The sequence below is a fragment of the Salmo salar genome, chromosome 23 (genome assembly GCF_965601325.2).
Source record: "Salmo salar chromosome 23, fSalSal1, whole genome shotgun sequence".
Classification (NCBI taxonomy): Eukaryota; Metazoa; Chordata; class Actinopteri; order Salmoniformes; family Salmonidae; genus Salmo; species Salmo salar.
In genome coordinates this window covers 29675422-29791608 of record NC_138313.1, presented here as the reverse complement: position 1 = coordinate 29791608, position 116187 = coordinate 29675422, and the positions used below count along the sequence as shown (strand labels likewise).

Here is a 116187-nt window from a genome sequence, read left to right as displayed (position 1 = left end):
CATTTGGAGGGAGCACCAAGGTGAGCCTGGGAGGTCTGGGTATTGTGGCGCTGGCACTGTCACTGCTCTTTGAGGTCTTGACTCACCAGATCCATGAGCAAAGGTCATACATGGACCCCATAAGGAGGATCTTTGGAGCGGATTACTCTTCAGAAATCGGCCCTATAGTCAGTGAGTACCTAAAGCAAGTTCCTGGTATAGCCAATGATAAGAAGAGGATGGCAGAGCTCCTCGAACATTATGACCAGAAGCTTAAACAGGAACTGGATAACTTCTATTCGAAGTTGATCATAGAGAGTAGAATGAGCTCCGCTGGCGTGAAACAGTGGCTGAACGGGGCAGCATTCCACATGCACATGCGGATCCATAGGTTCCGTCTAACTTCCTTACCAGAAGGCCCTGTAGATGTGCTGAGCCAGTACTATCAACTCAGTATCCCTGGCTTGATAAAGACTTATACAGAGTTCCTACAGAGAAATATTCAGGAGACCCCCTCGTTGACAAAATCCAACGGCATGTCTGGGCTCCTGGTCATTGAACCCTACAGGAACGTCACACACAGAGTTCAACACAGGCCCTGTGAATCCAAGGTCATTGAAGACCTCCTGCTGGCCCGGATCATTGCTGCTCAGGACATTGAGCAGAGTAAATACTTCTTTCTGCATACTGAAAGTGACTTTGATGATCTGATCAAACAACGGGGAGATTTTGAGCTGAAGAAATGAATGAAATCATATTTATCTGCATAATGCACAGTGGTAGAAATAACGATTTTTACTCTTATAGTTGGCTTATTACCTGTAATTAATGTCTACTCATGTTACAAACACAAAAAATATTTGATTACCACATAATAAAGTAACAAAAATTGAGATAAACCAGCATTCATAATGTTCTGTAGTGTGGGACTTCGGCACACATTCCTATTTACAGGGGGTCCTGTGTAAAAAGGGGGTGTTGTGTGAGGAGATTGTGGTGATTGGATGTTGGAGGGTTCTGAAGAGGAACGGTATTAGGAGAGGACCTCTGACAGGTTCATTGATAATGTTGTAGAGTTGTATAACTGTGGTATAGTATTAATGCGCTGACCAATCTCATGCATCTGTTTCATACATGGCTTCTGTTCCTGTGCCTTCCGTATCACTGGTTAGCTACCTTGAGCTGATAGCTATATCAATTGTGTGTGTGTGTGTGTGTGTGTGTGTGTGTGTGTGTGTGTGTGTGTGTGTGTGTGTGTGTGTGTGTGTGTGTGTGTGTCTGTCTGTCTGTCTGTCTGTCTGTCTGTCTGTCTGTCTGTCTGTCTGTCTGTCTGTCTGTCTGTCTGTCTGTCTGTCTGTCTGTCTGTCTGTCTGTCTGTCTGTCTGTCTGTCTGTCTGTCTGTGTGCGTGCGTGCGCAGGGTTGCAGTACGTGCATGTGCGTGTGTCTGTGTAGGGGGTGCATCACTGTGTGTTTATGTGCAGCTGTGTGTAGGATTGGGCGCAGAAATGTTTTTCAACACTATCTGGTTGCTGCCATCTTAAGGTCAGCCAGCTCCACAGAGTCGGCACAGGGCTGTAATTGAAAGTAGAGCATGTGAGCGGAGCTGCTGTATTGATAAGAGAGCATCAGGCTCCGTCAGCAGGCCCTGTGTACGTCAGTGTCCCTGGGGAGGGGAGGAGGTGCTGGGAGTATGCCATTTGTTGGAGCAGGCCTCTCGTAATGGGGAGGCAGGGTGTAGGGGAGGAGGCAGGGAGGGGAGTCAGGCTGGGGGAGGAAATAGGCATGGGGGTGGGTTGGTGTGGGCAGCCAGCAAATATATAAATATATGTGTAATAGCCGCAGATCTGCCAATTAAGGGAGATGTAATGGGAGCATGTGTGAGGTGTGCTAATGAAGACAAGTGGGTGAACTAATGTAACAGCACACACTAAATGTGTGTGTGTGTGTGTGTGTGTGGTGTGTGTGTGTGTGTGTGTGTGTGTGTGTGTGTGTGTGTGTGTGTGTGTGTGTGTGTGTGTGTGTGTGTGTGTGTGTGTGTGTGTGTGTGTGTGTGTGTGTGTGTGTATGGGAGTGTGGGAGAGTTTTGCTACCTTGTGCCTGTAGAACAGCTCTTCAGTGCCACAGAGTTGAGTGTGAGGGGGCAGAGCACAGTGGGGTGTGAGGGGGCAGAGCACAGTGAGGTGTGAGGGGGCAGAGCACAGCGGGGTGTGAGGGGGCAGAGCACAGTGAGGTGTGAGGGGGCAGAGCACAGCGGGGTGTGAGGGGGCAGAGCACAGTGAGGTGTGAGGGGGCAGAGCACAGTGGGGTGTGAGGGGGCAGAGCACAGTGAGGTGTGAGGGGGCAGAGCACAGCGGGGTGTGAGAGGGCAGAGCACAGTGGAGTGTGAGGAGGCAAAGCACAGTGGGGTGTGAGGGGGAAGAGCACCGTGGGGTGTGAGGGGGAAGAGCACAGTGGGGTGTGAGGGGGCAGAGCACAGTGGAGTGTTATGGGGCAGAGCACAGTGGGGTGTGAGGGGGCAGAGCACCGTGGGGTGTGAGGGGGAAGAGCACAGTGGGGTGTGAGGGGGAAGAGCACAGTGGGGTGTGAGGGGGCAGAGCACAGTGGAGTGTGAGGTGGCAGAGCACAGTGGGGTGTGAGGGGGAAGAGCACAGTGGGGTGTGAGGGGGCAGAGCACAGTGGAGTGTGAGGGGGCAGAGCACAGTGGGGTGTGAGGGGGAAGAGCACCGTGGGGTGTGAGGGGGAAGAGCACCGTGGGGTGTGAGGGGGAAGAGCACCGTGGGGTGTGAGGGGGAAGAGCACAGTGGGGTGTGAGGGGGAAGAGCACAGTGGGGTGTGAGGGGGAAGAGCACAGTGGGGTGTGAGGGGGCAGAGCACAGTGGGGTGTGAGGGGGAAGAGCACTGGCTGGTGACACACCCTGCCTACATTATTGTGTGGTCTGTCTAGGTTGCTGAGTCACAGGCTCTTGCCTTTTCCACTGTCATTTAGGCAGACAGTAGTATTAGTGTTTCATTTGTGAGGGCAGCAAGTAATTGTATATTCCATGCAATGAGCAAAAGCATTTAACGTACCTTCCCTGTGGCGCAGTTGGTAGAGCATGGTGTGTGCAATGCCAAAGCTTTGGGTTCGATTCCCACAGGGGGCCAGTACAAAGAAAAAAAATGTATGAAATGTATGCATTCACTACTGTAAGTCGCTCTGGATAAGAGCATCTGCTAAATGACTAAAATGTAAAAAAATATAACATGGGATATAAATGTATACATAAATGCAACACTCTATGCATTTAGACACTATTTATTCTTATTACTCAAATTACTATTACAACGTGAAATGTTCTACATTATTCAAAATACTTATCATATTAATTCAATTTGATTCTAGAAAATAGCAGCAAGTACATTGAAGTGGCACACAATTAATATTCATGCTGGCAACCCACTTTCAAGGTGTTTGTATAGGGAAAGGGAAAGGTATAGAGGACATCAGTGGCAGAAAATAATGATTTGTACTCTTATAGTTGGCTTATGGCCTGTAATTATGGAATACTCATGTTACAAACACAAATGATAATTCAATTACCAAGAAGAAAGTAAAAAACATTCAAATTAACCAGCATTCTTAATGTTCTGTAGTGTGTGACTTATGCACATGCACACACACGCACACACACGCACATACACGCACACAAACATTATTCTCTTCCTCAGGTGAAGAAGGCTAAACGTGATTGATTGGCTGGCGAAGTGGTCTTTTCCCTGTGATCCAACCGCAGGGTCATAAGATCTCATATTATAACTACTTCACTACTACACACATAAATCCAAACCATTTCATGGGCTAACAGTTTTTCGCTTCAATGCAACCCGTTCAAAATTCATATGCAAAGCCATGATGACACAGTAATGGACACAGTTGTTGGAAAAGACTCTTAAATCCGCCATAGTCTCTTGTAGAACATAAACCATTCATAAATCTATGAGCCTACTTAATCAACGAGTTGGTCTATCGTAAAGGAAGGCAGATATACATTGATTTGGTCGCTGTCCTGCATGTGATGGGTTTTATTCTCATCAAATAGAGATATTACAGGTGACAATTCAGTATATCACGATGGGCTGTGGAAATAACTCTCATGACTATGCATAGCCATAAAACATCATGGACTGCTTAGATTTATGGAATTGGGTGAGAAATAAAGGGTAAATGCAAATCACATTATCTACATAGACCATTTATCACTGACCTTAATCTGATTAAAAACACCTATCAGGTGAAACTGTGCATGCAGTACTTTCTCTGGACCACTAGTCGTTGCTCTTTCCCTGCAGTATGAGCGCACAGGGGGCTTTTCAGTAGTTTGAAAATGTTAGTAGGACTCTGAGCGGGTCCTCTGCTGGGATTGGTTTGAGATCCACTATCTTCTTTCCGTGATTGGCCAAGAGGTGTTCAAGGGGTGTGAGAAGTGGTGTGGAGGGGAGGGGGCCCAAGGTCTTTCTCGCATCCGGCTTCACCTATTCCCTTCGTGCCACAAGCCTCCAAGTATTAGGTTTTCATACACTGCGTACAGTACGGTTTGAAATGTGACTCAAAATAAGCACTGGTGGAATACTATTCTGTGGCAGCTGAAGGACTTGTGTTTACACTTTTTGAAAGGGAGAGGAAAGGCAGACCACCTTTGCCATGCCAGTGGATTTGTTTGCGATTTTATGCGTGATTGCTACGGTTTACGCAGTGGAAGGTAAATTATAGGAGTTTCTCTTTTTTAGTTATGATATTGTATTGCTATGTGTGAGCGCGTTTGAACGCAATGTGTTACAAAAACATGGTTATTGTAAGCACGTGGATGTATTATTTTCTAAAGGTATGGAAAGCTATTAGGATCTTAGATGGGATAACTTTGGAGCTGGTTCCGTGGCGCCTCTGATGGATGCAGGGCAGACAGAGGTACCCAGGTTCGAGGGTGGGTTTAACCTACCACTGCCACCAGACGATGGTGGACTTTCACTTTTGGGTCACACGTTCCCTTCAATCATACGACTACGAGATGAACATTGAATCCATTTATTGTTGATATATATTTTATGCGGGGCGGCAGGGTAGTCTAGTGGTTAGAGCGTTGGACTAGTAACCGAACGGTTGCAAGTTCGAATCCCCGAGCTGGCAAGGTACAAATCTGTCTTTCTGCCCCTGAACAGGCACTTAACTCACTCTTCCTAGGCCGTCATTGAAAATAAGAATTTGTTCTTAACTGACTTGCCTAGTTAAAAAAAATGTATCATCTTTAATTGTGTTCAATTAATGACCTGTCATTAAATGCCGCGGGGCAATTAAATGTTAACGCAACTACCAGTAGGCCTAGTACATCAATTATTTACACCAATATTATTTGATATGACATTACCTCCCCGAAATATAGTGGAGATGAGGGACGCGTGCGACAGCCAGTCCCCGGCACCCTGGTGAAGGATATGCAGTCAGTCAGTGCGCCATGGAATATTTCATTCGGGTCATGTTTTAGATTGGTGACAGGCATATAATGATTTATTTATTTGACAATATCCCCAATATCCCCTTTATTTGACAATATCCCCTAAACCTCCATAAATTATGACTTCACTGAATCACATTCTGATGTGGAGCTGTGCCTGTCAAGAAGTTAGCTGTAGAGAAGGTCGTCCCCTAAATGCATACTGTATTATGAGATACGTTTTCTTCAGGTTTGCGGGGCTTGTTCCTCTCATGTTAACGATTGTCTGGTCTTCAAAAAAAATAAAAAACTTTAATGTGGATTTTGTCTATATGGATGTTTTTGAGTAGGCTACTCGGGAAGAATCCACAGGTCGGGCTGGTCTCACCAGGTTTATTGATATACCTAGACGCTCTCAGTGAAGCATCGTCAGCTGTGGATGTGGTAAATAGCATAGCAAACGCCAACCTGGACTCAGGGGTAGATATAACATAGTAAACTAAATATGGGACACTCCAATTAGTACGATATGTTATTTTTCAGTATAGTATGTATAATTTGTGATGTCCATCATCCGTTTTTTTCTATATGTTAGGAATTACAATTCGTATGATATGTTGCTAATTGCAATTTGAACAATATGTTACGAATTGCAATTTGTACGATATGTTCAGAATTTCCTAAATGTGTACGTTCGGTATTGCAATTTATTGTGGCTAATGTTAGTTAGGTGACTAACGCTAGCTTTAGCTAGGAGGCTAATGTTAGCTGGGCTCGGGTTAGGGCAGGGGTGGGCAATTCCAGTCCTCAAGGGCCTGATTGGTGTCACAGTTTTGCCCCAGCCCCAGCTAACACACCTGACTCCAATAATCACCTAATCATGATATTCAGTTTAGAATGCAATTTGATAAAATCAGCTGTGTTTGCTAGAGATGGAGTTCCCTGGGTTAGGGTTAGGAATTAGGTTAAAGGGTTAAGGTTAGGGTTAGGGGAAGGGTTAGCTAACATGCTAAGTAGTTTCAAAGTAGCTAGAAAGTAGTAAGAAGTTGCGAAGTGGCTAATGAGCTAATATGCTAAAGTTGTCCGTCATGAGATACAAACACATTCGCGTTATACGCTTACCCATCCCCGTGTTATGCGCCTTGACCAACTCAGTGGCCTTATGTTTAGAGTATCCACCCTGAGATTGGAAGGTTGGGAGTTCAATCCCTGGCTGAATTGCACCAAAGTCTGTAAAAATTGGACCCAATGCGTCTCAGCTTGGCACTCCGCATTAATGAGTTTGATTGGTGGTAAGGCCCTGCGATAGACTGGCGTCCTGTTCAGGAGGGTGTACTTGTATATTAAGCTGCCTCACGCTACAGAAACAGGAGATAGGCTCCTGCTCCTATGAGCCATTCTGGCTCGTGCAAGGCTACTTACTTACTTACATCCACCCTAACCAACCACCCTACTTTTGTTTTTGCCTTAAGTAACCTTCTGTCTTATGTAACCATACCAAATGCAACGTATCATACTAGTATGATTTGACCAAGATTACATTTTCTATGTTACGCCTAGACTATGAGACCGGGCTGCCAACATGCATCAGTGGTGCACCCAATGACAGTCCATTGGGCACAAATCGAATGCCCTTGTCTCGGGTTTTCTAAGGTTTCTTATAGATCAATGCACTGATATACACCATGGTTAGAAAAAAACCCTGTTTCAAATATTTCATCTTTGATTTGATACAATATTTCACTGCAGGTTTTTGGAAAGGCTAAAAGAGTGAACTATCTAACCTGTACTCAGTATGTGGACTAGGGTTGACTGGTCATATAGTGAGGCCCCTTACCATTTGCCTGGCCATGACAATAACCTGACTAATCCTTGGGCCGGACCCAATAGAGGACTGCTTAGTTCACCTATTAGTGGCCAGGCCCCATGAATGAGTTGACCAATGTTTAGGCAGTCATTGTCATTAAATATCCACAGCTTGCTTTGACAATCTATCCATAAACAATGCCTATCAGTGAATCAGTGAATTGCCCTGGCATTGTAAATGAGCTGGCCCAAGCTTTATTTGGCCTTGTCGAGCATTGGGTATGGTGTGGCCAATCAGGCCAATCCTTCAGAAGGACTTCCTCTAACCCATCCTCTCTGTGTCCTAATTAAAACTGGTGCCTGTTGCAGGCAAATTGCTGCCTAATGAACTGGTTGATTAAGTAATTAAACAAGCCTCTGTTTATGGGAAACAACTTTATAGTGATGATTGGTCCAGAGCATAACTCTCACAACCTTACAACAGTGACGGTCTCACAGGCAGTCGGTGTGCTGCTCTCTGCTTCACTTCATTCTCTCCCTACCATACCATTGGATCTTCAATTCTCTTCTCCCTCTCTTCGTCTGTCCTTTTATTCTCCACAGTTAATTGTGTGAATATTTCAACATGTCTTCTGAATTCAGATGACACCAAAAACCCAAACAATCAAGTGCTCTGATCTAATCCGCAATGTGTTTTAATGAGTCTTTTCCTTGTCGTCTTTCTTCATTCCTCTTTTCATCTTTTGCTCTCCTCATCCTCCCTCCTTTTCCCTTTCACTGCATCTGCATATTTCTCTCACTAACTGTCCGTTTGTATTCTATTCATTTCCCCCTTTTCTCTCATATTCCCGCTATCACCCTGTGTTTTAATGAGCTTGCATGTAAGACATTAATTATTACCTAGCCTTCAATAAATTGACAATATCCCCTAGCTTGTTAATTCTGCCTCTACTTAAAACCATAACTTCCAGGCCTAGCCTTATCTTGACTCCCTCTGAAAAACTCTAACCCTGGCCCCAATCCTGTTGGAAAAGGGACAGAGAGGAGAGAATGAAAGAGGGAGAGAGATGGTGAGTTAGTGAGGGATGTGGATTGTGTAAGTTACTGAGTGAGTGTCATTGGCTGTGGTGGCGGTGCTGGGGTGGCATTGGGGGCCCCTCCCTTCCTCCCTGACACAGGCTAATGAGAGAGGCCCCTGAGCCTGGTTGGCTTTGGAAAGGGGGGCTTAGCATAAGGGTAATAAGGGTACAGGGGCCTTATGTCCGTACAAAGAATCATTGTTATGTCTGCGTGGACCTGCTCCAGGGCCTGTTTCCTCTCTCTCTCTCTCTCTCTCTCTCTCTCTCTCTCTCTCTCTCTCTCTCTCTCTCTCTCTCTCTCTCTCTCTCTCTCTCTCTCTCTCTCTCTCTCTCTCTCTCTGTGTGTGTCATTCATTCATCCATTCTCCTGGTAATTAAAGTCTTCAGTAGCGGCAGCAGCAGCTCCCGGTGAAGGCGAACAGAGCTCTCTGTGTGCCTCACAGCCCCCCGGCTAAAAGACTAATTGGTTTTTGTTTTGATATTGTGTTTGAAGTTTGAATGTCTGTGATTACGGACTTTGCTTTGTGTTTTTTAAACATTCTATTATTACATTGAATAGTAGTCAATATACATGTTTACAAAGGGACAACAGAGGAGAGTGTTAGACCAAGGGAGGAGGAAGAAGAGGCAGGAGCGAATTAGGTAGGTAGGGTAGGTAAGCGTTGTAGGGCTTAAGTCTCTCTCTCTCTCTCTCTCCCCTCTTAGTGTAGGAATGTGGAAGGTGATAGAGTGAGGAAGTTGTTAATGACCTTGCCACCCTCCTCCCTCTCTCCCCTCTTAGTCGCTGCAGTTGATGCTGACGTAAACTGAAAAAAAGCATTTTCAGGTAATTAAGTATTGATTTTTAAGAAGCAGGAGTACTGAAAAAAGAATGCAACAGCCTTCTTCTTCTCTGCCCTCCTTTCCTCCTCGATACTGGAGTGAGCAGCAGAGTTAGACTGGCTGTCAATCTTGGCTGCAGGGCCAGCCTAGTGGGGAAGAGAAAGGGTTCAGCAACTAGTGATGCAAAGTCTGGTGTAGACCAAGGACCCCCACCCCCAAACATCTTCCCGTGGCTATGTATGGAATCACTCAATATTTTTTTTTTAAAGTGTTCCCATCTGGGTGAGAGTCTATCCAGTTGCTAGTGCAGTGGAGGGCCAATCTGTACTTCTGTCTTTCCTATTTGTATTCAGATGTCTAGTAATGTAGATGAACATGAATTAAATTATGTGTCATTACTGTTTTAGTGGACAATGCTGATCATGTGATTTTCAGCCTGCTTGTCTTGTAAGGATAGAGACGGACTCCCTGTGGGTGTGAACATGGACTCACTTTGCCACCCAGTTCTTTCCCTCATGATTCACAGCCTCGTTATTTTAATATGTGCATCAAAATTGCAGCCCTTATTTCCTTTTTAAACCCAGGAAACAATGCCATAAAGCTGTTACGTACCTCGTGAATCTTCCTGAGTGGCCATTTTATATCCCTATTAGAGCCTTAAATGCTTTGTTTTGGGTTTATGACCTCAGGAGTGTACTTATTTTGACTTCAGAGAGAGTGAGAGATAGAGGGAGAAGAAGAAGGAGAGAGAGGAATTATAGCTGTCATAATTCTGGCACTATTGTTTTTGTCTCTTATTAGTCTGTGTATGGGACAACACAGGAGAAGAAAGACATCTGAACATTACAAATTTGAATTAACAGCCCAATCTTTGATGTATTTCTTATCCTATTGCAAATCTACAGGGCAATAGGGTGATTTGACTGTTTTGGGTACATGGTGATCAATAAGCTATAGAGGAGATATTGGGGTGCCAATTACCTTGTTGTTAGGGTTGATTTAACAACATCAGGATAACATTAAATTCCCTCAAGGATAGATATCACATCCACGTTTAAAATGGATTGATGTGCAGACACCCTTTTTATTTTTTTATTTCACCTTTATTCCACCAGGTAGGCCAGTTGAGAACAAGTTCTCATTTACAACTGCAATCTGGCCAAGATAAAGCAAAGCAGTGCGACAAAAACAACACAGAGTTACACATAAACAAACGTACAGTCAATAACACAATATAAAAATCTATGTACAGTGTGTGCAAATGTAGAAGAGTAGGGAGGTAAGGCAATAAATAGGCCACAGAGGAAAATAATTACAATATAGCATTAAGACTGGAGTGATAGATGTGTAGATGATGATGTGCAAGTAGAGATACTGGGGTGCAAAAGAGCAAGAGGATAAATAACAATATGGGGATGAGGTAGTTGGCTGTGCTATTTAGAGATTGGCTGTGTACAGGTACAGTGATCGGTAAGTTGCTCTGACAGCTGATGCTTAAAGTTAGAGAGGGAGATATAAGACTCCAGCTTCAGTGATTTTTGCAATTCGTTCCAGTCATTGGCAGCAGAGAACTGGAAGGAAAGGTGGCCAAAGGAAGTGTTGGCTTTGGGGATGACCAGTGAAATATACCTGCTGGAGCGTGCGGTACGGGTGGGTGTTGCTATGGTGACCAGTGAGCTGAGATAAGGCAGGGCTTTACCTAGCAAAGACTTATAGATGACCTGGAGGCAGTGGGTTTGGCGACGAATATGTAGTGAGGACCAGCCAACGAGAGCATACAGGTCGCAGTGGTGGATATTATATGGGGCAGAAATCGGTTGAAGAGCATGCATTTAGTTTTACTAGCATTTAAAAGCAGTTGGAGGCCACGGGAGGGGTGTTGTATGGCAGTGAAACTCGTTTGGAGGTTTATTAACATAGTGTCCAAAGAAGGGCCAGATGTATACAGAATGGTGTCGTCTGCGTAGAGGTGGATCAGATAATCACCAGCAGCAAGAGTGACATCATTGATATATACAGAGAAAAGAGTCGGCCCGAGAATTGAACCCAAAAGCAACCCCATAGAGACTGCCAGAGGTCCGGACAACAGGCCCTCCGATTTGACACACTGAACTCTATCTGAGAAGTAGTTGGTGAACCAGGCGAGGCAGTCATTTGAGAAGCCAAGGCTATTGAGTCTGCCGATAAGAATGCAGTGATTGACAGAGTCGAAAGCCTTGGCTGGGCCGATGAAGACGGCTGCACAGTACTGTCTTTTATCGATGGCGGTTATGATATTGTTTAGGATCTTGAGCGTGGCTGAGGTGCACCCATGACCAGCTCGGAAACCAGATTGCATAGTGGAGAAGGTACGGTGGGATTTGAAATGGTCGGTGATCTGTTTGTTAACAAAGATTTTTAGAAATGCAGGGCAGGATGGATATAGGTATATAACAGTTTGGGTCTAGAGTGTCTCCCCCTTTGAAGAGGGGGATGACTGCAGCAACTTTCCAATCTTTGGGGATCTCAGGCGATACGAAAGAGAGGTTGAACAGGCTAGTAATAGGGTTGCAACAATTTTGGCTGATCATTTTACAGAGGGCCCAGATTGTCTAGCCCAGCTGATTTGTAGGGTCCAGATTTTGCAGCTCTTTCAGAACATCAGCTGTCGGGGGGGGGGGGGGGGGGGGGGGGGAGTAGCGTTCCTAACCTGAGTATATTGGGTTCTGACTTCCCTGAAAAGTTGCATATCGCGGGGGATATTCAATGCTAATGCAGAACGCCACAGGATGTTTTTGTGCTTGTCAAGGGCAGTCAGGTCTGGGGTGAACCAAGGGCTATATCTGTTATTAGTTCTACATTTTTTTTGAATGTGGCATGCTTATTTAAGATGGTGAGGAAAGCACTTTTTAAAGAGCAACCAGGCATCCTCTACTGATGGGATGAGGTCAATATCCTTCCAGGATACCCGGGCCAGGTCGATTAGAAAGGCCTGCTCGCTGAAGTGTTTTAGGGAGCGTTTGACAGTGATGAGGGGTGGTCGTTTGACCACAGACCCATTAAGCATGCAGGCAATGAGGCAGTGATCGCTGAGATCCTGGTTGAAGACAGCAGAGGTGTATTTAGAGGGCAAGTTGGTCAGGATGATATCTATGAGGGTGCCCATGGTGACGGATTTAGTGTTGTACCTGGTAGGTTCCTTGATAATTTGTGTGAGATTGTGGGTATCTAGTTTAGATTGTAGGACGGCTAGGGTGTTAAGCATGTCCCAGTTTAGGTCACCTAACAGTACGAACTCTGAAGATAGATGGGGGGGGCAATCAATTCACATATGGTGTCCAGGGCACAACTGGGGGCTGAAGGGGGTCTGTAACAAGCAGCAACGGTGAGAGATTTGTTTCTGGAAAGGTGGATTTTTAAAAGTAGAAGCTTGAATTGTTTGGGCACAGACCTGGATAGTATGACAGAACTCTGCAGGTTATCTCTGTAGTAGATTGCAACTCCACCCCCTTTGGCAGTTCTATCTTGTCAGAAAATGTTATAGTTAGGGATGGAAATTTCAGATTTTTTGGTGGCATTCCTAAGCCAGGATTCAGACACGGCTAGGACATCAGGGTTGGCGGAGTGTGCTAAAGCAGTGAATAAAACAAACTTAGGGAGGAGTCTTCTAATGTTAACATTAGAGGTCGACCGATTATGATTTTTCGATACCGATACCGATTATTGGAGGAACAAAAAATGCCGATACCGATTAATCGGCCGGTTTTTATTTATTTGTAATAATGACAGTTACAACAATACTGAATGAACACTTATTTGAACTTAATATAATACATAAATAAAATCAATTTAGCCTCAAATAAGTAATGAAACATGTTCAATTTGGTTTAAATAATGCAAAAACAAAGTGTTGGAGAAGAAAGTAAAAGTGCAATATGTGCCATGTAAGAAAGCTAACGTTTAAGTGCCTTGCTCAGAACATGAGAACATATGAAAGCTGGTGGTTCCTTTTAACATGAGTCTTCAATATTCCCAGGTAAGAAGTTTTAGGTTGTAGTTATTATAGGAATTATAGGACTATTTCTCTCTATACGATTTGTATTTCATATATCTTTGACTATTGGATGTACTTATAGGCACTTTAGTATTGCCAATGTAACAGTATAGCTTCTGTCCCTCTCCTCGCTCCTGCTCGAACCAGGAACACATCGACAACAGCCACCCTCGAAGCAGCGTTACCCATGCAGAGCAAGGGGAACAACTATTCCAAGTCTCAGAGCGAATGACGTTTAAACGCTATTAGCGCGCACCCCGCTAACTAGCTAGCCATTTCACATCGGTTACACTAGCCTAATCTTGGGAGTTGATAGGCTTGAAGTCATAAACAGCGCAATGCTTGAAGCATTGCGAAGAGCTGCTGACAAAACACAGGAAAGTGCTGTTTGAATGAATGCTTACGAGCCTGCTGGTGCCTACCATCGCTCAGTCAGACTGCTCTATCAAATCATAGACTTAATTATAATATAATAAACACACAGAAATATGAGCCTTAGGTCATTAATATGGTCGAATCTGGAAACTATCATCTCGAAAACAAAAGTTTTTTCTTTCAGTGAAATACGGAACCGTTCCGTATTTTATCTAACGGGTGGCATCCCTAAGTCTAAATATTCCTGTAACATTGCACAACCTTCAATGTTATGTCATAATTCCGTAAAATTCTGGCAAATTAGTTCGCAACAAGCCAGGTGGCCCAAACTGTTGCATATAGCCTGACTCTGCGTGCAATGAACGCAAGAGAAGTGAAACAATTTCACCTGGTTAATATTGCCTGCTAACCTGGATTTCTTTTAGCAAAATATGCAGGTTTAAAAATATATACTTGTATATTGATTTTAAGAAAGACATTGATGTTTATGGTTAGGTACACGTTGGAGCAATGACAGTCCTTTTTTGCGAATGCGCACCGCATCGATTATATGCAACGCAGGACAGGCTAGATAAACTAGTAATATCATCAACCATGTGTAGTTAACTAGGGATTGTGATTGATTGATTGTTTTTTATAAGATAAGTTTAATGCTAGCTAGCAACTTACCTTGGCTTCTTACTGCATTCGCATAACAGGCAGGCTCCTCGTGGAGTGCAATGTAAAGCAGGTAGTTAGAGCGTTGGACTAGTTAACCGTAAGGTTGCAAGATTGAATCCCCGAGCTGACAAGGTAAAAATCTGTTGTTCTGCCCCTGAACAAGGCAGTTAATCCACCGTTCCTAGGCCGTCATTGAAAATAAGAATGTGTTCTTAACCTCTCTAGGGTCGGCGGGACGAAATCGTCCCACCTACTCAACAGCCAGTTGAATCCCGTGGCGTGTTATTCAAATACCTTAGAAATGCTATTACTTCAATTTCTCAAACATGACTATTTTACACCATTTTAAAGACAAGACTCTCGTTAATCTAACCACACTGTCCGATTTCAAAAAGGCTTTACAACGAAAGCAAAACATTAGATTATGTCAACAGAGTACTCAGCCAGAAATAATCAGACACCCATTTTTCAAGCTAGCATATAATGTCACATAAACCCAAACCACAGCTAAATGCAGCACTAACCTTTGATGATCTTCATCAGATGACAACCCTAGGACATTATGTTATACAATACTTGCATGTTTTGTTCAATCAAGTTCATATTTATATCAAAAACCAGCTTTTTACATTAGCATGTGACGTTCAGAACTAGCATACCCCCCGCAAACTTCCGGTGAATTTACTAAATTACTCACGATAAACGTTCACAAAAAACATAACAATTATTTTAAGAATTATAGATACAGAACTCCTCTATGCACTCGATATGTCCGATTTTAAAATAGCTTTTCGGTGAAAGCACATTTTGCAATATTCTCAGTAGATAGCCCGGCATCACAGGGCTAGCTATTTAGACACCCACCAAGTTTAGCACTCACCAAAATCAGATTTACTATAAGAAAAATGTTATTACCTTTGCTGTCTTCGTCAGAATGCACTCCCAGGACTTCTACTTCAATAACAAATGTTGGTTTGGTTCAAAATAATCCATAGTTATGTTCAAATATCCTCTGTTTTGTTCGTGCGTTCAAGACACTATCCGAATGGTAAAGAAGGGTGACGCGCACGACGCATTTCGTGACAAAAAAATTCGAAATATTCCATTACCGTACTTCGAAGCAAGTCAACCGCTGTTTAAAATCAATTTTTATGCCATTTTTCTCGTAAAAAAGCGATAATATTCCGACCGGGAATCTGTGTTTAGGTTCAAAGACGAAAGAAAATAAAAACATGGGGTCGACTCGTGCACGCGCCTCAGCCCATTGTCCTCTGAACGAGCACTTGCCAAAAGCGCTAATGTGTTTCAGCCTGGGGCTGGAATTACATCATTCAGCTTTTTCCCGCCTTCTGAGAGCCTATGGGAGCCGTAGGAAGTGTCACGTTACAGCAAAGATCCTCAGTCTTCAATAAACAGAGTCAAGAAGCTCAAGGAATGGTCAGAGAGGACCCTTCCTGTACAGAATCTTCTCAGGTTTTTGCCTGCCATATGAGTTCTGTTATACTCACAGACACCATTCAAACAGTTTTAGAAACGTTAGGGTGTTTTCTATCCAAATCAAACAATTATATGCATATTCTAGTTACTGGGCAGGAGTAGTAACCAGATTAAATTGGGTACGTTTTTTATCCGGCCGTGCAAATACTGCCCCCTATCCCCAACAGGTTAACTGACTTGCCTAGTTAAATAAAGGTGTAAAAAAAAAGAATTAAAAAAAATGGCAAATCGGTGTCCAAAAATACGATTACCGATTGTTATGAAAACGTGAAATCGGCCCTAATTAATCGGCCATTCCGATTAATCGGTCGACCTCTAGTTAACATGCATGAAACCAAGGCTTTTACGGTTACAGAAGTCAACAACTGAGAGCTCCTGGGGAGTAGGAGTGGTGCTGGGGGCTGCAGCGCCTGGGTTAGCCTCTACATCACCAGAGGATCAGAGGAGGAGTACGATAAGGGTATGGCTAAAGGCTGTAAGAACTGGTCTTCTAGTGTCATTCGGAACAGAGAGTAAAAGGAGCAGATTTCTGGGCGCGGAAGAATAGATTCAAGGCATAATGTACAGAAAAGGGTATGGTACGATGTGAGTACAGTGGAACAGTAAATAGTAAACCTAGGTATTGAGTGACGATGAGAGAGGTTTTGTCTCTAGAGGCACCAGTTAAACCAGGTGAGATCACCGCATGTATGGGGGATGGAACAAAATAGCTATCTAAGGCATATTGGGCAGGGCTAGGGGCTCTACAGTGAAATAAGACAACCACTAACCAAAACAGCAATAAACAAGGCATATTGACATTAGGGAGAGGCATGTGTAGCCGAGTGATCATATGGTCCACAGAGTAACAATAGATGAGTCAGGGAGCCAATTCAGTAGTCGCTACTACGCTAGGCTAGCTGTAGACACGGAGATTCAGACAGCTAGCGGACCAGGGATAGCAGATGGGCCTCCGGTGACGTAGCTAGTTAGCTGGCTAGCTTCTGATGGGGGTTCCGGTTCTAAAGTATAAAGATAGCAGATCCGAACCACATTGGGTGAGGCGGGTTGCAGGAGAGTATTTTTAGTCCGTAGATGGAAAGTGAGATTAAAATATATATACAAAATATATACGAAGAAAACAATAAATACACGGGACAGGACGGGACAAGACAAAAAAACACGTCCGACTGCTACGCCATCTTGGATCCCTGCCTCTCAACATGCAACATTACTCGTGTTTAATACATGTTTGTTATAGTCCTATCATTCCTCATTTAACTGACAGCTGACCTCACCAAGGGCACTGCTTCCTGCTTATAATTATGTGTGACATTAGTTCTTATTCATGACGAGAGTTCATCACTCATTTACTCTATCTCTTCAACATCCACATCATGATGTGGTTGAAAAACATGGTTAGAAGAATTGAGCTGTCTTGATTTCACACCTAGGGCTGTGACGGTCATGGAATTTTGGATGACGGTTATTTGTTAGTCAAATGACCACGGTTACCATAATATTGTTGAAATAGCAACAACAACAAAAAATTGATATAAAATTAATGTGCACATTTTCTCCTCTCCTCCGCTCCTAACTGTCACAGATTGTGTCCTGTTTTTGGTAGGCCATTGCAGTAGGTGCATGTACAGTATTTCATGATACTGGAACAAGGAGCAACAAAGTTTCATCACGTTGTAAAAGTCCATGTTACCACAGAAACGGACTCAACCACGTCAGCTGCAGCCATCTTCAGTCAGCTGTTTGTTCCACAACACAAAATTCGAATACTGGCTAGTTTTGCCTCATCTCGTCTCTCCTTATATCGGCTGTTAGATGTGAATCAGTCTTACTTTTACTTGACTGCTTTTGGGTAAGGTTTGCCGACTCATAAAAAACATTTTAAAAAAACTGTTATGACTGTATTTTATTTTCATGATGGTCTTCATCCCTATTGGTCGGTTACGCGATTATACAATTACCGTGCCAGCCCAATATCACACCCAATATCACACACCAGTTAGTGTGTGGAGTTATAGACTGAAGCCTACTTTCTTTCGATGACTTATTTTTGTCAGTGTACTCATTGCTCTGTTGCAGTTGACTGCAATACAAAAATAAAGACCATCCAGAAGATGATGAAGTCCCTTTGCTGATGTTTTTCTGCACCGAAAAATAGAAAACACCAGTAGAGACAAAAGCGATCTGAAGAGCTGAACCACCCAACCTCCCTCTGCAATTTGCATAGCGAACATGATTTGATGGCTTTGATTTCAAAATAGATGATTGCGTTTGAAGAACAAAAGGCAAATGGGCATTTTAAAGAAAGGGTTCTTTGTTTCTAGCATAAGGCAACTTCAGTACTCTTTTTCTTTTTGGTCTTTTAATAGACTTATTAATGTGCTGGGTAAGCAGTGCTAGCCAACTGTCACCAGCATGCTACACAGAAAGCATGATGTGGGCTCCTTTAGAACATTTTAAACGTGGCATTTATGACAGAATACTAATGTATTACATTTTATGAAAAAGTTGATTTATGCTTCATTTCACACCGTATTTTGAAACATAATAGCTCTCCCACAGAGTCAGAGACAAAGACAAACGTTGATTTTTATGAATGTCAAATGCACCATCAGAACTCAACGGCCTTTTCACAAGCACTGTGTGAGTTGGTTGAGAAAATGGGCCTCAGATTTGCCCATGTACTTTGAGGTCTGTATAAGGTCTGGGCCCTCTCCCTTGCAGCAGGGAGGGACATCACTCCTCCTAGGTTCCTGCCTCATCTGTTCCTTGTCCACTGATACAAGAGCATTAGTTGACATAATGGGGAATTATTATTGGAAGAGCAGATACACTATTTAAGAGCAGGCAGTGTGCCAGCCACCTAAGGAGTCTCTCTCTGGGCATATGGCTCCATAAGCAGACATGATGGATGTTTCAGGAGGATTATCCCACCAGGGAAGACAGATAGTGAAAGGCAACTAAAGAGAGAGGGAGGACTGTGAAAAGCGTGAAAGCATGGAAAATGACATACTCAAGAGTGTACGCCCATCTGAGGTAATGGAGGTTTTTAGAATAGCAAAGTTGCACTGGCTGTGAGTGTGTGTGTCAGAAAGTGTTGGCTGATCCAATTAATGATAATGACCTTTCCATATCTGTTTATGCAGGGGCATGACAGTATGATGGATGGATGGATGGATAGATGGATGAATTAATACAAATGAGTGCTAAAATAGCTTCCTCCTTAAGGAGAAAAATAAAGCCCTCTTTAGCCCACCAATCTAAACATGTCATACATTCTTAGAAATAAGGGTTCCAAAAGGGTTCCTTGGCTGTCCCCATAGGATATATCTTTTTGGTTCCAGGTAGAATCCTTTTTGGTTCCAGGTAGAACCATTTTGAGTTCCTTGTAGAACCCTCTGTGGGAAGGGTTCTACATGGAACCCAAAATGGTTCTACTTGGAAGCAAAAGGGTTCAACCTGAAACCAAAAATGGTTCTCATATGGGGACAGACAAAGTGTGTCACATGACCATGTGATTTTAGTCACTGCTAGAGGTGGTTGAGCGGTTGGACCACAGTCTGTAACTATGTTTATGTGTGGTAGTGGTGGTGAATGTTACAGTGCTTAGACTGTACAATCATACTTAGAGGGGATCAGTCACTTTTAAGTGGGATATGATATGGACTGGACATGTGTTTTTGAAATTAAGCATATGGTCCTGACAGGTAGATTTATTGATATGGACGGGGGCACATTGTTCAGGAGAGTAGCCTAAGCCTACTGGTAATTGAAACCATGTGTAGCCCTACACTCTAACCCAGCATTAACAACCATACAGCTACCCTAATCCAACCCAGGGCTATAACGTTACAGGAACACTACTAACACCAACTCTGGTGAATAACCTTTCTTAGAACGCAGGCGGAGGAAAGTCAAGTAAAAGAGAACAGGAAGGAGAGAGAGCTTGATTAAAAGAGGATGAGGTGCTAAGAGGGTGCAGTCTCACTCTTTTTTGCAACACCTGTCTCTGTGGCAAGAATTGGTATTTTAGAAATGGCTATTACATTGCTCATTAGCTGTGGTGGATTTGTTGCTTATTCTGACATGCAGCCACTTTTCAGCCCCTAAGTTTGTTATCTTGCTTATTATAAAATGTTCCACAGTGCGTCCATGGATATGGACGAGGGTGAAAAGCATTGACTCTGGAACTTTACTTTCTTGTGAGGCTGTGATCAGGGATGACAATCATACATCATTCTCTGCTCTTCTTATACTCTGAGTCAGAGAGAGTGAGTTCTCTGTGACAGGACACATCACCTGACAACTGACGGACACAACTCAACTTTAGAAGCGTTCACACTGAACCTTAGCCCAGGGGTAAGAGCCTCGTTAGCGCTGGGCTAAGGGAGATTTTAGGCCAGGGTGTCACGTCCTGACCAGTGAAAAGGGTCATTTGCCATAGTAGAATGGTCAGGGCGTGGCAGGGGGGTTGTTTTGTGTATTTTGGGGGTTTTTGGTTCAAGGAGAATTTGTTCTAGTTTTCATTTTCTATGCTTCGTTTTCCAGGTTTGGCCGAGTATGGTTTCCAATCGGAGGCAGGTGTCTTTCGTTGTCTCTGACTGGAAGTCATACTTAGGCAGCCTGTTTTCCTTTGGGTTTTGTGGGTGGTTGTTTTCCGTATAGTCTGGGTATCTTACGGAACTGTTGGTCGTTATTATTTTGCTGTTTAAGTGTTCTCATAAAATAAATTAAGTATGAGCACTCTACACGCTACGCCTTGGTCTGTTCACTACGACGCTTGTGACACAGGGCTAAGCGAGTGTTCACACTTGCACATTCTAAAGTGGGCTAGCACCAACCTTATCCCAGGGCTAACTGGCCCTCCTCCAGAGCATGGTTATCACTGACTTTTCGAGGCTAGCCCCAGAAACATAGTGCCAAAATAACCCGTGTGAAATGGGGTCAAGAACAACGCATCAAATTTTCACTGTCCATTCACAAAAGCTGCACTTTCACCTAATTTGCATTTGCTTGTGATGTGTCTGTGATGCATTCTGCACACTATATTATTAAGTACATTCATACAATTTCATTCTCCCAACTGAGGACAAAAACTTGACAAAAAAACATTGGTTGCTATGGCTAACAAAAACAGTTGCTATGCAGGCTATCTAGTGTCTTCTCACTTAGTTAACCAACTGAAGCCAAATCCTCTACAGCTGGAAGGGCAGCAAACGCTCCATTTTCATCAGTTTTCATAGCTTTTCTATAGAAATTGATTTGGATATAGCTATCCATGATAATAATATTGTTGCATATTTTGCCTGGATCAGAAATGTTTTGCTGTACAGGGCCGATATCGCATGTCAAAGTGAAACATTGTTTCCGAGGTCAGACAGGCAGACAGCAAAGTTTATACAAACCATCACTGTTGGAAATCAAATGCTAGGCTAGAAGCAAGAGGAAATCAAATGCTAGGCTAGAAGCAAGAGGAAATCAAATGCTAGGCTAGAAGCAGGAGGATATCAAATGCTAGGCTAGAAGCAAGAGGAAATCAAATGCTAAGCTAGAAGCAAGAGGAAATCAAATGCTAGGCTAGAAGCAAGAGGAAATCAAATGCTAGGCTAGAAGCAAGAGGAAATCAAATGCTAGGCTAGAAGCAGGAGGAAATCAAATGCTAGGCTAGAAGCAAGAGGAAATCAAATGCTAGGCTAGAAGCAAGAGGAAATCAAATGCTAGGCTAGGAGCAGGAGGAAATCAAATGCTAGGCTAGAAGCAAGAGGAAATCAAATGCTAGGCTAGAAGCAAGAGGAAATCAAATGCTAGGCTAGAAGCAAGAGGAAATCAAATGCTAGGCTAGAAGCAGGAGGAAATCAAATGCTAGGCTAGAAGCAGGAGGAAATCAAATGCTAGGCTAGAAGCAGGAGGAAATCAAATGCTAGGCTAGAAGCAAGAGGAAATCAAATGCTAGGCTAGAAGCAAGAGGAAATCAAATGCTAGGCTAGAAGCAGGAGGAAATCAAATGCTAGGCTAGAAGCAAGAAGAAATCAAATGCTAGGCTAGAAGCAGGAGGAAATCAAATGCTAGGCTAGAAGCAGGAGGAAATCAAATGCTAGGCTAGAAGCAGGAGGAAATCAAATGCTAGGCTAGAAGCAGATGGAAATAATGGGTTAATAAATGCCTTATTGCTTATTACATTGGTCACGTGGCAGAGATAGAATTTTGGTCGCATGTGTGTTTGCCCATTAGCCCAGAGTTTTGAAATACAACTTTGAAGCCTTAGCCCAGGTCTAAAGCTTATCCCAGGGTCAACAAATTCTTGTGTGAACACATGATAAGCTAGCCCAGGGCTAGGAATAAGACACATTTGACCTCAAACGAGGACCAGGTTTCTTCTCCCCTACCAGGATGTGATTGACAGACAAATGTAACTGTCTTTAAAGTCTTTAACAAGCACGTAAAACCAATGGTGACTTTGTATAAAACCTTTTCCATGACTACTGTTGAGCAAATGTTTTGACTGTCTTCAACCTCATTGTCAAAAGTCTATTAATTAATCCTTCTTATCTCGTTTTACACGTTTTCAACATTTATTGAGTGATAAATAATCAGTTTATTAAGAAAAACTAAAAAGTTATAAAAATATCCATCAATATGTTGTAAACAACAACGAAAGAAGCAAGAAGTGAGCTGCTATAATTTTTACTAGAATAGCCTGTAGCAGAAGACGAGCAAAATAACTTGTTTACACAGGACCCAAAAATCTATCACATTTTCTGCTGGCAGACCAGAGACAAGAGCAGTAGGAAACCCAACACGGATTTCATCTCACCACAGCAACATCTCTTCAATCTTGTTAAAAAAAACAATTAACCCCCCCCCCTCCCCCCCAAACACACACACATGTGTTGGTTTGTGTATGAGATACAGTATAAATGTGTTTGCATTTGCAATTGTGATTGCAGTTTGTTTGGGGTATGTATATAATATGTTTGTACTTTTGGGCAATCTGTTTGTGTGCTTTTTCTGTAGGGATGTATGTATCTGTAAATCTATGACTATGTTGTGGAGCTCAGTCAGTGACAGTGGCTCTGTTGTCTCTGGGAAGAGCTCATTCAGGTTTAAATCACTGGACAGGCGCGTCTTTGGCACAATGCCGAACCTTTCTGATTTACACAGATGTGAGGGGATAGGCCCTACAATCAGAAAGCCATTCACAAAATCTATGGCAACAAGAGTCTTGCTTTCAGTCACCAGCGACAAACATTTTTACCCACTGTCATTTTTCCCCCTAACTCAGACAGCACACACACACCGATACACACACACACACACCGATACACACACACACACACACACACACACACACACACACACACACACACACACACACACACACACACACACACACACACACACACACACACACACACACACACACACACACACACACACACACACACACACACCTTCCCTTAGCCCACTGTCTGCCAAGAGGAAGATATAACAGTCAATAAAACATAGCTCCTTGGCCATGGTCCCAGCCTGCTGAACTGCCAGCGTGGTCCTGCACTTGCGGTCATAGAGCTCAATGGTGTCTGATAGCGGAGCGACCTGAAGCTAAGAGGGGAGATGACTCCATTCAGCCCACTGCTAAGGGAGGCTGTGTTTATAAATCTACATATTCTACAAGTCTCAGGCCCAGTGGCTTCATGGAAGGACATAGACTGACTATTGCCATTTTCTTACTACTGTACAGTCGTGGCCAAAAGTTTTGAGAATGACACAAATATTAATTTCTACAAAGTTTGCTGCTTCAGTGTCTTTAGATATTTTTGTCAGATGTTACTATGGAATACTGAAGTATAATTGCAAGCATTTCATAAGTGTTAAAGGCTTTTATTGACAATTACATGAAGTTGACCCTTCTTTTTCAAGACCTCTGCAATCCGCCCTGGCATGCTGTCAATTAACTTCTGGGCCACATCCTGACTGATGGCAGCCCATTTTTGCATAATCAATGCTTGGAGTTTGTCAGAATTTGTGGGTTTTTGTTTGTCCTTCCGCCTCTTGAGGATTGACCACAAGTTCTCAATGGGATTAAGGTCTGGGGAGTTTCCTGGCCATGGACTCTAAATATCGATGTTTTGTTCCCCGAGCCACTTAGTTATCACTTTTGCCTTATGGCAAGGTGCTCCATCATGCTGGAAAAGGCATTGTTCGTGACTAAACTGTTCCTGGATAGTTGGGAGAAGTTGCTCTCGGAGGATGTGTTGGTACCATTCTTTATTCATGGCTGTGTTCTTAGGCAAAATTGTGAGTGAGCCCACTCCCTTGGCTGAGAAGCAACCCCACACATGAATGGTCTCAGGATGCTTTACTGTTAGCATGACACAGGACTGATGGTAGCGCTCACCTTGTCTTCCCCGGACAAGCTTTTTTCCGGATGCCCCAAACAATCGGAAAGGGGATTCATCAGAGAAAATGACTTTACCCCAGTCCTCAGCAGTCCAATCCCTGTACCTTTTGCAGAATATCAGTCTTTCCCTGATGTTTTTCCTAGAGAGAAGTGGCTTCTTTTCTGCCCTTCTTGACACCAGGCCATCCTCCAAAAGTCTTCGCCTCACTGTGCATGCAGATGCACTCACACCTGCCTGCTACTATTCCTGAGCAAGCTCTGTACTGGTGGTGCCCCGATCCCGCAGCTGAATCAACTTTAGGAGACGGTCCTGGCGCTTGCTGGACTTTCTTGGGCGCCCTGAAGCCTTCTTCACAACAATTGAACCGCTCTCCTTGAAGTTCTTGATGATCCGATAAATGGTTGATTTAGGTGCAATCTTACTGGCAGCAATATCCTTGCCTGCGAAGCCCTTTTTGTGCCAAGCAATGATGACGGCACCATATTTGATGGAGGAAGAACAATGATTCCAAGCACCACCCTCCTTTTGAAGCTTCCAGTCTGTTATTCGAACTCAATCAGCATGACAGAGTGATCTCCAGCTTTGTCCTCGTCAACACTCACACCTGTGTTAACGAGAGTCACTGACATGATGTCAGCTGGTCCTTTTGTGGCAGCGCTGAAATTCCGTGGAAATGTTTTTGGGGGATTCAGTTCATTTGCATGGCAAAGAGGGACTTTGCAATTAATTGCAATTCATCTGATCACTCTTCATAACATTCTAGAGTATATGCAAATTGCCATCATACAAACTGAGGCAGCAGACTTTGTGAAAATGTATATTTGTGTCATTCTCAAAGCTTTTGGCCACGACTGTAAAATGACAGTTGCGTTGTGCCCTCACCGATATGTTGTTCTCTGATAGTTTGAGCCTGCTCTCAGCTAATTACTTGTGGGTACATACACTACACAGTCATTTCCTTTAACCCTTTTTCCCTTCCTCTCATTTTTTATCTGTCTTTTATTTCAAATGTTCATTTCCAAGACACACACATACATATAAAAGGATTCTTTCCCCTTTTCACTGCACTCCCAGGACGATTACTTGAGATCAGGGCAATTACCTGGGAAAACGGAAAGCAATTTGCTTCGCTTGGCAAAAACTCATCACAGATTGCTTCTGTACCTGGTTCCCTTCGACATTCATTAAGATGCTGCTGAACTTTGGGGAGCCCCTGGTAACTGAAAGCAATTCCAGCCATCTCAGCAAGCTGTTGAATGAAATGGAGGGCATGGTTTTTGGGAGAGGAGGGGAAAATGGACAGAGATGGATTATTTTTTTAAAGCTATTAAAACGAGCTTGCTTTTAGCACTGGCCAATTGTGACTTTAAAACAAGACTCACAGCTGTAATCATTGCCAAATGTGATTCTAACATGTATTGACTCAGGGGGTTGAATACTTATCTAATCAAGATATTAGTGTTTTATTTTTCATATATATACATATTTGTATTACAAATGTTAGAATTTTTCTTCAACTTTGACATTAGAGTATTTTGTGTAAATCTTTGACCAAAAAATGACAATTATATCCGTTTGAATCCCACTTTGTAACACAACACAATGTGGAAAAAGACAAGGGGTGTGAATACTTTCTGAATGCACTGTAGCTTGTCCCAAAAAAGTGGTCTCTTGGCACAATTTACCCCATGTATGGGGTACTTTGAGCCACGGGACAGGGTAAGTTAAGCCGCCTATACAGTACATTTCTGTACTAAATGAAATATTACTACTACCTTTTTCAAACCATGTCTAACTTTATTTCCCAAACACAGTTCAACACAACCACAATCACTTTTTGTCTTTTAATAACTTCAAGCATCTTTTAACACAGGCTTAACACCTAACGAACACTTTGTACTTTTTTAAACACTTTTAACCTAGGCCAGGCCATGTTGTTACCTCATATCCCAGCGATGCCTTGCATTACACCTAGGAAGAGAACACTTCAATTTGCTTAACTTGCCATTTGCTCAACCATTGGCTCAACCATTGGCTCCACTTACCACATGGCAAACATTTTGACTATATTAGCCCACACAGTTACAAGGATGCACATTCATGCTAGGTTAAGTACAGTTGAAGTCGGAAGTTTACATACACTTAGGTTGAAGTCATTAAAACTCATTTTTCAACCACTCCACAAATTTCAAGTCGGTTAGGACATCTACTATGTGCATGACAGAAGTAATTTTTCCAACAATTGTTTACAGACAGATTATTTCACTTATAATTCACTGTATCACAATTCCAGTGGGTCAGAAGTTTACATAGTTGACTGTGCCTTTAAACAGCTTGGAAAATTCCAGAAAATGATGTCATGGCTTTAGAAGCTTCTGTTTGGCTAATTGACATCATTTGAGTCAATTGGAGGTGTACCTGTGGATGTATTTCAAGGCCTACCTTCAAACTCAGTGCCTCTTTGCTTGACATCATGGGAAAATCAAAATAAATCAGTCAAGACCTCAGAACGCCTGAAGGTACCACGTTCATCTGTACAAACAATAGTTCGCAAGTATAAACACCATGGGACCTCGCAGCCGTCATACCGCTCAGGAAGGAGACGCGTTCTGTCTCCTTCCTGAGATGAAGGTACTTTGGTGTGAAAAGTGCAAATCAATCCCAGAACAACAGCAAAGGACTTTGAGAAGATGCTGGAAGAAACCGGTACAAAAGTATCTATATCCACAGTAAAACGAGTCCTATATCGACATAACCTGAAAGATCGCTCAGCAAGGAAGAAGCCACTGCTCCAAAACCGCCATAAAAAAAGCCAGACTATGGTTTGCAACTGCACATGGGGACAAAGATCTGACTTTTTGGAGAAATGTCCTCTGGTCTGATGAAACAAAGATAGAACTGTTTGGCTATAATGACCATCGTTCTGTTTGGAGGAAAAAGGGGGAAGCTTGCAAGCCGAAGAACACCATCCCAACAGTGAAGCACGGGGGTGGCAGCATCATGTTGTGGGGGTGCTTTGCTGCAGGAGGGACTGGTGCACTTCACAAAATAGTTGGGATCATGAGGATGGAAAATTATGTGGATATATTGAAGCAACATCTCAAGACATCAGTCAGGAAGTTAAAGCTTGGTCGCAAATGGGTCTTCCAAATGGACAATGACACCAAGTATACTTCCAAATTTGTGGCAAAATGGCTTAAGGACAACAAAGTCAAGGTATTGGAGTGGCCATCACAAAGCCCTGACCTCAATCCTATAGAACATTTGTGACAGAACGATAAAGCGTATGCGATCAAGGAGGCCTACAAACCTGACTCAGTTACACCAGCTTTGCCAGGAGGAATGGGCCAGAATTCACCCAACTTATTGTGGGAAGCTTGTGGAAGGCTTTCACAAAACGTTTGACCCAAGTTAAACAATTTAAAGGCAATGCTACCAAATACTAAATGAGTGTATGTAAACTTCTGACGCTTTCTTTGTTTTAGATACAATCATCATGAATCCTCTAACAATTAATTCATTTATCTTAGTGAAAATCTGTTCTTTGGACCTTACTTATCATTTTTTCCATGTGGTTTCTTCCATTACAGACTCCATGAAATGGGGACCTCTTCCTAAATATTTGGTCAAAAAAGAAACAAAAAAGAAACAAGGGTGCTCAAATTACCCCTTTTGCTCAACTTCCCCCACCTTCCCCTACTATTGGACTACTGTGACATTAGTGTATCAGATGCTGCAGAGTGTTTTGTTGTGGAGGCCCTGAGCTGATGCTGCTGCCACAAGGACACTATGGCTGTGTCTACGCTGTTTGTGTCTCTGCTGCTGAGGTTGCTGCTGCATTGCAATCCTCCTTCTCTAAGCTGGGGCCTAAACCTTAGGAGAGGGGAACTGTTCTGAAAGGAAGTCAAGTGTGGTCGTTGGAGCGAGCAGACACAGACTCCTAAAATCTCGCTTGACTTGCTCGCCCTCAGAGGTAGGTGTCCTCCTTTCCCCCCCCCCCCCCCCCTCCCGTTCAATCATGTTAGATTTCTGTTTCCAGCTAAAGTCCCCCTCCCTCCATCACACTACCCACGCCCTCAGTCTGGGTTTGAATGAGTACCGAAGAAGACATGTGACGAGCTCAAAGTGACACTTTCTGTGGCACAAAGATAGTGTGCCCTTACCCAAACTCCAATTCCTGGTACAACAATCTAGAATGCGTCACATTGCACGATGCATCAGTTCCCCCATGTAGGCTATAATCAAAAATATACAGGTTAAGACAACGTAGTAATTCCATATAGAGTGTTAAAAAATAAACAAATTATTTGGACCAGCATAGTTGCTGATATTACAGGATTAGCATTCAAAATGTGACCAAAGGTTGGGAAATCAAGTAAAGTGGCTGTAGATCATTTGAAAAACATTTTAATGAATAGAATGACAGCAAAACAGTTATGGTATGTGTTTGCTGAGTAGTTAGCTGAAATTCATGACGATTGTGTTAATTTTGAACTTTCTGTACTGCTAACATTCATTTCCAGTCAATTTCGCTCGCTATCAACGACGCTGGTCCAATGAATTTGTTTATTTTCTAACACTTCTGCATGGAAATATTACATTGTCCTAGCCTTTGTTATCTTCAACCTAGCATGTAAGCATGAATATGATGAGATTAATCCAGAATAGTTATAGGCAAATTTGATGGCCCCCCTCTTGACAAAATAAGTTTTAGAGTTAATTTCATGCAATTATACAAATTTTACCATGGGTTGTAGAGAAAATGTAGCAATTTTATAACTAATTTCATGTAATTTTGCCATGGGGCGGAGAGGAAAATTTACTGTTTTACTGCAGAAATCTTTGCAATTGTTAATATGATATCTGAGTGAGACTGACTAACAAAATCAATGGGGGCCCCCGAGACGGTAATTCGACCAGTTTAGATAGCTGCCCGCTAAACTACTATAACTTAGCAATCACATTTTTTGTTGTTGCTATAGGCTAATTGACTGACTATCAGTGACTGATATAAAAAGAGAAAAACTACTGATGCACAACCAAATTTCAAAATTCCACCTTGTGTGTTCTACTATTCTACCTTGCAACAATAAGTTGAGACTCAGTTTCCCATCCCTGATCCAGAGGATGGACCAAGAAAGCAGAAAACGGTAAACGGCAAATGCATTCGAGCATCATCTGTACCATTCAGAGAGAATATGGATTTGTACGGATGAACCTCTTCTCAAATGACATAGCGTGTATGTTTGCCAGGATATGAAACGACATTAAAAGAATACCATGTATTCATTATTCATTAAACCTAGTAGAGCAAATGAATGTATCCTGCGGAACAATGAGAAAATATATGCATTATTAGACAGGCAGAAAAGACATGAACGAAATCATCCTATTTTAGATTTGCTGCACAAAGCACTAAATTGTGTATTTTACTGATGTGGCATGATCATCTTTGGAGTACCTGGCTGGAATTATATTTTCAGACAGGTCACCAGTGATACAAGTCAGTATTCAACGTCCATCCATGTCTGAGGACGTCGGGAGATGACGTGGAAACGGACCATTAGGGGCACCACTAGGTGCTGGTTTAGATTTACCATGCATTCGGAAAGTGTTCAGACCCCTTGACATTTTCCACAGCCTTATTCTAAAATTGATTAAATCGTTTTTTCCCCTCATCAATCTACACACAATACCCCATAATGACAAAGAAATACATTTTTTACATAAGTATTCAGACCCTTTGCTATGAGACTCGAAATTGAGCTCAAGTTAAACAGTTGACAGTGCTTGTCAGAGCCAAAACCAAGCCATGAGGTTGAAGGAATTGTCTGTAGAGCTCTGAGACAGGATTGCGTCAAAGTACAGATCTAGATAAGGGTACCAAAATAAGTGTGGAACCACCAAGAACCCGATGATCACTCTGACAGAGCTCCAGAGTTACTCCTTGGAGATGGGAGAACCTTCCAGAAGGACAACCATCTCTGCAGCACTCCACCAATCAGGCCTTTATGGTAGAGTGGCCAGATGGATGCCACTCTTCAGTAAAAGGCACATGACAGAGTTGACCTAAAGGACTCTCCGACCATAAAATACTGTAAGATTCTCAGACCTCCCGGGTGGCCAGCGGTCTAAGGCACTGCATGGCAGTGCTAGAGGCGTTACTCCAGAGTCCCATAGGATGGTGCACAATTGGCCCAGCGTTGTCCGGGTAAGGGAAGGGTTTGGCTGCATGCTTCCCAGCCGAAACTGTTCAGAACAGTTTGCATATATTATGTCAACATTTTGTGACGTTTTTGTTCCTTTTGGACTTCGGCATGTTTTTTTTTTCGCCTGTTGGGCACACAACATTTCTTGAGGCAAGCCGAAGTTGGTAGCTGAAGTCTACGCCCCATCGTTGGTGATTGGTTAACAGTTGGGATTCTTCAATGAAGTGCCTGTTGTTATTCAACGAGAGACGACTCGTCCTCATGCACATTTTCTTCACTGCACCAAACACCATAGTAAGATGCAAAATTGCACAAAAACGTCACAATTAATGATTTCTTGAGTTATCTTAGATCCAGCCCAGTCCGGGCTCAGTCTTCAGCAAGCAGTGGAAGAGTGAGGAGCTCTCTCATAAACCACTGACCTGCACACAAACAGCTGGGCTAACACCCATGGACCATTCCTCCTGCAGTCCTGGACTCTCCCAACAAATGCTTGTGGGAGTGCGTCACTGACCTATAATCCAGTTCTATTAGTCTTCTCTTCCTGTTTGTTATATGTTTTTGTCTGTTTGGGCTGCGGCAATAACGGTGTGAATTGTATCCCTGTCTCTTACTGGTCAGTTCCGTTCTCTAACCAGAACGCCGGGACAGTTGGACCTACAATGCTTTCGGAAAGTATTCAGACCCTTTTTCCACATTTTGTTACGTTACAGCCTTATTCTAAAATTGATTAAATAGTTACTTTCTCCACACAATAACCCATACTGCTAAAGCGAAATCAGGTTTTTAGAAATGTTTGCCAATGTAAAAAAATATATATAAAAAATATTCAGACCCTTTCCTCGGTACTTTGTTGATGAACCTTTGTCAGCGATTACAGCCTCAAGTTTTCGTGGGTAAGATGCTACATGCTTGGCACACCTGTATTTGGGGTGTTTCTCACATTCTTCTCTGCAGAACTTCTCAAGCTCTGTCAGGTTGGATGGGAAGCGTCGCTGCACAGCTTTTTTCAGGTTTTTTATTTTATTTGTATTTTTTATTTCACCTTTATTTAACCTGGTAGGCTAGTTCTCTTTTGCAACTGCGACCTGGCCAAGATAAAGCAAAGCAGTTCAACACATACAACAACACAGAGTTACACATGGAATAAACAAACATACAATCAATAATACAGTAGAAAACCTATATACAGCATGTGCAGATGAGGTAGGATAAGAGAGGTAAGGCAATAAATAGGCTGTGGTGGTGAAGGAATTACAATAGAGCAATTAAACACTGGAATGGTAGGATGTGCAGAAGATGAATGTGCAAGTAGAGATACTGGGGTGCGAAGGAGCAAGATAAATAAATAAATACAGTATGGGGATGAGGTAGATTGGATGGGCTATTTACAGATGAGCTATGTACAGGTGCAGTGATCTGTGAGCTGCTCTGACAGCTGGTGCTTAAAGTTAGTGAGGGAGGTAAGAGTCTCCAGCTTCAGAGATTTTTGCAGTTCGTTCCGGTCATTGGCAGCAGAGAACTGGAAGGAGATACGTCCAAAGGAAGAATTGGCTTTGGGGGTGACCAGTGAGATATACCTGCTGGAGCGCATGCTACGGGTGGGTGCTGCTATGGTGACCAGTGAGCTGAGATAAGGCGGGGATTTACCTAGCAGAGACTTGTAGATGACCTGGAGCCAGTGGGTTTGGGGACGAGTATGAAGCGAGTGCCAGCCAACGAGAGCATATAGGTCGCAGTGGTGGGTAGTATATGGGGCTTTGGTGACAAAACGTATGGCACTGTGAAAGACTGCATCCAATTTGCTGTGTAGGGTGTTGGAGGCTATTTTGTAAATGACATCACCGAAGTCGAGGATCGGTAGGATGGTCAGTTTTACGAGGGTATGTTTGGCAGCATGAGTGAAGGATGCTTTGTTGCGAAATAGGAAGCCAATTCTAGATTTAACTTTGGATTGGAGATGTTTGATGTGAGTCTGGAAGGAGAGTTTACAGTCTAACCAGACACCTAGGTATTTGTAGTTGTCCACATATTCTAAGTCAGAACTGTCCAGAGTAGTGATGCTGGACAGGCGGGCAGGTGCGGGCAGCGATTGGTTGAAGAGCATGCATTTAGTTTTACTTGCATTTAAGAGCAGTTGGAGGCCACGGAAGGAGAGTTGTATGGCATTGAAGCTCAGCTGCAGGTTGTTAACACAGTGTCCAAAGAAGGGCCAGAGGTATACAGAATGGTGTCGTCTACGTAGAGGTGGATCAAAGAATCACCAGCAGCGAGAGCGACATCATTGATCTATACAGAGAAGAGAGTCGGCCTGAGAATTGAACCCTGTGGCACACCCATAGAGACTGCCAGAGGTCCGGACAACAGGCCCTCCGATTTGACATACTGAACTCTATTGGAGAAGTAGTTGGTGAACCAGGCGAGGCAATCATTTGAGAAACCAAGGCTGTTGAGTCTGCCAATAAGAATGTTGTGATTGACAGAGTCGAAAGCCTTAGCCAGGTCGATGAAGACGGCTGCAGAGTAATGTCTCTTATCGATGGTGGTTATGATATCATTTAGGACCTTGAGCGTGGCTGAGGTGCACCCATGACCAGCTCTGAAACCAGATTGCATAGCGGAGAAGGTACAGTGAGATTCGAAATGGTTGGTAACCTGTTTGTTAACTTGGCTTTCAAAGACCTTAGAAAGGCAGGGTAGAATAGATATAGGTCTGTAGCAGTTTGGGCCTAGAGTGTCTCCCCCTTTGAAGAAGGGGATGACTTCGGCAGCTTTCCAATCTATGGGAATCTCAGATGATACGAAAGAGAAGTTGAACAGGCTAGTAATAGGGGTTGCAACAATTTCGGCAGATCATTTTAGAAAGAAATGGTCCAGATTGTCTAGCCCGGCTGATTTGTAGGGGTCCAGATTTGCAGCTCTTTCAGAACATCAGCTATCTGGATTTGGGTGAAGGAGAAATGGGGGAGTTTTGGGCGAGTTGCTGTGGGGAGCGCAGGGCTATTGACCGGGGTAGGGGTAGCCAGGTGGAAAGCATGGCCAGCCGTAGAAAAATGCATATTGAAATTCTCAATTATTGTGGATTTATCAGTGGTATCAGTGTTTCCTAGCCTTAGTGCAGTGGGCAGTTGGGAGGAGGTGCTCTTATTCTCCATGGACTTTACAGTGTCCCAGAACTGTTTGGAGTTTGTGCTACAGGATGCAAATTTCTGTTTGAAAAAGCTAGCCTTAGCTTTCCTAACTGCCTGTGTATATTTGTTCCTCACTTCCCTGAAAAGTTGCATATCACGGGGACAGTTCGATGCTAATGCAGAACTGTCAAAGGAATTTTATATCCTAATGATAATAATGAACAATCCATAAGCCTTGACTAATTCCCAAGGTTTGTAAGACAATGGGTTAATAATTAGGCAAGAACTCAGCTTTCTGCAAAAGGTCTTGTACAGTTTATTCAGAGAACGTTCTGCCCAACATGCACAAAGATGTTCATTTTATACTCTCTCTCCGCACACACCTCCATACCAACAGTAGATTACCTACGCACACACATACACACAAACAGTAGGTGAACAGTATCTCTCCCTTGACCTCAATCACTATTCAGCACTGCCTGTTCCTTTCCCCAGAGATTAGGAGAACCTTGAAGGCTACTCCCGGTATCTCACACACACATGTCTACGGCTCCCTTGGGCCCACTAAATACACACATTTCTCTCCCTCTCCAGCCTCTACTGGACTTTATGGGACTAACGTTCAGTACATTGATTATTCATTATCCATGCTACATAACTACCAATTCATAATGGGTTATTGATTAATTTACCTTTATTAGATAATTCTCTTATCAAGAACGCCACAGGATGTTTTTGTGCTGGTCAAGGGCAGTTAGGTCTGGAGAGAACCAAGGACTATATCTGTTCCTGGTTCTACATTTTTTGAATGGGGCTTGCTTATTTAAGATGGAGAGGAAAGCACTTTTTAAAGAGCAACCAGGCATCCTCTACTGATGGGAGGAGGTCAATATCCTTCCAGAATACCTGGGCCAGGTCGATTAGAAAGGCCTGCTCGCTGAAGTGTTTTAGGGAGCATTTGACAGTAATGAGGGGTGGTCGTTTGAACGCAGACCCATTACGGATGCAGGCAATGAGGCAGTGATCCTCTGAGATCTTGGTTGAAAACAGCAGAGGTGTATTTGGAGGGCAGGTTGGTTAGGATGATATCTATGAGGGTGCCCGTGTTTACAGAATTGGGGTTGTACCTGGTGAGTTCATTGATAATTTGTGTGAGATTGAGGGCATCGAGCTTAGATTATAGGATGGCCGGGGTGTTAAACATGTCACAGTTTAGGTCACCTTGCAGCACGAGCTCTGAAGATAGATGGGGGGCAATCAATTCACATATGATGTCCAGGGCACAGCTGGGGGGAAAGGGTGGTCTATAGTAAGCAGCAACAGTGAGAGACTTGTTTCTGGAAAGATAGATTTTTAAAAGTAGAAGTTTGAATTGTTTGGGTACAGACCTGGATAGTATAACATAACTCTGTAGGCTATCTCTGCAGTAGATTGCAACACCGCCCCCTTTGGCAGTTCTATCTTGTCGGAAAATGTTATAGTTAGGGATGGAAATTTCAGGGTTTTTGGTGGACTTCCTAAGCCAGGATTCAGACACGGCTAGGTTGGCAGAGTGTGCTAAAGCAGTGAATAAAACAAACTTAGGGAGGAGGCTTCTAATGTTAACATGCATGAAACCAAGACTTTTACGGTTACAGAAGTCAGCAAATGAGAGCACCTGGGGAGTAGGAGTGGAGCTAGGCACTGCAGGGCCTGGATTAACCTCTACATCACCAGAGGAACAGAGGAGGAGTAGGATGAGGGTACGGCTAAAGGCTAACAGGACTGGTCGTTTAGTGTGTTCAAAGCAGAGAGTTAAAGGAGCAGGTTTCTGGGCATGAGAGAATAGATTCAAGGCATAATGTACAGACAGAGGTATGGTAGGATGTGAGTACATTGGAGGTAAACCTAGGCATTGAGTAATAATGAGAGAGATATTGTCTCTAGAGACGTTTAAACCAGGTGATGTCACCGCATATGTGGGAGGTGGAACTAAATGGTAGGTTAAGGCATATTGAGCAGGGCTAGAGGCTCTACAGTGAAATAAGACAATAATTACTAACCAAGACAGTAATGGACAAGGCATATTGATATTAGGTAGAGGCATGCGTAGCTGGGTGATCAATAGGGGTCCAGTGAGTGATTGGGCTGGCTGGAGACACGGCGATTCAGACAGCTAGCAGGCCGGGGCTACAAGCTAGCAGACTGGGGCTAGCAAGCTAGCAAAAGGGCCTTAGAGGGACGTCTCGACGGAGTAAAGTCTGTTTTGGTCTCCGCGTTGGTGATGTCGATAGACCAGTCGTGATGGATTAGTAGGGTTCCGAGTAGCAAAGGGGTCCAAGTCCAATTGGCAAAAAGGTATAGTGGCCCAAGAAATTGGCCGATGGATCTATACAGCTAACAGTCCAATATGCTCTAGACAGCTAGCTTCTAGCGGGCCGTGGCTTGCGGGTGGGCATTCAGGGGTGGTCGCGATGTAGAGGCCAGTTGAGTACCCCCTTGAGCAGGATAACTCATAGTCCAGTCGTGAAGGATCGGCGGGGTTCCGTGCCCCGCAGTAGAAGGGGTCTGGCTATTGTAGCCCAGGAGTGGCTGATGGCTCCTCGCATGGGCTCCAGGCTAATTGGTGCTTGCTCCGGAACCGACGCTAGCTGCGAAGATCCAGGTGAAAATGTCCAGAGCTTGCGGTAGGAATCCGGGGATATGGAGAGAAAATAGGTCTGGTATGCTCTGGTTTGAGTCGAAGTACAAACGGGCGAGAGCTTTCCGAACCAAAGGTTAGCTGATGACCGCTAGCAGTGATTAGCTGACTGCTAGCTAGTAGCTAGTGAGCTGGCTAGTGAGCTGGCTAGCTTCTGTTGTGGGATTCCTTATTTGAGGTGAATAATACTTTAGAAAAAACAGATCCGTACCACATTGGGTGAGGCGGGTTGCAGGAGAGTGTTTTGAAGTTGAGTTTTAGAAAAAAAATATTAAAAAAAGATATGCGAAGAAAAATACATAAAAATATATATACACAGGACACGATAAGACAAGGACAAAGGACGCCTGACTGCTACGCCATCTTGGATTATGTATGGTCTCTCCAGAGACATTCGATCGGGTTCAAGTCCGGGCTCTGGCTTGGCCACTCAAGGACATTCAGAGACTTGTCCCGAAGCCACTTCTGTGTTGTCTTGGCTGTGTGCTTACAGTCATTGTCCTGTTGGAGGTGAACCTTTGCCCCAGTCTGAGGTCCTGAGCGCTCTGGAGCAGGTTTTCATCAAGGATCTCTCTGTACTTTGCTCCGTTCATCTTTCCCTCAATCCTGACTAGTTTCCCATTCTCTGCCACTGAAAACATCCCTACAGCATGATAGTGCCACCACCATGTTTCACCATAGGGATGGTGCCAGGTTTCCTCCAGACGTGACGCTTGGCATTTAGGCCAAAGAGTTCAACTTGGTTTCATCAGAACAGAGAATCCGTTTTTTTTTGTTTTTTTTGTATTTTACCCCTTTTTCTCCCCAATGTCGATCTTGTCTCATCGCTGCAACTCCCCAACGGGGAGAGAGAGAGAGGAAGGTGGAGTCATGCGTCCTCCGAAACATGACCTGCCTAACCGCGCTCCTTAACACCCGCCAGCTGAACATGGAAGCCAGCTGCACCAATATTGCAGGATCCTGGCCCGCCACAAGGAGTCGCTAGAGCGCGATGAGCCAAGTAAAGCCCCCCCCCCCCCCCCCCAAACCTTACCCTTACCCGGACAACGCTGGGCCAATTGTGTGCCGTTCTATGGGACTCGGGTCTGGAGTAATGCCTCTAGCACTGCGATGGCTTTCTACAGTGTTATTGCACCATTCACACTGAAGGGAAGTCAAGTGATGTAGTGGAGAGCAGGGTCCCAGGTTGTGAGAATGGATTAGCACAGACTGAACAGGCCAGCAGCTGATGGCTAACACAGTCCAGTGAGACTTATCCCCAGCCCAGCCGCCGGCCATCTTTCAGCCACCTGATGGTGGTGGTTTTAAGAGGCCTGATGTTCTGAGGGGGAAGGTCACTCCTGGAATGTGTGAGTGGATCAGCTCAGTCAGAGCAGTTATCCAGAGCCCGTTTAAAGGCTCCAAAGCTTTAAGTCTATTGTCCCAACTTGCCAAATGAAGCTTAAGCGGTAATCATCTCAGGGCTGTGGCCAGGGCCCTGGGTGAACCTGTATGTATGGGCCCTGTCGTCCAGAGGGGCCCAGCCCTGATAGGCCCCCTTAGAGGTGTTGAGAGAGGGAGGCTCCTGAGCTCCAAATGATCAGGGATTAGAGCACATAAACCTGTTTTTACCATGGCTCTCCCACAGCCTCCGGCCTGTTTGCCTTTCCCAGACAGCAGTGGAAAGGAGGCTGAGGGAGCAGAGGAAGAGAGATGGCGAGACAGACTGCTGAACTTCTGCTGAGTTTTGGATGTGATGATGGATGACACAAAGTTACATTACAGCTAATGACACATTGATATTCACCCAGATCAAGTTTCACAGTGTTCACACCAGCACAACCAGGCCTGTTATCAGGGGTAGCTGGAATGTTTCGGGCTATTTTGGGGTCACTGAAGTTCAATCGATGCAAAAGCACGCTCACTACATGGCCTTAGACAGACAGATATAATACGTATTCTGTTTCAGCACTGTGTGTATGTGTGGGCACCACATAGACGGTAATCTCCTCTTTCCTGTTGTGCTGAAATCTAGGGATTATGTTTTAAGGCGATTGCTCAAAAGACGTTAATTGGGAACACGCAAAGGTGTGTACTAAATAATGATTCCATAGGATTTCAAAACCTTTTTGGCACCTAACCCAATAGACTTTGTTTAAGGAGAGACTAATTATTAAAATATTATTTACGCAACACGTTCTGAAAACACACCTATTTTAGTGTAATAGTGTTTTTTAAATTTAACTAGGGAAGTCAGTTAAGAATAAATTCTTATTTACAATGGCGGGCTAGTGGGTTAACTGCCTTGTTCAGGGGAAGAGCAACATATTTTTACCTTGTCAGCTCAGGGATTCGATCTAGCAACCTTTCAGTTACTGGCATAACACTCTAACCACTAGGCTACCTGCCACCCCTGTGCATGCTACTTTTTGGCATGCTCTCTTTTAGGGCTCATTAGTAATACTAACTTCATTGTTGTCCCGAATGGTTGAATTCAACCTTGGCTTTTACTTCCATTAAGTTATTTCACAGTATTTCTGTTCAGAGAGAAAGTGAGGGAGATATCTAAAGAAAGAGAGAGGGGTAAGTCAAAAGAGAGAGACAGAGTGAGGGATACTGATTCTCTGTGTGCTGTATCTTTCTGGGCCGGAGCCTTTCGTAGACCAGGAGAATGTATCACAGGCCAGGGGTTATATCCCCACTTATCTCCAGCACCCCAAACAACACTACCAGCAGTACTCTCATCCACCAAGACTCTCCCACTGACCACAGAGCTGTCATATCACCACTTTTATCTCCAGCGCCCCACACAACACTACCAGCAGTACTCTCATCCACCAAGACTCTCCCACTGACCACAGAGCTGTATGTCTGCCAACAATTTCAATTCCCATCTCTGTCATAAACACAATTTTCGCTCTTTCTCTCTTTGTTTCTTATTCAAACAACACTGAAATGATAGTTTTGGGGTTTGTCATATGTGGTATTGAAGTACTCTCTGCTTTCTGTGCATAAAGCCTATAGTGTTGTTTGATGCATTACTTCCATAGTAAGTTCTCCCTTACAGAGTTGCTTTTCATAATTGTTTCTGTGGAAACCTAGTAGGCCCACTTGCAGCCTAGGGTCTGTAAAACATAGTCCAGGAAGCAGAAAAGCAAAACACTTAACTTGACATACCTGCAAAATGACACCATAGCCGATAGCAATACACTGACAAACTACTGCATCTGCCAATGTGTAACCAGACTAATTAGCCATACAGGAGTTTCTGTGAGGAGTAGTGAAGTCTGTTAGATGGTCTGATGAGAGAAATAGGGGAATAGTGTACTGTGGGACTTAAAACCCTTCATTATTTATGTTTGCTGTGAGAAGTAGCTGTCCTCCAGGCACCTGAGCTGCATGTACAGTGAATGTTTAAAGGGCCAAAGATTGTCAACTGTAGAATATATATAGAATATATATATACACACACACACCTGTACAAAAGCAGGCATCAATTTGCTCAAATCGACTTCAACATACTCCACGTTTTCCTCCAGTGACTTCAATTTCTTCAAATCAAATGACATTTTATTTGTCACATACACATGGTTAGCAGATGTTAATGCGAGTGTAGCGAAATGCTTGTGCTTCTAGTTCCGACAATGCAGTAATATCCAACGAGTAATCTAACCTAACAATTTCACAACAATTACCTTATACACACAAGTGTAAAGGAATGAATAAGAATATGTACATAAAAATATATATGAATGAGTGATGGTATAGAACGGCATAGGCAAGATGCAGTGGATGGTATAGAGTACAGTATTTACATATGAGATGAGTAATGTAGGGTATGTAAACATATAAAAGTGGCATTGTTTAAAGTGGCTAGTGATACATTACATCAAGATGGCAAGATGCAGTAGATGGTATAGAGTACAGTATATACATATGAGATGAGTAATGTAGGGTATGTAAACATTATATGAAATGGCATTGTTTAAAGTGGCAAGTGATACATTTATTACATCCATTTTTCCATTATTAAAGTGGCTGGAGTTGAGTCAGTATGTTGGCAGCAGCCTCTCAATGTTAGTGATGGCTGTTTAACAGTCTGATGGCCTTGAGATAGAAGCTGTTTTTCAGTCTCTCGGTCCCAGCTTTGATGCACCTGTACTGACCTCGCCTTCTGGATGATAATGGGGTGAACAGGCAGTGGCTCGGGTGGTTGTTGTCCTTGATGATCTTTTTGGCCTTCCTGTGACATTGGGTGGTGTAGGTGTCCTGGAGGGCAGGTAGTTTGGCCCCGGTGATGCGTTGTGCAGACCTCACTACCTTCTGGAGAGCCTTCCGGTTGTGGGCGGATCAGTGGCCGTACCAGGCAGTGATACAGCCCGACAGGATGCTCTCAATTGTGCATCTGTAAAAGTTTGTGAGTATTTTTGGTGACAAGCTGAATTTCTTCACCCTCCTGAGGTTGAAGAGGCGCCGCTGCGCCTTCAGTTTGTCCGTGATGTGTACGCCGAGGAACTTCTCCACTGCTGTCCCGTCGATGTGGATAGGGGGATGCTCCCTCTGCTGTTTCCTGAAGTCCACGATCATCTCCTTTGTTTTGTTGACGTTGAGTGTGAGGTTATTTTCCTTTCAGGATACATTTCCACTGTATATAAAAATAATGCTTTTGCAAAGTCACATCGAATCTATCATAACCATACCGTACATAAGTAAAAAGAGAAAATACCAGAAAACAGTCTGAACCAAGCTTTCAGGGTCATGATAAGAGATCAGGAGAAGTAAGATCACACACCAGCCCCAGGTTCTTTACCCTGGTTTTGTTTTAGAATGCTTTTCCCTGTTCTTTTCTGCTCCACATCCCTGCCTCTCCTGGCTTGGCCTGCTTCCAAAGTAAACAGTCCTAGTTCTGCTTTAAGCCAGTAAACTGATAAAATGCTATAAAAACACTAGTGTAGCGTTCAGATTTAGTGAGAATTCGAGAGAGAGAGCCAGAGAGAGTCAGCGAGAGCCAGAGAGAGTGAGAAAGACAGAAGCAATTTCTTTTGTTTGGAATATTCACATTGTCTAAAGGTTAATGTGCCAATAACTCCTGGCTAATGCAGGTGATGTGTGTATGTTGTGCCACTGACATTCAGGTTGGGAATTACAGCACCAGACTTAATTATACTCAGTAAAGGGCAGACAGAGGTGGTTAGTTCATCTGCAAAGTTTTTTCACTGGCTGTTAGATAATGTTGTTTTTGCTAAGGTCGTGTTCGGTGGAGATAAACCACTGTTTTGGGAGAAGAATACCTGTGAGGATAAAAACAAATAAACAAACAAGCATAGAATGGAATTTACAATCTGACCTAATTACTGATGTTGGATGTTTCAGCTCATACCATCAGAATAACTACATGTGGAAGTATTACAACCTAATATCCAACTTAGCAGCTCATGTTTCCATGTTTTGAGTTCCCTCTCGTCCTTGATGAATCCTTTTTCATTTTTAATTTCACCTTTATTTAACCAGGAAGGCCAGTTGAGAACAAGTTCTCATTTACAACTGCGATCTGGCCAAGATAAAGCAAAGCAGTGCGACAAAAACAACACAGAGTTACACATAAACAAACGTACTGTCACGTCCTGACCAGTATAAGGGTTATTTGTTATTGTAGTTTGGTCAGGACGTGGCAGAGGATATTTGTTTTATGTGGTTCGGGGTGGTGTTTTTGGTAGAAGGGAATTTGATTTATGTATTCCGGGGTTTTTGGGCACTGTTCCTTGTTTATGTATTTCTATGTTTAGTCTGGTTAGTTGTATTTCTATGTTTAGGTTGATGGGGGGTTGGATTCTCAATTGGAGGCAGGTGCTTTCTCGTTGCCTCTGATTGAGAGTCCTATATATGGGTATGTGTTTGGTTTGGTGTTTGTGGGAGATTGTCTCTTGTTTTGCGTGTGTGAGCCTTACAAGACTGTTTGGTTGTTCGTGCGTTTTTCCGTGTTTATTATTTTGGTGTTCACTTTATTTCATAAATAAATATCAAGATGAGCATCCACATCCTTGCTGCGTTTTGGTCCTCCTTTCCCGACGACAACCGTGACAGAATCTCCCACCACAAACGGACCAAGCAGCGGAGGAAGGAGCAACAGGTGGACTTTGAGGAGCAAGGGGAATTTAAATTGGACCAACGGGAGAAATGGACATGGGAACAGATTATGGCCGGGGAGGGTCCATGGAGAAAATGGAGCGAAGACCGGGAACGCTACCGAGGAACACGACTGGCGTTGAAGCACGAGTGGCACCCCCAATAATTCTTTGGGGGGGGGCACACGGGTAGTTTGGCTGGGCCAAGGGTGAGCCCTAAGCCAGCTCCCCGTGTTTATAGGGAGGACCGTATGGAGTGGAGGGCGCCGTGTTTTGCTGAAGTGCGCACAATCTCGCCCATACGCACGCACAGTCCAGTGCGAGTTATTCCAGCCCCTCGCAGATGCCGTGCTAGAGTGGGCATCCAGCCTGGTAGAAGAATGCCTGCGCAGCGCGTCTGGTCTAATAGGACCAGGCTACCCTATGCCCGCTCTACGCACGGCAACCATCAGGCCCCTGCACAGCCCAGTTCGCCCTGTACTAGCACCCCGCTCGTACAGGGCTACTAGTTCCATCCAGCCAGGACGGGTTGTGCAGGAGGTGAGATCAAGACCGCCTGTGCGCCCCCATGGCCCGGTGTTTCCAGTTCCTGTCTCTCGTGCGGACCCGGAAGTGCGAAACCCCAGTCTGGCACGTCCAGTACCAGCACCACGCACCAGGCTTCCAGTGAGTCAGCCCAGTCCGATTCGTCCTGTTCCCGCTCCCCGCACTAGCCCTGAGGTGCGTGGTCCAAGTCTGGCACGTCCAGTACCAGCACCACGCACCAGGCTTCCAGTGCGTCAGCCCAGTCCGACTCGTCCTGTTCCCGCTCCCCGCACTAGCCCTGAGGTGCGTGTTCCCAGGCTGATACCTACAGTACCAGTACCACGCATCAGGCATCTAGTGTGTCAGCCGCTCGCCAGTCAGGAGTCGCCAGAGCTGCCCGCCAGTCAGGAGTCTCCAGAGCTGCCCGCCAGTCAGGAGTCGCCAGAGCTGCCCGCCAGTCAGGAGTCGCCAGAGCTGCCCGCCAGTCAGGAGTCGCCAGAGCTGCCCGCCAGTCAGGAGTCGCCAGAGCTGCCCTCCAGTCAGGAGCCGCCAGAGCGGCCCGCCTGCCCGGATCAGCCAGAGCGGCCCCCCTGCCCGGATCAGCCAGAGCGGCCCGCCTCCCCGGATCTGCCAGAGCGGCCCGCCTGCCAGGATCAGCCAGAGGGGCCCGTCGTGCCGGATCTGCCAGAGCGGCCCGTCTGCCCGGATCTGCCAGAGCGACCCGCCGCGCCGGATCTGCCAGAGCGACCCGTCGCGCCGGATCTGCCAGAGCGGCCCGTCTGCCCGGATCTGCCAGAGCGACCCGCCGCGCCGGATCTGCCAGAGCGACCCGCCGCGCCGGATCTGCCAGAGCGGCCCGCCGCGCCGGATCTGCCAGAGCGGCCCGCCGCGCCGGATCTGCCAGAGCGGCCCGCCGCGCCGGATCTGCCAGAGCGGCCCGCCGCGCCGGATCTGCCAGAGCGGCCCGCCGCGCCGGATCTGCCAGAGTGGCCCGCCTGCCCAGAGCCGAGGGCGTCTGCCTGTGACCCGGAGCTGAGGGGGTCTGCCTGTGACCCGGAACCGAGGGGGTCTTCCTGTGACCTGGAACCGAGGGGGTCTGCCTGTGACCCGGAACCGAGGGGGTCTGCCTGTGACCCGGAACCGAAGGGGTCTGCCTGTGACCCAGAACCAAAGGAGTCTAGCAGCGACCCGGAACCGAGGGGGTCTGCCTGTGACCCGGAACCGAAGGGGTCTGCCTGTGACCCAGAACCAAAGGAGTCTAGCAGCAACCCGGAACTGAGTAAGTCTATTAATGATCCAGAACTAAATATAAGTAACTGTGTTTCAAATGAGTCTGCCGACAGTGTGGAATGGAAGAGGTCTGCCTACGATCCGGAATGAGGGGAGTCTGCCTACGGCCCGAAACGGATTAAGTCTGTCTTCTTTCTGGAGGACAGTAGACCGGAGCCTGAACCACCACCTGTATAGGTGGGTTGGGGAGGGGGGGTGTAGCACAAGTGCTGTCGGTGATGGCAGCCACCCTCCCTTCCCTCCCTTTAGTTTAGGGGGATTTATTTTTTTTGTTTTTTGTTTTCTTTGTTTTGGGTTTTGTTTATTTATGAGGTGCATCCGGGGTCTGCACTTTTAAGGGGGGTACTGTCACGTCCTGATCAGTATAAGGGTTATTTGTTATTATAGTTTGGTCAGGACGTGGCAGAGGGTATTTGTTTTATGTGGTTCGGGGTGGTGTTTTTGGTAGAAGGGTATTTGATTTATGTATTCCGGGGTTTTTGGGCACTGTTCCTTGTTTATGTATTTCTATGTTTAGTCTGGTTAGTTGTATTTCTATGTTTAGGTTGATGGGGGGTTGGACTCTCAATTGGAGGCAGGTGCTTTCTCGTTGCCTCTGATTGAGAGTCCTATATATGGGTATGTGTTTGGTTTGGTGTTTGTCGGGGATTGTCTCTTGTTTTGCGTGTGTGAGCCTTACAAGACTGTTTGGTTGTTTGTGCGTTTTTCCGTGTTTATTATTTTGGTGTTCACTTTATTTCATAAATAAATATCAAGATGAGCATCCACATCCCTGCTGCATTTTGGTCCTCCTTTCCCGACGACAACCGTGACACGTACAGTCAATAACACAATAGAAAAGAAAACTAGAAAAATCTATGTACAGTGTGTGCAAATGTAGAAGAGTCGGGAGGTAAGGCAATAAATATGCCATAGAGGTGATAGATGTGCAGATGATGTTCCTTCCTCAGAGAGCCGCAGGGCTACAGAAGGTTAAGCTAGTCTGCTGCTCAGGACACATAATAGGAATAAACCTGAGGGGAATATGAGTGTTAGGATGATCCTGAGTGCAGTTTGATGCTGCTGCATCACGACAGATAAATATATTTAAGCAATAAGGCCCAAGGTGGTGTGGTATTTGGCCAATATAACATGGCCAAGGGCTGTTCTTAGGCACGATGCGAAGCGAAGTGCCTGGATACAGCCCTTAGCTGTGGTATATTGGCCATATACCACAAACCACCGAGGTGCCTTCTTGCTATTACAAACTGGTTACCAACATAATTAGAATAGTAAACAAGTAATTTTGTGTCATACCCATGGTATATTGTCTGATATACAACGGCTTTCAGCAAATCAGCATCCAGGAGCCAAACTACTAAGTTTATAAATAATAATAATAACCTTAGGCAAAGTCACAACACCGCGGTATACATTCTAACCACAACATGCATGTGCTAACCTGTTTGTTGTTGTGGCGTAAACATGCCATGATTGCCTGTGGTGCAGGTTTACCCCTCACTGCTATGAGGGCAGAGAGAGGGTACCATGATATGTGTATCATCTGACTGTAGAGAGGAGAGTGTCTTGTGTGAAGTAGTCGTGTGAATGTATACTGTATGTCCGAGAAGAGGATTAGAGGAGGTGGATGGAGGAAGTTTCTCCCCTGGTCTGAATCCCAATCTTTCTCTCCACTATATCCAATTCTCTCAATCGCTCTCTCTCTCTCCTTCTTTTTCCTTACATACATTCTGTGGACTCCCTCTGGAGTCACATCTCTTTATTCAGAGAATAAGAACATTTCCCCAATACATCAATTATCAATCATTGAGGAAATCGGCCCTAAAAATTATGACAATGCATAGGTTTAAGTTAAGGCGAAGAAGTCCATACATTGAAATCGTTATCAGGCCAAACTTTCCCCTAGCTTTTGTCACATGATTGTTGATTTTAAATTAACTGATAAAATTGTCCCTATCATAAGGAATTACTGTCATTCTTAATTGTGCCATCCCTTCAGGGGCTCCCGAGTGGCACAGCGGTCTAAGGCACTGCATCTCAGTGCTTGAGGCGTCACTATAGACACCCTGGTTTGAATCCAGGCTGTATCACAACCGGCCGTTATTGGGAGTCCCATAGGGCGGCGCACAATTGACCCAGCGTCGTCCGGGTTTGGCTGGTGTAGGCTGTCATTGTAAATAAGAATTTGTGCTTAACTGACTTGCCTAGTTAAATAAAGGTTAACAAAAAAATAATAAACATTTTAAAAATCTAGTGTTCCATTTCATACAGTTGCACCCTGTGGAAGTCCTGCTACAGTATATTTTGAGTCTTTGTACCTGCTCAAAGTGTTTGCCTTGAGAACCTTATAGTTAATGTGTTTACCCACAGCAAGTGTGCAAACCAGACTGAAATCTGTGATAGGCGTCACCAAGAAGAGGTATTGGGAGTCTGTTATCAAAAGAAAAACAGTGCTCTGTGGACTAAGGAGTGAAATGGAAATGGGAAACAATGAGAAAACACTGAACTCCTCTGTGTTTTTCATCTCTACTGTAGATAGGCTGGCTGACTTTCATGTTACCTTCTATGGCAAAATAACAGTGATTTTCTGCTGTTATGTATCAGAGTTTCACCTGCATCTTGGTCCTCACAGGGTAGGCTACTGGCTTCACTTAGTGGACATACTGAGAAGGGGCTGATCCAAGCACTGAACACAACAGTTACCTGCTGGGTATCTTGACCACTTATCTTGCTGTGTATGTTATTGATAGTGGCTTATACATACTTTTGGTAGAGGCAGAACTATTACATCATAATACACCATGGCTGATTTACATCAACAGAAGGCATATATTATAATACCACAAGTCCATGACCCTATTTAAGAGACATGACTAGTTAATAGGATGAGCGATTGACAGTAATAGTCTTCTCAAATCAAATTGTATTGGTCACATACACATATTTAGCGGATGTTATTGCGGGCGTAGCGAAGTGCTTGTTCCTAGCTCCAACAGTGCAGTAGTATCTAACAATTCACAACAATACACACAAATCTAAAAGTAAAATAATAGAATTAAGAAATATATAAATATTAGGATTAGCAATTTTAGAATGGCTTTGACTAAAATACTGTAGAATAGAATACAGTATATACATGTGAAATGAGTAAAGCCGTATGTAAACATTATTAAAGTGACTAGTGTTCCATTATTACAGTGACTAGTGTTCCATTATTACAGTGACAAGTGTTCCATTATTACAGTGACTAGTGTTCCATTATTACAGTGACTAGTGTTCCATTATTACAGAGACTAGTGTTCCATTATTACAGTGACTAGTGTTCCATTATTACAGTGACTAGTGTTCCATTATTACAGTGACTAGTGTTCCATTATTACAGTGACTAGTGTTCCATTATTACAGTGACTAGTGTTTCATTATTACAGTGACTTGTGTTCCATTATTACAGTGACTAGTGTTCCATTATTACAGTGACCAGTGATTCCTTCTTAATATCCTTTTAGTAAATCCATTTAACCATGAGAGAATATCACAATGCCTTTATCACAGCAGACTAAGGCTGCAGCTGGTGTTTTAAAGCCTTTCTCATTTTGGCAGTATAGCAACTTTAATTCAGCTTTGAATAGATGTTGTTTTATTGGTGCGTTATCAATGTGAAAAGACAGGGATATTTCCCAGTGAATTATAGCTCCGTGTGTGATGGTGTTGCGTGAAATGTCTGCTGGCAACCTATTACCTGAGATAAAAAGAGCGATTGGAGGCAGCTGTCAAGCTCAGAACTTGTTTACCTCAGTGGATGAAATGTGTCACTCACTCTGACTGACAGTTACATTTCCTGTGTAAACAATATGTGAGCATGAATGTAGCCCTTTGCACAAATATCACGATTCCCAGGTGTGATATTTGTGTGATCTTGTGCTAGTGAACACACACACACACACACACACGCAGACACACACATGCAGGCACACACGCACGCACACACACACACACACACACGCAGACACACACATGCAGGCACACACGCACGCACACACACACACACACACACACACACACACACACACACACACACACAGAGCACTTTCTCTCACACACCTATAATCCTGTCCAGTGGTCTGAACCCTGTCTCATCCTCTCTCTCGGTGTATATAGTAAACAGAGACAGCTCTTTATTGCTGAGTGTGTTTACTATGGTTATTAAAGGTTGTCAGCAGCCAGGCTAGCAGCTTACAGAGCAGTGTCTTGCCTTCTTCAGTTATGTCTCATCAGATTGATGGCTGGCTGGATAGGGGCCCGCATCTAAATCGAGAGAACTGAGAGAGAGAGAACTGAGGATCACATGCCTCTCTCTCAGGGTAAGAAGAGAGGATAGATTTTAGACTGGCCGAGGGAAAGAAAAGATTGAGAGGAGTACTTTTTTGTTTTTGAGTGAGCGTAGGGGTGTATTGTCACAAAGGACTCATTCTTCCTGAGTGGATGTGAAGTGTTTACAGAGGTGGAAACATACCCTCACTGGGGAACCTCGGCGGCCAGCTGCTCTGGGTTAAGTTTGCCCTCGAGATACTGATAGAGACATACTGTAGCCCTGCTCAGAGCCAGAGGACCTTCAAGCTGCTCCACTAGGGGAGTTCAGGCCTCCACTGGCCCTCAGTCATAGGGCACATTGACAGGCCCCTACCTCAGCTAACAGCTGCCCAGAGTCAGATTTCTGCCTGAGAGGAGAATCTCAGCACTCTAGCCTGTCTGTCTAGGAAGGCATGGCTATCCCAGTAGTGATAGACCTCTGATTCTTCAGGCAGCTGCCAGTTAAGTTTACCTCTACCGTACCAAACATACTGCACATCCTCCACATCCCTCTACTTCCATATTCCTTGAAACTCACTACTTCATCTCAGCCATTGTTTCCTCAGCCCCTCCTTCTCACATGACTGGTGACCTTTTTACCTCCTCAGTCCAAATACCTATGATACCCACAGGCACACACCTGTCTCAGTCAGCCCATAGCAAGGGTAACCCATTTTTTTAACTCTTTATTTAACTAGGCAAGTCAGTTACAAACAAATTCTTATTTTCAATGACGGCCTAGGAACAGTGGGTTAACTGCCAAGTTCAGGGTCTGATTTTTACCTTGTCAGCTCAGGGATTCGATCTTGAAACCTTGCAGCTACTAGTCCAATGCTCTAACCACTAGGCTACCTGCCGCCCCACCAGGGTAACCCAAGATGACAGGTAAGGTAAATGTGCCACACCCATAGGGTATCATTAGCCACCTGTCAGTTACATTACATGCACACATGTAACACATGCCACAAGCATACATACATTTATTTTCACGATACATGTATGCTTATAACAGATGTCAGAGTTCCAACACACTCACTGCTGAGTTTAGTCTTGAAGGAGATTGTACAAAAACTGTTTCTCTTTGCCATGAGGGACATTTTCAACCTCTTAACCACTTTGCTTCAAATCCCCCCAAACACTCAACACACTACCATTTCACCTGGAGTGTCCGTGAGGTGTTTCCACAAGTGAGCCAGCTTGCCCTTCTGCACTGCCACTCAAGTGGTCTTGGTAGCCCCTGGCCATATCGTATTTAAACTCCAGAGTCCAGACATTTTTACACAGGGCTAGGACATGTCTGACAACCACTCTTGAAAAACACAGTTGTCACCAACAGGCTGTTCGGGCGGTAACATTTGGTCAGCACTTCACTCCAGTAGCATTGGTAGCACGTAGCGCTGTCAACACAGTGGAGTGAGCTCTGCTCAGTGCACTAGATAGGACAGAGAGACAATGTTGTTCAGTTGTGTCTACTCAATATCCTGTCAACACTCTACTTCACTCCCAGTCAACACACACTGTATCAGAAATACTTACAAGGACTTGGAGAATGTGGTTTGTCAGCAGGAATGGTAATTGAATAGTCTGATAGGATTTATTTTCTGTCCTCCCAATTTGAGAGAACATGATTAATATGTTGTTTTCTTCTTTCCTCCACGTTCCCCCTTCCCTCTAAGTAACTCTGTGAAGAATTCCTCACAGGAGCTTATTAAGAACGGTGCCTATGGCCAGATGTCTTTGGGTCTCCTACAGCAGGCAGGCATACTGCATTGAATATATGTATCTTGTCTATTCTCCCCTGGGGCTGTATGTTCTGTAGAGCTTCTGTTTCAGGTTACAACGCATCTATATATACTTCTTTCCATGGTCCCTGTGTTGTGTTGGATGTGGATAGCAGTATACCTCTGTCTCTCCCACTGTTCCTTACCTTAAGAGTACCTTTCAGACTCCTATTGTTCCGGTTCTTTAGGGCCATGTCGCAATGTGCCTCAGGAGTCAATACATTCTCCAGACATATCTGTCTGAGTATAGTTGTTTTCCGGAACAAATCATTCAAATAAGTATGAGTGTGTGTGTTGTTATATTTTGTCTGTTTAATGTGAGACGAGCTCCGAAATGGAGCTAGCCTGGTGCTCTGGGAGGCCGAGTGAGGATGTGATTGTCTCCTGCAGAAGGCCAGACATGTTGTTTATAATAAACTCCCTTGTTACAGAGAGAGGGATTGATTATGAAAGAGATGGTGTGAGAGAAAGGGTCTCATCCCCTCCACTCATACAGGGAAATCATTTGTGGCTGGTATTGTTCTGAGTCTAATTCCTGGCTAACAGCTTCAAGGTGGTCATTCCTAGATGAGATCCAGCTTTTGTGAAATTAACGTCAGATTTGACTTTTCGTGGTAGGTTAGGAGAATTTACACAGCAGGTTAGGAGAATTAACATTGTAATGTTAGGAGATTTAGGTTAAGGTCAGGAAAAGGGTTAGGGTTAGCTCAAATGCAAAGAACATCTACTTTAAGTTAATTTGACAAAAGCTGGATCCCTTCTGGCCCTTCCCGTTGGGGTGTGTCAACAAAGATGGATGCTTGCAATTAGCTTTAATCCCATTTCCGTGAGCTACTATCTGAAGCCAGGCTTTTAGAATTACGAGTCAGAGTTATATACCCCATGCACAGGGTTGGACATAAGTTATGATCCCTTCTGCTAATATTTGGTGGAAGTGTAAGGCATGAAAGGGTTTGGTCTCAATGGGGACCTTTGCTTTTTATCTCTCTCTCACCAGTAACATAGCATTACTTATTTCTGTTCAGAATGACTGTTCACCTGCTCTGTTGGCGCTTTTACCAGAGCTCTTCAGCCCTGCTCAGTGGATCAGCAGGTAATTGAGCTGTCATCTCCTCAAGTCAAATATGAGGCAGGCAGACGCCACAGGCAGACGCCACAGTCAGAGCATGTTTAAATATCGAGACTGAACTATACATCTGGAGAACTGACTGCAATTACAATGGAATCTAGGGTGACAAGTCCTGGTGAATTCAGAATGTAACTACCTGCGAATCTATTCTCGCCTGTTCCTGTGAGTCCTGTGAGATAATGATGTCTACTCAGAGCAGTGAGGGAGCCAGTAACAGGCCTGTAATGGAGTCCATAATGTGTTGCAACTAAGAGTTGTGTGCGGATGCCAAGTCTCAGTAGGCTTTGTACTGGGTAATAGTGCAGTCTTCATCAAGCAGTAATAAGGTTGGTCTCTCCTCAGCTAATATACAGCATGTACTGAGGCACAGCTGTGTGCAAACTGCCACAGGAGCCATAGGATAGAGTCTGCTGCAATAATCAATTTACCCAATGATGAATATGTAATGGCATGGACAAAAATAGAAAGAGCTATAACTAAAATGTGCGATTCAATCATGAAAGCAGTTCAAAGGAGTTCACCATAATTTTTGGTGAAATCATTGTAAAATGCACATATCTTGTTAATTCATAGGGATGGAGTCTTCTGGAAGGTGCTTTGTCTCATGCTTTGGGCGGTCTGGTCTGTCTGTCATCCATGTTCTCTCATGGCATGTCCATCCACGGCCTGTTCAACTCAATCAGAGCCCAGTCATTCCTCCAATCACTCTTTCAGCAGCAGGAGTTCTACTGATGAAATCTATGCAGGGAGAGGTACTGAGTGGGTCACCCTCTCAACACTCAATCATCTTGGGCAAGCAATCATCCACTACAACAGGAGAGCCAAGATCTACACGAGATCCTCCACTTTTCACTATTCTCCACACGGATGATTCAGGTTTTAGGGTCTTATGGAAACATAGTTTTACACTTGTATTGGAAGTGGTGCTACCCTTAGTCATCCTTCCTGATTCCTCTGGTGTTCTAAGTTGGTGTTTGTATTTGCAGATGTCTCTCTCTCTACTAATGGCCAAAGTAGTCCTGCTGACCTTTCCTGTTTCAGACAAACTACCGTAGAGAAAGGTAATTAATTAGTGCCTGGAGAGCAGAAATGAATTCCATCGCATCGCTCCCACATGTCCTCTACAAGGAGAACAGCAGCGCCTGGCACACACTGTGTGTGTGTGTGTGTGTGTGTGTGTGTGTGTGTGTGTGTGTGTGTGTGTGTGTGTGTGTGTGTGTGTGTGTGTGTGTGTGTGTGTGTGTGTGTGTGTGTGTGTGTGTGTGTGTATGCGTGTGTCTGTATGTGTGAAGGACAGTTTTGTCAATAGTTTAAGGAGGGAAGTATATTTCCCAACTCTGATTCAAACAGCAATTGTTTTTGATCTCTGTTTATCTCAGCTGGAAACTTGGATATACGGTGCGTACAGTATATGCCAAACATGTTATGCTGTAGTTTATTCAAAGCATGGTTTGTTTTTGACAGAGGAAAGTGAAAGCGACAGAGAGAATGCTAATGTCCCATGAGAGGAGTTTGCCTCACACTGCCTCCTCCCTGAAATCTCTTCACTATAAATACAACTGGAACAGTTCCAGCCTTATAAATGTGTCACCCACACTGAGTTGGAATGGGATGGGGAATAGAATTCCCTAGGTACAGCCTCTTCTTTACAGGCAGAGTCTCCACCGGTGGGATTTGACTTCGAGGAACTAAATAAATGTTAGCACACATTCTAGCAGGGTCAAGTGAGCGGTGTCACCACTGACTGCATAATTGTTTAATTAGCTCAGTCAGACTTTCCACCATAACCCAGTCTCCCCTGCCCAGTGCACTACTACACAGTTAGGTATCTGTCCCTCCAACACAGCCACTAATGTGAGAGCTCCCTCAGTACTGGGCTCATATGTATTCTCCTTCAGTACTCTAAATGTGATTCGTATGAAGCCTCCAGCGTATGGCTGACAATGTAGCCACTTACTATGATAGACAATTACATTTCATTTATGTACTGCAGCACTATTGACAAAGTCATTTGTAAAGGAAGAATGTACAAACAGAGATAGGGGCTGATGTAAATGAGTGCGTATGCCAGTATTGTGCAAATGCTCTGAAGCCAATGTCAGTTATGAGATATATTTGGGAGACATACCTAGATGATTGAAAAGAGAACACACACAGTGTCAGTATTCAGTTATCAACCAATTCAAAACTTGGTCCTGTTTTTGGCCTCTAAAGTCATTCAGATCTACAGCAACTGTGAATGTGTTACATCAGTGATACAGTTACAGCCATATGTTTTGGGGCATTTAAACCGTTGGTATCGATGGTATAGGAGGCTATAGTGACAGCTTTTGGGTGGGGTGAGACACTGTGAGTGTATTCTTTCACATTTTCCCCCCATCCATGATCAAGGCTTGTACCCCTCTGTGTTTGAATTGCACAAATCCATACTTTTGTTTGTTCCTACTGAGGGAAAAAGAAGGTTATGTTTGTTAGGGCACAGAGAGCGCTCTCGTCTACAGCTCTGCCCTGAATCCATGGGCAGTCGCCCAAAACAAATTTGATAAATCTATTGGGAAAATGTGCTTTCAGATATGTTGAACATAGTGTTGCACCTGTGATATGTTGTTAAGGCATATCTTTGAGCTGAGGTTAAGGAGATCAGAGGCTGCTGGGTAATTAGCAGAATAGTTTTACATTTTACAATAAAGTAATTTAGCAGAGTGACTGAAGAGTGACTTACAGCAGTGAGTGCATGCATTTTCCCATACTGGTCCCCTGTGGGAATCCAACCCACCACCCTGGTGTTGCAAGCGCCATGCTCTACCAACTGAGCCACACGGCCCAACTGAGCCACAAGTTCAAGGCCACACTTCATATTATGTTAGTTGTGTCCATTCATACAGTATTACTTCAACCCTCAACATTTGTCCTCACTGTGTTACAGATAAGACCGGTTTATGTAAAGATTTGAACTGAGTGAGTGATGACACTGGCCAACCATTCCTGAACAAAGAGTTATTGATATTGTATCCATATGAATCTCAGTGCTTCAGTGGGTCAGGGTATTTAATCATGATCTCTGATTCCACTGGCATGCACAGACTATTGACTAAATTATACATTTGCACAGCAATATGCATTGATTGTCCATTCTATAAATACTTAGGCCAAACATAGAATGATCTCTGGCCTTCTTTGCTCTCTCTACTGCCAGTCTCTCTTTTTCCTATTTCAACCTCCATGGTGGCTAAGGTTGTGGTTACATTTCTATTGAGAGGCAATCATCTGGACCATTAGATCTCCCACAGTAGCTGGTCATTTTGGCCAACCATGACAATTACAGTGTGTCATAGAAGGGTGTTTTGTCTGTGCAATATCTTTATCACACTTTCACCAAACCTGTGCACGTGTTGAACTTTTCCTGATAAGTGTCTTTACTTTGAACCTTCAGACTTTCAAAATGTTGATGGCACTCAAATCTGAGGCGACATACATCGTAAAAACAGAGAATATCTAGGACAAAAAAAAATTCAGATTGTGTGTAAAAGAATGCTAGACAGTATCTATACCTGAATAGTTTTTTTTGTCATCCTGACAGGTATGTCTGAGGCGAATCACTGTGTGATCACCTTGTTGTGATGAGACGTGATGGTGCTTTCATGGTGTAGCATGTTATCCAGAGAACTGGCTCTATAAATAAGAAAGCCTACAAATAAATTGGGTCATGCTTCCCATACTAAAAACAGATGCAGTTCAATAACACATTGTGGCATAGAATACTTTTCATGTGTAAAAATCATCTTGAGACTGGTTGTCCTGTTATACAACTGATTTTGATAACAAATGCATCCGTACTCATTTTGTGATGTTGCATTGTGGAATTCATATGCAGTGCCTTGCAGAAGTATTCAGACCACTTGGATTCCTTCACATTTTATTGTGTTACAAAGTGGGATTAAAATGGATTTAATTGTCATTTTTTAAATGGATTCAATTGTCGAAGTGGGATTATTATTTTTTTTACCCAAGATAAATAAACAACTCATAAGAACTATTCAGTCCCTTTGTTTACGCAAGTCTACATTCGTTCAAGAGTAAAATTAAGCTCAACAAATCACATAATAGGTTACATGGAGTCTGTGTGAAACAATATGGGTTGACATGATTTTTGAATGACTAACCCTTCCTCAGTCCCCCATACATACAACATCTGTCCCTTTCCAAAAGCTGCCCCTTAGTCAAGTATTGAATTTCAATCACAGATTCAACTACAAAGATCAGGGAGCTTTTCGAAAGCTTCATAAAGAATGGCAGTGATTGGTAGATGGGTAACAATAACAAATCAGACATTGAATATTCCTTTAAGCATGGTCAAGTTTTTTTAATTTGTTTTATTTTACCTTTATTTAGCTAGGCAAGTCAGTTAAGAACAAATTCTTATTTACAATGATGGCCTAGGAACAGTGGCCTTGTTCAGGGGCAGAACGACAGATTTTTACCTTGTAAGTTAATAACTTTGTTGTGGATTATGTATTAAACCACCCAGACAAATCAAAGATACAGTCGGCCTTCTGAACTGAGCTGCAGGATAGGAATGATACTGCTCAGGGTTTAATGGCTGTGATGGGAGAAATCTCAGGATGGATCAACAACATTGTAGTCCTAAATGACCGAGTGAAAAAAATAATACAAATATAAAGAATACAAATATTCCAAAACATGCATCTTGTATGCAACAATGCACGAAAGTAATACTGAAACAAACATAACAGCAAATTAATAGACTTTTTGGCCTAAATGCAAAGTGTTGTGTTGGATTTGCCCTCAAACATATCACCACTGGTGGTGGCTGCATCATGGTATAGGTATGCTTGACATTGGCAAATACTGGGGAGTTTTTCAGAATAAAAAGAAACGGAATGGAACTAAGCACAAGCAAAATCCTAGAGGAAAAATCACTTCAGTCTTCTTCACACCAGAGACTGGGAGAGGAATTCACATTTACTTCAGTCTTCTTCACACCAGAGACTGGGAGAGAAATTCACATTTGAGCAGGACAATAACCTACAGCACAAGGCCAAATCTACACTGGAGTTGCTTACCAAGTAGACAGTGAATATTCCTTAGTGGCCAAAATACAGCTAAGAGAAAAAATTGCTTGAAAATCTATGGCAAGACTTGAAAAGTGCTGTCTAGCCATGATCCCCAACATCTAGACAGAGCTTGAAGAATTTTGAAAAGAATAATGGGCAAATATTGCACAATCTTCTAGACTTACCTAAGACTCACAGCTGTAATCGATGCCAAAGGTGTTTCTAACATGTTCAGAATTGACTCAGGGAGCTGAAAACTTATGTAACGACTGTATTTTAGTTATTTAATTTGTATTAATCTTAATAAAATAAAATACAAATTATTCTACTTTGACATTACAGAGTATTTTGTGTAGATTGTTGACAAGAAAATGTCAATTAAATCAATTGTTTAATCCCACTTTGTAACCAGGGGCGAAAATCTGATATCAACTTTGGAGGGGACAATTACATTAAATTTTCTCAAGAGCAATTCCTGAGGGGGACACCAAAAGTAGTGCTGTAACACATAGCCTACGTTTAATATGGTAAATGTATATTGAGGAACCAAAGAAATAAGGTGTTTGCCGTACTCCTAACTACCGGTACCCAAAACTACACAACTAATCACAACAGCAATACCATTGCCTTTAACAAATCTTAGTTCAGTCACCAGTTTAAGTTGAGAGTGGGGGTATCCATGGCATTTTCCAATTATGTTCCTATTTAACAAGTCAAAAAAATGGAGAACCTTTCATAATGTTGCAAAACAAAGACTCAACAAACTTACCTGAGACTCCCTGTCTCTACCAGTCTGTCCCTGCATATCTGTCCCCAACTCTGCTGTCTGTGTGCCATCTGTTGCCTGCTCTGCCTAATGACATCATTGTGAAACATTCCATTAGCATTTCACTTCTTTCTTATGAACATTTTATCAACTAGTCTGAGATATTAGGCTACTAGGGTTCTTTGCGTTTTGGTGTACTGAAAAATACTCTGATGTCCGTCTTTTTTCTGCCATTTTTCTGCCATTATTCTACCTGGTTGACTACACACACACAGTATGTAGGTTATTTACAGTAGGAGATGGGCTTCTATCATTTTATCTTCTATCATTCTATATGGGCTTCGATCTAAAAGGTAGCTAGCAAATGTGAAACGGATTGCAGTGACAAGAGTTGACAGCTGTATGAGTTCACCATTTACACAACATATGCTGCAACCTTTTGTAATTTTAATCGTTTGTTTCATATTGGCTGGCTTCTAACAATAGCTGAATTTGCAAAGCTAGCGAGCACCAATTCAGTGGTGTTTGCTATAATCTTTGCTACCCGGGTTAAATAAAGGTGAAATAAAATATATAAATAAAAGTTCCCTTGCGACAATTTAGCTTTTGCAACAAGACCATTAAATATATTTAAAACAATGGTAGAAGAGAGTGTAGTTCTGTTCAGTTTATCGCTAACCTTATCACAGGGACTTTGAAGCACTAACTTACATGCATGCTGATCTTGGAATAAATTGACGATAGCAAAGATTCCATCTTTGACGACGCCACATAAATGGAATAGGTACTAGCTAGCTTAATAGTTAATATTTGCACGCTAGCTCTGCATATTCAGCTAGTGTGTGTGCGCGATTGACTGGATTAAGCTCACGTCAGTTACGTGCATTGAGTGCCTTTCAGACAGTAGATATGACCTCTACGTTACCTAGCAAGCTAAGGAACTGGCAGTGGATCAAACCATTGTGAGGCAAAGGGTGGGGGGGTCGCAATCTTTTGAAACTTAAAAACGCGCTATTAAGTGTCTATAATCAGCACAATTGCTTTCATTGCGTATTATTAATATTATTTAAATTACATAGTTATGTTTCAGTGATATATTGGGGGGGACAAATCATATTTTTCCCAGGATGGGGGGGTCGTGTCCCCCCCGGGATTTCCGCCCCTGTTTGTAACAAAATAAAATATGGAGAAATCGAAAGGGTCTGAATACTTTTGCAAGACACTGTAAATTGTATTGTGTTACTTGCTAGTTGTATAGAGATGTTTAAAGTATTGTTATCGAGTAGTAATAAATTATGTTGTTATATTGTTATGTGGTATTGCTGGCTCATGATTTGTCATAATGTATCAGTGTAAGGTATTGGTAGCTGGATGCTGAATAAGTGTGCCATCATTGGAAAGTACAGCTGGCACACTGTGACAAATCGTGTGCTGGGAAATGGATTTACTTCAACACTGAACACAGATGTTAACGTGTTCTGGCTCATTGCGTTCTCGTTGTCCTACCTTGCCTAACTGCATAGGAGGGATAATGTGACTGTGGTGTGGCTTGTTCTGTGGGTCTCTGTAAAGGCAGAGTCGGCATGGTTCCTTTCGTGATAAAGCCCATAACACTCCACTGACCGATTAGGCGTACCACAGTTTCACGGGGCCCTCACGCAAGGTCTGAGCAATTCAACACATTTTGGCATGGGGCAATGATCATTTTTTTCTCCGTTTTTGCAGCTAATCTCATGCTATTCTGCACATTTTGCCATGAGGCTGAGAGAAAATGTTGCTGTTTTAAAGATAATTTCCTGTAATTCTACACATATTGCCATGGGCCAAAAGGAAAATGTTCAGTTTTATAGGTCATCATGCTATTCTACACATTTTACTATTAGGCTGAGAGAATTTAGCATTTTTTAAGATACATTTTACAGATAATTTCCTGTAATTCTAAACATTTTTGCTATAGCTTATGACGTGTGCATATGTAATCTGGGGAAATGGTCTGGAGTGTCTTGTCTACAACATCTATCCTGGATGTCAATCCAAAGTGCCTGTACTTCCATGATGAAATCTGAGATTTCCTCTGATGATCTGCTAATTCTGAAGAAGCCCTAATAGGATTAATGTGAGGCTTTGAGCTCAGTAAAAGTGAAAGGCAGGCAGGTACCCTGCGGCTGGCCCTGGGCCTGCTCTGCTCTGCTCTCCTCTCCTCCACTGACTACAGAGAACAGCCTGTTCATTGAGACTAGGATTTAAGGATAAGTATCTGTATACAGAGATAAATAAAAAAAAGACAGGATGGCATGATACTACCCTGACCAGTTTGCTGATAAGTGGGAGTGCATCAGTGTGGAGGACTGGTAGGAAGCTGAGTTGGTGTGAGAGTGAGGGTACTTTTCTGCATTTTGCATGGTGCGGTTGTTTGGCAGGTGATTGGACCAGACCCTCTCTCTGTAAAATGGCTGTTGTTGTCGACTGATGATTTGCCATGCTGCTTTCCACCCTCTGGCTCCCAGAAAAATGGGGAAGGAGGAAGAGCGAAGAATGGATAAAGATAGAGAGAGAAGAGAGGAGACAGACAGATAGTCAGACAGACCCACAGACCTGTTGATATATTGGGGCAATTTTCTTCTTTGAACAAAGGGATGTGACTCCATGCCAACAAGGAGAGAGAGAGAGAGAGATCTGATTCTTATTATTTTCAAATTGTAAATATCCAAAGTAAGCTTTGGCAATTTGTACATTGTTACGTCATGCCAATAAAGCGAATTGAAAATTGAGAAAGAGAGAAAGAGAACAATTGTTGTGGTGAAACAGCACCAATAATCCAAAATGTGAATGCCCTTGTGGCTCTGTAAGCAGTGTTAGTTGTTTTTCATTTGAACCCCTCTGCCTTCAAGCCAGGTGTGGCAGTTGGTGGCACCGGTGTTTGTATACCTGCTGATGCACTATCACGGACGTGATCAATATGTCCCGGTACATCAATATTTAATGCACTCCTCTGCAGAAATCACCCACCAATAACCTATTGATCAGTCCCAGGCCGAATATACTTTTAGACTGTGTGAAAACAAACACAGAGGGGCAGCAAAACAACATGATGTATTTACCAAGGGCAACACTTTGAATGATGTCCACAGAGAATGGTTTGTTATATACTGTCCTGTATTTACTACACCTACACACTTATTCCAAACAAGTGTAAGAAAACTTTGGAGCTGTGAGCATATTTGATGTTCCTGAAAACAGTAGGTCATGCAATACTTTTGGTTTGGCAAGTAAATCCCTCTTTCCATGTCTCTTTTTATTTGTGGTTATATATCTTCCCCTTCAAGAATGTCATGGTCTCTTTTCAGAACCAGAGTCTATTACTAAAGAAGTGAAGAGTGGTGATAGCTCATACTGTGTTTCTCAGAGTCAGTTTGACAATAGTGAAATGTAATGAAATGTGTAGAGTGGGCTGATCTGTCTGATTTTGTCTGGCCCATTGGTTAAAGGGCTGATACACTTCCAGTAATGAGATATTTAAGATCTAGCTCATATCAATGGTTTTCAATGGACTGATAAGTAAAAATGGGCTTACACAAAAGTAATGGAATGAGGTGTTTTACTGTATCAGGTGTTTGCATTGGTAGTACTGTAGCAGAAATGTGTATTTAATCTCTCTCTCTCTCTCTCTCTCTCCCCTACAGAGACAGTGATGGACACGAGGACAGCCACAGCAGAGCTGGGTTGGATAGCGTATCCTGCCTCTGGGGTAAGAACACTCCACTTCATCTAGACCAGTGGTTCCCAAACTTTTTATAGTCCCGGGCCGTACCCCTTCAAACATTCAACCTCCAGCTGCGTACCCCCTATAGCAACAGGGTCTAATATTGTTTTTTTGCCATCATTGTAAGCCTGCCACACACACACACACTATACAATACATTTATTAAACATAAGAATGAGTGTGAGTTTTTGTCACAACCCGGCTCGTGGGAAGTGACAAAGAGCTCTTATAGGACCAGGGCACAAATAATAGTACAATAATAATCAATCATTTTGTTCTTTATTTAGCCATCTTACATATAAAACCTTATTTGTTAATCAAAAATTGTGAATAACTCACCACAGGTCAATGAGAAGGGTATGCTAGAAAGGATGCACATAACTCTGCAATGTTGGGTTGTATTGGAGAGAGTCTCAGTCTTAAATCATTTTCCACACACAGTCTGTGCCTGTATTTAGTTTTCATGCTAGTGAGGGCCGAGAATCCACTCTCACATAGGTACATGGTTGCAAAGGGCATCAGTGTCTTAACAGCCCAATTTGCCAAGGCAAGAAAATCTGAGTGCAGTCCTATCCAGAAATCTGTCAGTGGCTTCTGATTAAATTACATTTTCACAGAACCGCTTGTTGCAATTTCGATGAGGCTCTTGTTCAGATATCGGTAAGTGGACTGGAGGCAGGGCATGAAAGGGATAATGAATCCAGTTGTTTGTGTCATCTGTTTCGGGAAAGTACCTGCATAATTGTGCACCCAGCTCACTCAGGTGCTTCGCTATATCACATTTGACATTGTCCGTAAGCTTGAGTTCATTTGCACACAAAAATCATTCAATAATGGAAAGATCTATGTGTTGTCCTTGTTAATAATGCAGACATAAAATAGCTCCTACTTAATCATAGCCTCAATTTTGTCCCGCACATTGAATATAATTGCGGAGAGTCCCTGTAATCCTAGATTCAGATCATTCAGGCGAGAAAAAACATCACCCAGATAGGCCAGTCATGTGAGAAAGTCGTCATCATGCAAGCGGTCAGACAAGGGAAAATTATGGTCAGTAAAGAAAGCTTTAAGCTCGTCTCTCAATTCAAAAAACGTGTCAATACTTTGCCCCTTGATAACCAGCACACTTCTGTATGTTGTAAAAGCGTTTCATGGTCGCTTCCCATATCATTGCATAATGCAGAAAATACACGAGAATTCAGGGGCCTTGCTTTAATAAAGTTAACCATTTTAACGGTTGTGTCCAAAACGTCTTTCATGCTTTCAGGCATTCCCTTGGCAGCAAGAGCCTCTCGGTGGATGCTGCAGTGTACCCAAGTGGTGTAGAAAGCAACTGCTTGCACAAGTGTTACCATTCCACTACTGTATGTCTCCCTGTCATGGCTTTTGTGCCATCAGGACAGATACCAACATATTCATCAGTACAGATACCAACATATCTTGACCGCCAAAGCCCATTTGATGTCACAATGCTATCCAGTACTTTAAAAATATCCTCTCCTGTTGTACTGGTTTCCAGTGGTTTGCAGAAGAGGATGTCTTCCTTAATTGACACCCATAAACGTAACGGACATATACCAGGAGCTGTGCCAGGCCCGCCATGTCTGTTGACTCATCCAGCTGTAACGCATATAATTGACTGACTTGTATGCAAAGCAGTAATTGTTTCAAAACATCTCCTGCCATGTCACTAATGTGTCGTGTAACAGTGTTGTTTGATGAAGACATTGTCTGTATAGTTTCTTTGGCCTTTTCCCCCCAGCATTGTCCCAGCCATATCGGCGGAAGCAGGAATAATTAAGTCCTCCACAATATTATGGGGCTTGCCTGTCCTAGCCACTCGGTAGCTCACCATATAAGGCCCTTCTAGCCCCTTCTTATTAATGGTATCTGTTGTTTTTATACATGTCTTGCAACTCGAAAGTCATCTTTATTCACACTCAGGCTTATTTTTCAAATTGTCATGTTTCGTTTCTAAACGTCTGCGCAAGAGTGAAGGTTTCCCGCGATAGAGTAACGGTTAATGTGATTGGATGTTAATTATTTGACTAGGCTACTTGTATTTGACATTGTGTTGTTATTTCGCTGAACACTAAATGGTTACATTTTATTTTTGGCAGTGAAACGAGGCTTCTCAGGTGAGAAAAAAAACTCACCCAAATGTATAGCCTCGTTGGAAAATATAAATCTACTGTTTGAAAATGTGAAGAAAAAAAAATTTTAAGAAAAAAAAATTGGCCGTACCCCCGACTGCATTGCACTTACCCCTGGGGGTGCGCATACCCCAGTTTGGGAATACCTGCTCTACACTATAGTTGCTTGTTATGTCACATAAACCAAATTTAGGTGAACTATTAGAATTTTAGCAACCATGAAATGCCGGAGCGATTTCTGCATAGTGCAGCTGTAAGAAAGTGTTGTGAAAATACTTCTGGGGGTTTCGGTGCATTTAAAAGGTAGCATCAAAACATGAAAAACGGTTATCTCATGATTTAGAAATGCTAATGGTTTGTAGCCTAAATATTGATTGCAGAATATTTTCTGTGGAATTCTACCTTAATTTTTTTCAATACTTTATTTATACAGATTACAAACAGGAGAGGCAATAACTGGTACATTTCGTTTGAAATTTACCCACTCAACCACACTGTAAGGAATTATCCTGGGGTTAATTGAGATTTTATTTAACTATGCAAGTCAGTTAAGAACAAATTCTTATTTTCAATGACAGCCTAGGAACAGTGTTCCTTGTTCAGGGGCAGAACAACAGATTTATACCTTGTCAGCTTGGGGATTTGAACTTGCAACCTTTTGGTTACTGGTCCAACACTCTAACCACTAGGCTTTCCTATTTCAGAATGTCTGGAATAGGAAAGGCAGAAATAAAACAACTCAATAAACATTCGCAGCCAGTCATCCAAAACATAGCCCTATGCAGTCGTTAAATTCCTATACAAGGTGGCAAAGGCTGAGGATGTGTGTTCAACAGGCAGACAAGTTTGAAACCATTTAAATACATTCAAATCATTGTAATTGTAGCCATTGTAATTGTAATGTAAGTGTCTTTCATAACCAATGAGAGAACATTTTGTGATTGAACTCATGGGAAGTCTGGTTTTTATCACCTTGCATTTCCTATCTTGCCAAGTGACTCTGTTTTTAGATGATTGTGGGTAATAATTATTTTTTGACTTTATGATTCTGTCACATGTTGTATGTATGTTTGAATAAATAGAAGTATACTTCTATGTTAGTATTAAGCTTGTTGTGCCATGATGTGTAATTGACAGAGGTGGGACCAAGTCATTGTTTTACAAGTCAAAAGTAAGTCTCAAGTCTTAGCACTCAAGTCCCAAGTCAAGACAGGCAAGTCCGAGTCAAGTCTCAAGTCCTAAACTTTGAGTTTCGAGTCCTAAACGAGTCATAATGTGCTCTTCACCAAATGTAATACCATTTCATATTTTTAACAAGAGCAATAGTATATTACATTTACGGAAATCATGAATGCTTTAAAAATATCTATATATTTATTACTTTCCAAATAAACGTTATATTTCTATGGAAATACATGGGTAACCATGAGAAAGACACACCCCCCCAATAGTGATCGACTATCGAGGATCGCTATGGGGCGCAATCGGGTGATGTAGGCTTGTACACAATCGCCCAACCTTAACACACTATGTCTGTGGTTACAGTAGGCTAACGTATGTCAATGGTTTTAGGAACAGCAGTAACAACAGGCAGAATTTAGGCTACCAACTGCCTAGCCAGTTGTAGCTCATTCTTGGGTGCAATGATCACGTTCCCGCACTGACTGACTGTGTGGAGGCTTATTGATTTAACGTTACGTTAGCCTACATGATATACCAGTAAAGTAATAAAATATATAGCTGTTGGCTATATTAGCCACAACTTTTTTTTATGCAGCTTCAAATGTCGAACAAAGTTGGAAATTGTTGCGCCTCCTTCTGTAATTTTCTTCCTGCATGTTTTGCAAGTTGCAATCCGTTTTTTGTTGATACAGCGTTGTCTTTATATACGAAAATAATAATTTGGGGTATCATCTTTCCAAGGGCTCCATCTGAATTCACCCGCCGATGTACCTCCGCACTGCCACGCACAACTGTTTCTCAGCTGGCACAATTTGATTGGTTGCTGTCCGATTCAAACTGGAATCCGTTAAATGAAGAGTTTATGCGCTGCACACTTTTTTTAATAGCATATTTTTTCATATTTGGGCTTGGGGAGGGTATCAAGTCAGGTCGAGTCATAAGGCTCAAGTCCAAGTCAAGTCACGAGTCATTGGTGTTAAAGTCAAAGTTGAGTTGCAAGTCATCATATTTGTGACTCGAGTCTGACTCGAGTCCAAGTCATGTGACTCGAGTCCACACCACTGGTAATTGAAAATGATAAACGGATATCAAAACCGTCAGGCAAATTGACATTCAATGAGGACAGCACCTATTCCCTCATTTGTGATTGTCAATGGAAAAGGCAAGTGTAGAATCCTCAATTCTCGCAGCCAGGTAGTGCTGGTGGTTTCAACACTGCTTGACAATGCCTGCCAAAATGGTAAATTATCAAATTCAGAAAACAATGTTAAACATTAAGAAGTTAAGAAGAAACACTTCAGAAGAAGAGATCTAATTCTGTATTAGACAGGATTCAAAACATCATAATGGTGTTTAATCTTATGGCTGGAATCCCGTTAGCGGGATCGATATGACAACAGCCAGTGAAAGTGCCAAATTCAAAACAACAAAAATCTCATAATTAATATTCCTCAAACATACAATTATTATACACCATTTTAAAGCTTTACTTCTTGTTAATCCAGCCACAGTGTCTGATTTCAAAAAGGCTTTACGGCAAAAGCAAACCATATGATTATGTTAGGTCAGCGCCTATACACAAAAAAACACAGCCATTTTCCAGCCAAAGAGAGGAGTCACAAAAAGCAGAAATAGAGATAAAATTAATCTTTAACCTTTGATGTGCTTCATCAGATGACACTCATACGACTTCATGTTACACAATACATGTATGTTTTGTTCGATAAAGTTCATATTTATATCCAAAAATCTCAGTTTACATTGGCGTGTTATGTTCTGTAATGTTTTGCCTCCAAAACATCCAGTGATTTTGCAGAGAGCCACATCAATTTACAGAAATACTCATCATAAATGTTGATGAAAATACAAGTGTTATGCATGTAACTTTAGATAAACTTCTCCTTAATGCAAGCGCTGTGTCAGATTTCAAAAAAGCTTTACCGAAAAAGCACACCATGCAATAATCTGAGTACGGAGCTCAGACACAAAAACATGCCATACAATATATCCGCCATGTTGGAGTCAACAATAGTCAGAAATAGCATTATAAATATTCACTTACCTTTGATGATCTTCATCAGAATGCACTCCCAGGAATCCCAGTTCCACAATAAATGTTTGTTTTGTTCGATAAAGTCCATCATTTATGTCCAAATACCTCCTTTTTGTTCGCGCCTTCAGTTCACAAATCCAAATTCACGATGCGCAGGTCAGACGAAAAGTCAAAAAATTCCATTACAGTTCGTAGAAACATGTCAAACGATGTATAGAATCAATCTTTAGGATGTTTTTTTTATCATAAATCTGCAATAAAGTTTCAACCAGAGAAATCCTTTGTCTTCAGAAATGCAATGGACGTGAGCGCACATGGCTGAGGCTCATGCCCTGCTGGCAGTCCTCTCACTCAATGAGCTCTTATTCTCCTCCCACTTCACAGTAGAAGCCTCAAACAAGGTTCTAAAGACTGTTGACATCTAGTGGAAGCCTTAGGAAGTGCAAAATGACCCTACAGACACTGTAGTTTGGATAGGCAATCACTTGAAAAGCTACGAACCAGTTCCTGTTTGGATTATTTCTCAGGTTTTTGCCTGCCATATGCGTTCTGTTATACTCACAGACATCATTCAAACAGTTTTAGAAACTTCAGAGTGTTTCCTATCCAAATCTACTAATCATATGCATATCTTAGTTTCTGGGAGTGAGTAGCAGGCAGTTTACTCTGGGCACATCAGTCACCAAGCTACTCAATGCTGCCACCATCCATAAGAAGTTAAAAGCTTTAGAGAGAGGAAACAACATCAAATGAGAAGGTATCTAATTCTGCTCTAAACAGGGCTTGAATCACCTAAATAGTTTTTTCACTCTTTTCTGTTAGTGCTCCCAGTCACTGGCAAGGTGTTGCACAACACTTGATTAAGTGGTGTTACAACACACTGTGGAATGTTTCAAAATATCTCAGGATTATGTGTTTACTGCAGTAAAGTTACTTTTTCCTCTCTTTCAAGATGTTGGCAGCTCAGTTGCCACTAGTTTTGGTGTTCCAAAGCACTTCATTTTAACCTCTATGGGCTAGGTGGGACGCTTGCCCACCTACTCAACAGCCAGTTGAATCCTGTGGCGCGTTATTCAAATCCTTAGATATGCTATTACTTCAATTTTTCAAAAATATGACTATTTTACACCATTTTAAAGATAAGACTCTCGTTAATCTAACCACACTGTCCGATTCCAAAAAGGCTTCACAACGAAAGCAAAACATTAGATTATGTCAGCAGAGTACCGAGCCAGAAATAATCAGACACCCATTTTTCAAGCTAGCATATAATGTCACATAAACCCAAACCACAGCTAAATGTAGCACTAACCTTTGATGATCTTCATCAGATGACAACCCTAGGACATTATGTTATACAATACATGCATGTTTTGTTCAATCAAGTTCATATTTATATCAAAAAACAGCTTTTTACATTAGCATGTGACTAGCATGTGACTAGCATTCCCACCGAACACTGCCGGTGAATTTACTAAATTACTCACGATAAACGTTCACAAAAAGCATAACAATTATTTTAAGAATTATAGATACAGAACTCCTCTATGCACTCGATATGTCCGATTTTAAAATAGCTTTTCGGTGAAAGCACATTTTGCAATATTCTCAGTAGATAGCCCGGCATCACAGGGCTAGCTATTTAGACACCCAGCAGGTTTAGCACTCATCAAAGTCAGATTTACTATAAGAAAAATGTTCTTACCTTTGTTGTCTTCGTCAGAATGCACTCCCAGGACTTCTACTTCAATAACAAATGTTGGTTTGGTCCAAAATAATCCATCGTTATATCCAAACAGTGGCGTTTTGTTCGTGCGTTCTAGACACTATCCTAAAGGCTAAATAAGGGTGACGAGCATGGCGCAATTCGTGACAAAAGAATTCTAAATATTCCATTACCGTACTTCGAAGCATGTCAACCGCTGTTTAAAATCAATTTTTATGACATTTTTCTCATAAAAAAGCGATAATATTCCGACCGGGAATCTTGTTTAGATAAACAGACAAAGGAAAAGAAACCATTCGGTCGAAGTGGGCATGCGCCTAAACCCATAGTACTCTGAGTGGCCACTTGCCAAAAGCGATAAAGTGTTTCAGCCAGAGCCTGCCTCGATATCGTTCAACGTTTTCCCGGGCTCTGAGACCCTATGGAAGACGTAGGAAGTGTCACGTTATTGCACAGATCCTGAGTCTTCAATAAAAAGAGCCAAAATGAAACACTACTTCTCAGACAGGCCACTTCCTGCTTGAAATCTTCTCAGGTTTTGGCCTGCCATAGGAGTTCTGTTATACTCACAGACACCATTCAAACAGTTTTAGAAACTTTAGGGTGTTTTCTATCCAAAGCCAATAATTATATGCATATTCTAGTTACTGGGCAGGAGTAGTAACCAGATTAAATCGGGTACGTTTTTTATCCAGCCGTGTTAATACTGCCCCCTAGCCCTAACAGGTTAACAGTGTATTGTTGATAATCCCACCCTGAAGGATGTAGTTACTCACATTGGTTATAATTTTATGCTTAGTCTAGGACAGTGGTTCTTAACCTGGGTTCGATCGAACCCCAGGGGTTCGGTGAGTCAGTCTCAGGGGTTCGGCGGAGGTCAACACACCCGACTCATATGATTCGTGATGACACGCCCCGCTTGGCCATCATTGGCTGCAGGTGATCACGCAACATCGCTTGGCCTATCTGTGCTGCAGGGAATTTGGCGCGCTCAGTAGTCGAATTGTGACTGTCGTGATGGTACGTCGTGTGATTTCTTTCTTAATATTTTAATCCCTTCATACTAACTATGTCGAGCAAAAAAAGAAAGTGGTCGGACGAATATGTATAATATGGATTCACATGTATAACGGAACGTGATGAGAGTCAGCGTCCTAACTGCATGATTTGCAATGCCAAGTTGATCAATTCTAGTCTAGCACCGGCAAAACTAAGAGAACACTTCCTTAAGCTGCATGGAGATGGACAATACAAGAACACAACGCTCGCTGAATTCAAGGTGAAGAGAGCCAGATTCGATGAAAAGGCTACTCTGCCTGTTCTCGGCTTTGTACCCATCAACAAACCGATCCTCACAGCATCGTACGAAGTTGCTTACCTGATCGCAAAGCAGGGCAAACCACACACCATTGGTGAAACACTCATAAAACCAGCTGTGTTGAAGATGGCGAATATCATGCTGGGAAAAGCGGCTGAAGTTAAGTTATCCCAAATTCCTCTTTCAAATGACACCATTAGCGACAGAATAGAGGACATGAGCAAAGACATCTTGGCTCAAGTAGTTGCAGATCTGATTTCAAGCCCGGCAAAATTCAGCCTTCAACTCGACGAGACCACAGACGTTTCCAATCTAAGCCAGCTTGCTGTATTTGTGCACTATGGGAAAGACGACGTGATAAAGGAAGATTTTTTATTTTGTAAGCCTCTTACGACAACAACTAAGGCAGCCGATGTGAAGAAACTTGTGGATGACTTCTTCAAAGACAACAATCTTTCGTGGGATATGGTTTCTGCAGTTTGTTCGGACGGAGCTCCAGTCATGCTGGGAAGAAAGTCTGGTTTTGGTGCGCTAGTGAAAGCCGATGCACCACACATCATTGTTACGCATTGTATTCTGCACAGGCATGCGTTGGCAACAAAAACCTTGCCTCCAAAACTGGCAGAAGTATTAAAAATTGTAGTGGAATGCGTGAACTATGTGCGAAATAGTGCTCTGAGGCACCGCATCTTCAGTGAGCTGTGTAAAGAAATGGGCTCTGAATTCGAGGTACTTCTGTACCATTCTAACGTTCGGTGGTTATCCCGGGGACAGGTGCTGAATCGTGTTTTTGCCGTGCATGTGGAATTAGCCCTGTTTTTGCAAGAGCACCAACATCGTCATGCAGATTGCTTAAAAAATTCTGAGTTCATTCTCATTTTAGCGTACATGGCTGATATCTTCGCAGCTCTCAATCATCTCAATCAACAGATGCAGGGCGGTGGAGTCAACATCATCGAAGCGGAAGAAAACCTGAAGGCTTTTCAAAAAAAGCTACCGTTATGGAAACGACGAACAGAGAACGATAACTTCGCAAACTTTCCCCTGCTGGACGACTGTGTAAGTAAGATCGAAGATGTATCTGGAATCGGAGACATTTCTGTACCCGCGGAACTGAAGCAAGCAATTGCCACGCACTTAGATGAGCTTGCAAAGTCTCTCGACTGATACTTCCCTACAAGAGAGTCATATCCAGCATGGGTGAGACAGCCGTTCACGTTTAGTGTTGAGACAACAGATGTCAATGATGAATACCTCGATGAAATCATTGAAATTCAGCAGAGCCAGGTACAACAGCAACTCTTCAGAACAACAACGCTCTCAACGTTTTGGTGTCAACAAATGGTAACGTACCCTGTTATTGCTAAGAAAGCTCTGGAGATTTTCATACAGTTTGTTACAACATATCTTTGCGAGCAATCCTTTTCGAGGATGCTGGACATAAAAACGAAGAAAAGGAACAGACTTTGTTTTGCGAAAATGACATGAGAGTGGCACTTGCCAAGGTGAAGCCGCGCATTTCTGAACTGGTCTCTGAAAGGCAACAGCAGAAGTCACACTGATTTGCAGTAAATATTCATTATTATGTTTTTGTTTTTGTGTGAAAATCATGTTTTAATGGTTTTGTTCTTTGAACACCGATGTTGATGCACGGTTCATTTTGTGCACCAGTAAAATATATACCTATGTTTTGAATTTTATTTTTCCAATTAAGAAGGGTTCGGTGAATGCGCATATGAAACTGGTGGGGGTCAGCACCTCCAACAAGATTAAGAACCACTGGTCTAGGATATGTAATTCTTCACATTTAAATTGTTACAAAAGCCACAAACAATCTCATTAAATCCCTGTTAACAATAAAACACTGTTAGGCCTAGTTATGTTTTCGTTGGTGAAGGAAAGTCACACTCTGTGACACTGAGTACACTACGCCAGCGCAGAGCTCAGAGCTACCACATTGAAGATGCTATCGGAGGAGACGATGACCCACTAGCATTGTGGAGAGGAAACAAAGGTTGTTTTCCACTCATGGCCAACGTCGCCTGAAAATACCTGTGCATCTGTGCAACAATCACTCCATCTGAATGTGTTTTCAGTACAGCAGGCATTATTGTCACTCAACTCCGAAGTCTTCTAAAACCAGAAAATGTGAATATGCTCGTTCTCCTTGCCAGAAACCTTTATGTTGACCTAAGACATGCTAAAAAACAACTAGAACTTATTGTTCTTTATTGCACTTTTTAATTTAATTTTAAATGAATCCTATATCAAAATCCAGATGCATATTTTTCGAAAGACATATTCTATAGGATAGGCTAAAATATTTTGTCAAGCCTTGAAAGACTTGCACTTGTTTGTTAAATTTCCACTATTTGGCTATTTCCTTACTTATTTTTTGTTTGCCGCTGTATCTAAAAAAAGTGGTAGTCTATAGTTGAGCAGGCCACACCCTGCTGAAAAAACCCCAGCAGAGACCAGCATTGGAGGGTCATGCTGGTGATCAGCCTTCACAGTTTTTTTGCTGGTGACCAGCCTTCGCTGTAATTTGGAAACTGGCGACAAGCCTTTGCCTGAGGTACACACACAAACGTTATAACATTTGGGTTATGATCAGTTCATGGCTACTTCCCATATCTTGAGCTTGAGACCACAGTAGTCAAGCATACTTTTATAGAGTAAACTAGCTAGTAATCTAATCTGTCTGCAATATTGCGACACTGCTTGCGTCCGCCTGCCTGTTACAAAGGGGCCCGGTTAACCTCTCTAGGGCAGGCGGGACGAATTCGTCCCACCTACGTAACAGCCAGTTGAATCCTGTGGCGCGATTTTCAAATACCTTAAAAATCCTATTACTTCAATTTCTCAAACATATGACTGTTTTACAGCTATTTAAAGACAAGACTCTCGTTAATCTAACCACACTGTCCGATTTCAAAAAGGCTTTACAACGAAAGCAAAACATTAGATTATGTCAGCAGAGTACCCAGCCAGAAATAATCAGACACCCATTTTTCAAGCTAGCATATAATGTCACAAAAACCCAGAAGACAGCTAAATGCAGCACTAACCTTTGATGATCTTCATCAGATGACACACCTAGGACATTATGTTATACAATACATGCATGTTTTGTTCAATCAAGTTCATATTTATATCAAAAACCAGCTTTTTACATTAGCATGTGACGTTCAGAACTAGCATACCCCCCGCAAACTTCCGGCGAATTTACTAACAATTTACTAAATTACTCACAATAAACGTTCACAAAAAGCATAACAATTATTTTAAGAATTATAGATACATTACTCCTCTATGCACTCGATATGTCCGATTTTAAAATAGCTTTTCGGTGAAAGCACATTTTGCAATATTCTAAGTACATAGCCCAGCCATCACGGGCTAGCTATTTAGACACCCGGCAAGTTTAGCCTTCACCAAAATCAGATTTACTATAAGAAAAATGGTCTTACCTTTCCTGTTCTTCGTCAGAATGCACTCCCAGGACTTCTACTTCAATAACAAATGTAGGTTTGGTCCAAAATAATCCATAGTTATGTTCCAACAGCGACGTTTTGTTCGTGCGTTCTAGACACTATCCCAATGGTAAATAAGGGTCGTGCGCACGGCGCATTTCGTGACAAAAGATTTCTAAATATTTCATTACCGTACTTCGAAGCATGTCAACCGCTGTTTAAAATCAATTTTTATGCCATTTTTCTCGTAAAAAAGCGATAATATTCCGACCGGGAATCTGCAATTAGATAAACAGCCGAAGGAAAATATATCACTGGGTCGAATCGGGCACGCGCCTAATTCCATTGTCCTCTGATGGGCCACTTGGCAAAGGCGATTATGTGTTTCAGCCTGAGGCTGCCTCGTCATCGTTCAGGTTTTTCCCGGGCTCTGAGAGCCTATTGGAGCCGTAGGAAATGTCACGTTACAGCTAAGATCCTGACTCTTCAATAAACAGAAGCAAGAACAACAACACCTTGTCAGACAGGCCACTTCCTGCATGAAACCTTCTCAGGTTTTTGCTGCCAAATGAGTTCTGTTATACTCACAGACACCATTCAAACAGTTTTAGAAACTTTAGGGTGTTTTCTATCCATATGTAATAAGTATATGCATATTCTCGTTACTGGGCAGGAGTAGTAACCAGATTAAATCGGGTACGTTTTTTATCCGGCTGTGCAAATACTGCCCCCTATCCCCAACAGGCTAAATGCATTATTAAAAAATGTAAAGAATATGGCACCACAACAAACCTGCCAAGAGTGGGCCACTGATCAAAACTCAAATACCAGGCAAGGACGGCATTAATCAGAGAGGCAAAAAAAGACCAAAGATAACCCTGAAGGAGCTGCAAAGCTCCACAGCGGAGATTGGAGTATCTGTCCATAGGACCACTTTAAGCTGTACACTCTACAGAGCTAGGCTTTATTAAAGAGTGGCCAGAAAAAAGCCATTGCTTAACCTCTATGGGCTAGGTGGGACGCAAGCGTCCCACCCGTGGTGCACTCCATCAACAGCAGGTGCATTTCAAGAGCGGCAAATTTGAATCCAAATAAATGTCAAAATTCAAATTTTTCAAACATACAACTATTTTACACCCTTTGAAAGATAAACATCTCCTTAATCTAACCATGTTTTACGATTTCAAAAAGGTTTTACGGCGAAAGCATAAATTTAGAGTATGTTAGGACAGTGCATTTACAAGAGTTGTGTGTAATGTTTTGTCAATTCAAAGACAGGTTCACCAAAACCATAAAACCAGCTAAAATGATGCACTAACCTTTTACAATCTCCATCAGATGACACACCTAGGACATTATGTTAGACAATGCATGCATTTTTAGTTCTATCAAGTTCATATTTATATCCAAAAACAGCGTTTTACTATGGCATTGATGTTGAGGAAATCGTTTCCCTCCAATAACCGGCAGTCAAGTCAGTATCACAAATTAAATAATTAAAATTAGAAAACATTGGTAAAATATTATATTGTCATTTAAAGAATTATAGATTTACATCTCTTGAACGCAATCAACTTGCCAGATTTAAAAATAACCTTACTGGGAAATCACACTTTGCAATAATCTGAGCACTGCGCCCAGAAAAATACGCGTTGCGATACAGACCAGCCGTCATGTTGGGGAGATCTAAAATCGAAAATACTATGTAAATAATCCATTACCTTTGATTCTCTTCATCAGATGTCACTTCCAGGTATCACAGGTCCATAACGAATGTAGTTTTGTTCAAAAAAGCTCATCATTTATGTCCAAAAATCTCCGTCTTGTTAGCACATGATCTAAGCTCGCCGGACTTCACTTCATGAACGAGGGGAAAAAATATATTTACGTTCGTTCAAACATGTCAAACGTTGTATAGCATAAATCATTAGGGCCTTTTTTAACCAGAACATGAATAATATTCAAGGTGGACGAATGCATTCTCTTTTATAACGTATTGGAACGAGGGTACCCAACATGAACTCGCGCGCCAGGTGTCTAATGGGCCATCATCGTTCCATGGCTCTTGTTCGGTCAGATCTCCCTCCAGAAGACTCAAAACACTTTGTAAAGGCTGGTGACATCTAGTGGAAGCAATAGGAAGTGCCAAAATATTCCTCAGCCCCTGTGTTTTTCAATGGCATAGGTTTAAAGGTAATACAACACATCAGGTATCCACTTCCTGTCAGAAAATGTCTCAGGGTTTTGCCTGCCAAATGAGTTCTGTTATACTCACAGACACCATTCAAACAGTTTTAGAAAATTTAGGGTGTTTTCTATCCATATATAATAAGTATATGCATATTCTAGTTACTGGGTAGGATTAGTAACCAGATTAAATCGGGTACATTTTTTTATCCAGCCGTGCAAATACTGCCCCCTAGCCCCAACAGGTTAAAGAAAAAAATTAGCAAACGCGTATGTTGTTCGCCAAAAGGCATGTGGGAGACTCCCCAAACATATGGAAGAAGGTACTCTGGTCAGATGAGACTAAAATTGAGATTTTTGGCCATCAAGGACAATTATATGACTGGCGCAAACCAACCAACACCCATCACCCCGAGAACACCATCCCCACATGGAAGCATGTGGTGGCAGCATCATGCTGTGCGGATGTTTTTCATTGGCAGGGACTTTGAAACTGGTCAGAATTGGAGGAATGATGGATGACGCTAAATACAGGGAAATTCTTGAGGGGAAACCTGTTTCAGTCTTCCAGAGATTTGAGACTGGGACGAAGGTTTACCTTCCAGCAGGACAATGACCCTAAGCATACTGCTAAAGCAACACTCGAGTGGTTTAAGGGGAAACATTTAAATGTCTTGGAATGGCCTAGTCAAAGCCCAGACCTCAATTCAATTTAGAATCTGTGGTATGACTCAAAGATTGCTGTACACCAGCGGAGCCCATCCAACTTGAAGGAGCTGGAGCAGTTTTGCCTTGAAGAATGGGCAAAAATCCCAGTGGCTAGATGTGCCAAGCTCATAGAGACCTACCCCAAGAGACTTGCAGCTGTAATTGCTGCAAAACGTGGCTCTACAAAGTATTGACTTTGGGGGGGATGAATAGTTATGCACGCTCAAGTTCTGTTTTTGTCTTATTTCTTGTTTGTTTCACAATAAAAACTATTTTGCATCTTCAAAGTGGTAGGCATGTTGTGTAAATCAAATGATAAAACCCCCCACAAAAATCTATTTTAATTCCAGGTTGTAAGGCAACAAAATAGGAAAAATGCTAAGGGGGGTGAATACTTTTGCAAGCCACTATAGCCTATAGGATATTAAAGCTAGCCTACCTGAAAACAGATGTTAGCCACTGCTCCATGATCTACCACCAACCACTCGACTTGAATCTTCTTTATTTCAATGGATTACAATACAGTATTTTTATGTTTAGGTGGCTAATGAGCACTGAGATGTTTTAGGAGATAACTAAACTAGTTCACATGTTTCAGCTAGCTAAGCTACCTAGCTTGAAGACATGGTATCAGTGCTTGGTAAACAACTAGCCATCTAGGAAGTTGATATAGTGTACATCAGTCCAATCAAAGTTACTGGGAATAAGATGTTGATTTATCCGTAGTCAATGACAATGGAGCACTGAAGAGGGGCTTTTGCTCTTGCTCTCCTAACAGGTGCTGCGGTGACGTAGTTTCCCCATGAGTGATTGAACCATAAGCCAATCACGCGCAACAAGAGAAGACCAAAGACACCTACGCTCTGTACTTTCCTCTGTCTGCCCCTTCACTACAGAAAGCACATAGCGAGGCTAAAACAGCTGCATTTTGAAGCTGCCTTACTCAACGAAAAATTTACCAAACAATAATACAATGGGAAAGGGATCACGTATGCTTCATTAGAGCAAGCAATTATTTTAATAAAAGGAATGTTTTTGCTTACTGATATGATATATTGTTGTGACATGAAATAATATAATTGCATGCAAATCTCCTGGCTATTGGTGGGGCTCTGTTTGTTTCCTATATTTCCTAACTCCTCATTCATACTGTAGGCGCTCGCTGGTAGCCTGGCTTTGAGTTTTCTGTGCCATGTTAAGTGGGGAGAGAGGATGTGCATCCGCTGTGTCTCATGCAATACCCCAAGGGTATACTTTAGCTTGAGCACACTTAGATTCCAATTTCAAGCTTGCCAAAAGATTAATTAAAACGCTTAGATATCGCTCTGAACAATTAAGTTCTACTTATGTGCTACAATAAGTGAAACATTAAACATCAGAATTGGTCAAATCCAGAGGAGGAAAAGAAATGCCAGAGGTCCTTATTTGCATGATCAGTTGTGAGAGCTTTAACGTGCCATTTTTTGTACACTCAAGATTAGATTCTGTTGATTATATGTGCATGTCATTAAGATTAATTAAAATTCACAAGACAGTGCCATATTCAGATTGACAGATTGACATAGATAGTGAATTAAATTGCATTTCCAAATGATAGTAAGTCTCATACTTGATCGATTCACACTTGATGATTATAGAAACTTATTCCGTTTTTTTTTATATAGATAAAAAGTAATTTAAACCTGTTTATTTTACAAAATGGAAAATTAATAATGTTCTGCAAAATTAAGCGCATTTAGGCCCTTAGGGTTTGCTGTTTATGGGAATTTAATTAGTGAGATTAATTTAAATGAATATAGATTACATGCAGCAATATTCAAATCTATTTTACAGATGAATGATCAGCAGCAACAGGAAATGTGAAAATAGTTCATGACAATTTTTGTAGGAGTTCGTAAGGGAAAATCTAGTTTGAAATTTTAAATTTAAAAATACAAACTTCAGAAACATTTTAAACACCAAATACACTACCATTTTTTATTTCCTGCATTTTGTTGCAGAAGAGTTCTCCTGCAACAGGGTGATCAAATTGAGATCCCACATGTCTAATTGGGTGTGGTTTCATACTGCCCTCTGTCAGCAAGTCATTTGGGCTCTCGAGTGGAGCAGCGGTCTAAGGCACTGCGTCTCAGTGCTAGAGGCCCTGGTTTGATCCCGGGCTGTATCACAACCGACTGTGATTGGGAGTCCCATAGGGCGGTGCACAATTGGCCCAGCGTTGTCCGGGTTAGGGGAGGGGTAGGCCCTCATTGTAAATAAGAATTTGTTCTTAATAACTGACTTGCCTAGTTAAATAAAAAGTCAATAATATCTTTGACATTATTATGAAACAGTTTTTTGAAATTGTCCCTCTCTCATTTTCATCAGATACTCTGAGTAAAACCAGTGTTTTTCTATAGTCTTCTACTCATATGGACACTGAGTCCCTATGGACAACAGAGGGAGATGAGGACTTAGCAGGGGTTTTCAAAATTGTAGGTTATAAAGTGAAGAACAGTGAGGTTTCTTCCTTCAGATGAATTGTGTGTGGTGAAATACAGGCATGAGGGTGGCTCTGTTAGATTAAACGTTTAGCGGGTCAGAGAGAAACAATGAATTGAGAAGATTGAACTGGGTACTCGTGTGTTGGTGTGTACGGGATGTACAGAGATTTGGATGAGTGTGGGAAAGAAGTGGGAACAGAGGAGACCGCCTGTGGAGCGCCTGTACCCCTCCATCATCCCTCCATCCTCTGATCCACAGGGAGAACTCGCTATGGAGTCAGAGTTTATCCCTCGCTCACATTCCCACCACACTCCTCTACACCTAGCCTTCTTATAAAGTCTGCTCTTCTTCCTCCCCAAAAACATGCATGACATGGATGTTGATCATTACTTGTTTAACCTGGGGATGGTGTAATAGAATCTGAAGTTAGATTAGACTCTTGTATCTGTTCCTGATGCTACACAGACATTTAGAGCCAGGTTCTAACTTCAGTCAAGAACCCACTGCAATTGTATCTAATATATTCTACTATTAAATACAGTACATACTATAATTCATTCAGTGGCAAGTTTATTAGGTACACCCATCTAGTACCGGGTCGGACACACCTTTTCCTCCAGCACAGCCTGAATTCTTCGGGGCATTGAAACATTGCTGAATTGGTATCAAGGGACCTAACATGTGCCAGGGAAACATTCCCTACACCATTACACCACCACCACCAGCCTATACCGTTGACACCAGGCAGGATGGGGCCATGGGCCCATGCTGCTTACGCCAAAATGGATTTGTCGGACCAGGCAATGTTTTTCCACTACTCAATTTCCCAGTGTTGGGGATCGCGTGCACCACTGGAACCACTTCTTCTTGTTTTTAGCTGATAGGAGTGGAAGCTGGTGTGTTCGTTTGCTGCAGTAGCCCATTTGTGAGAAGGACTTACGGGTTGTGCATTTTGAGATGGCGTTCTGCACACCACTGTTGTATTTACCTGTTCGTAGCCCACCTGCTAGCTTGCACTGCTATTCTCCTTCGACCTCTCATCAACAAGCTGTTTTCGCCCACAGGACTGCCACTGACTGGATGCTTTTTGTTTGTCGCACCATTCTTGTAAACCCGTGACTCTGTCATGCATAAAAAGCACAGTAGACCGACTGTTTCTGAGATCCTGGAACCGGTGCACCTGGCACCGACCGCTTAGGTCACTCGTTTTACCCATTCCAACAGAATGCCTCAATGCCTGTCTGCCTGCTTTATATAGCAAGCCATGCCCACTTGACTCATATTCTGTAGGAGCTAACCATTTTCTAATTGAAAACCCTCACACCAGCAATTACTGTTCTTTACACAGACACACACAATAAGAAACCGATGCATTTTTACACACGCAAACACACAGGATGTATTTCAGATCTGTAAAGACCAGAGCATATTGAGCACTCTGTCATGACTAGTTGATTTTAACTCCTGATTTTCTGTTTTTGAGCCCACAATATAACTCTCTGCTATGATAAGCTACAGGCCTGTATGAGTAGGAACAAACTGTTCCAAAACGCTGCTGTGGTCAAATAGCTTTTTGGTGTTTCATCCATCTTTCCTTTTAAAGCAATCTTTCTTTTTATTCATGATGAAAGAGGAACATTCTGTATTCTCACTGAAGGAGAGATTCATTTCCAGCTACAGTGCATTCGGAAAGTATTTAGACCCTTTGACTTTTTTAAAAACATTTTGTTACATTACAGACTTATTCTAAAATGCATTAAATAGTTTTTTTGTTGTTTATTTTAGCAAATTTATAAACACATGTAAAAATTTGTATTCAAGTATTCAAACCCTTTACTCAGTACTTTGTTGAAGCACCTTGGGCAGCGATTACAGCCTTTAATCTTCCTGGGTATGACGCTACAAGCTTCGCACAAGTATTTGGGGAGTTTCTCACATCCCCTCAAGCTCTGTCAGGTTAGATGGAGAACGTCGCTGCACAGCTTTTTTCAGGTCTCTCCAGAGATGTTTGATCGGGTTCAAGTCTGGGCTCTGGCCGGGCCACTCAAGGATATTCAGAGGCTTGTCCCGAAGCCACTCCTGCGTTGTCTTGGCTGTGTGCTTAGGGTTGTTGTCCTGTTGGAAGGTGAACCTTCACCCCAGTCTGAGGTCCTGAGCACTCTGGAGCAGGTTTTCACCAAGGATCTCTCTGTACTTTGGTCCGTTCATCTTTGCCTCGAATCTGACTAGTCTCCCAGTCCCTGCCCGTTGAAAAACATCCCCTAAGGCATGATGCTGCCACCACCATGCTTCACTGTAGGGATGGTGCCAGGTTTCCTCCAGACATGACGCTTGGCATTCAGGCCAAAGAGTTCAATTTAGGTTTCATCAGACTGGAGAATCTTGTTTCTCATGGTCTGAGAGTCTTTAGTTGCCTTTTGGCAGACTCTGAACGGGCTGTCATGTGCCTTTTAATGAGGAGTGGCTTCCATCTGGCAACTCAACCATAAAGGCCTGATTAGTGGAGTGTTGCAGAGATGGTTGTCCTTCTGGAAGGTTCTCCCATCTCCACAGAGGAACTCTGGAACTCTGACCAAGGCCCTTCTCCCCCGATTTCTCAGTTTGTCCGGTCGGCCAGCTCTAGAAAGAGTCTTGGTGGTTCCAAACTTCTTCCGTTTAAGAGTGATGGAGCCCACTGTGTTCTTGGGGACCTTCAATGCTACAGAAATGTTTTGGTACCCTTCCCTAGATTTTTGCATTCAACCTCATTGCTTGGTTTTTGCTCTGACATGCAATGTCAACTGTAGGACCTTATATAGACAGGTGTGTGCCTTTCCAAATCATGTCCAATCAATTTAATTGACCACAGCTGGACTCCAATCAAGATGTAGAAACATCTGAAGGATGATCATTGGAAACAGGATGCACCTGAGCTCAATTTTAAGTCTCATAGCAAAGGGTCTGAATACTTATGTACATTTCTAGAAACCTGTTTTCGCTTTGTCATTATGGGGTATTGTGTATAGATTGATGAGGAAAGTGTTTTATTTAATCCATTTTAGAATAAGGCTGTGTCACATCCTGACCATAGAAAGCTGTTATTTTCTATGGTAGAGTAGGTCAGTTTTTTTTTCTAGTTTAGATTTTCTATGTTGGTATGTTCTAGTTTTGTATTTCTATGTTGGACTTTGTGTGGGATGATCTCCAATTAGAGGCAGCTGGTCATCGTTGTCTCTAATTGGAGATCATACTTATGTAGGTGTTTTTCCCATCTGGGTTTGTGGGAGATTGATTTTGAGTAGTGTATGTTTCACCTCTGCGTCACGGTTTGTTGTTTTTTGTTCTTTAGTTTATGTGTATGTATTGCATAGTTTCACAGTGAAAATAAAATGTGTAACAACACACACGCTGCACTTTGGTCCGCTCCTTCCTACGACAACCGTGACAGGCTGTAACATAACAAAATGTGGAAAAAGTCAAGAGGTGTGAATACTTTTCAAATGCACTGTATGTCCACACTATCCAATCACACCCACCCCATCCCAGTATGTCTTAAGCAGCCATTCAAGATTCTAAGTTTCAAGTTTCAAGTTTTATTAGTCGTAGTTTTGGGATATGCATGGTATGCATGTTCTTACTTGTATGTTCCTTCTCGACAATGCAACAACAATAATACATAATAAAATATAACAATACGAACAAAAAGGAATATAATAAACATTTTAGCATAAGTATAATACAGGAAGGCACAATTTATAGTCCAATATTTACATGTCTTTTGGGGAAGTAGGGGATGGGCGGCAATGTATAATAAGTCTGGTAGCAGCAGTTATGATGTGTGTGTATAGCACGAATGTATATATGCGTGTGTGTGTGTGTGTGTGTGTGTGCGTGCGTGCGTGCGTGTGTGTGTGTGTGTGTGTCTGTGGTTGTGTGGATGAATGAGAGTGTGTGGGCTAAGGTGTGGAGAATCAGAGCAGGTGGTCAGTCCAGTTCAAGTGTTCAGCAGTCTGATGGCTTGTAGATAGAAACTGTCTCTCTGAGTCTGTTGGTGTCAGACCTCATGCTAATATTTAGGTTTCTCGATTCCATTCTTTTACGTTTAGATTTGTGTGTATTGTTGTGAATTGTTAGATACTACTGCACTGTTGGAGCTAGGAACACAAGCATTAATGCCCGCAATAACTTCTGCTAAATATGTGTATGTGACCAATAAAATTTGATTTGATTCCGCTTGCCCGACGGTAAGGGAGAGAACAGCTCATGGCTGGGGTGTTTGGGGTCCTTGATGATGCTGCATACCTTCCTCAGGCACTGTTTTGAGTATTTAGTATGTCTTGGATGGGTGGGAGCACTCAAACCTTCCACCTCCTAAACCACTTTTTCCTTCATAGACGGCCCAGATCACAGTAATGAGGAGGAAGAGCACTCAAACAGACCCCCCAGAGTTCACTAATTGAAACTAGTGGCCTCTCCTGCATATTCCCTCTATTGTGTCAGTCTAAAAGAGACATCTAACTTTAATCAGCGTCTGGCTGGGTTGGGGAGCATTGGGATGGGGAGCAGTGGAGCCTAGGCTCTTTTTCCCCTGCTGTTTCATTTATACACACTCTGTTACCTCATTAGGGTTGATGCAGGTGAGCCTGTTGATTCAGACTGTGGTGCTGCCTGCCTGCCGCTGACGGTCCTCATTATCACGCCTCTCTTCTCTTCCCCTTCTCCTCCGCTCACGGTCACACAGACAGAGTAATCCTGAGAGATAGGTGGAGAACAGGAGAGAGGAGGTTAGAGAGGGAGGGCACTTTTACTGGAACGAGGATGAACACAGTGGAAAAGAGGAAAGACATGGTCCAGTCTGATCATCCATGTTCACTCACTATGAAAACACACAGCTTTTACAGTACCATACCATAGTACGGTACGCTGTATATGTATCATATAGCACAGTGGTTCCCAACGCTGGTCCTCCAGTACCCCCAACAGCATACATTTTTATTGTAGTCCTGGACAACACACCTGATTCAACTTGTCAACTAATCATCAGGCCCTCAGTGAGTTGAATCAGGAGTGTCTGTCCAGGACGACAACAAAACTGTGTGTTGTTGGGGGTATAGCATTTGATGTAGTGGATGTTGTCCACTGTTTAAATTATTCACTCATATGCATTTACTCTCTAAATATACACATATGGATAGTACATCCAGCTCCAGAGGAGTGAGTGTGGCTTTCAGGTTTATTTGTAGAAGTGAATAAAGCAGCGGGACCAGAGAAGTGCATTACAACTGAGGTGCGGCAGGACGCCCCATTATTTCCATTATGGACCAGAACCAATGAGGTGCAGCTGAATACTCTGTTATTTTTACCTGGTGGGGCCGAGGCAATGAGGTGCCATGGGATGCTTTCTTCTTCTCTATCTATCTGAGAGGAGCACAGAGAGGAGAGGACACACACATACAGTACACAGAGAGTGAGACACTGCATCTGCTCCCAGGGCTGCTTTGTTCTCTCTCAGAAAGCCATCCATACATCAATCCAGCCACCCCCTCACTCTCTTTAGCTGCCTGCCTGCCTGGCTAAAAGGTGATGGAGAAACAGCTTAATTTAATCATCTCCACTGATTGTGTTTGCTGGGACACTCACGACAAGGACATGACAGGTTTTTATTAGAAGCCCAATTAACACTACCTCTGCTTTCTGTTTGGACTTTTGTTAAAGATTGAGCACCCGGCTTCCTGGTTATTAGGATCTGGAGCAGCAGCAGTTGAGACAGAATCAGTAGCCTAGACAGTAGCCTAGATCAGGTGCAAAATATATATATATATTTTTTACAGTGCAGGTGATGGAGAAGACTGGATCCAGAGATGTAGCCTATTTATCAAATATAAACATTTTAAAAATTATGAGAAATAGTGGTTGACGAAAAACATAAACATTTTGCCACTAGTAATATTATCTCAACTCGAGGACAAAGTGCAAAAGCGCTTAAAACACAGGACAAACACCCATAAACTCACGCCTAAACAAGCATCTCTCTGATTGAGGAGAACAGTTGGGCATCATGCCCTAACCTGGCATAATCCATTCACACCTTTAAACAGGGAAATTCTTAATGAACATTGATATTACACTTCAAAGGCAATACTAGCCTATAGCATGATTCACACCATAATGGCAATATTTTACCTGTTAATGAAAACAAAGACTTAATTTACATAAACATTAGTGTTTACAACAAACAATGAAATTACCTCAACCTGGATAAACCAAAAACGAAAGCCCCGTAAACTGTGGTTAAAAGTCGTGCTTGACCAGCACACACTCACCAAGGACCAATTCTTGGTGTTACAAACTAAGAAATACTAATGCTTAACATTTTGTTTGTTCTTTTAGCTACATATTATAATACATTATATACATACATTATAATACAACATGTTTGATGGGACAAGCGATTGCATAGTCATAGGTTAGCAGCAAGAATTATCAACAATGTTTGTAGCAAACACTTCTGTTTCTGTGGGGAGAAATTGTGGGAAATAAATGGCCAGCGTCACTTGACAATAGCTCACAGGCAAATCGTCACAGCTTCATTTAGGTGCAAATGTCTTTACAAAATGTGTTTACATAGTGCAAATGTGTTTAGATTAACTTTGTAGGTCTACACTTGTAGATTGGTGAAAATCCACTTTGAATTAGTGTAGGATAAATTTGACCATAATATGTCTTCAATCTGACACCATTATCATCTGAATGCTATAGGTCCATAAGTGTATCCAATGGGTCTAACCAAGGTAGCAAGCCTTACATCACCACTCGGAGTACTATAAGCAGGGTAGGGAGGTACCGTTGTATGAAATTGATTACAAAAAAACTCTAATCCGTTACATTACCAGCAAAAATATTTTTATCAGATTACAGATACTTTTGAAAAACTAGATGATTAATTCTAGGATTACTTTTGTTTTCTCAATGACATTCAAATCAGCATTGAAAAAAGGCAGAAATGTACACTACTGGTCAAAAGTTTTAGAACACCTACTCATTCAAGGTTTCTTACATTTTACTATGTTCTATATTGTAGAATAATAGTGAAGACCTCAAAACTATGAAATAACACATGGAATCATGCAGTAACCAAACAAGTGTTAAACAAATCAAAATATATTTTATATTTGATATTCTTCAAATAGCCACCCTTTGCCTTGATGACAGCTTTGCTCACTCTTGTCATTCTCTCAACCAGCTGAATGAGGTAGTCATCTGGAATGCATTTCAATTAACAGATGTGCCTTCTAAAAAGTGAATTTTTGGAATTTTTTTCCTTCTTAATACGTTTGAGCCAATCAATTGTGTTATGACAAGGTAGAGGGGGTATATAGAAGATAGCCCTATTTGGTAAAACCCCAAGTCCATATTATGGCAAGAACAGCTCAAATAAGCTCAGTTGGTAGAGCATGGTGTTTGCAACTGCAGCATGGTCTGTGCAACGCCAGGGTTGTGGGTTCGATTCCCACGGGGGGCCAGTACAAAAAAAAATAAAAAATGCATGAAATGGAAGAATGGAAATGTATGTATTCACTACTGTAAGTCGCTCTGGATAAGAGCGTCTGCTAAATGACTAAAATGTAATGTAAATGCAAAGAGAAATGGCCGTCCATCATTACTTTGAGACATGAAGGTCAGTCAATACGGAACATTTCAAAAACGGTGAAAGTTTCTTCAAGTGCAGTCGCAAAAACCATCAAGCACTACAATGAAACTAGCTCTCGTGAGGACCGCCACAGGAATGAGCTACTTCTGCTGCAGAGGATAAGTTCATTGGAGTTACCAGCCTCAGAAATTGCAGCCCAAATAAATGCTTCACAGAGTACAAGACACAGACACCTCTCAACATCAACTGTTCAAAGGTGACTCTATGAATCAGGCCTTCATGGTTGAATTGCTGCAAAGAAACCACTACTAAAGGATACCAATAATAAGAAGAGACTTGCTTGGGCCAAGAAACACGAGCAATGGACATTAGACCGGTGGACATTTGTCCTTTTGGTCTGGAGTCTAAATAGGAGACTTTTGGTTCATACCGCCGTGTCTTTGTGAGATGCAGTGTGGGTGAACGGATGATCTCTGCATGTGTATTTTCCACCGTAAAGCATGGAGGAGGAGGTGTTATGGTGTGGGGGTGCTTTGCTGGTGACACTGTCCGTGATGTATTTAGAATTCTAGGCACACTTAACCAGCATGGCTACCACAGCATTCTACAGCGATACGCCATCCCATCTGGTTTGGGCTTAGAGGGACTATCATTTGTTTTTCAACAGGACAATGACCCAACACACCTCCAGGCTGTGTAAGGGCTATTTGACCAAGAAGGAGATTGATGGAGTGATGCATCAGATGACCTGCCCTCCACAATCACCCGACCTCAACCAAATTGAGATGTTTTGGGATGAGTCGGACCGCAGAGTGAAGGAAAAGCAGCCAACAATTGCTCAGCATATGTGGGACCTGCTTCAAGACTGTTGGAAAAACATTCCAGTTGAAGCTGGTTGAGAGAATGCCAAGAGTGTACATAGCTTTCATCAAGCAAAGGGTGGCTATTTGAAGAATCTGAAATATAAATTATATTTGGATTTCTTTTTTGGTTACTACATGTTTCCATATGTGATATTTCATAGTTTTGATGTCTTCACTATTATTCTACGATGTAGAAAATAGTAATAAATAAAGAAAAACCCTTGAATGAGTAGTGTACTTTTTTTCTGCCAGAGCGAGTTTGACCACCTGTCAGAGATGACTATGATGACACACCAAATGCATTTGATGGATTGCGGGAAAAGAGCAGGAATTGATCCCCACAGTGGAGGTGTTATAATACCCAATTGTTTTTCCACAATTCATTTTTCCCATAGCGTATTTTAGAAACACTTTGGCAGTTTTAAAGCAAATTTTCTTGCAATTCTATATGTTTTGCTATGTCTAATGTGTACTCGTGGTATTTGAGTGACTAAAGAAGTACAATAATATCTATGAGCCTAAAAACCTGAATAAAAAAAACGTTAGCTGACACGGGTTAGTTGATCTGGACATTTATGACAAGTCTATAAATAGTTCTCTAAGGTATTCAATGACTGACATGACAAGAGGAACTGATGATGCACTACCAAATTTCGAAATTGCACCTTGTGCATGCTACTATTACAATGTTCAAGAGTACAGTAAGTCCCGTTTTTTGGATTCTTAAGGCAGCCGTCATGTTTGCTTGGTTAGGGAACAGTGAATGCATGGCACAGTTGTTGTAGCAGAGCAATTTACGTTGTGTAAAATAGGTCATCTGTGGATAGTGCGGACACGGATGGTCTCCTTAGCTTGGCTCTGGCTGCACTGAGCACCCCTCCTCCATCTCTCTCTCTGTGGCTGGTACCTGGCTGTATTAATATCTGCTTGGTGTTGAAAGGGACAAGTCGCTCTAATTCTGATGAATGGTCAGCCCAATGAAGAGGCGCAGAGCGAAGGAGAGGCGCTGAGAAAAAATAGAAGGTTTAACTTGTGTCAGGGCTCTCTGTAAACTCATTAATCATCTCAGCTCTCTGTGATTTGCTCCTCCTGGCCACTATTTCAACAGCGTCTCCCACAATGCACCGCTCCAGTTCTCCCCAGTAGCCACAACTCACCACGTTACCTCTCGTTTCACACAACCCTTATGCATCCCACATCCACACACCGTCATATCCATCTCTCCTCCCTGAAGAAGGCCTGGTTTGTTGGAGAAAACAAGAACTCCCAGGAGGTTGGTGTGTAGTGTCCTCTCCACTAGTGTTTCTGTATCCATGCCTTCCTTAATCTGCCAGACTATGGGCTGCTGTGGCCATCGAGTGGGCCGTCCCTTGGTCCAAGGAAATAAGGAGCTCATCATGTGGAGAAGTGGGCGTTTCAACATTATTAGGACCATTAGTAGATCATCATATTGCACATATACACAACACACACAACACACCCACATACACAATGTACACACACACATTTCTGTAATGATTATGAAGGATTTACCAGTGGTGTTAATGCACAGTAGCAGTGCTCCTGGTCCTTTACAGAACTTGTAATGTGTGAATGAATTAATGTGTGAATTAATGGTGTAGGGAAAGCATTGGCTGTGCTTAAGTCTTATCAGTGCTTTATGGCCGGCTCACAGCCTCCTAATGTGTGTGTGTACTGCTTTAATGCTGACTCCATTAACTAGGCAGCTCATTCTGAGGCTATGGGCCATCCTTTCCCTCAGGCTAATTCAATACCACGTATAATCCAACGTCTGTAATGCACCAAATGTCCTAATGTGGTGAGGCCTTGCTCAGTCCTACCTGCCCAAGATTGATTTTAGTTGGACCACTTGTCTGTGGTTACCTGGCTGTGCCTGAGTGGATTGTGTTGATTGATTGAAGCCTTACTCTAACTTGTCTCTGTGTTTGTTGTGTGTGTTCTCCACAGTGGGAGGAGGTGAGTGGTTACGATGAGAACCTCAACACCATCAGGACCTACCAGGTGTGTAACGTGTTCGAGCCCAGCCAGAACAACTGGCTCCTTACCACCTTCATCGACAGACGAGGGGCTCAGCGTGTCTATGTGGAGATGCGTTTCACTGTCCGTGACTGCAGCTCCATCCCCAGTGTCCCTGGCTCCTGTAAGGAGACCTTCAACCTCTACTACTACGAGACGGACTCGGTCATCGCCACCACCAAGGGAACCGCCTTCTGGATGGAAGCCCCCTACCTGAAGGTGGACACCATTGCGGCTGACGAGAGCTTCTCCCAGGTGGACTTCGGTGGTCGATTGATGAAGGTCAACACGGAGGTGCGGAGCTTCGGCCCGCTGTCTCATAATGGTTTCTACCTGGCCTTCCAGGACTACGGGGCCTGCATGTCTCTGCTGTCCGTACGTGTCTTCCATAAGAAGTGCCCCAGCGTGGTGCAAAACTTTGCCATCTTCCCCGAGACCATGACGGGTGCCGAGAGCACCTCCTTGGTCATTGCCAGAGGCACGTGCATCGCTAACTCAGAGGAGGTGGATTTTCCGATCAAGCTGTACTGCAACGGAGATGGAGAGTGGATGGTTCCCATCGGGAGCTGCACCTGCAAGGCTGGCTTTGAGCCAGACAACGGCAACGTCTGTAGAGGTGAGTTCAGTTCTCCTCACTTACAATAACCCCTATCACACCGGCGCTTTGTCTTACTGTGTCATACTGTTTTACTGAACATTTTAAGGCATTGTCTCACTGTGGAAACAGTGGTGAGGATAAATGAAGTAAGGGCAGACACTGGAACAGACATTTTGTTTCGTCTGGCAATAAGTACTGTCAGGGGATAGCTACTGTATGTGGGCGGCTAGCCAATCACAACTGTACTGAGGGACGACTGATTAGACCAGCAGCAGGCATTATATTTGAAAAGTTCATAATTGTAATCATTTTTTTCCATCAAGGGACAAGAAAAGGTTGTGTTGTCTATTGCCAGTCAGAAGCACAGAGGGAGCCAGAAGCTGATTGTACTTTATTTTGAAAATTCTGTTTTTGAATTGTGGTTATTCTATAAAGAGTAATTTAATTATCATTATCATGCTAATAAAGTTATTCAAAGTTATTACATTTTTCCATAAACTGTGTTCAGACCGATTTAGCTGTTTGGATTTTCCACTCTGCAGTATCTACAGTGAACTACCTGCATGGAATGTTTTCGTCACACAACACTATGTTCACAAATTACCATGTTTATCTTCTTCGTGTCATAGAAGGAGGACCTCTGTGTTCCATTCTTGACATTACTTCATTCAGGACAAACGTAAGCACGCACGCACGCACACACACACACACACACACACACACACACACACACACACACACACACACACACACACACACACACACACACACACACACACACACACACACACACACACACACACACACACACACACACACACTTTTAGACTCCCATATCTTCTCTCACTGATTGCTAGTCTGCCTGTGTGGAGACCAGATAAGATCGATCTGCAGCTATATGGGCTGATCAATAATATAGATATTAAACCCATCCACCTAATATGGAGTGGAGCCTGTTTCTCAGATGACCTAGTGGAGTCCTTGGCTGGGGAGTGGTTGACTTCATTTGGCCTCTGAGGTGAGCATTTAGATCAGTTAAATAGTGGATCTGATTACTGTACTGACGGTCACATAAGGTATGTGTCCTCCAATAGTGACTAAATGTTTTATAATGGAAATTAAAGTGTCACTATGTCTATTAGAGGTGATGTATAAGAGAGTAAAGGATATGATTTATATCTGCAGTAGATCATAGCCACTCTAATGTTGGAATAAGCTTGCCAGAACATGTGTATAATTTGTGAGTAAAATGTTCTAAAGGTGTTTATTTGGGTTAGTGTGACATGGTGCTGGCGCAAAAGCGAGACTTGGCCTGGCTCTGCTCTGCAGTGTATTATTAGCAGCCTTCTTCCTTTATGTCTGTGTGATGGGTTCTGAGCATCCTTCTTTCAGTCTATCTGCTCATATGCTCAGTCATGCATCATACCTTAGCATTATCTATCTCCATGAAGTATGTCTCTGATGTTTAGTTGTTTGTCAGAAAGTTGAGACATTTCTAATGGTAGATGGGTAAGAAAAAAAGCAGACATTGAATATCCCTTTGAGCATGGTGAAGTTATTAATTACAATTCGGATGGTGTATACCGGAAAATACACAAGGTCTCTACAAAGATACAGGCATCCTTCCTAACACAGTTGTTGGAGAGTAAGTAAACTGCTCAGGGATTTCACCATGAGGCCAATGGTGACTTTAAAACAGTTACATAGTTTAATGGCTGTGATAGGAGAAATCTGAGGATGGATCAACAACAACATAGTTACTCCACAATGCTAACCTAAATGACAGAGTGAAAAGAAGAAAGCCTGTACAGACTAAAATATTCCAAAACATGCATCCTGTTTGCAACAAGGCAATAAAGTAATACTGTAAAAAATGTCACAAAGCAATTTAATTTATTTATTAATATTTAATTTATTTATTTAACCTTTATTTAACTAGGCAAGTCAGTTAAGAACAAATTATTATTTACAATGACGGCCTACCAAAAGGCAAAAGGCCTCCTGCGGGGATGGGGCTGGGATAAAAAAAAGTAACTTTTTGACCTGAGGACAAAGTGTTATGTTTGGGGCAAATCCAAAACAACACATTACTGAATACCACTCTCCATATTTTGAAGCATAGTGGTGGTTGCATCATGTTATGGGTATGCTTTTAATCATTAAGGACTGAAGAGTTTTTCAGGATAAAAAAGAAACGGAATGGAGCTAAGCACAGGTAAAATTCTAGAGGAAAACCTGGTTCAGTCTGCTTTCCATCAGACAAGGCCAAATCTACACTGGTGTTACTTGCCAAGAAGACAGTACATGTTCCTGAGTGGCCAAATTACAGTTGTGACTTAAATCTAGTTGAAAATATATACCAAAATAAAATGGTTGTCTAGCAATGATCAACAAAAAATTTGACAGAGCTTGAAGAATTTTGAAAAGTATAATTGGCAAATGTTGCACAATCCAGGTGTGAAAAGCTCTTAGAGACTTACAGTACCCAGATAGACTCTCAACTGTAATCAATGCCAAAGCTGCTTCTACAAAGTATTGACTGTATTTAATTTTCAATAAATTTGCAAACATTTCTAAAAGCATGTTTCACTTTGTCATTATGGAGTATTGTGTGTAGATGTGTGAGAAAAAAAATACATTTTATAAATGTTAAATTCAGGCTGTAACACAACAAAATTTGGAATAAGTCAAGGGGTGGAATTCTTTCTGAAGGCACTGTATACTCAAGTGCAAGTGCTTTGAGGCATAAACATGGATGAAAAATCTACAATCCCTTTTTATCTTTATTTGTATTTATTTTACTAGGGAAGTCAGTTAAGAACAAATTCTTATTTACAACGACGGCCTAGCGTGGCCAAACCCTAACCCGGACGATGCTGGACCAATTGTGCGCCACCCTATGGGACTCCCAATCCCGGCCGGTTGTGATAGAGCCTGGAATCGAACCGGGATGCCTCTTGCACTGAGATGCAGTGCCTTAGACCCCTGCCCCACTCAGGAGCCCATCTTAAAAGACTATGAGTAGTCCAACACATTGGAAAAGCCTTGGAGTGCCTGATGAATGTTTTATTTATCATTAGAAAAAGCCTTGTGAAACCAGCCCCAGAAGTGTTAGTAAAGATGTGATGGTAGGTCAACACTGTGTGGCTGACCTCAGGAGATTAGAGGAAGAGGAAGAGGAGTATAAAGTAAAGGGGTAAAGGCCACTGTGGTTGGGCTGACTGAATATATTACACAGGAGAGACCATGGGTGATACCTTAGGCTCTAAATGTGGTGACTTATATTCTGTGCAGTTCCTTTGTTCAATGACAGCAGATACTTTGTGTCACAGGGGCACTATAAAGTATAGATTCTGCAGAGGACAAATTCTAAATGAATCAGTCAGGCTTCACATTGATGGGTGATTCTTTGTGGTGCAAGTGTTCTTAAATTGTGTCACTGGGTCTACACAGTGGCTGGAGACATTAGCAGAAACTATTGTAAAGTTGAATTATACGTTTGCCACGTAACCTAGTGTTCCTCATCCTGTGTGACTGTTTGCATCATTCACTAGATAGGTAGGGAACTCCTTGTCTCACTACTGTGCATTATTCCAATGGCCAGATCCCCTGATGTCTGACTCATTCCAAAGCCCCTCTCTTTAGCCATCCCAGAATGCACCTCTCCCTTGAACCAGAGGCACCATACTGCTCTGCATATAGATATGAGGCAGGGACAGAATGAAGAGGAGCACCTGCTCTCTATGGCTTCCAGACGCATTGACATTAATATTTCAAATATTCAAATAACTTTATTCAACATGCAGTAAGCTGCAGCAGAGGACAGTAGATTCACTGCCCTCCTGATTGACTGCTCATCCTCGGGTGTTAAGTGCAGACTGGCTCATCAGGGGGTTGTTATTTATGGATGGTGCCTGATGATCAGCTGGCAAGGCTGGCAGAGGTGAATGAATTGGTACCCCTGTCTGCTATGGAGGGGACAGGAGAGGGGACACAGAGAGGGGGCACAGCCGCTCAAGGGGCTAAGGGCGGTTTCTCACTGTAACAGGCAGAGAGATATTCTTCATTTGGCATTCTGCAGCAACCTCCTCAGAGCCGAATAGAATTCAGAATTGGATAGAGCCACTCAATATTCCTCTCACTCATTCATACTTTATAGAGGGGGAATCTGTAGGCATAGATAGCCCCACCGAGGGGGATAGATAGGCTGGGAGGTCTGGTGGAGAGGTCAAACAGGGATGACAGAGAGTGAGCAAGTTATAGTTTAAGGGAGGTAAAACATGCACATTTGTTTCTGTTTGCATGTGATAAAGAGGGACTTGGTTTGTATGTGTTTCTTACATACAGATTGTGTCTGTGTGACTTGGCACATAACATCCCTCTCACTGAGACAGATAAACTATTGATCAGTTGCTGCCCATGCTTTGCTTCCAGGACCCCCTAGTGAGGCTGCCTGCAAACATTGCCTGCTTGAAAAAAATACTGTTTAAACAAACAAGTGCTCCAATGTTTCAGCTCAGGGAGATGCCTGGGGAGTGAGGGAATGAGAGAAACAAAGGGGAAGAGAGGGTCGGGTGGGTGCTTAACATTTTTTGGGAAAAAAGAACAAGAGAGCGATCGGCCAAAAGCCAAACATGTTGTTTTGTTGCACCATTTGTCAGGGGTGACACAAGATGGTTTCTAATCTAACTGTGAGCTCCAGCAAATCTGTCGAACAGCGGGGCTACTACAGAGAGAAATCAGAGCCTGGCCCTGGGAGACATGGATCTGATACGTGTGAAGTTCCCAGCAGCTCAGCTTCACAGACCCTGGCAGCCTCTGTTCTGTTCTGTGGATGTCCTTCTCAGTGTCATTCTGTGGCCTTGGGTGTCTGCTCCATAGAGAGCATGGCCCTCACTTTAAAACTGCCGCTCTCTGCTCTTCTATTGTAACTGCCGCTCTCTCAATTCAATTCAGTAGACTTTATTGTCATGGCAGGTTAAATTACTTACATTGTCAAAGTATACATATAACAAAAAATGGTGGGACCAACAGCAATAATAATAGTAGTAGTGGAAATGGGATTACCATTAACAACAACTATAACAGCAATATTAATGAGAATAATAATACATTAACGCAATGGTAGTTGACCAATCTCAACCTGACTGAGAAGCCACATAACATGGTATGAAAGCCAAAAAATGTTAAATTACAATTATTATTGACATTACATTGCACTTTTCACTGGCTGTCCCTCAGGTGGTGGCAGGACGACATATTTGGCTTTGCACATTTTGGCTTTTCACCCAATAAATATTTGATTATTTATTCTACAAATTCTTTGTACTGAATGATCATTTTGGGAAAGAAAGATTCTCTTAGGTCTGAGTATTTGTCAGTGTAATAGGAAATGCAGCTCTGTCTCTACCTCACCCTTGGAGCAGAGTGAGCACAGCCTGTCCTCTCTGGGCAGCCAGGTTTACCTGTGACGACCAGTCTCTACAGCCAGACTGTGCTCACCGAGTCTTCACCTAGTCAGTGTTTTCCTCAGTTTTCTATCAGTCACAGTGGTCAGATAGTCTGCCACCGTGTACTGTCTGTTTAGAGCCAAATAGCATTGAAGTTTACTTTGCTTTTTTGTGGTGTCTTTCCAATTGGCGATATGTTTATTTTTGTTTGTCAGGATTTGGTTGGGCCAGATTGTTGGAGTGCTGTCCTGAGGCTCTATGGGGTTGGTTTGGGTTATTGAACTGAGCCTCAGAACCAACTGGCTGAGGGGACTCTTCTCTTGTTTCATCTCTTGACATTGTAGGGCTGTGTGATGGAATGTTTTGGGGTCACTTGTTTTTAGATGGTTGTAAAATTTGATGGCTCTTTTTTCTATTCGAATAAGGAGGGGGTGTGTCACATCTTCTCCTGCCACACCCCCTAGTGGACATCCGGTGTCTCCTTGACCAGCAGCCATTCCCCCAGTTCCCTCTCCCTCTGTGTGTGATTGTGTGGTTGGATACAGGTGTGCTGGAGTCAGAGCAGTTCCCCACCAGATGCAACCCGTTCCGTTATCAAGACCTCTACAAATACTCAGTCCTGCTACTTCCAAATCTCCGTTCAGTCAGTCATGCTTCTAGCTATTTATTATTATTAAAGATCCTGTATCCTGCTGTGCCTGTTTCCTTGCCTGACGCTTTTTCTCCTCTCACTGCAGTTTTGCCACTCTGGCTCCTGTTTCACATCTCACCACCCTGCTACCCTGTTCTGGATTCAACTCACCATCACTCCCTTGGATTCCCCTTTGGACCTGTTTACCCTGTCCCAACCCAGCTCACTCCAACCTCAGCCTCCACATCTGGTTTCCAACAACTCATCCGAGCTTCCCTGGATCTCCCTTTCATCACTCCCTGTGTTACAATAAATATCTTGGTTCATTCATCCCTGTTTCCTGGTCTGAGTCTGCTCTTGGGTTCCCCTGTTCGGCTTTGCCTAAGTGTCGAGGCCCAACTGGTTAACAACACCTCGATCCAGAAAGCTCTCATCAGCACCTGAATCTATAAGACAGGAGCCAGAGTCAGAGCATCAGGCAAGGAAACAGGCACAGCAAGATACAGGACCTTAAATAATAAAAGAATAGCTACAAGCATGACTGACTGAACAGAGATTATGATCTGGCAGAGTGGAAGTTGCAGGACTGAGTATTTGTAGAGGTCTTGATTACGGAACGGGTTGCAGCTGGTGGGGAACTGCTCTGACTCCAGCACACCTGTATCCAACCACACAATCACACACAGAGGGAGAGGGAACTGGGGGAATGGCTGCTGGTCAAGGAGACACTGGATGTCCACTAGGGGGTGTGGCAGGAGCAGATGTGACAGGATGTTGGACAATTCTGCTTTACAGTGGTTCTTCCTTTAAAGGTTTTGAGTTTATACCGCGACCGTTTGTGGTAGATGGTGTCAGATTGTGGTAAATTGCATCATTCTGGCAACAATGGCTGACACATAAATAACGTACCATAGAATTCTGCAGCACCCCCGCAAGCTGTGCTGCATACGCCACAACTTTTAAAGGAAGAACCACTGTACCTGCCTTATTTAGAGTTTTTCTTTGCACTTGCGATACAGTCTTGCAAAACTCTGCATGTAGTATTTCGATTGGATGTTTGTCCCATTTGGTAAATTCCTTATTAGAGAGCGGACCCCATACTTCACTGCCATATAGAGCAATTGGCTCTCTCTCTCTTTCTCTTTCTCGGCAACAATGTACATATTGCCAAAGCGTACTTTGGAGATTAAGTGATACATTTACAATATTAATATAATTAAAATAATAATAATCAACATTGTCATCGGGACAACAATAATCAAGGGTCAAAATAACTATACATTGAACAATAACAATGGCATAGAGGACATGTGCAGGCTGGTTGCTCTGTCAGACACTGTCCCTAATTTTATGGCAGGCAGCAATGTAGTGCGGTGCCAAACAACAGCTCTCTACGTCCTCCCCCAACAGGACGGGTAGTCTATTCTCATCAGAGAGATTTTTGAAACCTTGAATAAGGGTTTCAAATTTGGGGAAATTACACTCTCTAATTGTCTTATATTTTTTTACATTTTGTCAGGAATTGCAGCTCTGTCTCAGTTTCTGCTGTGGTGCAGTGGTTGCACAGAGCCAGGTTTTACTGTGTCTACCCTTCTCAATGGCAAGGCTGTACTCACTGAGCCTGCACTTTGTCAAGGTTTTGCTAAGGTCTTGATCAGCAACTATGGTCAAATAGTTTGCCATGATGTACTTTCGATTTAGGGCCAGATAGCACTGCATATAACTTTTAGCATTTCGTTTCCCAATGTAGATTTGTTTTGACTGTTGTAATTTGGTTTATTCTGATTGATTGGATGTTCTGGTCATGAGGATTCAGTGTGTTAGTAGAACAGCCCCAGGACCAGCTGGATGAGGGGACTCTTTTCTTTGCTCAGCTCTTGGCATTGCAGTGTTTGTTAATGATAATTCACTCACTCACTCACTCACTCACTCACTCACTCACTCACTCACTCACTCACTCACTCACTCACTCACTCACTCACTCACTCACTCACTCACTCACTCACTCACTCACTCACTCACTCACTCACTCACTCACTCACTCTAAATTGTGAATGTGCAGGCTAAATGTGGGATTGGAAAAGGCCAAAAGACAAGGAAGGGTAATTGAAATTAGATCTGGAAGGCCGCCAGACAAAACGGTTGGATATTTAAATTAGATGACAAGGTCAAGGTCATGTATTCTATCTGCCAGCTCATAGACTGCTATTTCACCATGGCAACCGCCTTGCTCTCTGTCCCCTCCACCCTCCATCTCCTTCATCTCTCTGTCTCACTCACTCGCTCTTTGTTTCTCTCTGCCTTCACCCACTGTTCTTCTGTCCAACTGTCAAGGACTCCTCTTCAAACCCCTCTTGTCACTGTATGTTTGCATGTACGCATGTCTGTGTCTGTCTGTGCAAAGCACATGTGGCCATTCAGTGTGCCGTGTGTGTATGTGTGTGTGTGTGTGTGTGTGTGTGTGTGACTCTGAGCTGCTATATGACTGAGAGACCGAGCTAGACAGAGACAGGTAGGGGCTGTAGCATGGTGATGATGCGGAGCTCCGTCTCTCAGGGGCCGGCTCTGGTGGGCCGTAGCCCTTGAGTCGGAGAAGGCGCCCAGTCTGGGATTAGTGGCTCAACGAGTCCCTCCGCTGGGTCAAGAAGAGGTGGATGAATGCACAGTGTCTCTCAGGGCCATCCAACTTGGTGTTTTTCCACTCCACCTCCCAGGCGAGATGGAGGACTCCAGGCATCACGGTACTTTCCCCGCCCACCTGCCCGTCAGGGGCCCAGCACAGATCGTTTCACTCGTCATGCTGGGTGCAGATTGGGTTTTCATAGCTTTTCATTGACTATACAATGCAGAAACTCTAAAAAGGCAACTTTACCTTGCTTAGTGGTAAGTTGGATGTGTGGCAAAGTTGATATCCATTCATTGCACCTGATGGGTTTAATTGAGCATTAGCATCATTGAATCCTATGTGAACCCATCTGTTTTATGAATCTGTAATTTACCATCCTGTCATTAGCACAGAGGAAATGAATACAATTAGGAAAGATGTCCCACATCCGTGCATTTATTTTGATGTGTAATGAGTATTTTCTGAAAGGTAAGGATGTGAATGGGGAGTACTATCCACAGGCGTGATGAAACACTGATAATGATGATCCACACTGGGCTCAAACTGGGCTAGTGTTGAATAATTGACGTTGTGTGCGACACCCAGCTGAGCATGCAGTTGCGTGTAGTGTAGTTGGGTAGTGGCTAGTGTGTAGTGGAATGGAATGTGCGCGTGTCTCGGAGAACGCTAGCAGGTGCTAATATCCACAGGGAATGTTTTGCAAGTGCGGGCTATGTTGTTGTTTGTTTGTGATTAATTTGCGGCCCCTGGGCACCCCTGCTGTGGACCTCAACAAGACTGGGGCCCTCCTGGGGTTTATGTATAGAGAGACAGTCCATTAACGATTCCTCCCTCCCTAGCTTGGGCATATAATTAGCCAGTGAGCAGCAACAGCAGAGTGGAGAAGGTTTTTTGAGGGAGTGTTGTCTCTACAAAACGCATGTGCATATGTTGTCTGTAACCATTGAGTCATAGCCTTGCACAGGAATTATGCATGGTCCAGCTGTAGTGTTAAATGGAGCACTGCGATGTATAGCCTCTAAAAGTTTGTCAAGCCTCCCTGGGCTGATAGTGCAGTTATATTCACTTCTTTAAATTCACAAAAAGATTAAATTGTAATTTGTCATTAGGTCAACTAGCTAGCTACATTTCATTTACGTGTTTTTTTTTTCAGACATTTAATTGAAAAATCAAGTGTTATCTGCTACTGATTTGCATTTGACTTTTCATTATGGGACAGACATTTGCTTGTCTGCACACGTGTTTGTTGTGTTATCAACGGCTGCATTTTTTGACAAATTAGGTACCATCTGGCCTCATCAGCAGGGAAATATATTTGGCACCTCAGGTAGCTCTGACTGAGAGCAACTGGATTAAGTGATGCCACACACATTCACGCAAGCAAGTTCACACTCAAACTCTCTTTATGTATCTTTCTCACCTCTCTCTCGTTCTCACTCTCTCGTTCTCTCTCTCTCTCGTTCTCTCTCTCTCACTCTCTCGTTCTCACTCTCTCTCTCTCTCGTTCTCTCTCTCACTCTCTCGTTCTCACTCTCTCTCTCGTTCTCTCTCGCTCTCTCTCTCTCTCTCGTTCTCTCTCTCTCTCTCTCTCTCTCTCTCTCTCTCTCTCTCTCTCTCTCTCTCTTCTCTCTCTCTCTCTCATTAGGCCTCAGTAACTGCTATGACAGAGAGCTCCCTATATAGACTGTAATAGTAGTGACATGGTGGACCTCATCTCAGGATCCAGGCGGCTGTGTGTGACCCTGTGCCCCCCTCGTTTGGGCTGTGTCTATTCCTCTGATGAGCAGCTCTCTGCAGGGTGCAGAGGGGAAGACAGAGTCCTGAACTCCTGATCCCCACCATCTGCTGAGCTAATGGAGGCCAGCCACCCGTCCCTTCATCTCTATTAATTTCCCTGCCTTCTCTCTTTCACCACCCCTCCATCCACTGGTGGCTCATAGGTCAGGTGAGGTCAGGTGGCAGTGACATGCCACTCTAATCCTGCTCACTCACCTGCTCTGGCCTGAGCCCTGATTAAAGCCAGTACCAGGCGCCAATGTGATTTCATTGGACACACTATGCAGAGAGACCACACTCAAATAGGAGTGTGGTGTGTGTGTGTGTGTGTGTGTGTGTGTGTGTGTGTGTGTGTGTGTGTGTGTGTGTGTGTGTGTGTGTGTGTGTGTGTGTGTGTGTGTGTGTGTGTGTGTGTGTGTGTGTGTGTGTGTGTGTGTGTGTGTGTGTGTGTGTGTGTGTGTGTCTGTGTGGTACAATAGAAGGTTCCAGGCTGTGTGACCTTGGGGCTAGTGCCCACACCATGTGGAGATAAAACATAAATCTTCAATCCAGATCTACTATGATACTGTCACTTGAGCATTTCAGGCGGGCATTAAAGGAATGCATAGCACAGCATGGCCCCGGATGACAATGATAATGACTAAGCTGGCAGTAATGGTAATTATTCATTGGAATTTAAGTTATTTATCTATCTCAGCTTTGGAACTCTGTCTCATGGCGCTATCTCCCAGGTATCTCACTATCTTGTGGGGTGTCTCAGTCAGAGAGAAACAGAGTCACAGTGCGATTGCGTAGCTCAGCGTTGCTGAGGGCTGAGAGCTCCATGGCTGAGTCTGGATGAGGTTGCCCTGCCCTCTGAATGATAATGTGTTTCTGGTAGCAGGCTCATCTGTTTGGGCTATGCTGTGTGCTGTTGGCATGCCACCCCCCAATCCCACAATCCCCCTGTCTCCCAAAGCTTTGATCGCTAGCCAGGCTGGAGACATCGGGCCCTGCCAGCTTTCCTCTGTACCAAACAAATCCCCAAAGTTTAGGGCTGGCACTGCGTCCCGCCCTCCAGATTTCACAGGCGATGCCGTATGTTGCTGGACACCACTATTGTTCAATATGGAGACCATGGACGTGCCAGGAGCGCACCGGTTGCGGTGTAACCATGGTGAATGGGCTTTTGTAAAAGAGATCTGCTCTCCAAGAACATGGGCCCATACATAGTTGTACAATGCTTTTATAGTTGGAGGGAGATGTGGATGGGGTATACAGTGGGTATAATACACTACATGACCAGAAGTATGTACATGCTCGTCGAAAATCTAATTCCAAAATCATGGGCATTAATGTGGAGTTGGTCATTCCCTTGCTGCTATAACAGCCTCCACTCTTCTGGGAAGGCTTTCCACAAGATGTTGGAGCATTGCTGCGGGGACTTGCTTCCATTCAGCCACAAGAGCATTAGTGAGGTCGGGCACTGATGTCATTCGATTAGACCTGGCTCGCAGTCGGCATTCTAATTCATTACAAAGGTGTTCAATGGGGTTGAGGTCAGGGCTCTGTGCAGGCCAGTCAAGTTCTTCCACACCGATCTGGACAAACCATTTCTGTATGGACCTCACTTTGTGCACAGGGGCATTGTCATGTTGAAATAGAAAAGATCCTTCCCCAAACTGTTGCCACAAAGTTGGAACCACAGAATTATCTAGAATATATTTTCATGCTGTAGCTTTAAGATTTCCCTTCACTGGAACTATGGAGCCTGTACCATGAAACACAGCCCCAGACCATTATTCCTTCTCCACCAAACTTTACAGTTGGCACTATGCATTGGGGCAGGTAGTGTTCTCTTGGCATCCGCCAAACCCAGATTAGTTTGTCTGACTGTCAGATGGTGAAGTCCAGAGAACGTTTTTCTTTTGCTCCAGAGTCCAATGGCGGCAAGCTTTACACCACTCCAGCCGACACTTGGCTTTGCACATGGTGATCTTAGGCTTGTGTGTGGCTGCTCGGTCACGGAACCCCATTTCATGAAGCTCCCGACGAACAGTTCTTGTGCTGACGTTGCTTCCAGTGTCTGTTTGGAACTCGGTAGTGAGTGTTGCAACTGAGGACAGACAATTTTTACATGCTACGCACTTCAGCACTCGGCGGTCCTGTTCTGTGAGCTTGTGAGGCCTATCACTTCACGGCTGAGCCGTTGTTACTCCTAGACGTTTCCACTTCACAATAACAGCACTTACAGTTGACCAGGGCAGCTTTAGCAGGGCACAAATTTGACAAACTGACTTGTTGGAAAGGTGGCATGAGGGAATCCCGAGTGGCGCAGCGGTCTAAGGCACTGCATCTCAGTGCTAGAAGCGTCACTACAGACCCTTGTTTGATTCCAGGCTGTATCACAACCGGCTGTGATTGGGAGTCCCATAGGGCGGTGCACAATTGGCCCACTGTCATTAGGGTTTGGAAATAGCCGAATCCACTAATTTGAATGGGGGTCCTCATACTTTCGTATAAATAGTGTATTTAAAGGAATAATATGATACGCTATCAGAGCTCTTTTGCTCCTGGACTGCATCTCTCAGTTTAGTCTGTGTTTCATCTCCTGCTGCAGTGCCCTCTGCTCTGTCATCTCCGAATGAGAGGCTGATGGGAGTCCTCGGTCTCCAGATGAGAGGTCAGATAAACAGCAGACTTATGACCACTGGTATCATATCTACTAAGACACTGGAGAAAAGCCATGACTGAGACAGATAGGACAGGAAGATGGAAGACCATGCAGACATGAATTTGATAGACAGACTGAATGGAAACTGTTTGTGTGTGTCTGTGTGTGTTTATGTTGGTGTGTGTGTGTCGGCATGTGTGAGTTAGCTGCAGTTAGGGGAAATGTGTGGTGATCCATCAGTGCCAGGTGGGGCCCTCAGCAGGGCTCTGAGGAGACACACTAACATCCTGTGACCGTGAGGATCCTGTCTTGGAGCCCACGCTGCTTTAACTGCAGGTCAACACAGCAAATCAGCCTGCCGGTCAAGTGGGGTCACGACCCTGGTCTGCCCCAGCTCCCAGACTGAGGTACTCTGGTGTTTAGGTAGAGGAACAACCTCTTTCGGGGTCACAGGGTAACTACTGCCCTTCCTATAAACCATGCATCCTGTTTATACTGCTACTGGCTAGTAACCCGTTCCCTGTCACTCACTGAGACTAAGTTATAGTCAATTTGATTCTTTCTGAAAGAAATATTGCTCTTTTGGGTACTTTTGGATTTCTTATAAATGCCCATTTTGGTTACTGTGAGTACAAGTTATCCATGCACTCTGGCTAACCTGTTGCTCTGCTCTGATGCAGTAAACTATCTACATATAACCTGTCACATAATTTTTTTATATTTAACTAGGCAAGTCAGTTAAGAACAAATTCTTATTTACAATGACGGCCTACCCCAGCCAAACCTTCCCCTAACCCGGACGACGCTGGGCCAACGTTGCCCCGCCCTGTGGGACTCCAGATCACAGCCGGTGGTGATACAGCCCGGGATCGAACCAGGGTCTGTAGTGACCGCTGCACCATTTGGGTGCACACATGACCCTACTATCACTCTGTCTCTTTCACGCTCTCGCTCCCCCCCCTCTCTCTCCTCTCTCTTCCCATGTGTAACCATGGGCTTTGGTTAGTTTTAGCCTCGTCTAGAAGGGTCCTATATTATATTGTGAGTAATGATGTCCCTCTCAACCTTTGATACAGGAACAACATGCATACTGTAGATGACGAGTGTTGATGCCCATGCAGTCTCTGGAGTGAGGGGTGAGGTATGTGGAGAGGGATGACCTCTGGTTCCTCACTGATCCAGGATTCTCTTCCCTGCCTGGCACAACCTGCAGGTGGATTGGACCCACCCTGAAGGAAATGATATGCAGACAGGAAAATATTAGCTTAGGCTCGATCAAGTTTCTGTGCTGGCACATCTGCAAATGTTTTGCTGTAAGATTTACACTCTAACCTTTCTTTGGCTGACTGGATTGTGGGCTGTGCTTTTGTCCCTGGCTGAGCACATTCACAGTGGTTTGCAAAATGTGTTCTTGGCAGACAAGAGAGAATGGGAACGAAAATGTCAAACAAGAATCCCATTTACTAGGGTCAGACATGAGCAGAAAATACATATGCAGAGTGCATGAATGTGAATGTGCATATGCATTAGTATGTGTGTGTGTGTGTGTGTGTGTGTGTGTGTGTGTGTGTGTGTGTGTGTGTGTGTGTGTGTGTGTGTGTGTGTGTGTGTGTGTGTGTGTGTGTGTGTGTGTGTGTGTGTCTGTCTGTCTTGAGAAAAAGAGATTTCATATTTTCACAGTATTTAAGGCCAGCGCCACCGCTTCACATAAAAACCCCACCCCACACCATGACTCTGTCGAGGGTAGGGATGCATCTCTTCCTCTCTCTCCTCTCTTCTCCATTTGCCTCTCTCTCTCTTTCTTCTCTCTCATCCCTCCATCAACTCTCCCTTCATCTCTAATCCCTGGCTAACAGATCCCAGAACAAAGAGTGACCCTGAGCTTCTGTTAAGTTCTGCCTTTGCCTGAGGAGAGCAAAGAGACACCCTGTGGGCCTGTTCTCTCTTTAACAGACAGCAGAGAGAAAACAGTATGACTGTATACCTATCACTTTATTCCCTCACTCTGTTTATAAGGTCTTTGGACACCAATACTTCTAACTTTGGTGGAATGGATGATAGTTATTAAGATAAGATGGTAGAATATAGCTGTCAGGCTGAACCTCCATACCATGGCCCATGTGTAGCTTAGACACTGTATCCCTGTCTGTGTCCCACGGTGGCAGGGCGTGCTCTGTCAGCTGATATCCTCTCATTGTTGCTCCTCACCGTCCCACTGGTCCCATCTCTGTTCTCTCGCTCTACAGCTGTTGTTCTGTCTGGAGGCCTTTTGATCTGTATGTCTGTCAGCACTGTGTCCGCGTCCTGACCCCTCTACCCAGAGTTCACCGCGTCATCAGCTCCTCACTCTGCCAATGGGCTGGTTAACGACTGATCAATGATCTCGCAAAGTGCTGTGTTTGCTTGATCATGTTGTCAAGCAGCTGTGTTGTCATAACTCTCGCTGCACTGATACTATGCTGCTTTGCCCCCTACCCTGATTTCCCACTTAAAAAGCAGTAATTTTTATATTTGCATTATAGTTCTAGATGTACTTGATTCTGACCCTCTGAAAAAGGAATGTGCTATAACAAGTACTGTATGTCAGAATGGTGTGTTATTGGGGCTATTGGACCAGTGCCGATCCAAATGTTGTGTTCCAGGCCCTGCACATCAGTGCAATAGTGATGATATGAAGAAAACTTTTGTGGCAACTACCGGACATATGGACTCTGGGTTGTATCTCTTTTAAGTGACTGCCCTGGCCGAGTTTAACAACATATATCAAAGTATAGGCCTGAGTCCTTTGCTGCAAGACAATACAGCTTTATTTTCAGTCTTCACTCTTTTCATGACAAACTGTTCTTTTCATCATAATGCTATAAGATTCTAAAGAAATGCCCTTTATGACAGCTAAGCTGTATATGCTTGTTTCATATGCTTATAGAAGTGTATAGCTTCCAGGAACGGATTAGCCATTGAAAAATTTAGGAAAATAACATGTTCTCATTATGTTGTTTTTGTCATAAGCGTCGTAAGGGACAGACCAAGGCGCAACGGGTATAATGCTCATCTTCTTTCTTTATTAAGAGAGAACACTCAAACAAAATAAACAAACGACTAAACAGTTCCGTAAGGCACACAGGCTATACAGAAAACAACCACCCACAAACCCAAAGGAAAAAAGGGCTGCCTAAGTATGGCTTCCAATCAGAGACAACGAAAGACACCTGCCTCTGATTGAAAACCATACTCGGCCACACATAGAAAACGAACATAGAAAATGAAAACTAGAACAAATCCCCTCTAAATAAACCAACCCCAAAACAAACAAAAACAACACCCCCTGCCACGCCCTGACCATACTACAATGACAAATGACCCCTTTACTGGTCAGGACGTGACAGTTTTAAATGTATGCTGCTTATTCCTTCTTTCTTGCCCCACTCTTACCATACCAACCCTTTCTACTTCTCTATCTACCATACCAACCCTTTCTACTTCTCTATCTACCATACCAACCCTTTCTACTTCTCTATCTACCATACCACCCCGTGCTACTCATTGCTATCTACCATACCACCCCGTGCTACTTATCGCTATCTACCATACCACCCTGTGCTACTTATCGCTATCTACCATACCACCCTGTGCTACTTATCGCTGTCTACCATACCACCCTGTGCTACTTATCGCTATCTACCATACCACCCCGTGCTACTTAGTGCTATTTACCATACCACCCCATGCTACTTAGCGCTATTTACCATACCACCCCTGCTGTCACAGGCCTGCAGGCTCTGTGTGACTGGCAGGCAGGACAGGACTCAGCAGGGTTTTGACAAACACTTCTAGCTAGAGAGAGTGAAAAGAGCAGCACATCTGAGCTCAGGCCTCTGAGCAGGACTTTGCATCAGAGGTGTGTTGCTTCAGCTCAAAGCATTTTTTTCAGTTGTAACTATTTCAAAAGAATTAAATATATGCGTAAAATGGACGTACTGTATATGAAAACAAAGCTCATCCACACAATGTAAACTGCCAAGGTGAAATGCAGGTCATCTACTAGGCTGCCTTTTTGTGTGTTTAAAGACCAGCATAGAGGGCATTTTCCCTCCACTTCCCTATGCCTGCCTTGCCTGAGCGCAGCCGGATCGAGTACTCATCCGAGAGAGAAAAAAATGGGAATTCAATTTTGAGCTCTTATCAGTTCCAAGAGTAGTCGGGGTTTTAATTTGGAGGTTGAAATGACTTGAGAAGGTGGAAGGAAGCAGCTGTACAGTGAACAAGGAGACGTGGGCAATCAGGCTATCACACAGATCTAAGGCTGCCTGCCTGGGAAAATAATTTCCAAGAACTGGATATGCCACCTGATCTGGCTTCCCAAACTCCTTAATAAGAAAATCAATGCAATGCGATGCTTCCAACCCTATAATTACATTAGCCCATTTCTGTGTTCACTGGGAAGGATGTTTGAGAGCCTATGCTGAGGTAATGGCTTGTAGAGAAAATGATCGTTAAAACATTTGGCTTAGTAAGAGAGCTAGTGTTCTCTGTTTCTTAATTGCTGTAGCAGTACATACTGTAAGATATGCTTAGGTAAGTTTGATAGATTCTCACTTGGGATCTACTTTTCCTTATTCTGGATCCTGGCTCTTATTTCTGTCATACTACATGTCACATGCCTGTTTTTTTTTAAACAACGGTTTTCTGGAGTGGATAAGATATTGAAGCATGAATTAATGTCCTATGAGTTCTCTCACTTCCTGCAACTTAGCAAAAAAAAATCTGTCTTTAGTCTTATCTGCTGAGAGTGGGAGAAAGGCAATTTAGTGGAGGATAGACTGTGGAGTCATGGTGCAATGCCACTTACTGCAGAGGGATTATGGAAATGTGAATTGCGTTCAGGCAACTGATTTCAGAGCGACAGCTCCACGCTGGGACCATTCCTTAGTCATGAGATAATAAGTTAACTTCTACACGCAGAAGAATACTTAAACAAGTGATGATTTAATGCCACCATAATACACCACTTCATATAACTGTAGCACAGGAGGTATTACTGCCTCTGTGTATCAACTGTAGTTTGGAATCCCTTTCTTCTACCTTCAATTCTTCTTTGAACAAATTCAGCTGAAGCCATTCTTCTCGGTAGGGTTGTGCAATCCGTTTAAATGTTGCATGGAGGGTGCCCAGAATCAGATCAAGAACATGAAGAAAATCTGTTCTGTTGGAGCCTCGGAGCAGGCTGGTATCGAGTCAAGCTTGCCTAGATGAGGGAAAAATACAAATCCACTTATTTAGCTTGCCACATTCACATGCCAATTCACACTCGGAAAGGCAGATGAGCAGTTAGCATTCTCTGTAATGGCTGTTTATGTTGTCCTGGCATGGTGTGATTATGCAATCTTGCCTCCATAGCAGTGATTCTTCAAACAGCTTAATATGAACAAACAAGCTCATTATTTTGATATATAATAATATACAGTTTAAGTCGGAAGTTTACATACACCTTAGCCAAATACATTTAAACTCAGTTTTTTTACAATTCCTGACATTTAATCCTAGTAAAAATTCCCTGTCTTAGGTCAGTTAGGATCAACACTTTATTTTAAGAATGTGAAATGTCAGAATAATAGTAGAGAGAATTATTTATTTCAGCTTGTATTTCTTTCATCACATTCCCAGTGGGTCAGAAGTTTACATATGCTCAATTAGTATTTGGTAACATTGCCTTTAAATTGTTTAACTTGGGTCAAACATTTTCCTTCCCAACAATTAGTTGGGTGAATGTTGTCCCATTCCTCCTGACAGAGCTGGTGTAACTGAGTCAGGTTTGTTGGCCTTCTTGCTTGCACATGCTTTTTCAGTTCTGCCCACAAATTTTCTATATGATTGAGGTCAGGGCTTTGTGATGGCCACTCCAATACCTTGATTTTGTTGTCCTTTTGTTGTCCTCCATTTTGCCACAACTTTGGATGTATGCTTGGGGTCATTGTCCATTTGGAAGACCCATTTGCGACCAAGCTTTAACTTCCTGACTGATGTCTTGAGATGTTGCATCAATATATACACGTACTTTTCCTGCCTCATGATGCCATCTATTTTGTGAAGTGCACCAGTCCCTCCTGTAGAAAAGTACCCCCAAACATGATGCTGCCACCCCCGTGATTCACGGTTGGGATGGTGTTCTTTGGCTTGCAAGCCTCCCCCTTTTTCCTTCAAACATAACGATGGTCAGTTCTATTTTTGTTTAATCAGACCATAGGACATTTCTCCAAAAAGTACGATCTTTGTCCCCATGTGCAGTTGCAAACCGTAGTCTGTTTTTTTTATGGCAGTTTTGAAGCAGTGTCTTCTTCCTTGCTGAGCGGCCTTTCAGGTTATGTCGATATAGGACTTGTTTTACTGAGGATATAGATACTTTTGTACCTGTTTCCTCCAGGATCTTCACAAGGACCTTTGCTGTTGTTCTGGGATTGATTTGCACTTTTCGCACCAAAGTACGTTCATCTCTAGGAGACAGAACACGTTTCCTTCCTGAGCGGTATGACGGCTGCATGGTCCCATGGTGTTTATACTTGCGTACTATTGTTTGACAGATGAACGTGGTACCTTCAGGCGTTTATAAATTGCTCCCAAGGATGAACCAGACTTGTGGAGGTCTACAAATTTTTTTCTGAGGTCTTGGCTGATTTCTTTTGATTTTCCTTATGATGTCACGCAAAGAGGCACTGAGTCTGAAGGTAGGCCTTGAAATACATCCACAGGTACACCTCCAATTGACTAAAATTATTTAAATTAGCCTATCGGAAGCTTCTAAAGCCATGCCATTCTTTTCTGGAATTTTCCAAGCGTTTTAAAGGCACTGTCAACTTAGTGTATGTAAACCTCTGACCCACTGGAATTGTGATACAGTGAATTATAAGTGAAATAATCTGTCTGTAAACAATTGTTGGAAAAATTACTTGTGTCATGCACAAAGTAGATGTCCTAACCGACTTGCCAAAACTACAGTTTGTTAACAAGAAATTTGTGGAGTGGTTCAAAAACTAGTTTTAATGACTCCAACCTAAGTGTATGTAAACTTCCGACTTCCACTGTATATACCATTGAGCAGATGCTTTGATCCAAAGCGTCTTACAGTCATGTGTGCATACATTTTACATATATTTTTTATTTTTTATTTTTATTATTTCACCTTTATTTAACCAGGTAGGCCAGTTGGGAACAAGTTCTCATTTACAATTGCGACCTGGCCAAGATAAAGCCAAGCAGTGCGACAAAACAACAACACAGAGTTACACATGGGATAAACAAATGTACAGTCAATAACACAATATAAAAATCAATATACAGTGTGTGTATATGTAGTAAGATTAGGGAGGTAAGGCAATAAATAGGCCATAGTGGCAAAATAATTACAATTTAGCATTTACACTGGAGTGATAGATGTGCAGATGATGATGTGCAAGTAGAGATACTGGGTTGCAAAAGAGCAAAAATAAATAACAATATGGGGCTGAGGTAGTTGGGTGGGCTATATACAGATGGGCTGTGTACAGGTACAGTGATCGGTAAGCTGCTCTGACAGCTGATGCTTAAAGTAAGTAAGAGATATAAGTCTCCAGCTTCAGTGATTTTTGCAATTCGTTCCAGTCATTGGCAGCAGAGAATTGTCAGGAAAGGCGGTCAAATGAGAAGTTGGCTTTGGGGATGACCAGTGAGATATACCTGCTGGAGCGTGTGGTACTGGTGGGTGTTGCTATGGTGACCAGTGAGCTGAGATAAGGCGGGGCTTTACCAAGCATAGACTTATAGATGACCTGGAGCCAGTGGGTTTGGCGACAAATATGAAGCGAGGGCCAGCCAAGAGCATTCAGGCCGCAGTGATGGGTAGTATATGGGGCTTTGGTGACAAAATGGATGGCACTGTGATAGACTGCATCCAATTTGCTGAGTAGAGTGTTGGAAGCTATTTTGTTAATGACATCGCCGAAGTCAAGGATCGGTAGGATAGTCCGTTTTACAAGGGTATGTTTATCAGCATGAGTGAAGGAGGCTTTGTTGCGAAATAGAAAGCCCATTCTAGATTTAATTTTGGATTGGAGATGCTTAATGTGAGTCTGGAAGGAGAGATTACAGTCTAACCAGACACCTAGATATTTGTAGTTGTCCACATATTCTAAGTCAGAACCGTCCAGAGTAGTGATGCTAGTTGGGCTTGCGGGTGCGGGCAGTGAGCGGTTGAAGAGCATGCAGTTATACTAGCATTTAAGAGCAGTTGGAGGCCAGGGAAGGAGTGTTGTATGGCATTGAAGCTTGTCTGGAGGTTTGTTAAGCTCTCTAGGGTAGGTGGCACCAAATCGTCCCTCCTACGTAACAGCCAGTGTAATCCCGTGGCGTGTTATTCAAAAACCTAAAAAATGCAAAAACTTCAATTTTTCAAACATATGACTATTTTACACCATTTTAAAGACAAGACTCTCGTTAATCTAACCACACTGTCCGATTTCAAAAAGGCTTTACAACGAAAGCAAAACATTAGATTATGTCAGCAGAGTAACCCAGCCAGAAATAATCAGACACCCATTTTTCAAGCTAGCATATAATGTCACATAAACCCAAACCACAGCTAAATGCAGCACTAACCTTTGATGATCTTCATCAGATGACAACCCTAGGACATTATGTTATACAATACATGCATGTTTTGTTCAATCAAGTTCATATTTATATCAAAAACCAGCTTTTTACATTAGCATGTGACTAGCATTCCCACCGAACACTGCCGGTGAATTTACTAAATTACTCACGATAAACGTTCACAAAAAGCATAACAATTATTTTAAGAATTATAGATACAGAACTCCTCTATGCACTCGATATGTCCGATTTTAAAATAGCTTTTCGGTGAAAGCACATTTTGCAATATTCTCACTAGATAGCCCGGCATCACAGGGCTAGCTATTTAGACACCCAGCAAATGTAGCACTCACCAAAGTCAGATTTACTATAAGAAAAATGTTATTACCTTTGCTGTCTTTGTCAGAATGCACTCCCAGGACTTCTACTTCAATAACAAATGTTGGTTTGGTTCAAAATAATCCATAGTTATATCCAAACAGCGGCGTTTTGTTCGTGCGTTCAAGACACTATCCGAAAGGGTAAATAAGGGTGACGAGCATGGCGCAATTCGTGACAAAAAAATTCTAAATATTCCATTACCGTACTTCGAAGCATGTCAACCGCTGTTTAAAATCAATTTTTATGCAATTTTTCTCATAAAAAAGCGATAATATTCCGACCGGGAATCTGCGTTTAGGTAAACAGATGAAAGAAAATAAAGCATTCGGTCGACTCGGGCACGCGCCTAAGCCCATAGTACTCTGATCGGCCACTTGCCAAAAGCGATAATGTGTTTCAGCCAGAGGCTGCCTCGATATCGTTCAGCTTTTTCCCGGGCTCTGAGAGCCTATGGGAGCCGTCGGAAGTGTCACTTTAGAGCAAAGATCCTCAGTCTTCAATAAAAAGAGCCAAGATGAAACACTACTTCTCAGACAGGCCACTTCCTGCATGGAATCTTCTCAGGTTTTGGCCTGCCATTTGAGTTCTGTTATACTCACAGACACCATTCAAACAGTTTTAGAAACTTTAGGGTGTTTTCTATCCAAAGCCAATAATTATATGCATATTCTAGTTACTGGGCAGGAGTAGTAACCAGATTAAATCGGGTACGTTTTTTATCCGGCCGTGTCAATACTGCCCCCTAACCCTAACAGGTTAACACAGTGTCCAAAGAAGGGCCAGAAGTATACAGAATGGTGTCGTCTGCGTAGAGGTGGATCAGAGACTCACCAGCAGCAAGAGCGACATCATTGATGTATACAGAGAAGAGAGTCGGCCCAAGAATTGAACCCTGTGGCACAGGACATTTGACACACTTCTCTATCTGAGAAGTAGTTGGTGAACCAGGCGAGGCAGTCATTTGAGAAACCAAGGCTGTTGAGTCTGCCGATAAGAATGCGGTGATTGACAGAGTCGAATGCCTTGGCCCGGTCGATGAAGACGGCTGCACAGTACTGTCTTTTATCGATGGCGGTTATGATATCGTTTAGTACCTTGAGCGTGGCTGAGGTGCACCCATGACCAGCTCGGAAACCAGATTGCATCGTGGAGAAGGTACGATGGGATTCGAAATGGTCAGTGATCTGTTTGTTAACTTGGCTTTCGAAGACTTTAGCAAGGCAGGGCAGGATAGATATAGGTCTGTAACAGTTTGGGTCTAGAGTGTCTCCCCCTTTGAAGAGGGGGGCAGCTTTCCAATCTTTTGGGATCTCAGACGATACGAAAGAGAGGTTGAACAGGCTAATAATAGGGGTTGCAACAATTGCGGCGAATAATTTTTAGAAAGAGAGGGTCCAGATTGTCTAGCCCAGTTGATTTGTAGGGGTGCAGGTTTTCAGATGGGAGAAGCGGGGGGGGGGGGGCTTGGGAAAGTTTCTACGGGGGGTGTAGAGCTCTTGGCCGGGGTAGTGGTAGCCAGGTGGAAAGCATGGCCAGCCGTAGAAAAATGCTTATTTAAATTCTCGATTATCGTAGATTTATCGGTGGTGACAGTGTTTCCTAGCCTCAGTGCAGTGGGCAGCTGGGAGCTGGGCAGCTGGGCAGCTGGGCAGCTGCTTTTATTCTCCATGGACTTTACAGTGTCCTAAAACGTTTTTGAATTTGTGCTACAGGATGCAAGTTTCTGTTTGGTCCTGGGATAGAACTGGTGGACACCATGTTGCAAAAACCATGCTCTACCAACTGAGCTACAGAGGACAACTGTGTTTCTCTGTAATTCCGGGACCTATTACACGCCATGTTAATGCCACGTACTCAGACTGAAATGAATCTGTTGTTCTTTTTGGAGTTATGTTTTGACAGCAGAAGAGGTACTGTACTAAGGCATAGAGAGATATAGTGAGAGAGGTTGAAGGGTGAGTGGGGGGTTGATGATAATGAGGCAAATTCAATTCTCTTAGTCAACCCTTTACGTAACCTCTTAGTCAACCCTTTACGTAACCTCTTAGTCAACCCTTTACGTAACCTCTTAGCCAACCCTTTACGTAACCTCTTAGTCAACCCTTTACGTAACCTCTGAGTCAACCCTTTACGTAACCTCTTAGTCAACCCTTTACGTAATCTCCAGGCTTTTGCACAGGAGGAAATGTCTGGTTTGCGAGACTCACCCATGGGTGGAGTAATGGTAGTCTACATGTTGCGCCCTGGATACAGTACACTGTGGATGTTGATGAAGAGTCTAAATGCTCTGTTCTCTCTGTCTTTTCTTTCTGTCCTCCCTGCAGCGTGTCCCCAGGGGACGTTCAAGTCCACCCAGGGGCCAGGGCTGTGTCTGCAGTGCCCCCCCAACAGCCGCTCCACTGTGGAGGCTGCCACCATCTGCGGCTGCCGTAACGGATACTACAGAGGAGACATGGACCTGCCCGAGGCCTCCTGCACCAGTAAGTCTCACACTCCGACTAATCAATGGGAAAATACATTTGAAATTCATTTTCATTTGGAAAGGGGCGTGCTCAATATCAACTGTTCTACATGTGCTGCTTATTCGGCACTTCCCATGCTTGACTGCAACAGTGTGAGTATAGAACCTGAGGGATGCGTGAATGGCCACCCCCTCCTCTACCAGCTTCATTTTGAATACTCACTCTTTAACACAAGGTCCAGTCAATGAAGTGTGAGAAGGAGAAAGCACTCTGGTCTAAACAACTGTCGGACCGAAATACTTTATGATTCCATCGATGGATGAGCAGCTGTTCTAGGTCTCTCTCCATCTACCCCATTGCCCCAGATCATATCAATGTAGGTTGATACATGAATACCATTTAACTGCTGTCCCTGAGGTTGAGCCAGCCACTCCAACCACTGCCCTAAAACTCCCTGATTCAGTTCCTTTCAAACCCACATTGACAGAGAAAGTGGGGCACTGCGCTATGTAGGTGACCTGGATAGACAAGTACTAGGGGAAAATAAGACATGGTCAACCCATTCATAAATAGTTGAATATGAAACTCATTTGTGAATGAAAGGTTGTTGTGTGAGAAAACACAGTCTATTGAACAATTGTTATTCTATCCAGACCCCTTAGACGTGCTATTATAACTCTTCTATTTCATTGCCTCCAAACCATGCAATCGGTGCTTCTCAGAGGGACACTTTGGAGACACTTTGGATCTGCAAAACCCAGGGCTAGAGCATTAACCTTTTACTGCAGTGGGATAAATCAGGGTCACACAGATGATCTCTTTGTAGTTTTAAACAAATCTACTATGAAACAAAAGTATATACCTCCCACACATGGTTATGGGCTTAAAATAAGACACCTGTACCATGTCAGATATAGAGTTGAAATGTATTCAATTTTGAGTTTGCATTCCAATATTACATTTTATATACTTCACAGAAGACTGAAATATACAGTGCATTCAGAAAGTATTCAGACACCTTCCCTTTTTCCACATGGTGTTACATTACAGCCTTATTAAAAAATGAATTAAATTTTCAAAAAAATCTCATCAATCTACACACAATACCCCATAATGACAAAGAGGAAACTGGTTTTTGGAGAAAAAAAATGCAAATGTATACAAAATAAAAAACAGAAATACCTTATATAAGTATTCAGACCCTTTGCTATTAGGTTCGAAATTGAGCTCAGGTGCATCCTGGTTCCATTGATCATCCTTGAGATTTGATTGGAGTCCACCTGTAGTATATTCAACTGATTGGTCATGATTTGGAAAGGCACACACAGTTGACAGTGTATGTCAGAGCAAAAACCAAGCCATGAGGTTGAAGGAATTGTCCGTAGAGCTCCGAGACAGGATTGTGTCGAGGCACAGATCTGGGGAAGGGTACCAAAACATTTCTGCAGCATTGAAGGTCCCCAAGAACAGTGGCCTCCATCATTCTTAAATGGAAGAAGTTTGGAACTACCAAGCCTCTTCCTAGAGCTGGCCGCCCGGCCAAACTGAGCAATCGGGGGAGAAGGGTCTTGGTCAGGGAAGTGACCAAGAACCCCATGGTCACTCTGACAGAGGTCCAGAGTTCCTCTGTGGAGATGGGAGAACCTTCCAGAAGGACAACCATCTCTGCAGCACTCCACTAATCAGGCCTTTATGGTAGAATGTCCAGACGGAAGCCACTCAGTAAAAGGCACATGACAGCCTGCTTTGAGTTTGCCAAAAGGCACCTAAAGGACTCTCAGACCATGAGAAACAAGATTCTCTGGTCTGATGAAACCAAGATAGAACTCTTTGGCCTGAATGCCAAGCGTCACGTCTGGAGGAAACCTGACACCATCCCTACGGTGAAGCAGAGTGGTGGCAGCATCATGCTGTGGGGATGTTTTTGAGCAGCAGGGACTGGGAGACTAGTCAGGTTCGAGGGAAAGATGAACGGAACAAAGTACAGAGATCCTTGATGAAAACCTGCTCCAGAGCGCTCACGATCTCAGACTGGGGTGAAGGTTCACCTTCCAACAGGACAACGACCCTAAGCACACAGCCAAGACAACGCAGGAGTGGCTTCGGGACAAGTCTCTGAATGTCTTTGTGTGAACGAGCCAGAGCCCGGACTTGAACCCGATCGAGCATCTCTGCAGAAACCTGAAAATAGCTGTGTAGCAACGCTCCCCATCCCACATGACATAGCTTGAGAGGATCTGCAGAGAAGA

At 43.1% G+C, this 116187-nt stretch overlaps 1 protein-coding gene across 1 annotated transcript; it reads left to right on the top strand.

The window, feature by feature from the left end:
• The first annotated feature begins 4541 nt into the window (after nucleotides 1–4541).
• Nucleotides 4542–89817, top strand: ephb1 (EPH receptor B1). The gene is given in 4 exon segments (NM_001140915.1): nucleotides 4542–4719; nucleotides 60846–60910; nucleotides 88671–89355; nucleotides 89661–89817. Coding segments are annotated over 4 exon segments (885 nt in total). The 5' UTR covers nucleotides 4542–4661; the 3' UTR covers nucleotides 89738–89817.
• Nucleotides 89818–116187: the final 26370 nt, after the last annotated feature.